A 128,816-nucleotide genomic window follows, 5' to 3' on the forward strand; every position below is an offset into this window, starting at 1 on the left:
AATTCCTGGGGAAACCACTGGGCCGAAGGCAGCAGCGGGTGGGTGTTGTAGCGGTGGCCGGGGCTGCTCTGAGCAGCTGGATCAACCCGTTCTCTCGGGGAGGGAGGGTGCTGCTGGCCCCCGGCCTGGGGGGCCCCGTCCCTGCGGGTGAGCCCCGCCCGCTGCCTGTATGTACCGCTGCCTGTGAGCTGCCATAAAGGGAGACCTGCCTCCGCCCGGGGACTGAAGGGACCCCGCGCCGCACGGAGGGGGCGGGACCGGGGCGGGGAGCGAGGCTGCAGGGGAGCCAGGGGCTGCAGCCCTCGGGGGGCGGGGCGGTTACCCCGGTAACAGGGACCCGGCACCTGGGGCCGTTCCAACCCGGGGGGGGGGGGGGGTTGTTTGTGCAGCGCTGGGTAACACGTCACCGACCCCGATTGGGGGAGGAGGGAGCCTCGCCTCGCCTCAGTGTCCCCGCCTGGGAAAGGGGCGGGGACTCGCCCTGCGTCATGTGACCGGAAGTCCCCACCCGCTCGCTGTGATTGGCTGCGGCGCCGGATGGCGGAACCGGGTCCCCAGCGCGGCTGGTTCGTTTTCGGGTTCCGGGGCTTCGCGGAGCCTCGCGGCGGCGGGGCCCGGCGGGTGGAGCCGGAGCCGGGCGGGATCCGCGTGGTGCGGCCCGCGTGGAGCTACACGGGCCTGGTGACGGGTGAGACCCGTGGGGGGGGGGGGCTGCTCGGTACCCCCCCCCTTCCGGCCCCGTTCCGGCCCCCCCCCCCCGCCCGGTACCAGCCCGGTACCCCCTCCCCTTCCTGCCCCGGTACTGACCCCCCCCCGGCTCGGTACCGCCCCCTTCCTGCCCCGGAACTGCCCCCCCCGCTCGGTACCGCCCCCTTCCTGCCCCCCCCCGCCCTCTCTGCCACCCCCCCTGACCGCTCTCTCCGCAGGGCGCGGCCGCTTGGTGCTGCGGGGGCGGCTGGCGGGGGCACTGCCCGGGCACTGCCAGGACCTGCTCCCCTCCGAGAGCCACGTGCTGCTGCTGCGCGGGGCGGCGCTGGAGGCCTGGGCACGGGGCGCGGGGCTGTGTGGGGGGCCCGCCTGGCAGCAGCAGCTGCACCCAGGGGAGGTGGCCGGGCCCCTGCCCCTGGCCCCCCGTGGCTACGTGACCCCGCGGCCGCCCTTTCTGTGCCCGCTGCCACCGGCGCTGCGGGCCCAGAAGCTGGTGCTGGGCCATGAGCATGTGGTGCTGCTGGGCCGTGCCGGGACCATCTACACCTGGGGCTGCGGCAGGTGGGTGCGGAAGGAAATGTGATGGTGGCTGGTCCCTATGGGGAGGGGAGGATACATGGGGCAGGGGTGGCTGGTCCCTATGGGGAGAGGAGAGGCCAGAGGGTTGGGGTGGTGATGGCTGGTCCCTATGGGGAGAGGAGGCTACATGGGGCAGGGGTGGCTGTTCCCCATGGGAAGCGGGCAGACATGGAGAGCAGTGACACGCCCTGTCTCGTGTGTTTCCTGCAGACATGGGCAGCTGGGGCACGGGGGGCTGGAGCCTGTGTCAGAGCCCCGGCTCGTGGAGGCCTTGCATGGCATGCCCATGGGGGACGTGGCAGCTGGAGGCTGGCATTCTGTCAGTGTCAGCGGTAAGGGCCATGGGGTGGAATGACAGCTCCCCGTGCCTGGGCCTGTTCGTAGTGTTGGGGTGGGGGCTTGGTCAGTGTGGCTAAAAGGGGGAGCACTGGTGCCAAGGGGGGCTTGGTCATGATGGGGAAGGGGGAGTTGGTGCTATTTACACCCCTGCTCCTGGGGAATGCCTGGCTGAGCCAAGTGCAGCACCCTCTGCCCAGCCTGAACTACTTGAGTGGTGATGGTGGAGTAGCTCCTGGGGGAGACTCGACAGCTCTGCACAAAGTTTGGGTGGGGCGAGGAAGAGGGCCCCTGCTGCTGGGCTGTGCAGCTCTGAAGGCTCGTGGAGAAATACCGTGTTCCCTGCTATTGCATCTCTCTTGCTCTCTCCTCAGAGGGAGGTGATCTCTATGTCTGGGGCTGGAATGAATCAGGGCAGCTGGCACTGCCTTCCAAAGCACTGGCAGAGAAAAGGGCACCAGCCGCAGCCTCTGTCTCCCAGCATGAGGAACCCTGCGCCGGTGAGGAACCCTGCAAGGTGGTGCAGGTTTGAAGGCTGCCCTTAGGCAACTGGAGGTTAGGCCTGGCTGGTGGGCAGAAGGCGGAGGGTTAGAGAGCTGCCGCTACCGGAAGCTGCTAGTGGCCTTTCCTGTGACTGTTCACAGGTGAGACATTTGGGAACATTTCAGCAAAAGGCCCTTGTTTAACCCCTGGAGGCCCCACACTTTTCAGAGGGGTAGCTCCAGCCTGCCACTCACCGCAGCCTGGTTGCTCTTGCATCTTGGAAGGTCAGACCCTCCCCAGCCAAAAGAGTCCCCTGTCTTCCTTGCTCTCCAGCTACACCACCTGAGATGGATTTTGAATCCATTTTCTAGGAGAGGCAGAGCTGAAATTGGTCAATCACGAGGCAGCACTGGGTGCTGAAGCAGCTGACTTCGTTTCAATCCAGGCCTTCCCTGCTTTGCTGGATCTACCTGAGGGGTCAGAGGTCAGCAAGGTCAGCTGTGGCTCCCGCCACACTGCTGCTGTGACCCGTAAGTCCAGGGGCTTGGGTCTGGTTAGTGTGGAGGGGAGTGAAGTGTTGATTGCAAAGCTCTGATGGTGCTAAAGCCTTGTGAGGCCGTCCGCAATTCCTGCCTGGGGAAGGAGGCTAAGATTGTTCAAGGGGCCTGGACACTGGCTGCACCGAACAGGCCCAGGCACCGGGGAAGGATGGGGACTTGGCTACAGGAGGGGGGCGTGGGCAGGGGTCCCCACTGCTGTATATTTAGTAGCTTGCTTGGCTCAACTGAAGGTGATGGTCCAGTGAGAAACCTCAGGAGGAAATATGCCCTGAATTAACCACCCTGCCTCAGGAGAGCTGTTTGAACTGACTGCCCCAGTGCAGGTCTGTGGCACTCAGCCCCGTGGTCTAAGTGCCTAAAGCAGCGTGAGTAACATCCAGCCCGTGCCAGGGTGAAGCATACACAGAGAAGAATAAAAGGGGGGGAGGGGAGACCCTCTCTCCTGTGGCCCCCACAGCTGACTCTTGCTCTTTGCTTACAGGGACTGGGGAGCTCTACACCTGGGGCTGGGGTAAGTAAGGATGGTGCACTGCTTTTCAGGCTTGTAAATGCTCCTACACCAGAAAAAAGGGCTAAAAACCAGTAGAGTCCTCCCAGGACCAGGGCCAAGTATGGCTCCAGCTGCTCAGGGCTCTGCATGAGAGAAGGTAGCACCCTCCTGGGAGGGGCTACAGAATTGCTGCTGCATGTTGTGGGGAGGAGCTGGCTGCACCTGCCTACTGTAAGCGGCTCTGTTTTTGTCGGCAGGCAAATATGGACAACTTGGCCACAATGACACAGCAAGCTCTGACCAGCCACGACAGGTTGGCTATTTCCCTGCAAATGGGCTCATGGTGGAGGATGTGGTCTGTGGCCCATGGAACACTTACGTTGGTGCTGTGGAGAAGTGAGAGCAACTGAAAGGGTGGAGAAAGGCCCCACCTGCAGCACTGACCTGTAAAGAGACTCAGCCACCCCTGGGCCTGGAGCCGAAAGTGATTTCCTTCACTGGGGGGCGGGGGGTGTTCACATTCAATTGCCCCAGCCAGAGAACTCCAATTAATCATCCTTCCTTTGCTAAAAGTCTTGTGCATTTTTTTCCTAGCCCCACTGCTGCCATCGCTGCCTCCTCTAAATGCTGCTGGGGGGTTGCAAAGGCGCTGGGCCTCACGTAGGGTCTTGCAGGCAGACTGGCCTGAGGGAGTGGAAGTAAACTCAACACCCGCACAGCCAGGAGACAGTACACCTTGCTGAAGAAGCTGCTGAATATATTTCCTCCAGAACTGAACTGTACACTTAGAAGGCACCATGAGTAACAAATTCATTCCACACTGTTCCCTCCCTACCAGCAAGGCAGGGGGCAGAGGAGGTTAAAATAGGCACTAAACAAATGCCTGAGTAGTGAGATGCTTCCCCTGTGCTGCAGTCAAACCGTACCACGCCGTTCCCCTTAATACTAGCACAGAGCTGCCTAGGACCCCTCAGCCCCTGGCTCACAGCTGTGTACAGAGAGCCCCAGCAGGCGAGGCCAGCATGAGAATAAATAACCAAGCCCGGGGAGCTGTAGTGATAAGGTGCACATGATCAGGGACAAGAACACTATTTACAGAGCATCACTCAGTGATGGGAGCAGGTTCAAACAGGCACAGCCCCAGCTCCAGGGTGCGCAGAGCAGTGGAAAGGTGCAGCTTGCATGGGGAACAGGCCCTAGGGGGGGTACATACTAACCCCTGCTCTAGGGGGCAGGGGCTGGCCAAGGGGATTACTGCCACAGGGCCTGGGGAAGCTGGGCTGCTGCTCAATTCATAACCCCAAGAGGCCTCAAGACTTGGGCTAGGCTCCACTCCCCACTTGTGTCAGTAATCCACCTTCTGAGCAACATAGCTACACTCCCCATACCCTCTCTAGACAGCGGTCGCCATAGGGACTGAGTGCCCTTGCAGCACAGGTACAAGGCCCTAACCTGGGGGTTTCTACATTTACAGTGCTGCCAAGTTAGTCTAGCAGGTAGGAGGTGAAAGCCGCCAAGTCTCACCCCAGCTCAGCTGCCTTTGTCGTTAGAAGGGCAGGGAAAGGGCCAGGGTGCCTGGCCCCAAGTCAGTGCTAGTGAATGGATCCTGGTAGGGAATGCTTAGCCCCCCCAGGCCTGGCTGGAACAGGCCCGCTGGCCGGGGGCTCGAGCACCCTCGACCCTTTTTATGGATCAGGGCTGAGACCCTCTCCCTTTATACCCATGCCTTGGGCCAGCAGGACGGTTGCACCCTCAGGGCAGGACAAGGCATGGGCCTCAATCAGCTAGTCCAAGGCACTGGCTTCACCCCACACAGCATACTGGCAGCAGGCTAAGAAACCAGTGCTGTCCTGGAGCCCTCGGCTGCCTGGGAGCCAGCCAGCCCCTAGCCCTGCTGCTGGGAAACGCTCAGCTGAAGAGGTAAGTATGCAGGGGAACCGATACTGAGTAAGCTGCTATGGGCTCCAGCACCTCAGACAGCAGCCCAGCCTGAGAACCAAAGAATTAACCAGTCAGCCCAGGCAGGCAAAGCAGAGGGGCAGCTGGGGGGCACAGGGGAGAGGTTGCCATTGGAGGCTCTGGCTGCCCCACTCCAGGGCTCCACGGGCCATGCAGTAGTGTATGAAGAGCAGGGAGCCCTGGGCAGGAGCAGCCCAGCGCTTTTTAAAACATTGCATCTAACATAAAAACCTGAAAGTCACTGTAGTAAAAACCATTTTAAAAAAAAGTCTCCCTCCCCCCACTGCGTGCTCCTGCCTCTCCCGTGGGGATGGCTGCCCGCAGGCCATGGGCCCTGCTGTGGGCGCACGGCAGCATGTAGGGCCCAGCTAAAAATCCAGTGTGGGGCACTTGCCATTTTCACCTCCAGCTGAAGGGACGCACACTTAGGCGCTGCATGTCCAGTCATGCTGTGCCAGAGCAGCGACCCAGCAAGTCTAAAGAGCTGGAACCCTCTGGCTGTGTCCTCCTCAACAGTGGATGTTGGTGGTTGTGGAGTTCAGGATCCGGGAGCTCGTGTCAGATTTGGAAGCCTTTGAAAGTTCGCGCTGTTAAAGGGTAGAAAAAAAATGCAAATGAAGTGCCAGCTGAGGGGAGGGCAACACGGTGAGAGGCAGCAGAGCCGGGCTGTGCACCTGGGGCCATGAAGCTGAGTTGCTCTCCAGCAACCTGGCCAAGGTGGCTGCCTCGGCAGCATGTGCTACCACCACCTGCGGTCACTCAAGGGGCGGGAGAAGGCAGCTTACAGTCAAGCAGCCAGGAGGCATTTAGGCCCAGTAGCCCCGAACAGGCCAAGCTAGAGCAGTGCCAGGTTAGTGCAGGCCTGGGGACACAAGAACAAGCCATCTCCGCTCACAGCAGGTGGGCTTCACTCAGTGATACTGGGACTTCCTACATGGATAACAGCTGCCCCTACCCCCCCAAGAAGTCAGCTCCTACTACAGCAAGCAGCACCCATCCCTGCGGGGCAGGCAGCACTCCACTTTGCTGAGAATTTGGGCTCCGTTGGAGCATCTGGAAAACAAGCTGGCTTTTAAGACAGACCAAGGGGAGGCAGGGAGGAGTTGGTGTCAGGCACATGGGACTGTCACAATTCTGCCAGAGGGAACCCTGCTTCCTTTTGGTCCATCCACAAGTTACTGGTCCCAGTGACCACAGATGCCTCGATCCCTGTGTCCCAGACCCTCGGGGGAAGCCACGACACTGGAGTCAGGAGCCGTTCTGGAGCCTGGCCATGAATGCAGCCTTTGGGCCGGAGTGCTCAGCAAGAAGGCTGGACACGTGGAAAACTGCTCCATGGCAGGGGCCCTGGCTTTTGCTGCCATGAGTTGGGGATGCTGCTGGCCTTCCTGCTGATTAGACAAGGCCAGGCCAGAGAGCAGGGGGAGCTTGCAGGAGCAGCTGGTTGTTGCAGCAGGGATGATTCCCAGCCCAGCAGGAGGAGAGCTGCGATGGGCCTTCTCAGCAGCAAACCCAGCAGGCCCCTGCGGCAGAGTGCCCAGTAGCTGGGGGGTGGGAGGGGTTTGCAGCTCAGCGATTCACAGAGCTCCGCTTACCCTGCCTAGCCAAGAACCTCTCACCAGCACTCTGTTGGGGAACTTAGGTGGGGTTATTAATTCAGACCTCCACAAGCCATGGGACACTGAGGCCCCTGGGGTCAGCATAACTCCCTGCCTCAGGGCTTGCTGTGAATGGGGTCAGGCTCAGAGAGGCCAGCACAAAGTGACACAGGCAACAGTCAGGCCCTCGCCCATCACAGTAGGCAGGCGCTCTCCCGCCCTGTGCCAGCCAGCAGAAAGTCAGTGCCACAAGCCGGCTTTAGCCGGAGAGCTGACTGATCCCAGGCAGGAGCGCTGAGCTGCCGTGTGCTTTGGGAGCAGGGTAAGGAAGGCTGGTCTGAGGAGCTCGGCTCACCTAATGCACTTCAGAGAGGCCAGGCAGAGAAGGAACAAGGATGCAGCAGGCTCCCCCTGGAGCCCTGAGCTGAGCAGAGTGTGCTCCTAGACAGGAGCATCGGGCACCACCACCAACTCCCTCTGGCACTTCCTCCGCAGCTGATCGATGCTTCTGCCATGGCTGGGTTTTCTATGGAGCCTGCCTCCTGCTCTTACTCAGCCTGACTCACTTGGATGCAAGTGGGAGGGGGACTGAACAGCCAACTGCTCCTCTGGGTGCTGAGGACAGGGGAACGGCAGGAGAGAGGTGGCAGCCCCAGGCCACTAGAGACACCACCCAAGCTGCACAGAGCTTTCGAAGCTGCGGCCCTGCGCGGGAACTTGGGAGATCTGGCTACAAAGCCAGGCTCCGCTGCCAACTCCTCACACACCTTGGATAAGCCAGTGACTGTGCCTGAGTTCCCCATCTGTACCATGGGGCTAACACCTCTCCTCTGGGGCTGGCTACCAGGGAGCGGCGAGGCTCCCGCACACAGAGCCAGGCCAGTTTAGTGCGAAATCAGAGCGAGCATTCATTGCCAGGTGCGTGGGTCCGTCAGCTGGAAACAGTGAGGCATTAGTGGAACCACACAGAATGGCTGGAGTTAGAGGCCACGCTGGCTCCCTAAGGCAGCTCTGGAGGACTGGCCCTGCGTGGCAGGGAGATGGGCTCTGAACACAGCAGGGGTGAGGCATGCTGTGCCTCCTGGAGTGTATGAGGTGCACAGGGATCCCCTCCCTGACTGTGCTGCCCAGACTGGATTGGGTTTAGAAGAGGTGAATTACCGCAAACTCAGAATAGGTGCTGGCAACAGAGTTAATGCTGTAGTTACGCTGGGCAGGGGCTGTGGGGGTGCACCCACCGCTCAGGGTGGTTCCATTCAACTGGGATATGTTCTCCTTGTTCCGTTCTGCGTGTGCCGTGCGAGGGGGCTTCACGGCCACGCGGCTGGGGGTCCGAGCAGGCTGGCCGAGCTAGAGAGAAGGCAGACACCAATAGGACATGGCAATACAGTGGTGCTGGCTTTGTTTCCCTCCCTTGCATCACCAAACCCGAGGAATCCCCTGTGTCAGGGCTTGGAGCTCTGTGCTAGAACTCAACTTTAAATTCTGCCTTTCCCAGCTTCAACCAGTCCCGGGGGCAACCCTGCTGGGGCAGAGCGAATCATGCCTGGAGTCTGAGCTAAGGCATCTGGGACCAGCTACCAAACAATGCAGAGTGATGGAAATGCGCCAGAAGGGCTGCGGATGTGTTTTCTGAAGGCTACTGGCTCTCTCTCTGCCCAGAGCAGTGCCCTGCACACCCACCTGCACCAGGCTCTACGCGAGCTTTACCCGTCGCATTGGCAGCTTGCAGCTGACCACTGAATAAAGAAGCCCCTCCCACAGCGGGAGCACCATGGAGCTTGGTACGTATATTGAGGGGAGCGACAGTCATGGAGGCAGCCAGAACTGCACGTGGGAGAAGCTATTTTATACCTGCCTCCTCCACCCCAAGCTCACACCCCCTCTGCCCCTTCAGTAACTCTCTCCTGGGGGGTAGAAGGGCCGAGTTCCCTGGGACATGGCCCAGGAGCTAGAGGCAGCATGCGCTTACCTTGCCTCCGGAGGGCGGCGGCCGGGACACCGGGGAGTGGAAGAGCGTCCCCCCAAAGGCGGAACGGAGCGTGCTGTTGGGAGTGGCACAGGAAGTTGCATTGAGCTGAAGGCAAAGTAGAAGAAGTTAGTGGTGGAGGCTCAGAGACCAGCCATGCAGGGAAGCCCTTGGAAAGGGGGCCATTTGCTAGGTTCCCTTTAGTGGCTCCCTCCATGTGGGAACCAGGGTGGCAATGGGGGGCGGGGGACAAGTCTCAGGTCAGCAACAGCCATTGGGAGAATCCCAGCGCACATGGCTGCTTTCCAGGGGAGGCTGTGGACAGAGCGGGAGGGCTCCAGTCACTCCCCGGGGCAGGAGGGCGTGGACAGAGCGGGAGGGCTCCAGTCACTCCCCGGGGCAGGAGGGCGTGGACAGCTCTCTGGCTGCCATCAGCGAGGGGCCCCTTTCCGGAGCCATGGTATTCCCCAGGGGCCTGACACGGGCTGTGGCTCTGGTGATGCTAACCACTGGCAGCTCAGCAAGCACTGTTTTACTCCTCCCACCTGACGATGCCCAAGAACTGGGCTCCTTTAAGGAACACCAAGCTTGACACTTCTCCCAGCAAAGCTTTTGCTGCTGTGCCAAGCTGGCAGCACATCTCGTTTACCTTCCTCACTTTGCCAGGCGTGTTGGTGCCTAGGACCCGGCGCTTGCTGGGTGTCCTCGGGACGCTGCCATACATCATCTCCTCCTCAATCTGACGACTCTTCTTCAGTTGCTACACAAAAGACACGTAGAGCCGGGCCTGGGTGAGGGCCCATTGGAGAGGTGTGCACCAGCCCCAGTGATTCACAGTTATCGAGGGGCATCGAGGGCCAATTAAACCCCAGCCACACCGCACAGCACAGGGCCAGCTAGTGGAAAGCACTGAGCAAGCCCCACGCAGCAGCGATTCACCCCTGCTTGCTGGAAGGCAGTGCCAGGATGGGAGGACAGATGCCAGGCACAGGATGGCACAGGTATGAATTAATGCGGTCAAATCCCAGCTTACTGGCATCCAGGGAGAAGGAGCACAGTACATGCTGGCCGAGGCCTGCAGGATATGCTGATGCCATTGCAGAAGAAGTGGCAAAGCTCTCCCCGCCCCAGAAGAGCAGTGAGAGGTTTGCCCATCTGTATCCCACAGCTCAACCTGGCTCAGGCAGCAGGAAAGGGCCTGGCCCAGTGGCAGTGGAGAACACATCTGGCCCCCTCCTGGTGGGACTTCACTCTGTTTGGCTCTGCACTCACCCGTTCCTGCTTCTCCTTCTCTTTCTCCAGCCGATGCAGCTGCCATTGCTCGCTCACGTATTCCATGAACCGCTGCCCATTCACCAAGAAGGCCTCCTCATGCTCCTGTTCCCAGGCCTCAATCCGAACTTTCAGCTCCTCCTCCAGCTAGGCAGAGAGAGACAATGAATACTGCAGCAGCACAGGTCAGGCTGCAGTGACCCTGGCAGGCTGTCCCATGCAGCCTGGGATTTCTCCGAGCCTGTGACCTGCTTGGTCAGCACCCAGACCCCTCAGAGAGCCCTGCTTTATGCTGCCAACCAACCCACAGGGCTGGGAGCCTGAGTGATGGCATGCCAAGCCCACAAGCCCCGTGTTCAAAGTCAGGCTGTGGAGTTCAGCTCCCACATGGTGGCAGGTGGGCCACCACCCCAGAGCAGCATGTACCTTGGGGAGAGTCTTCTGCAGTTTCGCTCGCTGCTTTTCTTCCTTCAGGAGGTTGCCCCCTCGGTTAGCAAAGCGACTTGGGTCCGTTGCTTTTCTCTAATGCACAAAAGGCCAAGCAGACAGTTCACATCCCGACATGCCCACCTATGTCCCCGAGATGCCCTCCTGCCCTGCGCTCAATCTCTGCTTGCCAGGCCACCCTCCAGTGATATCCTCACATGCCCCCACCCCCCAGGTCATACTACCCATCTCTCCAACTTTGGCCTCGTGGGCACGTTGGCCTTCCTCAGCCCCCTGCACTCCCCAGAGGTAGGGTCACAGTTGGTATGCTCCCTGCAGGGAAAGTACCTCCAACTCCAGGAAAAGCCTCCAGTTTTCCTCCCATTTCTGAACAGCTTCAAAGAGTTCTTTGTGTGTCTCGTAGTAATGCTTCACACGCCCCACCTCAGCGTCGTGGAGCTGCAGCAGGGCCTCGGTGCAGTCCTCTGCAAAGGAATGGAGAGCAGAGTCACCAGGGCACAGACAGCAGGGATCCCAAACTCAGGCCAGGCTGCTGAATGGGAAGCTCCACTGGAGAGCACCCTGCACGCCTCCAGCTGGCCTGCACAGCTCCCTATGGGGCAGACAGAAAAACCAAGGCCCAGCCCCAGGCCCAACTTGGAAACCCCATACGCACCCTCGTAGTAAGGGGCAAAAGCTTGTCTCTGCTCAGTGCCGTAAAAGCATTTGTCCCAGTAAGCGGCCAGCTCTGCTCTGATTGCTTCAATCACAGTCTTCATGTTCTGCAGCTTCAGCTCCTCCAGACGGTCCACCTCGAACTGCAGCTAGAGACCAGAACAGAGCAGGCAAAGCCCTGGGCGTCAGGGCACAGCAGTACAGGGAGGTGCTTACTGTTACTGGGTGCTTCAGAGAGAACCAGCCTGGAGCGGCTGGGGATCGTTCCTGGCCCCACGCAGCACAAGCCATTGTAGAACACAAGAGCTGCCAGGCACTAGCGCCCATGGCCAGCACTCAGAGGCAAGGCTCACGTCCCTCCCTTTACACCAAGGAGCAGCCCCCTATGGCTCAGACCGGGCAAGGTTTCCTTACGGCTTTCCTGGTTTTGGCTCTGGATCCGGTCATATATGTGGCAAAGGCTTCTCTCTCCTCCGCAGGCACCTTCAGCCTGTCCCAGAGCTCCACAATTCTGGAGCGCAGCTCACTGCAAACAGCTTCATTTAAAGCTCTCCGGGCCTCCAGCTAGAGCAGGGAAAGCACAGGGTCAGCATTCCGGCAGCTAGCAGGGGTAGCTCACTTCTGTTCAACAGGGACTCATCAGAAGTCCCTTTGCTCACTGCAAAGGCAAGAGCCCCCACGCCCCTTCATCTGCCCCTATTACAAGCCCTCTTCACCAGTGCCAGGACCCTTTTACTGGAGCCACAGCACTAATAATCTCCCTGCAAACTACAGCATGGAAGACTTCAGACCACTGTGCTCCATACCTGCTGCAGCAGCTCTTTAAGAGCAGCAATGTTCTCCATAGATAGGCAGAAGGCATCCTCATCTTCACACACCACATCCCGCTCGAAGCTGGTGTCAGGGACATGATCCAGCTCCTCCATGCACAGAATGATCTGCCGCTTGACGCTGATGAACTCCTCTCTCCTGCGCTCCTGGAGGCAGAAAGCAACAGCGCTAGAGGCCAGGAAGCATCCTGCCACACAGGTTTCTCTCGCACTCTCTCACACACATACATCCCCCCTGACACCACCACCACCACCCCCCACCCACCCACCCACAAAAGACCTTCTCAGCAGCCAGCGCGGCCAGGTGGCGTCTGAAGCAGTCGAGCTCCTCCAGGCTGGGCACAGAGTTGCTGTCGATGCTGTACGGGGTCATGCAGAGAAGGTCACACAAGTCTTGGTCACGTTCTTGCAGAGTTTTCAGCTCCTGCTTCCTCTCTCTCTTCTGCTTCAGCATCACTTCCAGGCGGGTGCGCAAGTCCTTCTCCAGCTGCAGGATGGTGCTCTCCTCCTCCTCCTGAGAGAGCACAAGACATCAGCACTGCTCTCTAAAGCAGCTCTAGCCAAGGTGCATTGAGCTGGTTAGTTTCCAGCTGATGGGCGAGACACAAGGCCTTGATCCTCCTGGGTTCAGTTCAGAGCTAGTCAGCCCACAAGCAGGCACCCCAGCAGAACAGCCCTTCCACAGACAAAGTGGATTGGCTGTGAGAAGCCAGGTCTGCAGCATGAGCCTGTGCCACCCCCACTCAGCCTGCAAGCCCCCATTGGTGGTCCAGAGCTCTGTGATGAGCTCTCAGGAGACAGACTTTGGGAAAGAGAGTCAGTTTCTCCTGTGAGCTGGGGCTCTGCGTGAGGCACCGGGGTAAGGACTAAGCCAGTAGAAGACAGTGTTACTAGACTGGATGGAGAGGAGGGAGTCTCAGGGCCAGGCCCCAGAACTCACCTCAAATGGATCCAGCTGGAGCTCCTTGCAGAGAGTGTCCAGTTCCTTGCGACACATAGCAATGCTTTTCAGGAGACGCTCCTTCAGGTTCTCCTCCTCAGCCACCATCATGTCCAGCAGACCCTGCAGCAGAGTGACAGTGAGGAGGAGCAGCAGAGGATGGGTGGGAGAGCCAGAGGTGGGAATACCCTAGGCCTGGTGTCAGGAGCTTTGGAGCAGAGCCCACTTACACTCCTGAAAGGCTTTGCAATGCTAAAGAGTAGCCTCTGGGCATGCTGGGCAGAGAGCACAGTACCCACTGCATGGACTGGAGTGAGATGTTTTACACTGGGCACAGGAGACGCAGAAGGGCAATGCCAGGGCACAGCCCGATCTCTATGCCCTGGTGAGGCAAAGCAGGAAATACTGGGTTGGGCTAGATCAGCAGCCTGGTAGGGAAGGCTGCCTCAGGGGCCGAGAGACAGGACTGTTAGTCTGCAGGGACCTGATAGGAGCTTCAAGGCACCCAGGCCACGAAGATCAGAACGTGAGGGCGACAGAAGTTTTGCAATGGGGGTCTGGGCCTCTCCCCCCAGAGCGGGACCGGAGAGTGACCAGTCTGCAATGTGATGGAGCAGGCACACAGCCCTAGGGGAGACACTCTCTGTCCTGCTCTCCCACAGCCCAGAATGGATCACGCCTGCCCTCGCTCAGAGCCCCGTGTCCTGGGGAGCAGGTCCATTTCCCCACTGGGCACTTAGCCAACTCAGTAACCCGAGGGAGGGGTGTGGGAGTCACCGAGTGTCACTCCTGGACCTCAGAATGATCATCTGTGAAATGGGAATGGAACTGAAAGGCTTGAGAAACCCACTCGCCCCAGGGGAGAGTATCTGGAGCAGTCGAGTGGGCCTGGAAGTGGAGCAGCAGAAGCCAAGCAGAAAGGGGCAGTGGCTAACTCAAGAGAAGCAGGGAAGGAAGACTATGTGAGGGGAGAAGAGGAGAGGGGAGGGGAGAACTCCATGCAAGGGGAAGCCAGGGCGAGAGGGAAGAGCAGTGTGGGAAGAGGTACAACCTGTGGCAGGAGAGGAGGAAGCAGAGTTCAGACAGAAGGTCCAAGAGCCAGGAAACGAGAAAGCGGTTCAGGTAATTCCAAGGAACAGGCTGTGGGGGGCCTCTTTTGCAGGGGGCGGGGGCTAGGGCTGTGCAGGAGTTTGGACCCTGCCCAGTAGGCCTAGCAGGCACAGGGTACATTTTTCAAGCCTTGGACTTAACACCTTTGTGAAGGGTTTTCAGAGTTTTGGATGAAGACAATCGTAGGGGCCAGGGCATAGCTACAGGAGGACAAGAGCCTTGGGCACATTAGAGAAGCTGGCTATCCCGGGAGCAATGCACACCTTTGGATTGTATGGCCCTGGGACCCAGCACAAGAGAAGCCAGTGGAGACAGCTTCCGAGTGCTCTGGATCCTTCCTGGATGCTAGCCAGCTGTTTCCACTGCCACCCCAACCAGGCCTCTGGATGGCACAGGTACGTGTTTAGCACATGCATGATTAGAAATAGATGGCCAGCAGCAGGAGGAGGAAAACTAGTCATCTATAGGGCAGGGAGGTAAGAGGGCTGGAATGGTTAGGTCCTATACACTGCTGAAGACAGAACTGGAAGGGACCCAAACAGATCTGCTGGCCACACTAGAGCCCACATGCCGGATTGGACATGATTGGGCAGGGCTCCCCTGGATCATGCTGAGGAATACAGGGAGGCTGAAAGCCTGACACAATGACCTCTGGGCCACCCCAGTGGAGCAGAGCTGGCCAGCAGGAACTGTTTAGACCAGGGTAGGTTCTCTCTAATTGTCACAGTCAATACCCCTTCTAGGCTGGCCAGTGCTGACCGCCTCTTTGCTAAGTAGCTGCAGTTAGCAGCACATACTGGGGAAGTCAACCGATTTTCTGCAATATCCATTGTATTTGTCTAGGCTTGTGATTCCGAGGAGAGGCAGCGTAAGTCTAGCAGGGATAGAGCTCCCCTGAGCTGCCAGGAAAGACCCTAAAGAGAAAGCACTAGTTTTGCCCTCCTTCCCCACCAGTGCCTCCCTGCCCAAGGCATAGCAGCTCCATGCCTGCAGGGCGCTGGGGTCAGCGGTACACTCCTCGAGTTCATCCCCTACAAAGGGCGCTAGAGGGAAAAGTACTCACCTTGATGTGCTTCTTCACCACTTCTGTTCGTTGCAATCGCTGCTCCTCAGGGATCCCAATCTCCTCCCAGATATCCCGAAGGTGACCCAGCGCTTTGTTCAGACATGCCACGGACTCTGCAGCCAGCACCTCGCTGAGGAAGGCAGGAGGGGCAGTTGTAAAACACTTCCATCACAATCACTTCTAGTTTTTAGTCTCCACTCATGAGATAGAATAGAGGGTTGAGTTTTAAAACATCTATTTGGACAAACTTGTTTGCATTCCTTTGGACAAGTTGCAAAGAGAGCTGCTCTGTTGCTGATGCGGTTGGACTTTGGAAAAAGCCACCCAACAAAAACTCAGGCTGTGAGGAAGCGGAGGGATCAAGCACTTACTGTGCCTCATTTTCTCGCCAATATTCTCGACACAAAGAACACCGCTACCGCGATATAACGCTGTCCTCGGGAGCCAAAAATCTTAGCACATTATAAGGTGAAACTGCGTTCTATTGAACTTGCTTTGATCCGCCGGAGCATGCAGCCCCTGCCCCCCCGGAGCACTGCTTTACCGTGTCATATCGGGTCACGTTCTATCGAGGTAGAGGTGTACTAGGATATTATTCTTTAGTGTTGGTATTACCATAGCACCCAGAAGCCCATTGGGCCAGGCACTGTACAAACACACGACAAAGAGACACTCCCTGCCCCAAGAAGCTTTAAGATGCCTAAAGGATGAAGATGCTGTTATGACACGCACATATAACAATCATCCATTGGTTATTGCCAGCCATAATAAAATGTCAGGGCTGGAAGCAAACCACTCAAGTAGTTATGCATTTGCTGCAAAAGCATTGAAGAAATTCACACGACTGAGTTTGCTGAAATGCTAAATCAGCTTTTGACAGCACTATCCTCTTCAGCAGAAGCAGAGAGAATACGTCCTTCATTTGTAGGAGTTTGTTCAAAGTTGAGAAACTGACTGAGAACTGAAAGTTTGTTTTCCCCCTTCAATCTATGAATAAAAATGAGGTGAGAGGATTAGATCTATCAGTTCTAAGAATTTGAAGGACATGGTGTCCAGAAACAGTCAGTTCAATTCATTAACTACAGTGAATACCTCCTTTGGTCATAGAGTCAGAGTTTCTAGCCAGAAGCGACCATTAGATCATCTAGTCTGACCTCTTGTTTAATGTAGGTCCTTACATTTCACCCAGTCACCCTGACTGGCCCAGTAACTTGTGTTTGGCAAACGCATGTTCCAGAAAGGCTCCAGTACGGATTGGAAGCCATCAAGAGATAAGAGAATCCAGTGCCAGTGGTGGACTCCCTGAGTTTTGTCCAAGGATTAATCACCTTCCCTGTTGAACATTTGAATTCAGCTTCCAGCCATGGGCTCTTCTTTGATGGGTGTTCCACTAGGGGGACACATCTCAAAGAACCAGTTACTGCACAGGGCGAGTAATCATTTCTTCTCATTCATCCGACGAAGTGGGTATTCACCCACGAAAGCTCATGCTCCAATACGTCTGTTAGTCTAGAAGGTGCCACAGGACTCTGTCACTTTTTACAGGTACAGACTAACATGGCTACCCTTCTGATACATTTCTTCACTTGTTCTGCTTATCTCCTCAAGATGAAAGACCTCTTTAGTACTCTGTATTTTCTCCCAGGGAAGGTACTTATACTTAGTAATCAAGTCACCTCTCAGACTTTTTGATAAACTAAACATATTGAGCTCTAAGTCTCTCACTGAAGGGCATTTTCTCCAGCCCTGAAATATTTTTTCTGGTTCTTTACGCACCCTGTCCCATTTTTCAACACCTCTTTAAAAATGTGGAAGTGCACATAATATTCCAGTAGTGGTCTCACCAATGCTGTATACAGAGGTAAAAATCACCTCCCTATTCATACACCCAATGATCACATTAACCCTTTTTGCACGGGTAGCTCATGTTGAGTTGCTCATCCAGTAGGACCCCAAATCCTTTTCAGAATTACTGTTCTCCAGTCGACAGGCCCCATTCTGTAGATATGCCTGGCATTCCTTGTTCCTGGATGGATAACTTTACATTTGGCTGTATTAACACACATTTTGTTTGCAGATTAATGATGAGAACAGGGCAGCCAAACAGTAGTTACCACTCTGCCAATCTGAATAGTATTGGGCTTAGTACTTATCCACATGGAACCACACTAGAAACATCCCCATTCAAGGATGATTTCCTATTGATGACTACTTTGAGATGTCAGTTCGCCAGTTCTTAATCCATTTAATATATGCTTTATTGATATTGCATAGTGTTATTTATTTATTTTGAAATCGAGATGTTGTATGGTATTAGCTTAGTGTCTTCAAAAGTCTAAATTGATAAGTTACTTTTATCAACAAAATCTAACCTCAAAGAATGAAATCAAGTGTGTTTGGCAAGGCCTACTTTTTTCATAAAACCATGTTGACTAGCATTATAGAATCATAGGACTGGAAGGGACCTCGAGAGGTCATCTAGTCCAGTCCCCTGCACTCATCGCAGGACAAAATATCATCTAGCCCATCCGTGACAGGTGTTTGTCTAACCTGCTCTTAAAAATCTTCAATGATGGAGATTCTACAACCTCCCTAGGCAATTTATTCTAGTGCTTAACCACCCTGACAGGAAGTTTTTCCTAATGTCCAACCTAAACCGCCCTTGCTGCAATTTAAGCCCATTGCTTCTTCTCCCTTCTCCTTGTAACCACCTTTTATGTACTTGAAAACTTATGTCCCCTTTCTTCTCTTCCTCAGAAGAAACAAACCCAGTTTTTTCAATTTTCCCTCATAGCTCATGTTTTCTAGACTTTTAATCATTTTTGTTGCTCTTCTCTGGACTTCCTCCAATTTGTCCACATCTTTCCTGAAATGTGGCACCCAGAACTGGACACAATGCTCCAGCTGAGGCCTAATCAGTGCAGAGTAGAGTAGAAGAATGACTTCTCGTGTCTTGCTTACAACACTCCTGCTAATACATCCCAGAATGATGTTCGCTTTTTTTGCCTTCAGTTACCAATGGACTGAAAAGTTCTATTTCATCCTCATAGTATACTAGTACATCATTCTGCTTCATGAAAAGTATGTGTCATCATCCTGCAGATCCTGTGCTTGAAGATAAAAGGGACTTGCTGAGTATCTGATAATTCAACATTTCTATCCACAAATGTGTCTCTCTTCCCCCTCTTGGTCACAAATTGCCAGTCCGCTTCTTTGGTTCCTTCTTTCACAGATGATTCTTCTCACGGTGGCAATTATTTCTGAATCTGGTTGTCTAGGAAATCTTTGCTTGGACGCTACGCAGCATTGAAATTTGCTCTCTCATACCATGTTTTCTCCACCACTACAGCTACCACCAGAACTCTCTCTTTCAGACAGATAGAAAGAGCAGAGCACATCCAAGGCATGTCACAGCAGTTTTGCCTTCGTTGTCCATATCTTCACTACCTAGTGTGGAGTCATACCTCTCCCCAACTCCCTTATTTGCCACGCCTGTTCTGCTCAGGAGTGCGCCTGGAAACTGACAAATCCTGAACCTCCCTGCTCAGCTCCATGCCCTTGCTACCAGGGAGGGATAAACCACTTAGACTTCAAAAACCAGGGCTGGTCATACACCCAAGGGTCCCAGACACAAATAAAACTCACAGCTTGCTTAGGGGCCCAGAGGCCAGCCACAATGCCCTCATGGAGAGCAAAATAAACCAAACACCATTCACCAAGTATCTTTTATCTTCAAGTACAGGATCTGCAGCTACACCCTCCGAAACACCCTTATTTATTAAATCAGTTTTAAATGCAAAACATGTTTCGATAAACTTCTTATGTTCCCAATACATTAAAGGTAATTTCTTTTAATTAACAAAAAGCTATTTTAAAATGCTGTTTTGTGCATTTTTAACTGAATTCTAGTTTTCATCCAAATGTCAAGTAAAAACAAATAAAATCCTCTTATTGTAAATGTCATTCACCATTTTCTAACATATTAAAAACAAAGAATCTGAATAACTCTTATGTAATTGCCCAAGTATTTATAGACCTCAGGAAAACATTAGCATCAACCTAAGAAGGGTCAGAGCAAAGGCTCATCTAGCCCAGAACGGGCAGTTCCCGACGCTCCCAGGGGAATGAAACGCACAGGAGGTCAGCAGCCAGTGACCCAGTCCTCCTCGAGCCGCAAGCCCCAGCCTCCGGCCGGCAGACGCTCAGGGAGCCCGGCCTGGCTAAGAGTCACTGACGGGCCTTGTTCTAGGCCAGGAACGTCTGTAGACCGGTCCCGATCCCACAGGGACACTGGGCCTTCGCAGGCTCCCCGGCCAGGCGTTCCCCGGGGGGCGGCGCCAGGACGCGCGTCCGTACGTGGGGTTCAAACCCGCTGCCGCTCACGTCCCCGGGGGACCGCTGGGTCCCGGGTGAGGAGCCGCAGGTAACAGCGCGTCCCCCCCCGGCCCGGCCAGAGCCCGCAGACCCGTGTCCCCCCCTCCCCCACCGCGGCGGGGCACGGCTCGGGCACGGGGGCCGCGGCCGGCGGGCGGGCGCCGCAGGGACTGACCCCGAGGCAGCAGGGCCGCTCCCGTGTCGGCACCGGGCCCCGCGCCCGCCCCTCACCTCTTCCTCATGGCGGCGGCAGCGCCGCTCCCGGCCCCTCGCTCCGCGCCGCGCGCCGCTCCCCGACTCCGGCCGTCCCGATTCAAACTCCCCTCCCTGGGCCGCGCATTGGCTGCTGCGCTGCCTTACGTCACAGCAAGCCCCGCCTAAAACCGCCGCTTCGGCCACGCCCCCGGCCGGGAAGATTTTTCTCTTTCGCCTTCAAACCGCAGGCCTCGTCGCCCCGCCCCGCGGTTATGCCAACCAATAACAAGTAAGCTCCCCGGCGCCGTCAGCCAATGAGAAGACAGTGATGAAGCGAGGCGACGACGCAGCGCGGAGGCGGGCCTGCTGCACGCTGGGAGTCGTCAGCGCAACGTGATCACGTGGCCTTGCAGCCCAGCCCCTACGCGCTGTCCGGATCCGTTCCCAGGCCACCCAGCCCCCCCCAGCAGCGCCCCGCCTGCTGCACCGACCGTGCCGGCCTTGTATTGCCGGCCACTGACCACGGGGCTCCACCCCTCCCGACACCGGGGCGCAGGCTCTGGGGCAGGGGTGAGGGGTTTGGGGTGCAGGAGGGGGCTCCGGGCTGGGGTGGGGGGTTGAGGTGCAGGCTCTGGGGGAGGGCCAGGGATGAGGGGGCTGCGGTGCAGGAGGGGGCTCAGGGCTGGGGCGGGGGATGAGGTGCAGGCTCGGGGAGAGCCAGGGATGAGGGGTTTGGGGTGCAGGAGGGGGCTCAGGGCTGGGTCCGAGGGGTTTGGAATGGGGGAGGGGGCTCAGCGCTGGGGTGGGGGGGTGAGGTGCAGGCTCTGGGGGAGGGCCAGGGATGAGGGGTTTGGGGTGCAGGAGGCAGCTCAGCGCTGGGTCCGAGGGGTTTGGAATGTGGGAGGGGGCTCAGCGCTGGGGTGGGGGGGTGAGGTGCAGGCTCTGGGGGAGGGCCAGGGATGAGGGGTTTGGGGTGCAGGAGGCAGCTCAGCGCTGGGTCCGAGGGGTTTGGAATGTGGGAGGGGGCTCAGCGCTGGGGTGGGGGGGTGAGGTGCAAGCTCTGGGGGAGGGCCAGGGATGAGGGGTTTGGGGTGCAGGAGGGGGCTCAGGTGCAGGCTCTAGAGTAGAGCCAGGGATGAGGGGTTTGGGGTGCAGGAGGGGGCTCGGGGCTGGGTCCGAGGGGTTTGGAATGTGGGAGGGGGCTCAGCGCTGGGGTGGGGGGTCTGGCAGGGTGTTACAGTACAGGAGGGAATTCAAATCTGGGGCAGGGGCTCCGGCCAGGCACTGCTGACCTCAGGCAGCTCCTGGGCAGCAGGGCTAAGGCAGACACCCTAGCTCTCAGAAGCAGCTGCCATTGGTTCCCGGCCAATGGGAGCTGCGCAGCCAGCGCTTGGGGCAGAGGCAGGGACAGCTCACGGAGCTTCCTTGATCGGCCCTGGACCTAGGGACTGCTGGGACATGCCAGCCACTTCCAGGAGCTGCAAGGAGCCTGCCTTAGCTCACTCCACCTCCGACCAGACTTTTAATGGCCCGGTCAACACCAGGGTCTCTTTTCGAGCAGGCATACTGGTCAAAAACTGGATGCCTGGCAACCCTACTACACAGCCAGGACTGCCCCCCACCTTAGCGCCAGCTCAGCCCTTGGTCTGGCATCTGCTCATAACCCCCCTCCTGCCCGAAAGCCTGAAGCAGCAGGGCTGGGGCACTCCCCTCAAGGCTAAATGCAGGTTTAACAGCCCTCCCTCCCCTCCCCCACTCTAAGTTAGGTCTCACTCTAGCTTCTCCCCTACTCACTGCAGCAGTAAGTCCACCCCTACTCTCCAGCTGGGAATCACAGGAGGGGAAGAGAGCTGGAGTGGTCACCTAGTCCAGGCCCCTGCACTCATAGTAGGGCTAAGCATTATCTAGCCCCTGCTGACTGGAACTGCAGAGAATTCCAGCTCAGGGACCTTCCAGCAGCTGCTTCAAAGGCTCCATGCAAGAGGATGCTGGGCAGTAAGCGGCCCCAGGGACAAGAACCACAGCCCATTCAAGACTAGCCTGTTCCCACCTCCCTTCCCTGCGGTTAGATAAAGAGGTGCTAAAGGCTGACCAAATATATTTTATATGGTACAGATCAATGTACCACTATTACACACTTCTGACAGCGCAATCCTATGCTATTCAAATCCCAGCCCCAACTCCACCCCCACCCCCCTGTTGCTGCACCTCCAGCCTGCCCCTAAGCACCCCTGCTGGTCTATTCCTTTCCCCCTGTCAATCCATCAATCCAGACTAGAGCTGGTTGGGTTTGGTGCCAGAACAGGTAGGCAGTTCTGTGAAGTGAATGAACATGCATTCAAAATTCAGGTAACAATGCAATTCATTTTCACTTGTGACTCCAGGAGAAGCCAGCTCCCTCTGCCTATTCACTTCTCCAGGTAAACAGGCCTCGGTGGGGAACGAAGGCAGTGCTGCTAACAGCGTGGCGTCACCCGTGGCCCCAAGTACTGACATCTGTCCAGGGACGAGAAGGCAGCCAAGGGTGGGAGCCGGGGCACAAATAAGAACCCAAAAGGCCAGTGAGATCCCTTAACAAGCCACTGACCCAATGGTAGAAGCACCAATACACCAAGCACAGGGACTTGCCTAGACAGTGGCCCTAGGGGCCTGAAACATGGCAGAGACTCAAACACCCTGGGTTTGGATTGGAGAAACAGCTTCTTCCCTCATCTAGCCTCCCCAGAGACACTCCCCCCGCACCCACTGAAGGTCTCTTCATCCATTTAAACCCCAATCTGCAGCCTTCGGGAAACCCAAGGAGAGGCTCATGGCAGGATAGGCTCCGTGTCTGCCCCGCTCCGGCTGCTGATGTATAACACTCCAGTGTCACATATGCAGTGCCTGGGCAGTGTCCACTGTGGAATGTGACCCTGGCTGGCACAAGCTGTTCTGGCAGGGCCGTGGCTCACCCCACCTCACACCTTCGCCTCTAACATGGCGTCCATCAGCCTGGCGCTGCTTGTGATGGCTGTCGTCAGGAATATAAACTTGTATCCTGAGAAATCCAAAGAGGTGAAAGGAAAATGGGTGAGACCAAAGGGCAGAGAGAAGTGGGGCTGCCAGGCAGCAGCTGAACCCCTGCTAGCGTCTAGCACTGCCACCAACCCAACAGCAGAAGCATCACTATGCCAAGTACAGGGGAGATGCTCCGAGTGCTGCTGTGAGCAGACAGGGGGAAGTGGGTGTTGACTCCACCAGGCAGGGAGGAGCTGGGGGAGCCCAGAGCAGGCATCTGGCCAGGCAAAAGGCATGTGATGGGTGCTTCCCTAACAATCACATGCTGGTTTGCATGCACCGTAAGGGAGGCCTGTAGCCCTTGGCACATGGACCCAAGGCAGGATGACTGGGGGCGGGATGGTCCAAGGCTTAACAACCCCCTCCCCCCTTTACTATGTCACAGCCTGGCAATTAGCCTCTGTGGCTGCAGCAGATCTGGTTTCAGTAGCCAAAGGCACAGGCAGGGCTAACTCATTGAGTCTGTGCCATGGGGTTATACTGTGGGTCTCCTTCCAAGAGGGAGGGGGCAGTTTCTGGCTGCCAGATCCTCCCTCCCCAGCAGTGGAGGAGACAGTAACCCAGTGCACTGGATGGTACCTTTCTCCTTCCCCAGGAATCGGAGAGCAGAGATCTCAGAAAAGGTGCAGCCTCCCAGGAAGACTACGAGGATGACACGCTGCGCCTCCCAGGCGGGATTCTCCTCCATGAGCGGCTCTGGAAGGAGCAGAGGATGAAGTGGAGCGCCCCCCCGAGCCTCCCCCCGCGATCCCAGGAGCAGGTATTACCTGTAGGAGCAAACTCATTGCCGTTCAGCAGGCGCACCACCTCCTCCAGGCCCAGCCAGCCCTTGCGCTCCAGCACCTAAGGGAGACGAGCAGGGACAGTCCGTCAAGGCAGGGGAAGCAGAAGAGCACCATAGGCCCAAAGCAGAGCAAGAGATCAGCTGCCAGCCCAGGGCACTGGGCAGGAATCAAGGGCAGACGAGCAGGTAGGTGCCTCACCTCTCCAGGAGCAGGTTAGACATTTCTAGCCCATCCAGCCCCAGCCAGGGCCGTAGTCCCAACTAGAGGCACCTGTGGCCTATGCAGCAGGGACGGGGGGGGGAGGATCTGCAGGGCAGCATAGCAGGACCCACGAGGGCACCATGGAGCAGGGGGCACTTGCACAAACCTGACTGCTCCCAAGGAAGACGGAACCCCATGGGCCAAGTGACAGGAGTTCCCTGCACCACACAGCATGGGCAGCTCTTCTCCCCTGGGGTCGGGTGCCCACAGATAGACTCACCTGTTCAATGATCTTGCAGCTCAGGGGGACGTAGGCCCCACTGAAGACATAAGCCATGTCTCGGGGCAGCTTCAGGTTATATTCACCATCAACATGGGGGATCTGCAGAGACAGGCACGTGACACCCCCCAGCAGTGAGTGAGCTATTGGTAGGCTCTGGGTTTGAAGCACCCATGGGTGCAACCTCTGGGGTGCGCAAATACATGAGCCACTGACCTGGCTGCTCTGAGCAGGACACAGTCCCCAGCCAGCTAGCGAAGATCCAGTGCCAAGCAGGCGAGCTTTGCACTGCTGTGAATGCAGCAAACTTGGGCCCTGGCAGCCAGCCAGAAGGTGCAAGTTCCACTGCCAGGGACCGCGAGGACACGCCTCTCTGCTGCTCTCAGAGCACCAGCCCCCAACCACACGGGCCCTTTGCAGACTACAGCTGCAGCCTGGAATTCTCTCCCAAGCCCATGGGAAGCCAGGCCAGCTCCTGGAGTGCAGGCGCAGTGTGTTCACACTGACCCACTCCGCTATACAGGGGCCTTTGCATTCTGCCAAGCAGCATCTTCCGGGGACACAGCCCCAAACACTGCACAGGGCATCACGCTGCCTGGATGGGGGGGGCCAGGTCCATGGCAAAGAGGAAAGGCCACAGCCTCCCTTAACCCTGGAAGGGAGAAAGGGACCCAGCAGCCATTGCTACCCGGATCCCCAAGGGCAGTGGTCCCCAATGTGGTGCCTGTGGGCACCATGGCGCCCGCTGGGGCATTTATGTGCGCCCGCCTAGTGCCCGGCAGGGGACCTGCCGGGGACAGAGAACTCAGGTTGCGGGCGCGGTGTTCTCCGTTCCCGGCAGGTGTGGGGCCTGCCTAGTGCCCGGCAGGGGAGAGAAGCCGCGGCCCCGCGCCTGCTGGGGACAGAGAACTCCAGCGCTGCGGGCAACGGTGTTCTCTGTCCTTGTGGCTTTTCTCCGGCTTCTCTCTGGATTCATATATTATGTAATATTAAATATGTTTTTTGTATTATTTAATATACAAATACAAAATAAGCCTTGAAAAAATTTTGGCGCCCACCACGCTCTTCTGAGAACATGAATGTGCTACTGGTCACAAAAAGGTTGGGGACCACTGCCCAAGGGTAACACTCTCTGGCTCCCCTGCTGCCCTGCACAGGGATGGCCACGGCCGGGGCCGGAAGAGGGCAGCCAAGGACATCTACAGCCAGTGATGTTACCCACCCCACCGAACCCCATCCTAGCAACAGAGGGGACCTACCAAGCCCAGCTTCTTGCTTATGCCTCGGAAATTGCTCTTCCTGGCCAGAGAATTAAAAGCGTCTGTGAGTTTCCCTGGAAAACAAGGCAAAGAGGCGGTTTGGAGCCAAGACCCTCAGGATCCCCGACTAGCCCACCTGGCCTCAGCAAATTCTCTGGTGTGGGGTGAGCCCACAGGGAGCGCTGCTACGGGGCAGAGGATACAGGGAGCGAGTTGTATTCCCCTGGGGCTGCCCTGCAGGGTCTCCCCACTTTCCCCCGCAACCTTCCACTCCAGAGCAGCGCCAGCTCCCTCCGTGCCCAGCCTGAGCTGGGAGAGGCTAGAGCATGACCCGGATGGAGACACTGAGCACCCCCTGCCAGCTCTGGGAGCAGGGACCATGGGGAAGTGCCCCAAGATCCTCCCACAGCTCAGAGGCAGGCAGGGCTCGGCACTCAGAACTGCCCCAGAGTGCTGTAGGCAGAATTGCCCCATACCTGCTGCTCGGTCAGTCACCAGCTTGCTGACTTTGCTCTCCATGGCAGTCAGGGTCTCCCCTGGGGCCTGCTCTGTCAGCAGCCCGATGCGCTTGAGGTTATGAAAGGTCAGCAGGTGCTCAGGCCCATAACTCTGGGGGGCAAGGGGAGATGAGGGTCAGGCCAGAACTCTGGCACCCCAGGGCGGGTGGGCACAGGACAGCGCCCCAGCCTGGGGAACGGCGCAGCCTGCCAGCCCGGCGCACAGCGCCCCGGGGCGGGTGGGCACAGGACAGCGCCCCAGCCTGGGGAACGGCGCAGGCTGCCAGCCCGGCGCACAGCGCCCCGGGGCGGGTGGGCACAGGACAGCGCCCCAGCCTGGGGAACGGCGCAGGCTGCCAGCCCGGCGCACAGCGCCCCGGGGCGGGTGGGCACAGGACAGCGCCCCAGCCTGGGGAACGGCGCAGGCTGCCAGCCCGGCGCACAGCGCCCCGGGGCGGGTGGGCATGCGGTGTCCTGGAGAGGGAGTCGGGCCCGCTGCAGCCTGAGGAGATGGCACAGCAAGGGACAGCGTGAACACAACATGCAAACAAGCACCCTGTGAGGTGCGTGGAGCTGATAGTCAGACCTGGGATGAACTGGCCCAGTACCTGCACTCTAACAGCCTCCCCGGCTCTTGGGCCCAGGGGCCAGGCCAGAGCCTTCCAGCAACGCAGGAGAGGAGAGCATGCAGGAGAAGGGTTACTGCACGCCCGCCTGTTAGCACGTTCCAGCCTTCCCCCCAACCCCCCACACACTCACGCTCCCCCCGTACCCCCATGACACGCACACTCCCCCCGGTACCTTCCGCCCCACCCCCCCGACTCACACGCTTCCCCCCCAGTACCTCCTCTACACACAGAGGCACACGCTCCCCCCGGTACCCCCTCCCACGTTCCCCTCCCAGTACTCCCCCATCCCACACACGCATGCTCCCCCCGGTACCCCTCTCCCATCCCACACGCATGCTCCCCCTCCACCCACACACTCCCCCCACTCACCTGGAGGTACTGGGTTTTCAGGGAGCGATAATCCTTAGGGATCAGCCCTGTGGGGGTTTAACACACAGGGAGAGCTGAGTGAAAAGCCCCATAACCATGTCCCCGCACTGCGGCCCCCCTTCTCCAGCAAGGAGCTCACCGTTTTCCGTGACCGACAGGAGGCACATTAAGCGCAGACTCTCGCTGGGGGAGACCTGCACAGAAATTGGGGAGGGTGAGCAAGTGGCCAGCCCCGCCCAGCCCAGCCGTCCCCGCCCAGGCGCAGCACTCACCTGCCGGTCGATGTGCTCTTCTATGTAGCTGGTGCTCTCGCGGATGTCGAACCCCTCCAAGAGAGCTAAGGGGGGAAAGGAAACAGTCACCTGCACCCTCAGAGCGAGCCCTGGGCTGCACTGCTGGGCCGGAGCCTGCAGGAGCCCTAGGCCTGGGGATTGCCAGCCTCCTGGGCTGGTGGGAGGAGGGGCTCGGGAATCAGGACCATCCCCAGCTCTATCCACTCTGCCAGCTCTGGGAGGTGCATGGTGCTGCTCAGCTCCAGAGGGCAACGCCTGGTATTCCTCACTGAGCCCCTTGGGGAAAGGGAGCACCCTGCAATGCCCTGTCCCCAGGCTGGAGCAGCACATTTAACCCTTCAGGGACCTGCCTGCCAGGTCCCACCAGCCCCAAAGCACAAGCACCTGTCTCTGACAGCGGCCATCTGGAGCACTGGTGGCCCAGGAGGGGAATGGCACCCAGCCCCAGGTGGGCACCCGGGTGTTGGAGGAGCCCAGGCTGGGCTGGCAGGTGTCTCACTCACAGTGCTCAGTCTTTAGCAGCTCCTGGAAATCCTGCTTGGTTTTCTTCTTCATGATGGACTCGCAGGCGCCAATATCTGCACACCCCAGACAGAGGAAATCAGTGCGGGGTCTCTGCACAAGAACACCGGGGCCACACTCTGTCCATGCAGCCTGGGGCTGCCAGAGGGGAGAGAGAAAGACGCCCCCACATGCCAGCAGCCTCTAGCCTGGCTGGGGCAGCCTGCGCTGCTTTCCCAGCCCGCCCGGTGTCAGGGCAATGTCCTTAGGCACCCTCCCTTTTCCCCACTGTACACCAGTACCTACGCAGGCTCAGCAGGCGGTGCTCCTGCTTTAACCCCTTCAGCTCCTGGGAGACAAAGTTCTTCATTTGCTTGATGTCCATCCCACAACGTCGCTGCAGGATGAGAGAGTGTCTGAGCACTGGGCTGAAAGGAAGGGAAGAGAGGGCCCCTCTCCACCCTCAACAAGGTGAGGGAGAGCCAGGGTGGGGAGCAGAGGGCCCGGCAGTTGATGGGGCTGCTCCGGGGAGGATGCCCCTCAGGGCCATGCCCAGGGCGACCCTGGCACACTCACGTCGTACTGCGTCTGCAGGTTCCGTGCCTTCTGACTCAGGAAGCCGAAGACGTTGGAGAAGTGTTCGTTCCGGATCTCGCTGAACACCTGTGCCAGAACAGCCCCAAAGGGGTCAGCCACCCAGCCAGGGCCTGGCATGGGATTCCCAAGAGAGTGCCCCCATGCCAGGCACGGACACGCCAGTAGCCAAGCACTCGCTTTGCAAGCTCCCTGCAGCCCAGCAGATTGACAGAGGGCGCTGTGGCTAAGGGGGGCCAAGCTGCACCCACAGCCGGAGGAGCAGGCAGAAAACCTCCAGTGACCGGGCCTCCGAAGGCCACAGGCTGTGAGCTGGGGCTCCGCGTGGTCAGGCAAATGGATCAGCCCCACAGGGCGGATGCCAGGATGCTGAGGACTGCGGTTCTACAGGGCAAAGGAGCTGGTACCAAAGCCCCATTTCTACAATCTCTGGACTGGGCTCTGCCTCCACACCATACCCCACTCAATCCAACTACCCCAGCGCTACTCTGCCCACCAGGCTGGCACTCGCCAGGTTAGCAGGGCCCTGGTGGGCAGGGCTCACCTTGTCCTGGGCATTGAGCAGCACTTTGAAGCTCCTGTCAGAGGAGGTGACGTCTGGCCCGAAATCCACGCTCCCTGCCGAGAGCAGCGGGAACAGTTACAGTGCCCAGGCCACTGCCTCATGCTCTGCGGCGCTTCCAGTGCCCCGGGACAGGCTGTTCCATTAACCACCCACCCGGCCAGCGGGATACAACCTGGGCTATCAGCCACACTCAGCAGCCCCAGAGCTGGGTGCCATCTGCGCACCGAGGGGAATCCACAATAGCTACTCCCTAGGAATGGGTCCTTGGGGCCTGCGCTGTGCCCACCCCGTAACGCTGGCTTATGCCTCCCTCAGGGGCGTCTGCGACAGCTCTGCTGGAGAGAGGGCACCAGGCAGGTGGGCCACTGGTCTGACATGTGCCATGCGTCCTGCCGCTTGGCATGGAGCATCCTGTCTGTGCCCAGAGGGGAGACAGGCAGCAAAGCTGCCAAAGGAACTGCCCCAGAGCACAACACACCTCATGTGCCAACCTCCACGCCCCCATCAAAGGGCTTGGAAGGCCATCTGCAATGGCCAACATTAGGTAGCCCCCACCCCCATCCCAGCCTCCCTGGCCGCCTCCACCACCTTGGGGAGCTGCTGAGGAAGATGGTCTGGGGCAGAGATCTGCAGGCACTTTCGTCTCCCTGCAATCACCCCCCGATGCCACAGGCAGGGCCCCCTTGCCCAGCCCCGCTGCCATCTCTTCCAGCCACCCACAACTTACCACATTTGATGCGGAACGTGTCGTCCACCAGCCCCTCATACACCACCTGGGAGCAGAGCGCCGTGACGTAATCCACATCTGCAACGAGAAGCACAGGGGCACAAGTTGGGCCTCCCCACCTGACCCCCGCCCCCACCTGCCAGTGCTGGCTGCCCCCAGCTCACTACCTCAAGCCCAAGAACAAGCCCCTCAGCAGCCCCTAGAAGGAACCCACCACCCCTCCCCACAGAAGCCCCCAGCAGCAGCCTGCGCCTGTGACCGCAGCAGCCCCTACCTCGGTCCATGAGGAAGACATGGCTGATGTCAGGCCTCCTGGCTTGGCTGTCACCCTCGCTCTCCTCCACCAGCTCTCGCCACACCTCATAGACCATCTGGGAGGGAGGGGAGGCAGCACATCAGTGCCCATACACGCCAGCCCCAGGCCAGGAGCCCCACAGGCTCCCAGAGCTGGGAGCACATCAGCAAGCCCCCAACACCAGAGAACAGGCCGGGACAGCCTGCCAGCAGCGAGCCCTGGGACCAGGAGCAGGTGGCTGGGTCCCCCACAATCACATCAGCTGACCGATTCCCCCTCACTCCTGCCTTGATAGGAGGCAGGCATCTCCCTGGCCCCCGTCTATGCAACACTCCCTGCTGGACACGTTTATAACAACCAGCAGTCCCTCGCAGGGGGAGCCCCTATTCCACGGGCCCCACCTGGAAACTCAGAGGTGGGATGTTTGTACGCGTCTCCCTGCCCCCCATATTCGTACAAGTCCCCACATCCCTGAAGGGATTCAAATGAAAAAGCTCCCACTTCCAGCAAAGAGCCCTGACCCCAGAGCAGGGGGACCCCACCAGGCCAAGCCTCCCAACCGTGCAGCTCTCGTACCTTGGCACACCTGCCAATCCCATAGGTGTTAGCGAAAGGCCCAAAGAGGGAGTTCAGCAACTGCAGAGCTCGAGCGACTGTGCTGATCCAGCGCTGATCCCCTTCCTGCAGGGCCCATGAGAGCAACAGTCGGCAAACACTGACCCCCCTAGGACGCCCCCGGCCAGGGCAGGCTGGCCCCCAGGAGGCCCCCCAGTATCTAAGCAGGGACATGGACCTTGTCCAGGGTGCAGTCCCAAGGCTCTCAGCTCTCCAAGGTGCTGACAGGGGCCATGGGAATCTGTTCAGCCCAGTGGACACCTACGCACACCTCCCAAACCAGCACAGCACTGGCAGTCTGCACAGGCCAGCCCACCAGGCTGGGGGTGGGGCACCAGGTGAGGGGCATGAGAGGTGGGTGCGTGCGCGCACACAGCTTTGAAAGCCCTGCCCCCACCCTGGCTCGCTCTCCCGATGGCTTTGCTGTGATGCTGCAGGGAACTGTGCCACTGACCAGGAAGTAATCCCGGAAGAACTCAGGCAGCTCCATGCTGAGGAGATCGTCATCCAGGGGGAGCAGGTAGAAGGCCCACTCGTCACAGGTCACATCTGAGGTGGGGACAGAAGAGAGCAGAGGCAATGTAGTCCCAGGACCCGCTGTAGCGATGGCCCGAGGGCTCTAACACACAGGCCCTGCAGACGCTGGCTTTTCAGGAGGGGCCTATTTGCTGTGGTGCTGGAGCCGTAGGACGGGTCCCGGACGGGGCCCAGCCTCTCCCCCATCGATGGTGGGGTCTGTGTACCCCTCCCCTCTGCCTCCATCGGGGGATGTTCCGGAGCACTGTAATTTGCGTTCCCGTCCCCACGCCCCAGGCCAGGACAGCACATGGAAGCCTACTCTGTAGGGGACAAGCCCCAGTGTTCTGCAGTCTGAGCTTCCCCACCAAGCTGGATCTGGCCTGAACGACATCCCCTTGCGGTCCCACAGTGCCTGTCACATCACCTTCCCCACTCACCACCATAGATTCCCTCTTCCTCCAGCACCAGCTCACAGGTGTAAAACTGCAAGAGAGGAAGAGGCTGGTTAGTGCCCAGGCATCTCCCGCACCGTGTGACCAAGAGTTCCATGGCAGTGCATCGGGCTGGCCCTCTTAGCTGCGCCTTGCCAGACATGGCAACATGTGGGTTTGGGGTCAAACTTTGGGACAGGAAGCTGGGAACTGGTTATTCTGACTCTGTGGGGAAGGGAAGGCGGGGGGGCAGGAGAGTTGGGGCAAGAGAGGACTGGATGTGTGGCAGGCATAAAGGAGGAAGGGACGGTTGCATGTAGGAGATGTAGAGGTGTGAAGGAGGAGGGGAGGAGGTCAGACACAGGCCAGGTGTGAAGGGGGGGGGGAGAAGGCTGGGTGAGCAGGAGAGCAGGGTGGGGTAGATGGGGAGGGGGTCAGACACAGGCCAGGTGTGAAGGGGTGGGGGGGAGCTGGGTGGGCAAGAGAGCAGGGGCCTGAGGTTATTGCAGTTCCTCTGGGTTCGAGGCTCTCATAGGGTTAGTAAATTAGCCCCAGTTCCCAAAACCCCCGGAAGAGGATGCTTGGGCTAGTGCCTGGCACGGAGCGGACAGCCACACTGACCTTCTGGGGGCTGAAGATAATCTTGTACTTCCGGCTCCTCCCCATCGCCTTGTCAGCATTGACAATATCTGCAGACACAAGACTCTGGTTAACTAGAGCCACTAAAAACCCTACGGTTAAACCAGTGCAAGGTCTCTCGTGTAGACAAACCTGAGGCCCTGTGATCTCACAGGGCATGTGACACACCAGCTGGACAAGACAGCAGATTTCAGGGTGTGCACTCAGCCTCTTGCCCTGAGCTCCAAGTCACCCTATCCCCGGATGCTGGCACTTGCCTCTCGGGATTGCCCAGCACCAGCTAACCAGAGCACCAACTTCACCCCCACCCAAGGATTACCCAGAGCCTGACAGTTCAGGACAGTAACAGTCCCCCTCACACAATCACCAATATTCCCGGCACCAGACACTGGAGTCTGCTAGCCAGCTCTACCCAGAAGCCACCCCATACTACAGGCCCTATATAAGTAACCACTGATATCTGCATAGCAAGCAACAGCTCCCACTCACCAGCAACGTACTTCATGTTCTTGATCCGTGGCCGGACTAAGAAGCACAACCTGGAGTGAGGCAGACAGAGATTCACCAACTGGGGGGGTGGGGTAGGGAGGAACACAGCGAAAGCAGGCCCAGTGAGGCAGGCAGCTTCCTGAGCTGAAGGTAGGAGATGGGAACACAGCCCCCAGACTAGCTGCCTGAGCTCCGCTTGTCACTTCACCAAACCCCCAAGTACAACCCTGCTCCCAAGTCCCACAGCAGCTTCTCCTGCCTCTCAGCACCAGGCCCACACCCTTCAGCTCACTCGGAGTCATGGCCCAGGCTGAAATGGCCCAGAGAAGAGGCTCCTGGGAGAGGGCATGAGCCTGACACAGCACTGCGGAGAGGCAGCCCCTGGGCGGAGGGCAGTGCGTCTGCTCAAGCCTGTGAAGGTGCAGAGTACAGCTGCAGCTAGGCAGGCTCCAGGAATGACCCACGCAGAGCCATGGGGGTCAGGTAAGAGACTCACTGGTCACTAGTGCTAACGATGGGTTTGTTCTCCACTTTGTACAGCTTGTCCACTTCATGTTGCTAGAGACAGAAATAGGAGGAGAGGAAAGTGTTAACTTACAAACCCCACACAGGCTGTAGTAGCTAACACGGCTACCCCTCTGATACTGTAGTAGCTTTTGTAGCTGATTCCAGAGGCCCCCTTCACAGGCCTCCGGCTGCTGCACAAAGCCAGATCCCCCTTCTGTGCGTCTGCGCCCCACAGCTGCCTGCTCAACAGGGCACCCACCTGGTGGTGCAGGGTGTGAAGCCATCACCACACATGGCACTGTGGAACAAGAGGTTTCCACTATGGGCTAATACAGGAAACTCCCTACACACAGCTCTGCCAACGTCTCTCAGGCGTGACCCGCAGCCTCCAGAACTGCTGCTGATCTAGTCCTGGGGCTCCCTATGCAGAGAAATACAGTTCTGCGAACCGGGACAGCCACGGGGACAAATGTGGATGAGGTTGAACTCACTGCATTTGCAAAACCACTTGAACAGTTGCCTATGGCCCGCAATCAGCCACGCTGCCCAGGGCCCTAAAGCAACGCCTTGGTTTAGTACTGCCCTGGCCAGGGTGCAGCTGCGGGTACCTTGAGAATGGAGACATTGGCGATTCGGTCCAGGGGGCTCATCAGATCTGCCTCAATGAACAGGTCCTTCTTCCCGGGGAGCTGGGGGAGGAACAAACGGAGCAGCATAGGTGCCAGGGGTACAGCTCGCTGCCGGGAAAAGCCCAGCCCCAGCCACTAGCCGAGCCTTGGAGCAGGCTGTCCCAGAGGCATCTCTTCCCTGCCTGCTGGCTCCGCGCTCCCCGCCGCACCACACAAGTGCAGCTACCCGGGCAGGAGCGCAGCGCCCAGGAACCTGCCGCTAGCAGAGGTTGCTGCAGTAACACTGGCTACTGGGCGCATCCAGCCGCCTTCCCACAGCGCCTGTTCCAGGGCCGGGACCTGAGAGACCATTCATGGGCCGGGGGCTCCTCCGCCCGCCGGGACCGCGCATCTGGGCAGGAAGCGGCGCCTCCTCCAGGACCGATCACGACATGCCGAGCCCCGCCCCGTGGTGACAGGCGCGGAGCAGGCCCAGACCGGCCCGGCGCGGCGGTGACGGGCGCGGGGCAGGCCCGGCGCGGCGGTGACGGGCGCGGGGAAAGCTCGGGGCAGGCCCGGCGCGGCGGAAGCTCGGGGCAGGCCCGGCGCGGCGGTGACGGGCGCGGGGAAAGCTCGGGGCAGGCCCGGCGCGGGGAAAGCTCGGGGCAGGCCCGGCGCGGGGAAAGCTCGGGGCAGGCCCGGCGCGGCGGTGACGGGCGCGGGGAAAGCTCGGGGCAGGCCCGGCGCGGGGAAAGCTCGGGGCAGGCCCGGCGCGGCGGTGACGGGCGCGGGGCAAGCTCGGGGCAGGCCCGGCGCGGCGGTGACGGGCGCGGGGCAGGCCCGGCGCTCACCTGCTCCAGCAGGTAGATGAGCTGGTCTCGCGCCAGCCGCTTGAGCACGGTGAAGTCCGGCCCGTCGGGCGCGTCGCGGCGGCCGGCGAAGGCCATGCTGGGCCCGGCCCCTGCGGCGAAAGGGACCGGGCCGGCCGCCGCCGCCACCCCCGGGGTCGCGCTGCGGGGGGCACCAGCCAGGAACGGGCTCAGCACCGCGTCTTGCTCCTGGAGACGTGCGCCCGCTTCCGGCGGAAGTGCCGGGAGCCACAGAGACCAGGACCGCCCCCCGCTACGGTGGTGGAGAGGCCGGGACCTGTGTGCGCCAGGCCTGGGGGGCGGGGCGGGGCGATGGGCTCCCGGGGGAGGGGCGGAGGGCGCGGTTCTCTGGGGGGGAGGGGAGGGGCTCTCCAGGGAGGAGGAGCCCAGAAGGTGCGGTGAGGGGCTCTCCGGGGTGAGGGGCTCTCCGGGGGGAGGGAGGGGAGGGGATCTCCAGGGAGGAGGGGCCCAGAAGGTGCGGTGAGGGGCTGGGGGGGGGGAGGGGCAGAGGGCATGGGGAGGGGCGGAGGGTGCAGGGAGGGGAGGGGCTCTCCAGGGAGGAGGGGCCCAGAAGGCACGGGGAGGGGCTGTGCACACCCACACCCAGGGCCCCCAGCCCTCCACCCCACACTGCCGCCAAGTCAAGCCTGCCCCAGTCCAGCTCCTCCGCCCATGGGCTTAGCAGCGCTGGTTCCCCCCAGCCCCATCAGAGCTCCTAGGCTCTGCCCAGACCTCAGGGGCGAGGGACACAGACACCAGGCTCATGGCACCCAGGGCTTTTATTTAGAGACAGTCACTCGGTTCGGTCCCCGAGCTGGGCAGGCTGCACTCAGAGCCTAGACCCTGACCCCCAGTTAGGGTGTGACCTCCCCAGAGCCTTAGGGCCCCCACCCCACCTGGGCTAGGGACAGGAAACACCAGCTGAGAGGAAGGGTCTGTCTACCTACCCCCACTTCTCCTCCCCAGCTGAGCCCCAGGGAGAGGGTTATGAGAGTCTTTGGGAGGAGCATATGCCCTGCTCCCTCTGGAGGGGGAAGTTCAGAGCCGGAGGCCAGAGGAGAAGGAGAGAAGCAGGGGAAATGAGAGCTCCCACCCCCCAGGAGAGTGTGGGTATTCTGTAGCAGGTGATCACTTGGGCTTTAATCCCCTGTCCAATTCTGTGCTGCCCTTTATCTGGCCCCCATCTCTGCACCCTCCCTTGCCCAGGGGGCAGGAGTGCCTGAATAGGTGGGCTCGTAAGCAGAGTGCATGCAGCTATCACTGGCTGGCTGCTCTGATCCCGGCGGGGCTGAGGGCGCTGGCCTGTGGAAGGCACAGCTCTGGGAGTCAGTAGTTAACATCAGTGCTTGACTTAGCAGCATTTGCTGGCAAGTGTCACAGGGCGGGCACCCCGCACAGTCACTCCGGCAGCCCTCGCTCCCTGAACAGCTGCTGCAACTTCTCCTCCAGCGCAGGGCTTGTCTCACGCAGACCCTTCACCACCTGGGAGGCCCACAGGAAGTACTCCTGGACCCGCTGCTCAGACCAGCCTAGGGCAGAGAGCACCATGTGTGTCAGAGACAGACCAACACAAGTAGGGCAGCACACACACACTGACAGGCTGTGACCCAAGAGGCACATGCCAACTCACAGTGTAGGCTGCAAGAGCCAGGGCCCACGGGGGGCGGTACCAGGCAAAGGAAAGAGTCCCGTTTACTTTGATGGAGTAATGAGTTACAATGAGGGGCAAAGTGCCTGTCCTCTGCTCAGCTTCCGTACGCACAACCTCCTGAGGCACATGGTGGTCGGCCAAAGGCAGGGTACCTGACAGAGCGCTCCGCTCTCGGGGTAAGCTTGGGCTCAACACAGAGACGCTGGAACTGTCCGTGGACACGTGCAGACACCAGGCCAGGTGCCAGGACTTTCAGCTCCCGATAATGCCCTGCCTCTCCTACTGCAGCTGGAGGAGGCTCCCTGGCACAAACCGTCCCCCCGAGCACCCTCCCCCATCGGCTCGGCCACCCCGGCACATCCCCTCCCATCGGCTCGCCCCTCCACCCCCGGCACATTGCCTCTTTCCAGAGCTCCCAACACTGAGGCAGACACCAGATGCATGAGTGGACGTGACACTATGCAGCAGAGGGTAGCTCCAGCACTTCCCATGCCCACGGCTAGCCCATCAGCAGCAGGGCGCCCCGGCATGCTAACCTGCCGGCGTGCAGCGGTTCAGGTCCCGCAGGTTGTACAGCTTGTCTGCCAGCTTGACCAGCTTGGCTCCCCGGCTGCTGTGGGGCGCACGCTCTATCTGCAGGCGCTTCCGCTCCATCTTGGGCAACATCTTGTCGTCTGTCACCTCCTCCACGATCTGCCTCACCTCCTCCCCAAACTGCTCCTCGATCTCCGAGAAGGTGGTGTCCGTGTCCTCCACTGTGTCGTGGAGCAGAGCAGCCTGCGGGAGAGGGGACAGGCTGAGCGGCATTCGGGGGTCCATGAAAACGAGGGACAGGCTGGCTCTCTAAGCCGGAGCCCAGCAGGGTCCCCGGGGAGAGGGGGCTTGTTACAGCCCCTCCTCCTGCCTCGAGCGCGGGATTTACCTGCAGCACCACAATGTCCGTTACTCCAGCCTCCTGAGACAGGATCCTGGCCACACCTAGACACGGGGTGGGGGGTGTCACGCAGGCAGACAGGCCCCAGACAGGCCATCAGAGGGGGGGACCCGGCGCTCCCCGCTGGCAGAGCCCAGCGAGGACTACGGCCCAGCCAGGAGTGGCTGGAATGGGCCCAGCTCCCGCGCACCCCCCGTGGATAGCACTGCTCTGGGGTAGGACACGCAGGGCCCCAGGCATCTCCCTAGTGTGGCTGCTCTGCAAGGGGGGAGCCCTTGCTGCCATTTGCCCAGCCGGGATACGAGCCCCCCCGGTACACACCGCCCCCCCATCAGCTTGCCCCCCCCCAGCACATCCCCTCCCATCGGCCATCCCCCCCCGGTACCCCCCAATCGGCTCGCCCCCTGGCATCCCCCCAATCGGCTCGCCCCACCTGGCACACACCGACCCCCTGATTACCCCCCCCATCGGCTCGCCCCCCCAGCACATCCCCTCCCATTGGCTCGCCCCCTCCCGAACGGCCCCCGAATCGGCTCACACCCCCCCCGAGAACCCCACCATCAGCTCCCCCCCCGGCACATTCCCTCCCATCGGCCACCCCCCCCGGCACACACACCCCGATCGGCTAGCCCCCCTGGCACCTCCCCCAATCGGCTCGCCCCCCCCCGCACATCCACTCCCATCAGCCAGCCCCCCTGGCACACACCGCCCCTCTGATTACCCCCCACCGGCTCGGCCCCCACCGGCACAACCCCCCCATCGGCTCGGGCCCCCCGGCACATCCCCCCCCATCGGCTCGGCCCCGCCCCCCGAGAACCCCCCCCCCATCGGCTCGGCCCCCCCCGGCTCGCCCCCCCACCGATGGGGTGGTTGATGTACGGGGTCCCCTCGGGGTCCTTCCGCCGCTGCCGCTTGTGCTTCCGGGCTGCGAAGTCGGCGGCCTCCAGCAGCCGGGCGGCCTCGGAGCCCATGGCCGGGCCGCAGAGCATGTCGGGAACGGCCTGCAGCTAGCCCCGCCCCCGCCGCCGCGTCCCGGGCCGAGCAGGCCCAGCCGCTGCAGCCCCTGGGGGCTCGTTCCGGCAGGAGCCCGGGACCCTGCCCCTGTGTGCACCCCCCTTCCCAGGCCCACCCCCGCCGGAACAAGCCTCGCCCGTGCCCGGAGCCGGGCTGCCAGGCGCTGCCCAGAGCCTGGACACTTGCTCCGAAGGCTGCAGGGAGGTAGCATCTGAAACCACCTGTCCCGCAGCCAGCGCCCAGGGCAGCTCCGCACCGGGGGGTAACACGCCCGCGGCACAGCAGCACTGCTGCTCCTCAGGGTGCCCTTGGCGGGGGGCAGGAGGGTGCCGCAGGCCTCCGCAGCAAAGGGACAGACGCAGCACACACACAGCTGTGACCAAGTCCAGGACAGGGGCACGCGAGGCAGCAGGGACTTTGTAATATTTTATTTTTCCCTGGGTGGAAGGGACAGCAACATGGGCCAACCCCACGCCCTGGGCAGGCCGACAGTAACAGAGGCCAACCCACACCCTACCCGCTCTTTTCACCACCAGGCTGGGGAAAGGGCTGCAGGTTGTTCCCCTCCCCATGGGCTAGTCTAGCTGGGATCCGATACAAGAAATTCCCATTGCTGTCAAAATATTCCTGTCCTCTCTGCACCACTTTGGTGCTGGTGTCCCAGCCTTCTGCGGCCAGCTCCTCCAGCTCTTCCTCACTCAGGACCTCGCCATCCCACTCTTCAGTGTCTCCTCCTGCCAAAGAGCTTCTCATGAGGGCGGCTTCCATCCCAGCCACAGGCTTAGTTCCATCCTCCTGAAGAGGCTCCGGTTGGGCGTTCCTTCTGTTTTGCCTCTCCCCAGCTCTCCAAAGTTGCCGATTTCTCTGGGGCTTTGAGCTGCTGGACTGGCCCCCAGGCACGATAAAGGCTCCAGACTGGGGCATGTCCTTGGGCCTGGCAGGCAGCAGCTGCTGAGCTGCTTCTCCTGCAGAGATGGCCACCAGCTCAGCTCTCTGGTCTGGGCCAGCCTGCTGCTCCCGGCTCCCCTGTTTACCCAACACCTTTGCATCCTGCTTCATCCTTCGCTCCAGTGGGGGAGAGAACTTGCTCCTCAGCACCCTCTGGATGACATCCGTGCTGACACAGAAACCTTGGGCCAGACGGGCCACGGGCCATTCCTCGGGGAAGGCCTGCCTTAGATACCTGCCAGGAGAGGACACAATGGAGACAGTCACTGCCAGCCCAGAGCCTGGCAAGCACAGCGATGCCTCAGTCCCAGCCACACCAGGCTCAGGGGGACACCTGCTGCTCCGGCAGCCCGCACCGGGGTCAGTGGCCAGGACCTGCCCTGCCCACGCTCCAGGGCTGGGCTGCCAGCCGCACCCCCTCCCGCCCTGCTCACCGGATCTGCTCCATGGCCTGCCAGCTCAGGCTGCGCTGGGGGGGCCCCGCAGGCTCCAGCTCCTTCCGCAGCCTCCGCAGCCTCACCGCCTTCCTCTGCTGCTGCAGAGCCCTGGGGAGGGAGGGAAAAGGAGGTGAGGAGCTGAGTGCACTCTGCCCCCCCATCCTGCCCTAGCCCCAGCCCTGTCCTGCCCCAGCCCGGCCACTCTGCCCCCCCATCCTGCCCTGGCCCCAGCCCCAGCCCTGTCCTGCCCCAGCCCGGCCACTCTGCCCCCCCATCCTGCCCTGGCCCCAGCCCCGTCCTGCCCCAGCCCCACCCCCAGCCTGGCCACTCTGCCCCCCATCCTGCCCCAGCCCCTGCCCCCAGCCTGGCCACTGTCCCCGCCCCCATCCTGCCAAGGAACCTCCCCCTGCCCAGCCACTCTGCCCCCCCACATCCTGCCCCAGCCCCACCCCTAGCCTGGCCACTCTTCCCCCCCATCCTGCCGGGGCCGCATCCTGCCCGGTACCCCCCCCCCCAGCCCGGCCACTCTTCCCCCCCCATCCTGCCCCAGCCCCTGCCCCCAGCCTGGCCACTCTCCCCGCCCCCCATCCTGCCAAGGAACCTCCCCCTGCCCAGCCACTCTGCCCCAGCCCCACCCCTAGCCTAGCCACTCTTCCCCCCCCCCATCCTGCCGGGGCCGCATCCTGCCCGGTACCCCACCCCCAGCCCGGCCACTCTTCCCCCCCCCATCCTGCCCCAGCCCCACCCCTAGCATGGCCACTCTCCCCCCCCCCCTCCTGGCGGGGTCCCACCCTGCCGGTACCCCCCCCCCCAGCCCGGCCACTCTTCCCCCCCCATCCTGCCCCAGCCTGGCCACTCTCCCCGCCCCCCATCCTGCCAAGGAACCTCCCCCTGCCCAGCCACTCTGCCCCCCCACATCCTGCCCCAGCCCCAGCCCCACCCCTAGCCTGGCCACTCGTCCCCCCCCCCCTCCGGCCGGGGTCCCACCCTGCCCGGCCCCCCAGCCCGGCCACTCTTCCCCCCCCCATCCTGCCGGGGCCGCATCCTGCCCGGTACCCCCCCCCAGCCCGGCCACTCTTCCCCCCCATCCTGCCCCAGCCTGGCCACTCTCTCCGCCCCCCATCCTGCCAAGGAACCTCCCCCTGCCCAGCCACTCTTCCCCCCCCATCCTGCCCCAGCCCCTACCCCCAGCCTGGCCACTCTCCCCGCCCCCCATCCTGCCAAGGAACCTCCCCCTGCCCAGCCACTCTGCCCCCCCCATCCTGCCCGGCCCCCCACCCCCAGCCCGGCCACTCGGCCCCCGTCACCTCTCCACCTCCTGCGGCGCCGCCCACGCCACCCCCCGGGCCAGCAGGCGGCTCAGCCCAGCAGCCCGCGGCAGCAGCGGCCCCGCCATGGCCGGCGCAGACACCGCGCGAGACTGGGGGCGGGGCGGGGTCTGTGGAGCCAGGGCCGCCCCTGAGGCTGAGAACGAGGGACCCGGGGGGGGGGCAGGGCGCTGCAGGGGAGATCTGGGGGTGCTATGGGAGACCGGGGGGTGCTGGGGGAGATATGGCAGGGGAGATGTGGGTACGGTGACCAGATGTCCCGATTTTATAGGGACAGTCCCCATTTTGGGGTCTTTTTCTTATATAGGCTCCCGTTACCCCCCACTCCCTGTCCTGATTTTTCACATTTGCTGTCTGGTCACCCTGGATCTGGGGGAGATGGGGCAGGGCGCTGCAGGGGAGATCTGGGGGTGCTAAGGCAGAGCCCTGCAGCGGAGATGTGGGGGTGCTATGGGAGATCTGGGGTTGCTGGGGCAGAGCACTGCAGGGGAGATCTGGGGGAGGTGGGGCAGGGCATTGCAGGAGAGATCTGCGGGCATGGGGCAGGACGTTGCAGGGAAGATCTGGGGGAGGTGGGGCATGGTGCTCAGGGGAGATGTGAGAGTGCTGAGGGAGGTGGGGCAGGACGTTGCAGGGGAGATCTGGGGGTGCTGGGGCAGAGCGCTGCAGGGGAGATGTGGGGGTGCTGGGGGAGGTGGGGCAGGGCACTGCAGGGGAGATGTGGGGGTGCTGGGGGAGGTGGGGCAGGGCATTGCAGGGGAGATCTGGGGGTACTGGGGAGGGTGCCGGGGCAGGGCGTTGCAGGGGAGATCTGGGGGTGCTGAGGCAGAGCCCTGCAGCAGAGATGTGGGGGTGCTATGGGAGATCTGGGGTTGCTGGGGCAGAGCACTGCAGGGGAGATCTGGGGGTGCTGGGGGAGGTGGGGCAGGGCACTGCAGGGGAGATCTGGGGGTGCTGGGGCAGGGCGTTGCAGGGGAGATCTGGGGGTGCTGAGGCAGGGCCCTGCAGCAGAGATGTGGGGGTGCTGGGGCAGAGCGCTGCAGGAGAGATGGAGGGCGCTATGAGAGGGGGCAGGGTGTTGCGAGCAAGGGGAAACACCATGAAGGTGGCCTATGGGGAAGGGGACCCAGGCGTCACTGTGCACAGCTGGGCTCGGTGTGCAAGTGCAGGTGCAGGCAAAGAGCATACAAAATATTAGGTGCCATTGTACAAACGAACAAGGCAGCCTCACTTGGATCCTGTGCCAGCAGGGGTCACCCCACCCCCGTCAGCAGGGAGCTGGCAGGACTAGAGGGGCTCCCAGAAGTGTCACAGGAACAGTTAGGAGCCTGGAGAAACTCTCCTGTGAAGACAGATTCTTGCCCTAGGGAGGAGACCGATAAAAGGGGAGGTGATAAAAGTCTATAAAGTAGGGACTGGTTTAGGGCAGGGAGATCGAGAGCATCTGGTCACAAAATGGGTGACTTGGTGACATTGCAGGGTGGGCAGTTCAAAGCCAATCAAAGGAAACACTTTTCACACAACCGCTGATCAGAATATCCCATTATCATTAACAAGTATTTTGGCAGGGAAATTAAACCTTGTGCTTCATAGTTTAAAACAACCTTTAATGACCAGGGATTAGACTATAACCTAGATAGGGCAGATTACCCTACATCTGCCTCCTGGGGGGTTCTTCACCTTCTCAAGCATCTGGTACTAGTCACTCTTGGAAACAGGATCCTGGACTAGCTGGATTGTGGGTCTGAGCCAGTCTGATATTTGTCAGTCCCTGTGAACTCACTGAGTGGCTGTTGCTATGTGCTCACTCAGCCCCTCGTCCCAGGAGGGAATGAAAGGGTTTAGTAGAACAAGCAACTGCTTTGTTTTGATCCTCATATGCTGCTTCCTGCAGCTAGGCACTGCTGAGAGCCCTGAACAACATATAGGCCAGCAGGTTCCTTTGCTAAGGTCTGTGGAGGGCAGCCCTGCCAGCAGCAGCCTGTGGGGTCTAGGCCCATGAGGGAGGAATCAGACAGCACCTCCCAGAGCCAGGGCTAGTCCGCATCTGCTGCAATGCTGCAGGGGTCACAGGCAGAAGGACAGACTGATGGGGAATTGTAAAACTGTATAAAACTTTACTAAGACAGATACAAAAGAACAAACTCTTGCAGCCCTGAAGGAAACAAGCCCTGCCCTCCTGTTGCAGTGCTGATCAGTAGGTGTGGGGGAGAGGCTGCAGTTACAGGCTGGGGATCCCAGCTACAGGACAAAGTCAGCTGGAGAGGATGGTGCCGAATACTATTAACAAAATCACTTGCGCAGCATTGTTGGAAAACAGCTCTGTCCAATGGAGACGTGACTCTAGAGCGCTCACTAAATGGTGTCTGAAGTGCTCAGCCCTCACTGAGAGGGCTCCTCATCTGCAGCAGACACCGGCGTCCTCATCACTAGACGCCAGTCACCACAGCAGGCCTGGGGTCACTGTCTCCCTTGTCTCCCCCTCATCTGCCTGGCCCCTTGGAGGTTTTTCTCCCTTCCATGCAGAAGAAAGCAAGTCTTTTGGCACAGCCATCACCTTTGGCTGCAGGATTCCCAAGGCCGTTGGTCCCTTTCTTCCCCAGAGACTGTTTGGCCAAGGTTCAGGTCCATTTCCTGTGGGAGAAGCAAGCAATCGCTGATGAGAGAAGGTCTGGGTTTGCTTGGGGGACACAAACAGAGCAGATTGGAGAAGCCAGAGAGCTGGGGAGCAAAGGATCAATATGCTTCTCCCCCTCCACAGCTCAGGTGAACCGGGCTGGGGAGAGAGGAAACTACAGAGCAAAAACAGGTTCCAGCAGCTAAGCCTATGGCCCTCTGCAAGCTTACTGGTGCAGCCCAGTGGGCGTTGCAGGCAGAGGGGATGCTGGGATACTGTTCATACCTGAGTGCAGACAAATTGTGGTGGAGAATGCTCCCGTGTGGCTTGTAGTGGGAGCAAAGGGCAGGGGACCCACCAGTTACCCAAACCTGGGGCACTCTCACAAAATCTATTTGCTCAGCCCTAGTTTCTGAACATTTGCCAGACCCTTTGGCAAAGCCCCCATCCAGCTTCACGGGAAACCCCAAGAGATGGAAACCTTCTTCTTTCAAATGGTAAATAAGGGTTAAAGTGAGACATTCTGGGTGAGGACAGAATTCTATCCCAGCTCCTGAGGGCAGGGCCCATGGGCAACGGTGAGCGGCGATTCACCTCTCGTTTCATATCGATTTAGTGGTAGCCTCACTCCCGCAGGTTGCATGGTGACCCCAGGTTAGCTTCCTTTGTACAGTCAGATATGAACAAGCAAAACTGGGTTTAGACATGTGGCTTGACCTCCCACTCATCAGCCAATCAATTCCCATGGGCAGTCCCTTCCACTGCAAGCTGCCCCGAGACGCAGCTCTGGCAGCTGTAGGGCAGCAGCATCACGGGAGCGTGGATTACCATTATTTACCAGTGCCTAGAGGCCAGCCCCCTGTGGTGCTGGGCATCGCACACACAGTGACAGCCCCCACCCCAAAGAGTTTACAATCTAGGAAGGCCAAGTTATAGCCCATTTGGGAAGAGCTCGGTAAAGGAGTCTGTGGAGTTGCTCCTGCATGGCAGCAGGGATGGTCCAAGGTGACAGAGGGGTAAGGAGCTTTTCTCTGCTGAATCAGGAATGGGAAGAGCTCTCAGCAGATTTACAGCATTGCTCACTGCAGGTAATGCAACCCATGGAGAACGAAGCAAGGGCCTGGAGAGGTGGCTCCAGTGGGCGAAAATACCAGCTGATCATTTAGATTTCACTCCCGATGGTCTCCAGCCTTTGACAGTGTTTATACAGGGCTGGCCTAAGCTGCCGTGGCTCTGAAATGCAGCCATCCCTGGGGTGGGACAAACCTGCTGTTAACAGAACACACTACTCCACAAGAGGAGTTTGTCAGGAAGGGTGGGGAGGTGAAGAATAATGTACTCTAGCTGGAATCAGGCCAGGAAAGCAGGGCAAACCTCCTCCTCTGGGGACACCAGCTCCTCAGTGAGCACCAGTGGTGAGGAGCTCACTGGAAGCCAGCTGCAGGCAGGGCCGTTACCTGTGGTGGTTGAAGTTGAGAATGGACATGGCATTGGCGCGGTGTGAGGTGTCTGAGCGCTGGATGATGGGAGCAGAGGCAGAGTTGATGGCTAGCTCATGGACTGCAGCACGGTTGAGGGAGTCTGTCACTGAGGGGAAGGTATAGTCACTATACGTGTGATTTGGAGCCTTGCGAGCATGAGCCAGGTAGCTCAGAGAGTCGGCGTAACCACTGGCCACGTGGAGGGGCTGCCTGAGGGCATGGGCATCTGAAACGAGAGCACAGGAGGGATACAACGCAGGGCTGGAGCATCCCAGGAGGAACCCCAAAGGTGCCCCTTGGTGACTGGCTGGAAGCTGGGGCAGTGCTCCAAAGAGAGGGGATAAATACCCTGCCCCTCAACTCCCCTCTTCTGCCAGAAGCCCTGACCGCAGCAGGGCGCAGGAAGGGCAGTGTGGCTCTGGGGAGGGGACAGTGAGAGAACTAGAGTTACTGCAGGTGACAGTGTCTGTGCAACCCCCTCCAACGGCGCAGGACCCCCGGTAGTGGCACTCCTTCGGGAGGCTGGGTGGGAATACACAGGGTTATTGACTGACACCCTGGAGCCATGTCACTCACTGGGACCCCCTACGATACTCTTGGGCCATAGCTGTCTAAAGGGACATTATGGCACCCCCAGTCCACTCCCATTTCTACAACTGCTCTCCTCAGACATTATTGTGGCCACTGCCTGCTGCTGCCCCACCTCCCAAGCACTATTGAACTTACACCCTGCTCACTTTGCCTTAGCTCCAGCACGCCCAATGCAGCAGCCATTCCCATGTGCAGGTGCAGGGGAGGAGAACACATCTCCCCAGGGACAGAGCTCTCCACCGGCTTCCAGTCCTTAGAGTCCAGCACAGACTCACCCTCTACAGGTCTCTGAGGGTCTTCATTGATTCTGAGCTTGATTTCCCTGCCTACTCCCTGAATATGAGACTAGAGACTAATAGTGCCCCAGGGCTCTGAGAGTCTCCGGGCTGAAAATTAGACTAACTGAGTAAGATGGAACACTTCTACCATGTCACCAGCTGTGCCAGAGGAGAATGCACTGGGAATCCAGTCAGGTGAGGGAAGGTCGCCTGCTAACCAAACCATACCAATGCGGGGAACAGGAGAGCCATAGACGGCTGGAAGGCAACTCAGAGCTGGGTTATGTCTCCCAAAAGAGAGGATGCTTTAGAACTCACACCAGCAGTATGCCAGGCCCCGACTCTGTACTCACGGCTTTCGACCTTGTTTCTGGCGCTGGAGAATCTCCGGCCTCCCACCTTCAGTATCTGTGCCACAGCACAGGGCTCGTTGACCATCGGTGTCCCCAGAGTGTGGCTTCCTAACCAGCTCATGTTCTTCTGCGGCTGCAGGCCATGCTGTGGCTTATACTGTGCACGGTAGGGGATGCTCTGGCCCATGCCTGACAGGGTACCCAGGAGGGTAGGAATGAAGCCCTGGTTGCCCAGCATCCGGGCCCTGGCCACAGGCTGCTGCATGATCTGCTGTCCTAACTCCCGGACTGTGCCTCCCAGGAGCGAGAGGGGGACGAGGGTCATTAAACTCTGTGTGTCCCGGTTCCCAAACACGTCCTGAAGGAATCGCGGCTGGAAGAAAAGAAGAGCAGCGACTTATGTTTTAATTCCTGTGGGGCATGATTAGGGAGCGGAGAAGGGCTGTCCTCCTCATAGACTTGGTCAGAACAGAAGGGATCATCCTGCCACCTGCACATCACAGGCCACAGAACCTCCCCCGCCCACTCCTGTAACAGATCCTGAACCTCTGGCAGAGTCACTGAATTCCTCAAATCATGAGTTCAAGTCACAGAGAATCCACCACTTCTACTAGTTTAAAACTGCAAGTGATCCATGCCCCATGCTGCAGAGGAAGGTGAAAAACCTCCAAGGACTCTGCCAATCTGACCGGGGGGGAATTTCTTCCTAACTCCCCTATTTAACCTATTACTGTTACACCCCTGAGAATCCTCCCTGTGTTTTCATCCTATTTACACCTCACACTCGCAGGTAGGGATTCTGAGGCCAGAAGGGACCAATGCGATTCTCTGACCTCCTGTACAACACCGACCAGAGAATTGTACCCAGCGATTGTTGCCTGCAGCCCATCACTTCTGGCTCAGCTAGAGTGGCTGTGTTACACAGTCACACCCACCCTGGATTTCAAGACACCAAAAGATGGAGAATCCACCATGTCCCTTGGTAATTTGCTCCAATGGTTAATCAGCCTGACTATCAAAAAAATTATCTTATTTCTAACCTGAATTTGCCTCACTTCAGCTTCCAGCCACTACAACTTGTTCTGCATTAGTCTGCAAGATTACAAGGCTCTTTACTCAGAAATCTTTGTTCCACGTAGGTACTTCAAGACAGTGATCACCCTTCGATTGGTTACGCTAAATGGATTGCGCTTCTTTGGTCTCTCACCGTAAGGCAAGTTTTCCAGACCTCAAACCACTCTTGTTGCTCTTTTCTGAACCCTTTCTAATGTATCACCCTCCTTTCTGATGTGTGTCCAGCAAAGGACTGGACAGGATGCGCCTGTCAATGCCAGAGGAGGTGATGCTGAGCCCCGAGAAATTTCTCACTCATCACTGGCACAAGAACAGATGTTAGGTCTCCAGCATGGCAGGTAACAGCCAAGCCTCACAGCCCTATACAGCCACCATGACTAACGGAGACAGTGATTAGCGGACTACTGGCTTCACTCCCTCCTGGATTTTGGACCAAGCATCTCTGCAGCTGCATAGCATGTTGCATGTTTTGGAATTGACTAGGAAGCCACCAGCGGCCCAAGAAAACCCAACAAGCCTCTCATCTCACTCAGATGTTCCCCAGTTCCGGATTCCATTGGAGAATTTGAAGTGCCCGGTGTTCTGCTGCAGCACTGTCTGCTGACACACGGGAGTCCAGGGAGTGCACTGGATATGGCAGCAGCATCTGTACTGCAGCAAAGCTCTGGGCTTGATACTGGGACACTCATCCAGAGTGGGCCAGTAGCTTTGCAGGCAGAAGCCCATACAACAAAAACACTAACCCAGGAACCTATCCTTGCCACAAAGCCTGTTGCCAATTCTGTCCACATATCTATTCAAGGGACACCATCATAGGACCTAATCACATCAGCCACACCATCCGGGGCTCGTTCACCTGCACATCTACCAATGTGATATACGCCATCATGTGCCAGCAATACTCCTCTGCCATGTACATTGGCCAAACCGGACAGTCTCTACGCAAAAGAATAAATGGACACAAATCAGACGTCAAGAATTATAACATTCAAAAACCAGTCGGAGAACACTTCAACCTCCCTGGTCACCCAATTACAGACCTAAAAGTCACAATTCTTCAACAAAAAAAAATTAAAAAACAGACTCCAACGAGAAACTGCAGAACTAGAATTAATTTGCAAACTGGACACCATCAGATTAGGCTTGAATAAAGTCTGGGAGTGGATGGGTAAATACACAAACTAAAAACAATTTCCCCATGCTATTTTTCCCTACTGTTACTCACACCTTCTTGTCAACTGTTGGAAATGGGCCATCCTGATTATCACTACAAAAGGTTTTTTTCTCTTACTGATAATAGCCCACCTTAATTGATTTGTCTCATTAGAGTTGGTATGGCAACCCCCATCTTTTCATGTTCTCTGTGTGTATATATATCTTCCTACTGTATTTTCCACTCCATGCATCTGATGAAGTGGGTTTTAGCCCATGAAAGCTTATGCCCAAATAAATGTGTTAGTCTCTAAGGTGCCATAAGTACTCCTCGTTCTTTCAGCCCCCCGAGTGACCTGCTTTATGCTGAGAACAGGGCCTTACTAATTATCCTTAGCACAGTGCCCGTTTCTAAAGCACTCAAGCTACGTGACATGCACTGTGTGTGAAGTTAGTGTACATGCTACAGACTGCTGGGAGGGACCAGCCCCACAGAATGCCAGGAGATCAGGGATGGGCATTTGCCAGGGTGCAATTTTTAGACGAATCTTTGTTGCTCCTTTCAGCCCCACTTTGTCAAAGGGCTCCCTTGACATAGGTCTCCCGGCTGCTAGACAGCTACTCCAGAGTTCACTTTCTTCAGCTAGTAAAACTGTTACTGAAATGGAGAAATAGCCCCCGTATCTAAAGGTGATCTGATCTCTATGGGATGTCTAATGGCCCTGCATTGTAGGTCCACATTCTCTTGCTGCTGCTCGTTGGTATATGAATATTGGCACTCATGGCCATACGTTTTCCCTGACAAAGGCTTGATGTCTGACAGAGACTCTGGCTTCCCCAAACTTGTTTTTTTCCCTACAGATTAAAGTATTTTTTTTCACTGCAGGAGGAAGGGGCATTCAAGGCATTTCCAGTGCCTACAGGAGCTCATGTGGGCAGTAACACTAGCCATCCTGCGGACTGTGAATGGAACCCTCTCCCCACATCCTGCACTTGATCACTGGAAATATACCACAAGTGCAGTTCAAATCTGACGAGTGACTATATGGGCTAGTCTACACGACACAGGCTCTGCCCATGCAGCCATGCCCGCAGAGCGTATGTCAACAGGAGGAATTTTTTGGCCCCTGTAGAAAGGCCACCTCCCCAGATGACGCTAGCTAAGCCAGCAGAGTGCTCATCTGTGGGCACAGCTGTGTCTACACTGGGGTTCTGCCAGCAGAGCCTGTGCGTTGTGTGTGTCTTCACATCCCTCACCAACACAGCTGTGCTGACAAAACTGTAGTGTAGAGCTGGCCGAGAACAACAGCCCCTTCTTCTCCAGCAGAGCAGCTCCTCTTCTTCACAAGGCTTTCACTCCTGTTAGCTACCTCAAGTGAAGAACACACCTGTGTTCCCTAGTGAAGACAAGGGCACTGAGACCAGATGTTCCAGTATGCACAGCTCAGCCTCAAGCCAGGACAGCAGGCTGTACTGCACATTGGGACTTGTGGGGTCCAGAGGCAGCACTTCCATATTAAGAGAGCAGGCTCCTCTGTTCTGTTCCATGGGATGCTGATAAGATGAGACCCCTCAGGTCAGGTGCCTGGACCCTCCTCTGGACTCTTGAGGTGTCCCTGAGGAATCACTTTTTGACCCTTTTGAACACACCCAGCCAGAGGAACTTCTCCAGGCCAGCGGTGCCCAGTGTCCTCGGCTCCTCCTGCTCCTGTCTGCGCAGGATCACCAAGAACACCACCTACTGCACTAGCCCTGGGAGGTGCCTCTGAGCAGCCCACCTTTACCTGGCTCTCGGAGATATTGATGTGGGGCCTGTGGACATCCACAGGCCTGGGCTCAGTTGTGTGGAGCAGCCGAGAGAGCTGATCCACGATGCCCAGACCCCGTATGAGGTTTTCGCGCTGCAGAAGAGCCTTGATCCTCTCTACTTCCTCATCTTCCACTATCTCCTGGGGCCGCATGGAGTCAAACACCATCTGCTGCATCTTAGGACAGAAATACACCTCGAATTACAGCATGGTCTGGGGGGCTGGGCCACAGACTAACAGAGGGAGGAGAGTGACTGTGGCCACAAACTATGCTGGGGTCAGGAACAGGGCCTGGGCCACAAGTTCCAGTGTGGAGCAGGAAGAAGACCCCGGCCACAGACTCCAGGCGGGGGTAAGAGGGGTGGGGGGCCATAGACTTCCATGGGCTGGCTGTTCCCAGCACTCCCAGCACAGGTCAGCAGCAATACAAACTCCATGAAGACAAGCTCAGTCCTTGGCTGGGGTGGGAGACGTCAGTGCCCCCAGCTCTCCTCCTGGTGCCAGGTGGCTCCATCTGACCCGCCCCATGGAGCTGCATGCTGGATGGAGCAGTGGTACCTTCCTGTCGCAGGTCCTGGCGCTGTTGTAGGTGAGGCGAGTGGGAGGAGCCTTGGCCTTGCTGCGGATGCGGGATTTCTCCCCAGCTGACTCTCCCTGCAGGTTCTCCTTTCGCTCCTTTTTCTTCTTCCCAGTAGAAGCCTCTCGTTGCTCTTGCTTCAAGCGAATTTCCTCCAGCTGCTGCCTGGCAAGAACCAACAATCTTGGTCACTGCCGCTCAGTGTGAGATCTTGTGCCAAGCTGTGCTGACCCCAATGGAGGGGACATACAGCACAGCCAAGGGTTGCTATCAGGAGCAGAGTCCAGGATGGCGAATGTGCTGGGAAATGGCCCCAGGCCTTTAAAAGCTGTTACCACCCCCGTAAGGAAACGCCCTTTGCACCAGGTTGTGCCACCTAGATGGGGTGGAGACAGGCCTACTCAGATGCAGCAGGACGCATGCTATAAACCACTTCCAGAATCCATAAACAATGGACTCTGGCAAGTCTCCCTCTCAGATCCAGAGGCAGGGCAGAGAGGTTATGTGGAGGACGCAGTGCCTTCCCCATCCCCTGGCAATGGAGCCAGGGCTCCTCTCCTAGGCTCTCCCCCACCCACACCCCATGCTTTAGGCAGCAGCAGGCGTTCCCAGCAGAGAGACCAGCGGTGAACACTCTCTGCCCCATGGTATCCAATAAGGAGGGCTTTTCCACAGGAGCAATGTACCTGGCACACTCCTCTCTTGCCTTGGAAGCCACCGTCTCCTGGAAGAGGGAGCCACTGTGCTTGAAGAATGGCTCATACTTGTCTGTCTCGCGCGTGGGGTAAATGCGCCGGTACCCTCCCAGGTGCGTGTTCTCATACTTCTCCGCTTGGGCCAGCCAGGCCGCCTGGCTGCTCTCTAACTGCTCACGTCTGCCATCAGAAAACAAAGATGAAAGCAGGAGGAGCCATGGAGACACATCCCTAGAGACTGTTGTACAGGCAGCAGGGTGGGACAAGTTCCAGACGCTGCCCTGTCCAGGAGTCTAGCCGGCCTTTCTCCCCTTCCCCTCCCCATCTGGGAACCCTGGCGTGCATTCACTGCACCAAGCCAATGCACCTCCCGGTCCAGCTGGGCAGTACAGGCAAAGCAGGGAGGCTCAGAGCTCCTCTCACTGTCCCCACCCTTCTCAGCCAAGAGTACCAGTTCACAAGAGCTCAGGTGTCTCAGCTGGGCCTGCCACCTTTCATCCAGCTCTGAGCACTCCAGCCTGGGAGAGGGGGCAGCCCAGCCCCACACAGCGGGGCTGGAGCAGTTTTTATAGTGGGGGGGCTGAGAGCCCTTGAACCTAACTGTAACCCCTGGATATGATGGAAACCACTTCAACCCAGGGGTGCGGCAGCTCCCCCAGCACCCTAGTTCGAGCATCTCTGGACCCAGGGGCAGCAGAGCACAGTACGGGTCCAAGCTTTAGTTACCTGATGTAATTAATTGAAACTGGTGTGTGGGAGGGAGCTCCTGCCCACCCTGCCTCAATAGGCGGCCAATCCAAACCCAAACAGTTGTGCATTGGCTTTAGCTGTGAGTAGACACGTCTGCACGAGTGGGCAGGGAAGCAACGCTGCTTTGTGGAGAAGTAGGGTTGTCAACCCTCCAGGATTGACTGGGAGTCTCCCGGAATCGGCATCGATCTCCCAGAGACTATTGAAAGCAATCCGGGAGATTTTAATAGGATATTTTAAGAAAATGACATTACATCATGTTGGGGGGAGGGATATCTCCCTGAATAGCTTCAGTCAGAGTTGGCAACCCTATGGAGAAGTTGGAGTCTCAAAGCGTTTGTGGGAAAAAGGCCACGTGTCACCAGGTACGGTGCCCCAGGATGGCCAGGGAGAGCCTTGTGACCAAAGCAGGCGCAACCGAATGGGAGAGGTAGTAAGCAGCCTAGGACGGGGCTGAGTCCAGAGTCCCAGGAATCAGACACGTCCCAGAGGCTGGGAGCCTCAATCATGGGTCTCCTGTGGGATGATGAAAGTCTGGGCCCACTCCCCTTGTTACAGGTGACAATGTTCTCAACAGTGCCACAACCTCAGAGGGATTTCAAACGGCCACAAAGCAGCCTTTGGCCTCTCATGCTTGTTCCTCTGTTCCCTTCTCCCCAAAGGCCTGCAGCACTCCTCCTTGGGGGGAGCAGTACCTGGCTTCACGAGGTGGCTGGTGGGCCTGGAAGAGTCGCTCCTTCACCCGTCGCTTGTCCTCTTCCAGCACCTTCCTCTTGTCACAGGCTCGCAGGTTTATCAGCTTGATGGCGTCACAGAGCAAAGCGTCCTTCACCTCTCGGTCCAAGCGCGAGTCCGTGGTGAAACTGGGCGAGTGATTCACCTGCCAAGACAAGTGGCACATGTGCAGCTCTACAAATCTGCTGCAGGCAGCCAGATTGCTGGCCTCAGACCCTTCACCACCTCTCAGGCAGCCCCTTGTCCTACAGCTGCATTCTTTCCTACCATGGGAATAGCAGTAAGCATTGGCTGTTGCTGCTTTCCTGGCACAAAGTGCCATCTAAAGATCAGCCACTGGCCTCTCACTGACCACCAAGGACACTGAGGAGGGCACATGCAGGTCTGACTGGTGCTGCACAGAGCCACGCAGCCCTGTGACTCAGGGGAGTCCCCATTATTACCCCAGGAACTTGGGCAAGACATTTCCTTGTGCACTGGAGATTACTTGGCTATTTGCCTCCAGAGCTCCTCACTGGATGGAGTGCTGCAGAGATTGCAGGTGGCAGCATCAATCAAACTAAAACTGTCTGCAACTTGCCCCAGGCCTTAGTTCTACTTCTCTCCTTGGCCGATGAAAGCCCCCAACCATCTGCTGTGCAGAGGGGAGAGTTCCAGGCCACCGGAGGGGTTTTCACTCACCTCCAGCAGCCAGGGTTTCAGCTTTCTGTCTAGCAGGATGTCAAAGCCCAGAATCTCAAAGCAGGCACAGCCAGTGATGTGGTTGGGGAAGCAGGTGCGGTAGTTGTGCTTCAGAACAGGGTGGGCTGAGATAAGGGCCTTTATAATGATGTCCTCAATGTCTTCCCAGAGTTCTGTTGTGTTGTAGCTGTTGTCCATCATCCAGGCATTCAAGGCAGACAGTTTCCTGTTTGGGGAACAAGGCGGTGATCAGAGCTGTCCAAGTCAAAGTGCTTCTGCAGCAGTAGCAAGCAATGTCACCACACTGGCTCCATGGGTCAGAAAGGCGTGGGGAACTCAGGGGACTGAGCCCCAGTGCTGCTTCTTACAAAGCCAGCCAGCCCCAGAGGCACCCCAGATACAGGAGCCCCTGAGGGGGCAGTTCTGTGCTCAGAATTAACAAGCAAAGAGACAGTTGGCCCAGGAGCCCAAGACACTGACGCGGGTGACCTCCACCTAAGTGACCTTAAAAGAGAACGTTCACACGGGGTGAGCCGCTACAGCATGCTGCCCCAATGAAGGAAGCATGCCAGCCCCATCAATAGGGCCTCCCAGCAGGAGGTGAACGAGGGCCTCTGGTGGTATAGGCAGGATGGTACCTCTTACTGCCCATCATGTCGTCTCGGATGAAGTTTTCATTATGTTTGTTGATAGCATAGTTGGTCAGGTGCATGCAGATATCATCCTGAGAGAGGGACAGCAAGAGACCTTCACACTCAATCTCCGAGTGCCAGTGAGAGACAAGAGGCCCCAGATGCCCAGCAATGCTTAGCCTTCTATCCAGCAACTGCTGCTCACCTCTGCCCCAGCACCACCACCTCCTCCCCTCCCCAAAGCCATTCCTTCACCCCAGGCCTAAATTCTTCGCCCCTCCACTCTGAGATGCCTGATTTCAGGTCAGCATCAAAACTGCACAAACCTATGAACAGGTGGTCAGAGCTCGCTGTGGCTGAAATCTGCTCGGTGCAGCAGCAGCCAACTGGTCCTGGACGCATCTCTCAGATTGTCCACCCCAGCACAAATTAGAGCTGCATGGGGACTGGTGTCATCTAAGCCACTGGCAATGGCTTCTGAGGAACCATCTGCCAAAATCAGTACTTGGTCCTGCTAGTGAAGGCAGGGGGCTGGACTCAATGACCCTTCAGGGTCCCTTCCAGTTCTAGGAGATAGGTATATCTCCATTTATTATTTCTCCCTTTCCCTTCCCATCTCCCCATTCTCCATTTGGCCTCCTGTCATCTCTGGATGCTGCCAGGGGGATAATCACCCTGCTCCCTGTTCTGCCCCTGAAGCCTGGGCAAAGCAGGGAGCAGAGCAGACTGAAGGGAATGGGGGCTGTGCACCTGGGGGATCCTGGAGCTCCTGAAATAACCGTCCTGACGTGGAGCAAAAGGAATGGGGGAAAGGCAGAACAGAGCAGGAAGCAGAGGAGGGAGAAGAAGAGAACGAGGCCCTGACTTCCCAGTGGTCTGCATGCCCTTAGGACGAGTGTGTGTTAAGCCTATTGACGCTACGCCAGTTGCTTGGAAACGTCCCTTCTTTACCAGGTTGCTGCTGCTGGGCTCGATGTACCTCATGGTGGCAAACCGGGCCAGCCCTTCCTCATAGACAAAAATCTTCAGAGGGTCACAGGATGTGACCAGGACGTAGATACGCAGGTCAAATTTGAAGCCATCAATAAGGAAGGGCTGTGAGAGAAAAGGGAGGAGTGCCCGTGAGATACAATAGCATTGCTAGCTGCATTGTTGACTTCATGGCTCAAGCTCTGCATTCCCAGCTGCTCAGCTGGGAAGGAGAAGTGCTGAGGGCAGACTGGCAATGGCTCTGCTGGGAGGTGGCAACCTCGATGCTGCTGGCTGAGCTTTCACAGTGGAAGGCTGGCAGGAGTGGGGCACAGGACACTGGAAGGACATGGGAGGCCAGAAGCTCACACCTTTTTTCCAGGACAGTGGGAGCCCCGTTACCTTAGATATGTACTGCTGGCAGATCAGGTGCTCCCCGTGTTTAATCTCCTTTGGGTTGCGGGTTATGAAGATGCCCCTCCCTTGGCAGCCACTGTCTGGCTTGCAGATGTACGTCTTGTTTTTCCTCATGCGCCCGTAGGCCTGGAAATCCCCATAGCTATGTAATGAAGAAGTAGTGACTGTTAGAACTGCAGGGTTCATGGCTGTTTGGAGCAGTGCATGCTGAGCCATGCAGGGCTCAGCACTGGTGGGGCAGCCAGAAGAGCAGTCCTGCACCACACTGAACATTATTTATCACTGTCTCATCACAGCCTGGGGGAGAAAGCCCTTATGGCTCTCAGCACCGCTGGGTTAATATCGCCGCCTCTGCCACAGAGAAAGGGTAACAGAACAGCAGCTGCTGCCTAGTCAGGACCCAGCAAGGTTTTAGCTCTACTGCTGTGGCGGGAGCAGGGAGAAAGTAACCAACCCTGGCCACAAAGGAGAATGAAACAATAAACTACAACGGCGGCTTTCCTGCGGGCTCTCCTGAAAACACATTTGCCAAACCGGACAGGGATGGACGTGAGAGGAGGACAGAGGCCCAGGCCAGGGTGCTCTGACCTGGGGCATAGCCAGGACAGGGATGGACGTGACAGGAGGCTGGAGGCCCAGGCCAGGGTGCTCTGACCTGGGGCATAGCCAGGACAGGGATGGACGAGAGAGGAGGACGGAGGCCCAGGCCAGGGTGCTCTGACCTAGGGCATAGACAGGACAGGGATGGACGAGAGAGGACGGAGGCCCAGGCCAGGGTGCTCTGACCTAGGGCATAGACAGGACAGGGATGGACGTGAGAGGAGGACAGAGGCCCAGGCCAGGGTGCTCTGACCTGGGGCATAGACAGGACAGGGATGGACGTGAGAGGAGGACGGAGGCCCAGACCAGGGTGCTCTGACCTGGGGCATAGACAGGACAGGGATGGACGTGAGAGGAGGACAGAGGCCCAGGCCTGGGTGCTGTGACCTGGGGCATAGCCAGGACAGGGATGGACGTGAGAGGAGGACGGAGGCCCAGGCCAGGGTGCTCTGACCTGGGGCATAGACAGGACAGGGATGGACGAGAGAGGAGGACGGAGGCCCAGGCCAGGGTGCTCTGACCTGGGGCATAGACAGGACAGGGATGGACGTGAGAGGAGGACAGAGGCCCAGGCCTGGGTGCTGTGACCTGGGGCATAGACAGGACAGGGATGGACGAGAGAGGACGGAGGCCCAGGCCAGGGTGCTCTGACCTAGGGCATAGACAGGACAGGGATGGACGAGAGAGGACGGAGGCCCAGGCCTGGGTGCTCTGACCTGGGGCATAGTCAGGACAGGGATGGACATTAGAGGAGGCCGGAGGCCCAGGCCAGGGTGCTCTGACCTGGGGCATAGTCAGGACAGGGATGGACATTAGAGGAGGCCGGAGGCCCAGGCCAGGGTGCTCTGACCTGGGGCATAGTCAGGACAGGGATGGACATTAGAGGAGGCCAGAGGCCCAGGCCAGGGTGCTCTGACCTGGGGCATAGCCAGGACAGGGATGGACATGAGAGGAGGCCAGAGATGGCCTAATCTCCAACAGTGCCGCATACTGATTGGTTCCAATGCCAGCTGCTGGGTGCCTCAATTTTGAAAGTCAGGCCACTTATTTAGATGCCTAAATATGAAGCTAGGATGTGCTTCAGGCCCCAGTTTGAACACCCTGTCCACAGGTTATTGATCCCTCTGCCTGTGAACTGACGCCTCACCACACGCTGCTGTGATCCCTTCTAGCCCTCTTCTGGATTGTGTGCTGAAAGCCTCCCGCTCCAGCAATGGGCAAAGCCAGGGGTGCTTGTGTGCTGGGAGGCAGCCAGCTGAGTCCACGGCACCACGACAGACACATGGCCAGCAATGAGCCTTGCGCTCCACCCAGGAGCGGCCAGGTCCTGCACACCACCCTGAAGGATCCCTCCAGCTGACCAAGGAGGGGTGCTCATGGACTGTCAGGGGAAATCCCACAGAATCACAGAAGTCAGAGACAAAAACAACCTTTTAGGTTCATCCCTCTGCCCACTGAGGGCCAGGGCAGGATTTCTTTGCAGTCTATTTCCCGAGGCTTAGTCCAATTCAGATTTAAATCCCTCTAGGGATGGGGCTCCTACCCCTTCCCTGAGGAGAACAGTTCCACAACCTAATACAGCGTGATTACAATCCGAGATCTGGGACTCTCTAAATATAGAGCCACATCTTCTTACATCCCACGGAAGGCTACTGAGGCCCAGAGTCAGCAGCGGATCCTCCAGAAAGCACCTTCCCCATGGAAGCTAAGTTCAGTGGTTCCCACTACCCTGACCTCCCTTCCCTGCAGACAGCGTCCACTTGTCCTGCTGCTGGCTGGCAGTGCTGGTCACTCACTCAGCAGGCAGGCACCAGGTGCGGGGGAAGATGCTGTACTCTTTGGGGAAGAGTTTGAGCATACGGTTGAGGTTGCGGGCCAGCAGGTCCTTCCGGCAGATCTCTGTCATCCCCGGGAAATGGTTGATTTTCTGAAACAATGTGCAGCAGAAAGGACAAGTCAGCAAAAGGAGCAGAAGTGATAACCCTTCAGAGCCAATGTGAGTCAGTTCAGGGAAGAACAGGACAGGAAGACAGCTGCTCTGCTAGGTGTGCTTGCTCTGAGCCCCATCAGTATGAGATGTGTTCACACTTCTCTCAAACTTGTGGCTTCCCCTCTCCAAGAACAGCATGATTCACGGAGAGGAGCAGCTGATCAACAAGAACCATGTGCTGAACAAGGGCTCAGCAACAGAGAGGATGGCAGCTCTCCAGCTGTCCTTCAACCTGTGGCTGATGGCTCCACCTCAGGAGTACTAATGGGGCAAAGGCTCGGGGTGCTGCTGGGATCCTGCTCTCCCTGGTACAGACATGGACAGGCTGTGGGGATTGTCCCATAGGTAACAGAAGGGTAGCACCGATGCTGACCTTGGATACTCTACTCTACTGCACCACATGACATCCAACCAACTCCTTCCTGTCTTGTCCTTGCCTGAGCTCCTCCCACTCGCGGCCTGTTCACGGAGGGGTCTTTACCTGAAACCTCTTCATTTCCATGACACGCTCCAGAGAGACCGAGCAGTCAGTCCAGTACACCGTCCACTCCTCATCCTCCCCCACTTCTTTTAGACCACAGTGTCGGGCAGCACGCCGCACTGTAGCAAAGCAAGCACATGGCAAGAGGCATCTCCAAGTGGGGTCGGGAGATGGACCCCAAGAGTTCACACATCTCTCAGCTGAAGTAGATGGGAAGAGGCAGGCAAAGGAAGGAACACCCCAGGACTTCCACCCACACCTCCAAAGGGGAGAAAGACCTGGTTGGACCCTGGGGAAAGCAGCATGAACATACCCCTCCCTTAGCTGAACTGTCCACTGGATCTCACTCCCGGACTAATGAAATATGTCAACCCTGGAAGCGCATTTGTCTGGTGGTCCCAGGAAAGGGGCAGGGGCCTGACTCCAGCTCTTTGGAGGTACCCAGTTCACCTCAGCTTCTTAGAAGGTGCCCATCATCATAGTATCTGGCACCTCCCAGGGGGGAGGCATCCAGTGTCCATCATTCCATCTAGAAACTCTGTGGTCTCTCCACAGCAGATGAGTCTGTAACTTTCAGTACAGCAATTGTGCTCCATAATATGGAACTTGTGTATAATTGGCATTAACCAATACCTGCCAATAGCCACCAGGACAGAGAAGCTGTCATATGTATTCTAACACCACTCCCTCCCACAGAGAGGAGTAAGGTGAGAATCCTAAACCACCTGCCCAAAGTTCATTCCTGGAGGCATTGGCTGGAGGGGAGGGGTCTCCTGCACACATCCAGCCCAGGCGAGTAATATATGCAAATCACTGCCATCCCAGGCTGCTCAGTGTCCTACTGAAAGTGAAAGGAGTGCATAGTTTTCAGTGCACGAGTGTCAACGCTGCAAACACCTGCCTCACAACTGGCACTACCTGAGCCCGTTGCCAATCTCGGTAGAGAACGTGCTATGGAGACTAAACTCCCCTCTCATCCCTAGAGGGGTAGGGCTCTCCAGACCAGGGGTGAGTGAGACGCACTGGCAGGGGCAGAGTGGGTGGGAAGCTCCCAGTGCTGTGACCAGAGCTGCACCCACTAAGTGCAGAGAGAGCTTCAGCCCAAAGTCTGGGCAAGTTGGCACCTTTCACCAGGGCAAAAGTCACCTCCAAAACAGCAATCAATCCATTAAAGCCATTGCACAGCCCAAACCCAGTGCTAACAGCCTTCTCCAGCCAGGTGTGGGGGCTCCACAGCACTTGCCACAGTGAGATATGGTCTGAACAGGAGCCCTGGCTTGCCTTCAACTCACCGCTCTCATACTTGCAGTTGGTCAGGTTGATAGACAGCAGCCTTGAATGGAGAGAGAGGAGAAAGCAATGGCTCAGTGCAGACATGCCCTGGTTACCAGAGTGGGCAGGCTGCAGGGAGCTATTCCTAGCCAGCTTTACTGAAGGCCCCATCCCTTGTCCTCCTAGGCTGGGCTGCCCTTGTGCTGCTATTAGATGGCAGCTCCCAGGCCAGCTAGGATGACAGAACTAAAGAGACATTTTGCAGATTTTGTTTTGTGAATTCTAGATCCCAGAGACATGATGTCATCACAGCCCAAACTTCTCTACTATGTGCATTTGGTTTCCCATACACAGCGACTTGTGCAACCATGGTGACTTAACAAAGTCTATCTGCACAGAAGCACTCAACAAACTTGCTCTGGTCCCAGCACAGGGCAGACAGGCCTGGAGCAAGGAATGGAAGAAGGTGGGTTCCCATTCGGAATTCCACATTAGGGGAATCTGAGTGACTCGAGATTCCTTCTCGGATTTTGAACATCCTCCAAAGACCCTAATAGGTTCCAGGCCCCAAAATTCAGAGCTGCCCATTATTCATTCTACTTTTGTCTGATGTTTTTTGAAGGGTGTTAGATGGTAAGTGGCTGAGACCTGGCACACATGTTCTCCCTGGCCACTACTCACCAAATGCTTGTTTTTCATATGAATAAACAAGCTAACTGAACATTTCTTACAAGGGATAATATCTGTTTCTCCCTTTGCATTTGAGGACAGAAGTTCTAGACTAAATTAGGTAAAAAGTGTTCCCTGATGCCCCCGTGGTAATGCCCAAACTTTGCCCACTTCAGGCTCAGATTTTCAGAACTGCATGTGCAAAAACACATTGGCATAATTCATGCGTACCAATTGTCAGTCAAGCAGGTAACTGGTTAGTTGTTCATACACTTCTGTGTGCACAATTTTTGCAATCTGGCCTTTGATGTGCATAAAATAGAGCAGATTGCAACTGCCCTCATCTTCAGCATAGAGGTGGCAGCCAGAGCCTTGACAGGTCACAACATGCATGCAATGGTCCATCCAGAGCTGACTGGATGCAGATCCATCACACAGGCTTCCCAAAGAAGGAAACAACAATTCCCATCAGCCCCCTCCCACTGCACTTCCCTTTCCCCTAGGCAGGTCCTGAACCAGGATGTGGCCAGGTTCTGTTTTGGGAATGGGAGCTGCACAACAGCAGGAGAGAAGCCCCAGACGCGTGTGGAACGGGCTGAGACTGCCAGACGATACACCTGTGTGCAGGTCTGTATGGTACTCACGGAGGATCTGCAGCTGGGCAGGAACCCAGGGCACCGGAGCCCCAGTAAGAGCCACTAACTGAGCTTGATTTGGAACCCTGCAAGCACCTATTTGACTGGAACAGAGACTGGACTCTAGGGGGCACCCCACCGGCATTACGTTGGGGTCATGAATCAGCATTCATGACGCACTCCCCGTCAGTACCCAGCCCAAGCCAGGGAAGCTAATGATCCAATCAGTGGCCCAAACTGATGACGAATGCTGGTCATGGGCCACCTGAGGCATGTTGTGCATATGCTAAGAAGAAGATAGAAATGTGGGGCTGGAGCCAACCTCAAACAGTCGTCTAGTCCAGCCCCTTGTGCTGAGGCAGGACCAAGTAAACCTAGACCAGCCCTGACAGGTGTTTGTCCAACCTGCTCTTCAAACCCTCCAGTGGTGGAGATTCTACAACCTCCCTTGGAAGCCTGATTTGGAGCTTAACTACCCTTATAGTTAGAAAGTTTTTCCTAATATCTACCATAAATCTCCCTGGCTGCAGATTAAGCCCATTATTTCTTGTCCTATCTCCAGTGAATATGGAGAACAATTGATCGCCATCCTCTTTATAACAGCTCTTAACATAATTGAAGCCTGTGATCAGATCCCACCCCCCACTCACACACACACTCTCTCTCTCTCTTCTTTTCTCAGGACTAAACATACATTGTTTAACCTTTCCCCATAGGTCAGTTTTTCTAAATCTTTTATCACTTTTGTTGCTCTCCTCTGTTGTTGAGTCACTCCAACTTGTCCACTTCTTTCTTAATGTTTGGTGCCCAGAATTGGACACAGTGCTCCAGCTGAGGCCTCAACAGTGCTGAGCAGAGAAGGTGAACTAACATAAACTAACTGCTGCACACAATTACCTCCTGTGTCTTACTGTCATACTGACGAGTCTTGACGCCTGACTGGACAGCCCCAGGGCCCAAACAAGACTCGCTACCAGACACTTTGCATTCTAACGGCCCAAGTCTCTATAGATAGGGTATCTGCACACTTTCCTGCGAGCCCTAGAAACATACCCTTTCACATTAGCCATGTCTCTGAGTGGTTATTGGGACCACCAGGGCTAGTGCCTACAAGGCCCAGATGCTGAAGCATCTACAGTGTTTGCCTCTGAGTTGTGGTACACCTGGCACCCGACTGGAAGCCTAGGGGTGTGGGGCACTGGGCAGCCACAGTAATGACACCTGAAAAGGTAACATTCTCACCATGTCACGTTCCAGCCTGAGATAAGGGGCCTTTGAGTGCCCCTGAAACAGACAGTCAATCAAAACGCAATGGGCAGCTGGCCACACAGCCTCTGCTGGCTCCTCTTTGGGTCTAGTGGGACAGTGAGGTCCGGTAGGCCTAGGCGACAGCCTGAGGAACACAAGAAAGTAGAAGGCAGAGGAGGTCGATCAGGAAACTCACCTGTGTTTTCTCTTTTTCTTTCTTGGCGTGGTCTCTGCTTCACAGTCTTCTGCCATTTGTTCTTTCAGATCGATCAGTGAGACCGTTGCCAGATCACTTTTCCCACCTGAACTGTGTTTACTCTTGTGCCCTAGGCACGTGTCCTCTGTCTCAAAAGCTCCCTCCTGAGGTGTGCCATCCTGCCGCATATCTTTACTTCCTCCACCTAGTCTCTTAATGTGTTCATTTGCAAACTCTTCTTCCTCCTCCTCTTCCTCAGTATCATTCTCTGATTCGCTGCTGTCATTGGAGTTCATCTTCATTCTGTTAGCTGCTCTTACAAGTTGCATATGAAGGAACTAGTCAGTATGTCATGTGCAAGACAACCTGAATTACAGCTTGCACCAGCTTAAACTACCAGCACCAGCTAATATCAGAGTGTCCCAACCCCAGCCAAGGCCCAGTTCTAGCAAGTCCTTTCTCTTTTACCTGTCTGCTCTTTTCTCCTGGCCTACCCTGGTAATGACCCAGGGAGTCAGCCTTGCCTCTCTCTGCCCTGGTTCCCCAGCAAGCCTTCCACCCACATAAGCTGTTCCTTTTCCCTTTCCTTTCCCTCTATGCCAGGTAACAGAGATCACATGAACTCACTAGTGCACACTGAAGATCAGATTAGACTCTTTCAGGAGCTCTACCTGGGGCTATTTCTAGGGAAGACTCACCTGTGTGATTAATCTAATATGCAGCCTCAGGAGACCTTTCTAGCTCCACAATAGAGCTCCTGTACCGCCAAAATACCTAAGAGGCTTGACTGCGTTGTCCCTCTCTGTAGAAACTACTGTATGTAGGCAGCGTATAGGGCAAAAGGTGACCCTTTATACCAGGGTTTCTCAAACAGGGGTCACCCCTTCTGTAGAGAAAGCCCCTGGCGGGCTGGGCCAGTGAGTTTACCTGCCCCATCTGCAGGTCCGGCCAATCACGGCTCCCACTGGCCGTGGATCGCTGCTCCAGGCCAATGGGAGCTGCGGGAAGCAGCACGGGCTGAAGGATCTACTGTCCGCTGCTTCCAGCAGCTCCCATTGGCCCGGAGCAGCGAACTGCGGCCAGTGGGAGCTGCAATTGGCTGGACCTGCGGACGGGGCAGGTAAACATGCCGGCCGGCCCACCAGGGGCTTTCCCTACACAAGCGGCAACCCCTGTTTGAGAAACCCTGCTTTATACCATGTCACTAATTATTTTTATACACCGTTAAATTGCCACACACAAACTGACAGGCTTAGAGTCATGTCATCTAACATTTGGCCCCCATTGCCCTCCCAGTTAACAGTTTTTGGCACAATAGCTTTCCAGTGCAAACATCTGCGCCAGTCACTGTCCATTCTTCTACAGCTTCCACGGCTCCACACTCGCACTCACTCCCTTGGATGGGGGATGTGTCTACCCACACCCACCTGCTCCTTACTTTCCCCTTTTTCAGGAAGTTTCTTAAGATCCCAAGAATACCGCTGAATGCTTAGCCAGATGCACTGTCAGATGGGAATGTGTTATGGTCAGTGAGCTGCTGCTTGGACAAGCCACACATGCAAGTCCCAGCCCCACCCTCCATTCAGGTCCAAGGTCATTGGAATGATTTATGTGGAAATAAATGACCTTTATAATGACCAGCAGTGCCTATGAGGCCAGTCTGGCATGGTGTGATATGGGGCTCTGAGTTCAGGTTATGCTTACACATAAGCATCTTTAACATATCTGGGAGTGTAGTGGTGCACACAAGCCAGCTTACTGCACTGTTCACTGGCAGGTGGTCAGTGGGGATTTAGGACAAGGCTGACTGCTTGCAGCTCCTTATACTTAGAATGCCAACATGTGCTGGCTGACAGGCAGCAATGTCAGTCACGGGCAAGGAAAATCTGCCATTACGATAGCCTGGGCAAGCACAGAGGAAACAATGTAACATGGGGTTATGAGGCCTATGCTGTCACTTGAACACAGTTCGTAGGTACGACAGCAATGGGCACCCTGGAAATATAACAGAAAGACAGACTGGCTTCCCACTGCAGCACCCTGGGGCTATGCAGTTACTTTCCCTGTGATGGGCCAGCAGCCAGTCCTAATGCACCCCAGGCCTCGCTTGTCATACGGAAGGTAACTGCACAGCCCCAGTGTGCTTCCTAGAACTATCTGACGGAGCCACTGGAGGGTGCCCCAGCCTCCCGGGCGAGGCAGATGGGTGTGCCAGGTGTATGGGTAAGGCCTAACATCAGTGACCGGCAGCACCACAGGAGACTGACTGCTAGGACAGCCCAGGAGTGCAGGCTCCAGCTGGGGAGTAGGCTGGGGAAGCAGGACCCCTCCCTGAGATGATCCACCGCACCCAGAAGGGAGATCTAACTCCTGCAGTGCCCTGCCCCCCATCCCCTGCTCCCCCAGGTTGGGGTCCTCCAGGTTGGGGTCCTCCCTCCCGGGGGGCCCTGCTCCCCCAGGATGGGGTCCTCCCTCCCGGGGGGCCCTGCCCCCCATCCCCTGCTCCCCCAGGATGGGGTCCTCCCTCCTGGGGGGGCCTGCCCCACCCCCTGCTCCCCCAGGATAGGGTCCTCCCCACCTCAGGGGGGCCCTGCTCCGCCAGGTTGGGGTCCTCCCTCCCTCCCGGGGGGCCCTGCCCCCCATCCCCTGCTCCCCCAGGATGGGGTCCTCCCTCCCGGGGGGCCCTGTCCCACTCCCTGCTCCCCCAGGATGGGGTCCTCCCTCCCGGGGGGCCCTGCCCCACCCCCTGCTCCCCCACAGGGGGGCCCTGCTCCGCCAGGTTGGGGTCCTCCCTCCCTCCCGGGGGGCCCTGCCCCCCATCCCCTGCTCCCCCAGGATGGGGTCCTCCCTCCCGGGGGGCCCTGCCCCCCACCCCCTGCTCCCCCAGGATAGAGTCCTCCCCACCTCAGGGGGGGCCCTGCTCCGCCAGGTTGGGGTCCTCCCCCCAGGGGGCCCTGCCCAAGGGGAGCTGCTCCGCCCCTGCTCTCTCCTCCCTCCGTCCCCCAAGGGTGGGACCTGCCCAAGGCGTCGTCCCTGTTCGGCCCCGGCGGCTGGGCCCCGCCCGGTTACCAGGCCGCCCTGCCCCGCATCCGGGCGGGGCGAGGGCCCCCTGGGGCAACCGCGCCTCCTCCGGCTCCCACAGGCCCTGACGCTGTCTCCATGGCGACGAAAGACACCACCCGTATTGGGAACCAAGCACTGGGGGCGGGGTCAGAACACAGCCCGCCCCCGCCACGCGACGCCATAGAGACGGCGCCACCGGTCATGTGATCGGTTGGCTGGCCTGGCTCCGATAGGCTCCAGGGGAGGGTGAACTGGCCTTTGATTGGCTGAGGTAAGGGGTCAACGCTTAAGGGCGGAAATAACAACTCCCAGCATGCCTTGCAGCAAGGCAAGGGCTGTTTTCATAATTGAGACAGGTGAATAGTAGTGAGGCTCCCCAAAGATCTGTACTGCGACCAGCGCCGTTCAGCACATTCATAAATAACCTGGGCAAGGGGGTAAACAGTGAGGTGGCAACATTTGCAGGCGATGCAAAATCACTCAGGCTAGTTAAGCCCAATGCAGATTATTTCACAAAACTGGGTGAGGAACAAGAAAACGGCAGATGAAATGCAATGGTGATAAATGCAAAGTAATGCACATTAGAAAACACAATCCCAACTATACAGATAAAATGATGGAGTCTAAATTAGCTGTTACTGCTCTGCAAGGAGAGGCCTGGACTTGACATAATTCATAGCCTTCTTGTGTATGGACTTAGCATAATAACTCAAGAGAGAGAGCTTGGAGTCATTGTGGATAGTTTCCTGACGACATCCACTCAATGTGAAGCAGCCGTCAAAAAAGCGAACAGAGTGTTGGGAATCATTAGGAAAGGCATCTCTCTAACTAAATCCATGGTATGCCCACACTTCAAATAGCATGTGCAGTTCTGGTCACCCCATCTCAAAAAAAGATACATTAGAATTGGAAAAGGTTCAGAGAAGGGCAACAAAAATGACTAGGGGGATGGAACAGCTTCTGTATGAGGAGAGATTGAAAAGACTGCGACTATTTGCCTTCTAAAAGAGACGGCTAATGGGGGATATGATAGACTTCCACCACCCCCTGCAAAACGCCTGCGGCCTCTTGGAACCTCAGCCCCTGCCAACACCTCCAGCATGCCCCCAGCCACTGGCAGCCCCGACCCCCACAATGCCCCCCCACAACATATCCCCAGTTGCCCATCCCGCTGGGAGCTCCAAGCCCACCAACACCCCCAACCGCCGCCCCTCACTGGGATCCCCGACTCCACCAATGCCCCCTGACCACCGCCCCTCACTGGGAGCCCCGACCCCACCAACGCAGCCACTACAAAACTAAGTTGACTTAAGTTGCATCGACATACGTCGGTTTGGCATGTCCACACTGGCTCCTTCTGTTGGCATGCGTGTCCTCACCAGGAGCGCTTGCACCAATTTAAATGTCGGTGGGGCACTGATATCCTGAGCCCCATCGCCTGGGGGACCAACAGCCTGAGCCCTGCCACCCAGGACTGACAGCCAGAACAGTCTGATGTAAGCAGTGGAGTGTCTACACAAACACTGCATCAACCTAACTGCATTGACTGAAGCAGTGCACCTCATGGAGGTGGAGTTATTAGGTCGGTGTACTTGGCGACTCACATCGGTGGGAGAACGGCTGTAGTGTAGACTTTGACAGAGCTCGGTGGACATAAGCTGCCTTGCTACAACCTAACTATGCGTGTAGACCAGGCCTTAGCTTCCAAGTGAAAGGCTGATTCTACCAGCTGCTTGCCCCACATTCCCTGGGGCCCTGAGCGCTAGCATGGATTCCCTTGAACTAATTTCTGTCATAAAGATTCTGCAGTCAGATTAGCTGCCAGTTCTGTGGATGATGTACAAGCCAGCGTAGCCTCCTGTACCCAAACTGGGGTCTCTGCAAGGTTAGGGTAGACTCAACCCCCATCCCTCTGAGCTGGGGGGCCCTGCAGGGCTACCTATCTATGGTGCTTTCAGGGTGCCTGTCATAGTGGCATCTAACACTGGAATAAAGTGATAAGCTATGACTGGTTCATGCTGGGAGCTGCTCTGCGGAATAGAAAGAGGTCACTGGGACGCAGGCACATTCTGATCAAACTGCCCCTTTACCATGTGCTATTGGAAAGAGAGTGGACAGGAAGCTGCATGATGCTGCGGCATTTCCAAAGGTGGGGGTTTATTGGCTGATTCACCAGAAACAAGCCAACAGTTCAATCATTAACTAGATTAGGAACTTGGGGGTCACACTCCTGCTTTATCTCCCACTCCCAGCACACCGCAGAGCCCCACCTAAACACACATGGGGCAAGTGAGGTTAAGGACAAAGCCCACCATCTTCCTTCATTTGTTGCCAATGATGGTACAACAGGCCAGTCGGTGTCCCAGAGGGTCCAGTCTGCAGTGCCCGTGGGGACAGTGGTTCAAACAGCAAGGTTGCCTCCATGCTGGATCCAGGAGGCAAATCCAGTCACTCCCTGCTCCCCGACTGCCCCAATGAACGATTCTACAGCAGTTACAAAATACGCAAGAGTGAGACTTGACCCCAGAAAGTGCGACGCCGTGTGCAATGCAGAGCCCATGTGGTTACTCTGTGAGAAGTGTCACCAGCTGGCCTCGGAGCTGTGACAGCTGTGGCTCAGGGAGGAGGTATCTCTGGATGATATGAATGGCTGCCGTCTCCGTAAGGCTCTGGAAGTCCTCGGCAGTTTTGATGGGCAAGTGCCCAGCCAGCTCACAAAGTGCCACATTAAATGCAGCTTCCCCTTTGGACCCAAAGCAGGACCTCCTGGCCCAGATGAGCACCCGGATTCCAGAGCGGGTCTCCGAGTGGGATGGCTCCCCAGGAGCAGTTCCCCGAGTCACAAACACGTTGTGTGCAATCTCTTTATCCACCAGGTAGTCAGTGACTCGGCAGACATTGTGCGCAAGGGCCCCCAAGCCCTCCCCTTCACTGTAGAACAGGAACCCTGGGGCTGGGACCTCCCGTAGGAAGTGGAAGTTGAGTGTAGGGCATAGGGGTTCGCCTGGGGCAGTCTCAATCAGGAGCTCCCAATCCAGGTAAAACCCATGTAGGTGCAAGTGGTTGACCGAGGCGAAGGCTCCCAGGCTGTTAAACCCAACGCGGAAGCCTGGGTGGGCACTGAGAAGAACCGACTCCAGCCCAAACTGGAGCAGCTCCTGGGTGAGAATCTGAGGCAGGCAGAGCGCGGGGTCTGGAATAAAGAGCACATGTCCAAACTCCAAGGGGCTGACATTAATCACCACTAGGATGCAGTCAGGTATCCCTAGGAGTTTCGACTCCAGCGGGCCCCCTTGGAACTGAGAGCACTCCCTGCTGGGAGGGTGGGGAGTTGGGGCCCTGACCATATGGAAGAGGATTTCCCCTGGTTTGATCTTATTGAAGTGGAATTGCTGGGGGTCGAATTTCTGCCTGACACTCTGGATGTCCTGTGGTTTCCTTCTCTCCAGACCTCTCTGGATGTTCAGCTGGGCCACAAACCGGACATTCCCTGGCAATATACGGGTCTGCAGCTCCCCCAGGTGATACCTGAACAAACCCAGCTTCATCCTCTCCTCCCAACCGGACTGCAAAGCTCTGTCAAAGCGAGACATGGTGCGGCTTGCTGGCCCCTCTGACCTGCTTCTCCACCACCCAACCCCACACAGAACAAAATCCTCTTCCCCATAAACAAAGTCCTCCCAGCAGGACACAGCACGGCACTCTGGCTGCTCCTGGGATGGCAACCCCAATGTTTCATGGAGGGCTTGGCTGGCACCCAGGGACATTGCCATGTTAGATGAGCAGCAGCACCTGCTCAGGGCTCCCCTGCAGGCAGCATCTCCAGCTGATCTGAAACAGACAATGGAATAAGCAGAGGCAGTTATGGGGACATGGACAAAGCAAAGAGAAACAGCCCATCTGTACAAAATGCCAGGACTCCACCGCCAGTTTTACCGCCGCAGAGCGGGGGAGTGCTGACAACGCAGGTCTGGGAGTCAGGCCGCTTGGTCCTTTAAGCCACTGTGTGCACTTAGGCAAGTCCCTTCCCCACCCATCACATGGGGAGAATCCTGACCTCCCAGGGGGCTGAGAGGGTTAGTTAGTGTGAGAAGGTGTGTGAGATCCTCTGGTGGAAGGGCAAAGTATTGCCAATTATTGCAGCATTGTTACAGGGGGTACTAGGAAAGCAGCCACACCGGCTGAAAAAACTCCAGCAGTGCAGGTCTTGGAGAGCAGAGCGCCATGGGCCTCTGTGCTCTTGGCAGTGGCACTGACCCCCAGTCCCATCCAATACAGTCTAGCGCAGGATCTCTGTCACACACTGCCTGGGATCATTCTAGCTACCCCAAAGATCACCCCTCCCTGCAAGATTTCCCAAGCCAGCGACATAGCACGGGGCCAAGGAAACTACTGGAAGGTTTGTGAGGGCAGGAGACAGAATCTTGATCAGAGATGTAGCTGGACAATGGAACTCACTGCTGTGGGCCTTACTGCGCTCAGAGCTAAAGCAAAACCTGTCTGGCTTCCCGCACACCCCACCCCACACATGGATCCAAACAACAACCCTGTAAGCTGATCACCAGGCGTCTCCTAAGGCCTGGGACAGAACCCTGGAGACAATTCGTGTTAGTTCGAGTTTGAGAGACCAGGCTGCAGGACAGGGGCTGTGAGCCCCACGCCGAGAGAGACTCAGCATGGTTGTGCAGGGGCCAGGGAGCCTGTCCCCCCCCAGTGGTCCAGGAGCCCCCTGTGCAGACTCGGGAAGTGCAGGCAATGTACATGTCTGCAGGGGGCTCCCGTGACCACACACGTGCTAACAGGTCCAGACAGTCCCTCACTCAGGCCCTGCCCACAGCACCTCTCCCCCCGCCCAGCGCTCCGGGCAAAGCCCCGGGCTGACCCCCACCGCCGGGCGGCTCTCCAGCTCCGCTAGCGGCGGCTCAGGCTCCTGGAGCCCAGCTCCGGCCAGCCAGGAGCGGTGTCCGTCACCACACCGGCCCGGAGCCGCCGGCCGGGCAATGAAACTCGTTTCCTGCCGCTCGGCCGCGCCCGCCTCCCTCCCGGGCCAGACACAGCCCGCACCTACCGGCCGGCCGCCTGCGGGAGCCGCCGGGCCCGGGTTTGTCTGCAGAGCCCTCGGGACAGCGGCGGAGCTGGGCGGAGCCCCCGCGGCCCGGCCCCGCGGGACCGGCGAGGTGTCTCCGCCTCGCGCCGGGCTCCCAGGTTGGGGCCGGAGGCGGCGACGCTGGAGCTGGTCTCCGCAGCCGCAGCAGGATTTGCTGGTGGAGGGACTCACCCTGCACCTGCAGGCCACTCCCCGCCGCTGCCCGTCCCGTGGAGGGGGGACAAGGCCGGGCCTGGCTGAGCAGCAGCGAGCCGGAGCGGGTGGCGCTGCAGAAAGGGGAAGAAGTTGTGTTTAACCCCAGCGCTTTGCCGTAGGGCGCTGGTTTAGCTCCAGAATCTCCCCCACCCCGCCGCAGGCAGCGCCAGCTCAACAGGAGCCCTGGTGGGCAGTGCCAGGCTCACCAGCAGCACTGCCCCGGTGGGCCCAGCGGCACCCAGCAGCTGAGGGAACTGGGCGTATTTAGTCTGCAGAAGAGAAGAGTGAGAATCATGGAGTATCAGGGTTGGAAGGGACCTCAGGAGGTATCTAGTCCAACCCCCTGCTCAAAGCAGGACCAAGCCCCAGACAGATTTTTGCCCCAGATCCCTAAGTGGCCCCCTCAAGGATTGAACTCACAACCCTGGGTTTAGCAGCCCAGTGCTCAAACCACTGAGCGATCCCTCCCGCTTCTGCCACCTTAAGTAAAATGGCTCACGACTGTTCCCTTTAGGTTTTGTAATACACCCAAACACTCCTCAGAGAAAACCCACCAGCAACTCCCTTGTTATAAATGAGGGAGATCCCAACTCATACACCTCTGCTTAACTCAACTGTGCCAGCTGATGCTGAGAAGAGAGGTGATCGCTCTCAGGTACCCGGGTCCCAACCAATATAAAGATACTTATTTCAGGTGTTAATGATTTCTATGAGAATTTCAGCCACTTTTGAGGAGGGTGAAACAGATTTAAATCAACATCCCTGGCTAACTTCAAGCTACAGGTAGTCTATATATTGAGGTAAGTTTTCAAGGGTGTATCTTTTGGGAAGAAAGACATTAGTTCTAGTTTACCCATGCTCTTCCCACAACCCAACTGCTCCCATTACCACCCGCTGACTTAATGTTTGTGTGCAAGTGACCAGCAATAATGGACAAAACTGATATTAACAACTAGGATTCAGGAATAGCAGTTGAATTCATGGGGCAGTACTGACTGGATGAGATTTGAAGGAATTCTCCCCCCACACCTCAGTAGTTTGGGAAGTAGCTGCTGCTACTTCAACCCACTGGTTATAGCAGTATCTGGGAGTCCTTGCACATCTCCTACACAGAATGGAGAGATATATTATCTGCCTAGCGGATGATTGATCCACTGACCAGTCACCTGCACCATCTTTGCCATCTTACTGAACTGTTCCTCTCTGTGGAGTCCATCTCTGTAACCCTCCCACAAGGCTTCACGGAGCAATGCCTGGGAGAGTGCAATGAACAGGGGAATCCTGAATTGGCTGCAAAGGATGTAACAATTCCTAACAGGGGTAGGGATGGAGTACAGATTATGGTAAGAAAGGAGCTGCTTCCCCATCTGCAACTTTTCCAAAGGATGGGAGACTGCGCTCACCCATTGGCTCTCAGATGTGCCCCCACACAGCTAATTTAAGCTCTCCTTCTCTTTTCAAAAGCCTCTTGCTTCTGCCAACTACCACTTCCTCCCTCCACTTAGTTGCAGCCCAGAACCGGCATTCTTAGGATCCTGGAGGTCTGACAAATTGCCTGTTTTGCACTCAAAGAATTTTTCCCACTGGACCCAACTAGCAGAGATTGGTGGGTGATTTCACCCTCTCCACAGCCATAGGCAGCGAGTTACATCGGCCCGTGGTGCCCGTGCTCCACCAATATTCAGGAACGTGTGCCTGGCTCCACCACTATTTGGGCTTATATTTTCAGAGCTGTCCATAGAGATGGGACAGCTCTGCTTGGACCTGTTCTGGGCACCACCAAAAATTATACAAACCTGGCGCCCATGTCCACAGCATCATGGATGCACAGTTTGATTGTAAACAACAGGACTTTAAATATCATGAATAAGGCTACGATTGAGTCATGGGCATCTTCAGCAAAAGTCATGGACAGGTCACAGGCAATAAACAAAAATTCATGGCCTGTGATCTGTCTATGACCTCCACCAAAAACGGCCCTGACTAAATCTTGGTGAGGACTGCTGCTGGGGAGAAGGGAGGGAGCGAGAGAGAGAACCAGCGGCACTAGCCGCTGGGGGCTGCCGCCCGGGTGGTCCCCGGGGCCAGCTGGAGCAGCGACTGGTGCAGCCGGCTGCAGGGGCCGCCTGAGTGGCTGGCTGCAGAGCTGCTCCAGCAGTGGCCGATGTGGCTGCCCCTGGGGCCACCTGGGCAGCTGGCCACAGAGCCAGCTGCCCGGGCGGCCCTGAGGCTAGCCACACCGGCCACTGCAGAAGTCACGGAGGAGCCCAGCTATTCAAATTGGTGTAATTCAGGGGTTCTCAAAGTGGGGATCAGGACCCCTCAGGGGGTCACGAGATTATTACATGGGGGATCGTGAGCTGTCAGCCTCACTCCAAACCCGCTTTGCCTCCAGCATTTATAATAGTGTTAAATATATAAACAAGTGTTTTTAATTTATAAGGGGGGGGTTGCACTCAGAGGCTTGCTATGTGAAAGGGGTCACCAGAACAATAGTTTGAGAACCACTGGTGTAATTAAAGCAGGCAAATTACATTTACCTGTCAGAAATTTTGTTACAAGCAGGGCTGGCTCCAGGCACCAGCTAAAGAAGCAGGTGCTTGGGACGGCCAATACCAAGGGGCGGCCCTCCAACCGTTATTGGGGCGGCAGGTCCGCATGTTCGGCGGCAATTCGGCGGCGGGTCTCTCATTCCCTCTCGGAGCGAAGGACCAGCCGCCGAATTGCTGCTGAAGAGTGGAGCAGCGCGATTGCGCGGCCCCCCCCTTTTTTTTTTCCGCTGCTTGGGGTGGCAGAAAACCTGGAGCCGGCCCTGGTTACAAGCATATTAGATTGCTACTTTCTTGGGCAAGAGCAAACAGAAAACATACATAAGGTCTGTTTTCCAGTGAGGTGGCAAACAAATGACAGAGGTGTAATTTCTCCAAAGTGTGTAATATACATTTAAAAACACACTAGCTTTGACCTTGAAAGAAAAAAAATCTAATTGGGATTCAGTTATGTAATTAATTTAGTTGTATGATCCTAGTCCTCACGTCTGTATTCTTTGATGAACTGAAGCACTTGCAAAGTTGAAGGGAGTTCAGAAGCCTACAAGTTCAGAAGATAGCTCTAATCCAGTAATGAGGATCAATTGATGTCAAACTGCTATGGAGTAGAGTTAAAGCTGTTTATTAACATCCCCAAATACCCTTTGGTATGAATGGACTCAGATGACCTCCCTGGTCACATTTTTTCCTAGCCTCTTACATTCTCTAAGGGGAGCTCTTTTTTATGTAAGAGTTACTCGCTTTTCTGATATTGGAGACATCAGCCGTAATGCTGTACTTTGAGAGTAAAATGTTTAAGATGTAGAGCCAGGATGGGAGGGCAAGAATCTAAGTGGAAAGTGAAGAAAAAAGCCCAGAAGGCACCAGACAAAAAAAGCAGCAAATACAGTGACAAGCCCTAAATTCCCTCTAAACTGCATGGCCATGCAGCAGCCTCTTAAGTGCTGTGCAGGTGCTCAGGGCTGCAGCAGGGAGAGCTGCCTCTCCCCCAGCCCCGGACTTGCCACAGCCAGGGGAGAGGCGCCCCCCGGCCCCAACCCAGGCCAGACCTGGGTGGGGAGAGGTGCCCCTCCCCCAGCCATAACCCAGCCCAGCCTGGGACCTGCCACAACAGAGGCGCCCCTCCCCGGGCCCCAATCCAGCCCAGCCCCAGAGCTTCTGCAGCAGGGAAAGGCACTTCTCCCCCCTCCCCCACAGCCCAGGGGGGATTTGATAGCAGCTTTCAACTACCTGAAGGGGGGGTTCCAAAGAGGATGGATCTAGACTGGTCTTATTTTTTTGGTCTTTTTCTTATATAGGCTCCTATTACCCCCCACCCCCATCCCAATTTTTCACACTTGCTGTCTGGTCACCCTAGTGGTACCACATGACAGAACAAGTCACCGGGACCAGATGGCATTCACCCAAGAGTTCTGAAAGAACTCAAATGTGAAGTTGCGGAACTATTAACTAAGGTTTGTAACCTGTCCTTTAAATCGGCTTCGGTACCCAATGACTGGAAGTTAGCTAATGTAACGCCAATATTTAAAAAGGGCTCTAGGGGTGATCCTGGCAATTACAGACCGGTAAGTCTAACGTCGGTACCGGGCAAATTAGTTGAAACAGTAGTAAAGAATAAAATTGTCAGACACATAGAAAAACATAAACTCTTGAGCAATAGTCAACATGGTTTCTGTAAAGGGAAATCGTGTCTTACTAATCTATTAGAGTTCTTTGAAGGGGTCAACAAACATGTGGACAAGGGGGATCCGGTGGACATAGTGTACTTAGATTTCCAGAAAGCCTTTGACTAGGTCCCTCACCAAAGGCTCTTATGTAAATTAAGCTGTCATGGGATAAAAGGAAAGGTCCTTTCATGGATTGAGAACTGGTTAAAGGACAGGGAACAAAGGGTAGGAATTAATGGTAAATTCTCAGAATGGAGAGGGGTAACTAGTGGTGTTCCCCAAGGGTCAGTCCTAGGACCAATCCTATTCAATTTATTCATAAATGATCTGGAGAAAGGGGTAAACAGTGAGGTGGCAAAGTTTGCAGATTATACTAAACTACTTAAGATAGTTAAGACCAAAGCAGATTGTGAAGAACTTCAAAAAGATCTCACAAAACTAAGTGATTGGGCAACAAAATGGCAAATGAAATTTAATGTGGATAAATGTAAAGTAATGCACATTGGAAAAAATAACCCCAACTATGCATACAACATGATGGGGGTTAATTTAGCTACAACGAGTCAGGAAAAAGATCTTGGAGTTATCGTGGATAGTTCTCTGAAGATGTCCACGCAGTGTGCAGAGGCGGTCAAAAAAGCAAACAGGATGTTAGGAATCATTAAAAAGGGGATAGAGAATAAGACTGAGAATATATTATTGCCCTTATATAAATCCATGGTACGCCCACATCTCGAATACTGTGTACAGATGTGGTCTCCTCACCTCAAAAAAGATATTCTAGCACTAGAAAAGGTTCAGAAAAGGGCAACTAAAATGATTAGGGGTTTAGAGAGGGTCCCATATGAGGAAAGATTAAAGAGGCTAGGACTCTTCAGTTTGGAAAAGAGAAGACTAAGGGGGGGACATGATAGAGGTATATAAAATCATGAGTGATGCTGAGAAAGTGGATAAGGAAAAGTTATTTACTTATTCCCATAATACAAGAACTAGGGGTCACCAAATGAAATTAATAGGCAGCAGGTTTAAAACAAATAAAAGGAAGTTCTTCACGCAGCGCACAGTCAACGTGTGGAACTCCTTACCTGAGGAGGTTGTGAAGGCTAGGACTATAACAATGTTTAAAAGGGGACTGGATAAATTCATGGTGGCTAAGTCCATAAATGGCTATTAGCCAGGATGGGTAAGGAATGGTGTCCCTAGCCTTTGTTTGTCAGAGGATGGAGATGGGTGGCAGGAGAGAGATCACTTGATCATTGCCTGTTAGGTTCACTCCCTCAGGGGCACCTGGCATTGGCCACTGTCGGTAGACAGATACTGGGCTAGATGGACCTTTGGTCTGACCCGGTACGGCCTTTCTTATGTTCTTAAGGAGCAACGGTCTCAAGTTGCAGTGGGGGAGGTTTAGGTTGGATATTAGGAAACACTATTTCACCAGGAAGGTGGTGAAGCACTGGAATGGGTTACCTAGGGAGGTGGTGGAATCTCCTTCCTTAGAGGTTTTTAAGGCCTGGCTTGACAAAGCCCTGGCTGGGATGCTTTAGTTGGGGATTGGTCCTGCTTTGAGCAGGGGGTTGGATTAGATACCTCCTGAGGTCCCTTCCAACCCTGATAGTCTGTGAATCTATGCCCTGCTCCGGGAGAGAGGGGGGGCACAGCTCCCAGCATGCCCCACTCTGGGTGTGGGGAGGGGGCACAGCTCCCAGCATGCCCTGCTCTGGGTGTGGGGAGGGGGCACAGGTCCCAGCATGCTCTGCTCTGGGCTGGAGGGGGCACAGCTCCCAGCATGCCCCGCTCTGGGCGAGGGGGAGTGGGGGGCACAGCTCCCAGCATGCCCTGCTCTGGGCGAGGGGGGGGGCACAGCTCCCAGCATGCTCTGCTCTGGGCGAGGGGGGGGCACAGCTCCCAGCATATCCCGCTGTGTGTGTGGGGGGGAACAGCTCCCAGCATGCCCCGCTCCGGGCGAGGGGGGGGCACAGCTCCCAGCATGCCCCGCTGGGGGGGGCAGCTCCCAGCATGCCCCGCTCCGGGCCCGCTTTGGGAGGCCGTGGCCCTTTAAGCCGTGGGCGTTGCCATGGAGCGGTTTCCTGGAGACGGTGACTTGACGTCCCGGGCAGACGGAGAGTGACGGAGTTGCGGAAGTTGGGTCCGGGCCGCCATGGGGGGTTCGGCCAGTCAGCTGCCGCGGGACCTGCTCGGCGAGTACCAGGTACCGCCCGCCCCGAGCGCTCCCCCTCCACCCATGGCCAGCCTGGCCCCCTCACCCCACCTGAGCGCCTCCCCGCCCGGCCCGGCCCGGCCCCCACTCGAGCCTCCCCCCCCCCCGCCCGGCCCGGCCCCCACTCGAGCCTCCCCCGCCCGGCCCGGCCCCCACTCGAGCCTCCCCCGCCCGGCCCGGCCCGGCCCGGCCCCCGCGCTCCCCACCAGTGACGGGTCTGCCGGCTGGGGTCCCCTGCGCTGCCTTGTCCCTCCAGGGGCGCCTGGCCCGGCCCCCCGTGCTGCTGGGCTCGGCGGGCCCCCGGGGGCAGGGCTGGGGGCAGGGCTGGGGCAGTGCGGCCGCGCTGCAGGGATAACTTTCCCCTTCTCTCTCTCCCAGGAGCTGACCTTCCTGACCAAGCAGGAGATCGTGCTGTAAGCACCCCTCGCGCTGGCTTTCCCCCAGGGCCCCACACGCCGCTCAGGCTAGGGCAGAGCTGTGGGGCCAGGCCTATACAGGAGGGGGCAGCTCAGATGCTGGCCCTTGGGGGAGCAGCTGCAGTCCCCATGGGGAGGGGGAGAGTAATTGCAGGCCGAAGGTGCCAGAGCTCCATGGGGAGGGGTCTCCGTGGAGCTGGGCCCAGACCTGACATTGCTGCTCCTGGACCGGGAAGGGCAGCAGCAGAGGCCCCAGAGCGCAGCCCGACTCTAGGGCTGAGCACAAGGTAGATGGGCTCTGCTAGGTCACCTGTAGGCCCTGCCTGGTGGACAGTGAGACAGTTACATGAAATTCAAACAGTGCTGCCCTGCTGCCTCCCAGCGTGGGGGCTGCTGCCCCAGGGTAACCCAGCTGTTAGTATGGCCCTAGAGTCAGAATCGCCTTAACCTGCTTGTAGCTGACGTGCATTCCCCTGCCCCGAGTGCAAGAGGCCGTGCCCGGGTACTTTGCTCCAAGTTGCTGGGGTGTTGACATCTGTTGCACTGCACCCTGGGGTGGGTGCAGCTGGCTAGGGGAGCATGGCCTGAGGGGCGGAGGGGGGAGCGTGGTGCGGCAGTGGGCAGGTAGCGCTTCCCTTCTGAACTGGAGCCTCTTCCTGCTCTTGCTCCCCATTTTGGTGTGTTCCCTGGCACAAGGGCACTTTGCACCTAGCCCTCTGTGCGCTGGACTTTGCTTCAAGGTGTGGTGGCTTCTTGGTGTTTCTAGCCTGCTGCTCTCCATGGTGTCTTGTTTTACTGGCTGCATTAATGGGCAGCTTGAGGCGAAGAAGGAAAAATAAAATCTCCAGGCTGGGCTGCGTGTCAGCTGGGTTGTGCTGCAATGCTGTAGCTGCGAATGTCCATGGGCTCTGTGCAGGGCCTTGCCTAATGCCGCTTTGCTGCGTTTGAAGCTCTTGGGACAAACCCAGCCTAGCCTGGTTGCCAGTGGCACCCTGGCTGAGCGCGAGTAATGCAATGTGTGCCTGGCCCAGGCAGCTGGTCCTGAAGTGTCCTGCACAGGAGTCCTGTGTGGAGATGTCACTGCTGCCACCTGCTGTGTCCCTTCCTGGCATCCACCCAGCCCTGTAACCTCTGCAGCCAGCCTAGCATAGGCTAGTGTCTGAGTGCCACTCCATAACAGGACAGGTGTGGGGCAGGGGGATCACAGTGTGGTGTCTAGGAGCTGGCACAGGCGGCAGCTGTGGATGCTGAGGGCAGAGAAAAGGGCTGGCCTGCCGGGGACTGATTGGCTAACACTGTTCCTCCTCCCTCGCACCTTGTTTGCATCAGGTGCAGCATGGGGTGTGCACTCAGGGCTGAGGAATAATCACCTCTCCAGGCAGCTCTGGGGAAGAATTACCCCGGTGGGCCCCCAGCTGAGCTCAGCAGCCTCTGTCCCAGACTGTTAGCAGCTCTGCCAGGCTCTAACTGTTCTTGTCTCCCAAAGCGCCCACAAGAGATTCAGTGAGCTGCTGTCAAAGGAGGAGAGGGAGAGTATCCTGCAGAAAAGAGTCCCCAAGAGCAAGATCCTCACACTGCCTGAACTGCGGGTATGGTGCACCCTCCTGGCTGCTTGGCCTCCCCCTCCCACCCGGCCCTAGGAGGAACCAGGTCAGTCCCACTGATCTCTTGGTTCTGGGCCAAGACTTGGATCCTGGCTGGTGGGCAGCTGCCGTTGGTTTGGGTGCACTCTGCGATCGGGGAGGCGGTTCCAGTCATGGCGTGCTTGCTCCACTTCCCATTCCTCACTGAGCTGCCCGGGCTGGGGAAGAGGTGTCCATCAGCATTGTGCCTAGCTTTCCAGGCCACGCAGGTGCTGCAGGCACGTGATGGCAGGGGGCTAACCAGCAGCAAATGGAATTGCACAGGAAGTTCTGAGGGTCTCCGCCCAGTCAGGGATTTTAAGGCTGGAAGGGACCATTGTGATCATCTGCCTGACCCCTCTGGAACCCCCGCTGCTGCTGAGAAGTCTTGGTGCCTCAGTCCAGTGTTGATTCCCCATGTGTTGACAGGCAAACCCGTTCCAGGACCGGATCTGTCGAGTCTTCTCCACCTCAGAGGATGAGGATGGCAGCATGTCCTTCGAAGACTTCCTCGACATGCTGAGCGTCTTCAGCGACTCAGCCACTTCAGAGATCAAATCCCACTACGCCTTCCGCATCTTCGGTAGAGATCAGCCAGGGCGGGGTGGATGCTCTGCTTCGCCAGTCCCTCTGTGCAGAGTGGGACTTTGGGGGCGGGGGCTGCTGCTCCCGGGGTTGCTCTCAGGGAGGGGGTCACGTCAGGAACCTGCTGCCCATGGGTGACTTTGCCCAGCTGCAGTCTGAGGTGCTTGGAGCAGGTTGTGGTGGTAGCTAGCCCTACTCCAGCGAAGGGCTCCAAGGGGGAGGCTGCGAGGCCCCCAGGGCAAGCCTGAGGCCCAGCCAAGAACCCCCTCTCTGGGAGCACTCCTGCTTGTGAATCTCCTGTGTTGCTAGGCCATAGCCATGGAAACAGGGTCTCATGGACAAGCGCCTCTAATGATAACCTGGACATTTTCCCCCCAAAGATTTTGACGACGATGGGACCCTGGACAGGAAGGACCTGGAGAAGCTGGTGAACTGCCTGACAGGGGAAGGAGATGAGACTAGGCTGAGTGAGTCAGAGATGGACCAGCTCATCGAAAATGTGAGTGCCACACGCCCTGCATCTGTGGGGCTTGCTGGACCTGCTGTGTGGGGCTGATCAAGCAGGCTCTGAGGGCTGGTGTTTCCCTTTCCCTGACAGATCCTGGAGGAGTCAGATATTGACAAGGATGGGACCATTAACCTCTCTGAGTTCCAGCATGTCATTTCTCGATCACCAGACTTTGCCAGGTACCTCTGCCTCCACTGCTTGCTGCAGTGTCTGACTGGAGAAAATCCAGCGCTTGCTAGGCAGGGCAAGCTAGTCAGTGGGTGGAATGGGGGTTTGCTTAACTCTCTGCGCAGCGTGGGCACAGATCTCCCAGCTGGTAGCAGGGCTAAAAGCGCAGATGTAGCGGGGAACTGCTCTAAATAGTCTCCTATAACAGTGAAGAACCTTTGCCCATCTCTAGCCCCGTCCACTGAGGCCTTGCAAAGCTTGGGAAACACTTCCTGAAGCACCCAAGTCTCAGTGGCTTGGGGCTGTGGCTCCTGACCTCTTCCTAGCGAGCTGTATCGTGGCAGTGCCCAGATGCTCCACTCATTTGTCTGGTCTCCAGCCAGGTGCTGTATGTAAGCACAGAGCCAGTGCCTGCCCGAGGAGCTCACAGACAGAATGCAGCTGGCGGAGCGGGAGGAAGGGCTGTTCTGTCCATGCTGCAGGCGAGGCAGGGAGCGACTCGCCAGAGTCCCACAGGAAAGCTGTAGCAGAGCTAGGAGTAGAATCCATGGCTCTGAGGCCAGTCTCGTTACCACCGGCCCGTCCTTCCTGCTTCACAAACAGAATGAGCACCGCCCGGCTGCAGCAGGGCCTTCTCTTTTCATGGGGGACAGGCACAGGCTTTGCTTGCCTACAGTCACACCATGGCAGCAGGAGAACCCAGCTCTCCTGTCTTCTAGTCCTGAGCCTCATGCACCAGACTGCCCTCCTGCCCCCTTCCCTGGCCACTCGACTCCTCTAGCTTGTTTCTTTGCTAGTTTGATGGGAGCTGTCTGACATGCTCAGGGTATCCAGGGCGCACCCCCCTTGAGCCATTGGCAGGAGGTGTCCAGAATCATGTCTTTTAAACACCAGCTGCATTTTGCTTGGGTCTGCCATGTCCCCTCTGAGCTTCTTTCATGCCATGTTGCAAACAGCCCTTCCCGTGCCCAGCACTGGAGACCCCAGTGAGTAGCTCCCCTGTGGCATAGCATGTGAGAATGGGCTGGTCACTATCTCTCTTTCAGTTCCTTCAAGATTGTGCTGTGATGGCACCACGTCCCTTCCAGCAGAGGCGTCCTGTGGCTGGCTGTGCCCATGGCCTGTCCCTTCCTAGCCTGCTGTGCGGCTCAGCACCATCTCTGCGCAGTGTCTGGATCCTTCCCCTTCTGGCAAACAGATGCAATAATATTGATGACTCCAGTATCGTGCTAGGAGGCCGGTGTCTTGGAGCACTCCTTCCATAGTGCCTTATGCAGGGCTCCATGGGGCAAGGCCTCTCCTGCCCAGTATGCTGTGCCTTCTGTGCTCTTCTTGGTCTGCAGGGGTAGGGTTACAGGGTCCTTAATGCAGCTGTCTTGTGCTTCAAACAAACTCCTGGCCCTTGGAGACTACAGGTCCCAGCCTTTCAAGCCATACCTGGATCAAAGCAGAGGCTGCTGGGATTGGTGTGGCACAAAGCATGCTGGGATCTCTAATCTCCGTGGGCTTACTCCTATGCAAACCAGGTGCAGTCCTCTGGGCCAGCCCTGGACTTCCTGAGCAGGAGAGGGGAACTCCTGCTGGGGGCTGGTGATAATCTGGGGCTCACCCTCCTGAGCCTCTCTTTGTGCCTTCCACAAGCAAACGGGCAGCTAGGACTCTGGCAAGGAGCCCCTGAGGCTGCAGCGGGCCTGGCTGGCTCCCTGAGGGGGTCTGGCAAAGGGATGTAGCACAAAGGGCTTTTTTTACTATGCAATAATGTAACTGGCACCTTAAAATGCTGCTGCCCAGCAGCTCTGGCCAGGGTGTTTCTGTAACTTCTCTGTCCACTCCCCAACTCCCTCCCGTTAGAAAGCTGTGCGTGTTCTGCTCAGCCAGAGTCGGGGGTCCTGGCAGGGGCCACAGCATTCACAGGGCTGGCAGCTTCTGCCTGTGCCCCTCCCAGTCTGCCCTGCCCTGCGACTTGGTGCGTCTGCTGGTGCTGTACCTCCCTTCCTGAAGCAGCAGCTGATTCCTGGTGTCAGGCAGCCTGGCCCTGAGTCCTTCCCCTGCTAGTCAGCTGCCGCAGGCCAGGGGCAGGCAATGGCCATCAGGCAGAAGGCTTAACTCTGCGGTCCCACCGTGCCTGCTGCTGCCTGACACACTGCTAGTGCCTGTTAGGGGAGCAAAGACTCAGGGTGTTTTTCTTTCTTTCTACCCTTTCTTACACGTGGTAAAGCAGCTGGCTTCCCCGTGCTGCTCTGCTGGGTGCTCCCCCACCATGGGAGGGAGGGTCGGAGGGCCTGCAGTACTCTGCACTGGGTAGGGGGCTGCTCGGCCATGTACGGAGAATGAATAAAGAGCTGGAGTCTTACCCTGGGGCCTGTCCCTGGTGTGTGTGTGTAGCGAACTGATGTGTCTGCAGGGAGACGTGTGGGGTCGGTCTCCCCACCCCTGCAGGACAAGCACCCCCTGGGCCATGGCTCTGGGCAGCCTGCAGCAAGCTTCCAACACCTGCAATACTGGAGGGTGCAGTGCTGCCCCGGGGCTGGCTGTGTCGGGCCAGATGGGGTAGAGGCTATAGTCTCTCCTGCCCCATTGGGAGGGGAGGGGGTTGGCTGCTGCCCTCTCTGCTGCCTGGGGTTACTGGGCCCTGAGTCCTCTTCCCTCCCTGTCCATTCACTGTTCCTATTACGTCTCCCTCCCCCTCTAGTGAATTGGAGTGCAGCACGAAGCATATCCTAGGGGCTGCAGGACCCATCCAGTGATGAGACTGGGGGCCTGCCTATTCCTAGCAGAGCAATGGACTCCTGCCCCCAACACGTGGCTGAGGGGTTTCCTGGCAGTGCCAAAGGAGTTTGTTTCCAGTCTGAGTCCGGGGCCGAGTTGCCGGGTGCAGGGAGAGCCTTGGGCCTGTCGTGGGGTGGGGGGAATCTGCAGTGGACACCTCATCTGTCAGTATTGCCAAACTCCAGGGAGGCGTGGCCCAGGGCCAGCAGCTCTCATGCTTGGGTCTGCAGAAGGCGAGTATTAGAGACACAGGCTTTCCTCAAGGGCCTGATGGCACCACGGCCTGCCTCACTAACCCCAGGGGCATGGTACTGCACACGGCCTGGCCTGGCTGCCCTGGGGAGACATGGCCCAGGGATGGGACACACGACTAACAGACTGGGCCATTTAAACAGCAGGAAAGGAAAACACAGTGCCCACTACCACTGCAGTGAGAACCATGCTCTCCCAGGGCTGAGATGGGCGTGTCTGACTTGGGTTTTTAGAAGGGGCAACGACTCTGTGGTAGCACCTGGCAGTGGGTCACACCTGGCTGAGGCCACTAGATCCTACTGAACTGTAAGGGCACAACAAGAGGGAGCAAAGAAGGTGGAAACTCAAGTGTCTCTCTCTCCCCTCCTGAACGAAGATTTGCACAGGCTGAGTAGCTGCCTTTTAGCCCAGTTCAAAGCCCCATGTCTGGGACACCTGCCCGACTCTCCCATACTGCAGCAGCCCACAGCATGGCCCCACGGCTCAGCCCAGGGGCGGGGCTGTAGCATGCGTGAACCTGACTCTGTTTGCAAAGGGGCCAGGTGCTTGGTGAGGAGGGCGCTGCTGGTTCTCATGTCTCTGCAGCTGCACAAAAACAAAGGGTGGGGTGGACAAGGTGGGGTTTGCTTACGTTTGCCACTGTGGCAGATCCACAGGATCAGTGCTCCAGCCCCAGCTTCGGCATGGGCTCTAGGAGGAATCCCTTCAGTGAGCCAGACCCCACGCTGTCGCTGCTTCCTCCAGAGTCAGCCACACAGCATCACCGCCTCCTCAGGCTGGACCTGTGGGCCTGCAACCTCCCTGTGAGCTCTGTTCAGCGAGGTCCACTGGAGACTCAGCCACCCACAGGCATTAATGCACCTCTCCCAGCCTCTGCAGTGACGCTGGCGCTGTGAAAACAGGTTTTCAGGCTAATGCCACACAACAGCAAGGCCTTAGGGCAGTGACGGTTAAAGCAGAGACCTTTCTGGTCAGCCCTTGGTTCAAGCGCTGGCTGTCTCTCCCGCCGACCTGCTTGTGAGAGCTCTGACTCGTCCAGCCGCCAGCGCTCCCTCCCGTCCTTTTCCTCCAGGGGAGCAATGTTGCTCCGCCTCCCTGCTGGGAAGTGGGGAAGTCCTCATCCCTCTGGGTTGTTGCTTGCTAGATGTCAGTGTCCTGGCAACTGGCTGCCACTGGCTTCTCAGATGCTCCACTGATAGGGGACTAAGGCCCAGACAGCCGGGCAACACCCACATCGCTCAGCCTGCCCTGAGAGCAAACAGTCCTTTCCCACCCACGGGGTAACTGTAGCATATGTGGGGAAACTGAGGCACACTTAGGCTTCATACAAATATTACAAAGTATTCCCACTTTGGCACAGCAGTTAAGCTGTCAGTTGGGCCCAAGCTGAGCAAAGGTCAGCCAAGGTGTATGCCCCAGAACAGCGTGAGCAGCACCTGTGTGCAGGCGGTACCGCAAGGGGCCTGCCCATGCAATAGCCTTAGCCATGACCCCTGGGGCAGGGCTGCAGGCGGCTCCCTGCACAGAGCGCTGTGATCCCTGGTGACATGGGGCTGCCACAGCAGCTCTCTGAGCACGCCCCAGTGCAGTGTGACGCTGCCACAGGCACTGACATTACAGCGAGGCACGGCCTGGCCAGCTGGCTGCAGGGCAGACCGTGGTGCCAAGTCACGCTCACCCGCCTCAGCCACACACGGCTGTGGGGAAATGACCATCAGTAAAACAGGTGCTCAGCAGCGCAGGGAAGCCAGAGGGCCTGGCACTGAAGCAGCCGGGCCCTTCATAGGGTTACCAACTGTCTGGTTTTTGGCATCCAGTTGGCACCGCTGACCAGGCTGTTAAAAGTCCAGTTGGCGGCACAGCGAGGACCCAGGACTAAGGCAGGCTCCCATGTGGCTCCAGAAAGCGGCCACCAGGTCCCTGCAGCCCAAAGGCACGTGAGCAGCCAGGAAGGCTCTGCATGCTGCCCCTGCCTCGAGTGTCGACTCCGCAGCTCCCATTGGCCAGGAACCGGGACCAATGGGAGCTGCGAGGGCAGCGCTTCCCTGGCTGCCCATGGGCCATGGGGCTGCAGTGACCTGGCGGCTGCTGCTGGGACCCTGCACCCCAGCCCAGAGCCCCCTCCTGCACCCCAAACCCCTCATCCCCAGCCCCCCCGAGCCTGCACCCCCAGTCAGAGCTGTCTCCCACACCCTGAACCCCTCATTTCTGGACCCACCCAGAGCCCATACTCCCCCGCACTCCAACCCCTGCCCCTGAGTGAAGGAAGGGTGGGTGGGGGCTCTGGGCAGGGGTGTTCGAAAGTTGGCAATCCCAGCCCTACGTACGGCAGGCAGGAGCCGTACAGTGAGAACCCTGCAGCCAGGGTGGCTGACAGAGCAGAAAAGCCACAGGTGCAGCAGCAGCAGCATCTCCCCTGCCCCACCAGTGCTACCATTGTACCAGTACCTGCCCCACGCACTGTCTGGAGCAGAGAAGGAGCGTCAGGAAATGAGCCCTGCACGTGGGCTGGCCAGAGGGTTACGCGGGCTGGGGTGGGCAGGAAGCTGCCTGCTGCCTCCCAGGAGAGGAGCATGTAGGATGTGGGTTAGAGATAAAATGGGCACAGAACATCGGAGGAGTACAGGCTCCTCTTCCCTCCAGCCAGCAGTGCCTGGGCACAGCTCCATCAGCCTGGAAGTGGGAGCCAGCCAGTCCCCCTCCCCCTATTCAGCACCCCCGGCTTCTCCCAGGAGCCTCAGCACTGGGGGAGTGGCAGGGCCACCCCCCGTGGTAGGCGGCTGGAGGAGCTGGCCCCGCAGCAGGACCATGTGGGACTCCAGCCAGCTCTGCCCCGCTGACCCTTTGCGCTGGTGGTGGCAGCAGCCCATTGACAGCTCAGTGAGTCCCCCCACCAGCTGGGGGGCCTTTTCAACGTAGCAAAGGGATTGGGGGGCTCTTCCCCATCCCGTGTGGTGCACGAGGCCCTGGGGCTCCAGCTCGGGCTGGCCGCGGGGCGCTGGCAAAGAACAGTGCAGCGGTGCAGCCTGTGGTGTGATCCCGCGGTGCCTCACGATCCCCTCTCGCTCCCTGACCGAGACGTCCCTGAGCTAAGAGCACCGCCATGCACCTATGGCCTGTGGTGCCCCGCGGCCAGCCAGCCTGCAGGATCTGTGAGCAGCGCGCCCAGGGGAGCTGTCAAAGCGCCAAATGCTGCTACCCCACAGAGAAAAGCGCCCTGCCACGGAGCTGCAGCTCCGGGGCCTGGCATTAGGGGCAGGGCCCAGCTCAGCGGCCAGGCCCAGGCAAACCAAATGGGGGCGTTTGGCTGAAAGGTGGTTTGAAATCGAACGTACAGCCCTTCGTTACCACGGCGTCACTACACACGGCCTGATAGGTCAGCCGAGGCTGGCCGGCCCCCCAGGGCCAGGGGCTCTCAGCAGCAGCCCGTACGTGACCCCGAACGTTTCACAAGAGCTCATTTAAAATCAGCTTCTGGGAGCAGCTCTTGCCCTGCTCACCGAGAGCCGCAGGCCCTGGGCACAGCCCCTCACACTCTGACTCCTCACCGGACACTTGCAGCTTGGGAGGGGCAGGTTCTCAGCTCCCTGGAGAACACCCTGGGAGGTCGGCGGTTCTCTCAGCCGCTGGGGAGAAGAGACCACATCTGCCAGTGTGTTTCCCAGCTGGTTGCTGAGAGCCGAGCACTGGGGAGACTCAGGAACGCCGCGTTCAGTTCCAGGTTCAGGACAGGAGTGTGGTCGAGCGACGACACACTCTTCTGCCCCATCCCCATCCCCCTCCACACCCTGAGGGCTCCTGTCGCTCCCAGCTGCCCCAGGCCTCTCCAGCACCACTCCTCTCCGCCGTGGGTCAAGCTCCTTCATCCTCCCGCTCGCTGCCAGGAGCACAGCCGGGCCTGTCTACCTGCGCTCTGCGCTGACGGCCAGCACCCAGGAGGAGCAACTGCAGAGAAAGTCCCTCTGCCCTGGGCTGGGGCCCGCTCCGGCGCTCTGCGGGGATGGCCTGCAGCAGGAGCCGGGGGGGCTGGAGCATGCTCCCTGCACACCAATCTTCAGAGAATGGAGCTGCCAAGCTCTCAGCAGGCTACTGAGCACGGCCCCGCTGGGAATGTTCCAGCCTTACCTCCTGGCCAAGTTTCACCCCCTGCTCCAAAGCCTGCAAGCTCCAGTGCTGCGCAATGAAGTAGTTACAAGAATGTTACAATGGATTGTCCCTGGTCTCTCGAATGGCTGAAACTTCCCCAAAGCCTTCAGGCTGAGGCAGCCCCAGCATGGGGAATTTCCCCGAGCAGGGGCTTCTGCTCACAGCTCCATCACTCCCCAGGCCCGCGTGGACAGCGCCCAGGCACCGCGCACTCACCGCTCACCATGACGACATGTGGACTTTATATAAAAAAGACAGACGACAACAACTCATTTCTGTGCAAGAACGTCCACAAACAGTGTGAGCCGGTACGGTGACAGCACTCCCACAGCGGCGCCTGCTGCTGCTCAGACGTGCTCACCGGGGCTCAGTTCACATTGTCACATAGTAAAAACAACCCAAAGCACAAACGCACAGAACATGCCCAGACCCAGCTCCCGGCAGGCGCCAGGACATCACAGCGGGATGGGGAACGAGGGGGATATGACACAGATGAACTTTCCTGCCTGGCCACAGAACGGGCTCCACGTGCAGGCAGCAGCTTGCTCACACGTGGCAGTGTTAGACGTGCCACACGTGGGCAGCTTCACCCCACTAAGGCGCACAGGTCCCCACTGCACCTCTCCCAGCACCAGGGCCCCTGGGCCTTCCCGGAACGCCCTGCTTGTGCACCAAGCAATGGCCCCTGGCTGCCAGAGCTGTCCCACGGGTGGCAGGGCTGGGGCGAGGGCTGCAGGGGAGTGTGAGCGCCCCCCCAGATACACGGAGGGGCTCTGCCTCCTTGAGAACCCCTCTGGAGAACGTGCTACATCGTGCTGGGGCCGCCCCTCCCCTGCTTGGCGCGGGGCAGTTTGCAGGTCATTGTTACAGCCGGGGTCGGTGGCGGCCCAGCCCCACGCAGCCCCGCCATGCTGCGGCCTGATGGCACAGGTCTCCGGGAAGGTTCAGCGGAGCCGGGGCTGGTGCATCTCACGGGCTCAGCTCATGTCCCCAGCCTGGTCACACCACGGAGTCCCGGATTTCGGAGCCCAGCCGCACCCGGGGTCTGTGGCAGGCCGGAGACACCTCCACGAAGCTCTCGCGGATGCTGAGGGGCCTCCTGTCCGACTGGGAGAAGGCCGGGCTGGCGCCTGGGGGCGCATGCGGGGGGGTGCTGATGGAGCTGTCGGTCAGGGCCTGGTAGCCCTTGTGGTCGGGCGCCGTGCTGGGCAGGCTGCTGCCGTTGAGGGGCAGGCTCTCGATGGGCAGCCCCACCTTCCTGTGGCTCCCGCTGGGGCACTCGCCCTGCTTGAGGAAGGCCTTCATGCTGTCCCGGTGCCGGCAGAGCACGAAGAGCGCCAGCAGCAGCAGCGCCGCCCCGAACAGTGCGCACATGACCAGGAACTCGGGCCAGTAGCTCTTGCCGTCCTGCCGGGAGGAGACGCTGCCCACGGCAGAGGTGCTCCGGGAGGTGCTGATGGTCTCCAGGGCATCCTGGCCGGGCAGGGACCTGCCCGCTGCGTCCAGGGGCACATGCAGCACCGGGGGCAGCTCCTCCACCCCCACACAGTAGCTCGCCATCAGCTTCTGGAAGCCTTCCTCCAGCGACCAGCACTCGTAGGTGCCCCGGCGCTCCTGGCTGCCCACCAGGATGAGGGCTCCGTCCGGCAGCACCAGGTAGGAAGAGTTGATCTGGGTCCCATTGTGCACCCACAGCCGCGAGGCCAAGTTGGACAAAAGCCGGCACGGCAGGGGCCTGACCGCGTTGGGCAGGAGCTGGATCTGCTGGCACTGTGGTCCCTCTGCTGCGGAGCAAGCCACACAGGCAGGTCAGGAACCGCTCCGGCCAGCCGCCTCCCCCTGCCCACGCCGGGCCCGGGCACCCGCGGGACAGCAACTGGGGTGTGGGAACGGCCGGCAATGGCCCCGTGTCACCATGATGGGGCGAATGGGGTGGCCATCGGGGATCCAGCTCCGGGCTACGGCAGGGTCTATGCGCACGTCAGGGGCGTGTTCTCACTCGGGGGGGGTGGGGGGTGGCAGCCATGTGCTCCTAGAGCCCCCCCAGCTGGCCAGGCCCTGGCAGTGACGCCACCCGCCCTTCGGAGGGCAATGGCAGCTAGACTGGACAGATGGGGGATCCTCTTGGATCCTTGTGCAGAGGTCCCAGAGGCCCCCCCTCCCCGCCCCACAGCAGGCTTGCAAACCCCACCCCCACTGGGTCCTGCCCCAAGGCCTCCTTACCTGGGGGTCGGAGAAGCGGGGGGATGGGCAGGGACACGTTGCTTGCTTGGCAGAGCCTCTCCGTGTCAGCGTCTTCGATATCCTGGGCCCAGGGTCTGCAGGGGGAGACTCGCAGTCAGCACGGCCTGTGCAGGGAGGGGGCGAGGAGCAGGGCCGAGCGTGGCGGGCGGGGGGTGGAGAGCTGAGAGGGGTGAAAGTGGGACTGGCCAGGCTGAGTGGGGCGGGGCTGGCAGAGCTGAGCGGGACTGGCGGCATCTGGGTGGGGCGGGGCTGGGGGTGGCGGCCGAGAGGGGCGGGGCTGGGGCTGGGGGCGGCGGCCGAGAGGGGCGGGGCTGGGGCTGGCCGAGCCGAGAGGGGCGGGGCTGGGGCTGGCCGGGCCCAGTAGCCCAGCACTTACTGGGGGTGCAGCGGCAGCTGCAGGTGGTACTGGGCGACGCTGCGGCAGGCCTCCCCGCTCCAGGCACAGTAGGGGTCCCGGGACAGGACGCACTCCCCACAGCTCCTGTACAGGCTGCAGTTGGAGAGGGGCACCTGGGCCACTGCTGAGTAAGAGGCAGCGTAAAGCAGGCCCTGTGCAGGAGAGAGCAGATTGAGAGCTGGTCCAGCAGAGGGCGTGTGCCTGAGTGTGCACACGTGTGTGTCGCCGAGGAGACGTCACCGGATGGGATCTATGTGGCAGGTGCCATTCGTGAAATCCACGTTTACCCCTCGTCTGTGTCTGAGATCCCCGCCCTGTCGGCTCTGCTGACTCTCCCAGGCAGGGGGGGAGCACCTCTCTGGGGAGAGAGGCTCTAGGGTGTGGGCTGAGCAGGCCAGAGGAGCCCTCGAGCAGCCCAGCGGGGGCAGAAGGGCGGAGCCGAGCCGCTCTCTGGTTGTGAGTTTCTGTCGCTAAAGTCAAACGGGATGACGGAGTTTGCCTCAGTTCCTGCTGCTGGGCAGCGCCTGCAGAGCAGACCCTGTCACCTGGCTCCCCCCAGAGACGGGGCTGTTGGTTTTCCCTGATGAGCCTGTTTCAGTGCAGGAAACCCTTCCCAGGGAGGGAGGAAGCCGGAGCCAGCCATGCTGGGAGCCATTTGGCGGTGAGAGGAGACGTGAGCCCAGGCTTGGCCCTGGCTCCCCCGGTTTGCCCCCCAGGCTGACCGAGAGCACTTGGCCCCTCTGGGCGTGCCCAGCCCCAGGGCAGCAGGACAGGGAGGATGGCTGTGCAGAGCGCCACGCAGAAGGCAGCTCCAAGGCTGTGTATGGGAACGGCTCCTGCTCCCCCATCCCGCCCGCCCTGGGTCATGTGCCCCCAGCCCTCTGGTGTTGCCTGCTGAGGGAGGGAAGGGTGAGGATGCAGGAGTTTCCCATCATGCTCGCTGGCTTGCCTGGCTCTGGTCCAGCAGCAGCTTGTGGACTGGGTGGCCGGCATGGAAAAGGCGGATCTCCTCGATGATATGCACTTTCTGGTTCACGCTCACGGCCTTGTGCAGTCGTCCGTCGTCTGCAACGCACAAAGCGGGGACACTGAGCAGAGCCACCTGGGCTGGGAACACCCTGCCTGGCTGGCCCCCACAAGCTCCCCAGGGAGACCCACCTGTGCCCAGGAAGAGGACATCGTAGGTGTGGTGCAGGCCCCGCACGCGTTGCACGCAGATCTGCTGGTAGTGCACGCGGCTCTGCAGCAGGAGCGGCTGGCTCCGGATGGCGCTGTCCATCAGGAAATGGTCCTTGATGAAATTCAGCACGCGGTCTGGCATCTGGAGAGAGGAGTTGATCTTCATGTGCCGCGTGCGGCTGGTGATGCACTGGTGGGGCGGAGAGGAAGAGAGCTAGACACGGACAGCACAGCCCTGCAGCATCGAGACAGACCCACGGCCTGCGGTCCCAGAGCACAGCCCCCAGCGGGGAGAGCACACGCAGCTGGCTGAGCCTCCCCACCAGGGGGCATTAGTGAGGGCAGGCGCACACACACACACAGGGGCTGAGGGCTGGCGCCTTTCACACCAGCCTCTCCTGGCCCACCCTCAAGCTGCAGCAGCCCCCGCTAACAGCTTGGCCAGGAGCTCGAGGAAGACGCCCAGGGGCTGGGAGGTGCTGGAAGGTGGCAGTGTGGATTGGCTCAGGCTGTGCTGATGTGACCAGGCTGGAGAGTTCAGTGCCGCTGTGCTGGGAGAGGGGGACGTACCGCTCCGGGCCGGGGCTCTGGCACAGGGCCAGTGTCCGTGTACCACTGCTGCGTCTCACGGTTCACCTCCTTGTAGAACCCGCCGAAGGCCTTCTGCACGTCGTGCATGGCGAAGGCACATACTGCCGAGCTGCCCGGGCCCCCTTTGTTCCTGGCACCAGAGGGGAAATCAGCAGCTAAAAAGGGTCCTGGAACCACCCAGAGACACCTGGGCCCTGCACGGCCCCAGCAGACAGCTCAGCCCCTGCAGGCTGGGCACAATCCACCCTGACACACAGCTCCCCACAGCACCTGGACCAGGCAAACAGCTGGGACACATAACAGGAGGGGAAGAGCTGTCAGCAGCTGCAGGGAGCGCCCCCTAGAGGGGAAAGGCCCCACGTCCCATTCCCCGCCCCCCTGAGCCAACCAGTCTCCCGCCCTGGGGTCAGATCAGAGACAGCGCCCCCTAGTGGGGAAAGGCCCCACGTCCCATTCCCCGCCCCCCTGAGCCAGCCAGTCTCCCGCCCTGGGGCCAGATGGGAGCCAGCGCCCCCTAGCGGGGACAGGCCCCGTGTCCCATTCCCCGCCCCCCTGAGCCAACCAGTCCCCCGCCCTGGGGCCAGATGGGAGCCAGCGCGCCCTAGCGGGGAAAGGCCCCACGTCCCATTCCCCGCCCCCCTGAGCCAGCCAGTCCCCCGCCCTGGGGCCATATCAGAGACAGCGCCCCCTAGCGGGGACAGGCCCCGTGTCCCATTCCCCGCCCCCCTGAGCCAGCCAGTCCCCCGCCCTGGGGCCGGATGGGAGCCAGCGCCCCCTAGCGGGGAAAGGCCCCGTGTCCCATTCCCCGCCCCCCTGAGCCAACCAGTCTCCCGCCCTGGGGCCAGATGGGAGCCAGCGCCTCCTAGCAGGGAAAGGCCCCGTGTCCCATTCCCCACCCCCCTGAGCCAGCCAGTCCCCGCCCTGGGGCCGGATGGGAGCCAGCGCCTCCTAGCGGGGAAAGGCCCCGTGTCCCATTCCCCGCCCCCCTGAGCCAGCCAGTCCCTGCCCTGGGGCCATATCAGAGACAGCGCCCCCTAGCGGGGAAAGGCCCCGTGTCCCATTCCCCACCCCCCTGAGCCAGCCAGTCCCTGCCCTGGGGCCATATCAGAGACAGCGCCCCCTAGCGGGGAAAGGCCCCAGGTCCCATTCCCCGCCCCGCTCTGCTAACCCAGGCTAACCCATCTGCTGGCAGTGCCCCAGGAAGACGCCCTGGTCTGGGTCTGAGCGGCTGTAGCTGGAGCCAGCTGCAGGGCCCTGTCCTGCGCCCGTGCTCACCATTGGGAGGTGAAGACGCCATAGAAGACCGTGTCCCTCCAGTGCCGCTCGTCCGGCGTGAGCACAAAGACGTCCTGCAGCACGTTGAAGGGGAACCCGTCGTCAGGGCGCGAGCACAAGAGCTGGGCCTTGAGGAATGTTGTCCACCTCCGCTGGAGCACCCGCTCCCCGCCCAGATCCCCCTGCCAAGGAGAGAGCGGGCGTCACCCTGCGCTGCCCCGGCCCCGCAGTGCAGCAGAGAGGGGCGGTTGCAGCGGAGCCTGGAGAAGCAGGCAAGCTCTGTGGGCAGCAGGGGGCGCTGCAGGCCCAGCCACAAGCACATCGGTGAGTCCATCAGTGACATGCACAGATGTGACTCTACCTGCACCGGTTTGCACGTGTGATCGACCCCATCAGGCACCCTCCCTGGCACGTCCGCGTGACCACCCCCCACCCAGAGGACAGTACGCGGCTCACCTTGCACACGCGGGCGATCCGCGACACGATGGTGTTCTCGAAGAAGTCGAACTCCTTGCCGGTCTCGCTGAAGAAGAAGTACACCTTGTCGTCGTCCCCCTCAGAGTTGCCAGGCGGCAGGCTCTCCCGCAGGTAGGCTGAGCCCACGAAGGCTGGGTCTGCATCCCAAATACAGAGCCTCAGTGCCAGCCCCCTGGGATCCCAGAGCATCCTGGAGTCTGGGCAATTCGTCGCTGGGGGCGAGACGCAGCCTCCTCTGGGGAGGAGCGTGGCAGTGACAGGAAGGAAAGAAGCCAAGCTTGCCTGGGGGGCTCCCAGCGAAGCAGTGACCCAGGCCAGCCCTGCTTAGCCTGGGAGAGGGGACAGAAGGGCAAAGTCTGACCGGGCCCAGCAGCCTAAGCCCACCCCATCCCCACCAGGCCTGGCAGACACCTCCTCGTGCTCCGGGTGTGCCTGGAATGGGGCCCTGCCCTGCCCCAGCAGCCCTGCACCTTGCAGCCAGTTGAGGGAGTTCTCGGTCTTGAGGGAGATGCGGCTCTCCTGGCTCCGGTAGATTGTCGGCTCCTTGCCCTGGAAGTCGCTGACGGTCCCAGCGTAGAGCTCACCATCTGCCGGGGAAAGACAGACCCGCTGGCATAAGGAGGGACCGGTTCCTCCCTCCCCGCTGCTGGCACTGGGTCTGGGGCAGATCCAGCTGCCATCTCCCCTCATTCGGGGTGGCTGCACCAGGGGTTTCTCCGAGCCCCCTGCCAGGGAGCCGTGCTGCAGTGCTCTGTGTAGGGGTGCGTTTCACAAGGGCTGACGGCTCTGTGCCAGGTCTATCCCGCTGCTGCCGTCCAGCTGAAGGCGCATATCGATCCAGCCAGAAGGAGACAGGGAGAGCAGAGCTCCCAGGCACCTCCTATGGCCCGGCCTGGCAGCGGTGGGTGTGGGCACCACGCGTCCCTCTGCCAGGGAGCCAGTGTCACCCCACTGGCCCCATCTCTGCTTCCGCTGGCTGTTCCTCATCCACGGGCTGGGCCGCAGGGTGCACAGTCATTCCCCTCACCCCCACCCTGGGAGACCCAGGGGAGGTACCAGCCCCTCCTTACCGACCATGATGGCAGTGGATTTGTATTCGGGGTCGAAGGGGCAGCGGCCTTTCCCGTCCTCCAGCAGCAGCTCCCTCGCCTGGCTGAAGTTCTGCACATTCTGCAGAGGGGAGGATGCTCTGAGCGGGAAGAGTCAGGTGGGGGGGGAGGCGGGGCCAGGAGGGGTGGGGAGGGCAGGAGCCGGGGAAGGCAGGTGTGGTGTCTCCTGCCCTTTCCTCACGCCTCCAGGGTATTTCACTGGGCAGGTTACTGAGTCCATCCAAGTCCCTCCTGCTGCCCCATCACACCCCAGGGCCCTCGCCACCGCCCTGCCAGGGCTCAGAGCTGGGCCTGGAGTCCCGCCAGGGAGAACTGGGTGCAGGAGGGATGCTGGGGAGGGATCAGCTCTGGGGCCCACATGCTGACCCCTAACTCTGCTCAGCTCTTCCTTGAGCAGCAGAGCGTCGCCCAGCCGGGGCGGGAATAGTGAGCTGTGTCCCTGGGGTGACAGGGACCTGTGCTGCCTCAGAGCCGGCCACGGGTGCAGGGAGAGCCCCCAGGCCAGTGCTCCCTGCAGGCGGAGTGGGGCAGTGGGGCGGGGCAGGGGCCGGGCAGAGCTTGCACTGAGAGGCCCCGTGCAGCACTCACGAGGTAGGTGCACACAGGGCTGAAGGCGCCGGTCCCGCAGGCGTACAGGTGGCTGCTGTTCAGCTGCAGCAGGATCTTGATGTAATTGTGACAGTCCCTCTGTGGGGAAGGCGAGAGGCACCGGCTCAGTCTGCCCCACACGGAGGCTCGCTCCTTCCCAGGCACAGCACCCGCAGCCCCTGCCAGCCCTGCCGCCAGCCCTGGGGCCAGCCCTGCCGCCCCGCCCTGCCCAGGTTCCGGGCCCGGCAGGGAAGTGCAGCCCTGGGGCCCCGGGAGCCCAGTGGGGTCTAGGGACGCAGATGGAGCAACCGGGGCCAAACGAACACCGGCCCCCACGGGACAGGCCAGGAGCCTGGGCCTAAGTTTCAGTTTCTTTCCTGAGAGACAGCACCACCAGCAGCACAGTGCCCCCTAGTGCCACCCTGGGGCAATGAGGCCAGCCCTGACTGCCAGGGGCGAGCACCCCTGCTAGCCCCCCGCCCTCACCCCACAGCACAGAACCCCCTAGTGCTGCCCTGGGACCAGCATTGACAGCCTGGGGAGAGCGCCCCCTGCTGAGCCTCCGGCCCACAGCACCCGAGGGTTCTGCATCCAGGCAGCGCTATGACAAGGGCTGGCTGCAGGCCCCACGCTGACTTTTCTTGCCCCACTGAGCACATTCAGCTCAAGGCCTCTCCCCAGCAATGGGCCCGTCTCCCCAGTCCCATCCCCGTGGTCTCTTGGCACAGGCAGGCTGGCAGTGCACTCACCTGGGGGTCCTTGCCCTTGAACGCACACTGCTTCTTCCTCTCCTTGTCCGCGCTCCAGGGCAGCTGTGGGCGAGGGGGACAGTTATCAGGAGAGCCCTCCCTGGCAGCGCCCCCACTAGCAGCCGGCGCGGCCCTTCCCCCGGGGACAGGCTCACAGCTGCTCCGGGGCATCCCACTGCCGGCCACGCTGGGAAACGCTGCCTGGGCGCAGGAGCAGCTCTCACGCCGGAGGCTCAGAGCCCAGAGGCAACAAGGAGACGCCCCGCTCCCCCCAGGCCAGTGAGCCAGCAGGGCGTGGGGGTGCGTGAAAGCCAGCACCCTGCTCCTCCGAGAGGGCCTGGCTTTGTGCTGAACTCATCAGCCCCAGCTCGCTGTCCTGCCGGCTCCCAGAACATGCAGCCACTTGCAGGGCTCGGGAGAGACGCTGGGAGCGCCGGGGAAGGAATCTCACAGGAGCCGGCACCAGGCCCATCCCCAGCGCTTGCCCCCGCCCGCCCAGCGTGCTCCTGCCCCAGGGGCTGGTCCAGCCACCCATGCGCCCGCAGGCCGCTCTCCCGGCAGTGCCCCGCGCGTGTGGGCCGCGCCAGGCGACTTACGAGCTGGTGCTGTGGGCCAGGCTGGAAATGGCTGGTGTTGAGGGCGAAAAGGAACTCGCGGGCCCCCACGTACAAGGTCCCCCCGTCCGGGCTCAGCAGCAAGGTTGTGTAGTTGGTGACTCCGTCCTTCTCAAACCACCACACGGGTCTCTCGGAGGAGTCTGGGGAGACCCAGCAACACACCCGTCAGTGCATCCAGGGCTCCATGCTTAGAGCCTGGGCAGAGAGCCAGACCCACCCCTGGGCATCCCAGCACCCCAAGGCACAGCCTGATCCCCAGCCGTGGCACTGGGCAGCCCCCAGCTCTCCGGAATCCACACACTGGCACTGCCCACCGCTCCCCCAGCAGGGCTGGCTCCTCCCTCCCGGTACAAACGGCGAGTCATGAAACGTGGACTCACCCAGCCAACTCTGCCGGTGCCCCTCAATCCCGACCCGCAGCCCCTGCTAGCCCAGCCATGGGCACCCCCACAGCTCTGCTGCTGCTTATCATTCCCAACCCACAGCCCCTGCTAGCCCGGCCCTGGGCACCCCACAGCTCTGCGGTGCCCCTCAATCCCGACCCGCAGCCCCTGCTAGCCCAGCCCTGGGCACCCCCACAGCTCTGCCGCTGCTTATCATTCCCAACCTGCAGCCTCTGCTAGCCCAGCGCTGGGCTCCCCACAGTTCTTGGAGCCCCTGAGAGCTCACAAGGACCCTATGGCCATTTCCTGACAAGAAGCTGGCTAGGCCTTTGACAGAGTGGGACTTTTCTGTAATATTCTGTATGAACACGGTGTGTGCCTCAGTTTCCCCTATATGCGGCATCAACTAGCAGTTCAGAAAAGGCTATTTGCTCTCTGCAGACAGCCAGGTGTGACTGACCTAGCACCACAGGGGTAAAGGCCACTCCAATTGCCCGGACATTTGGTACCTAGCAACTAATGACCATGGATGGCCCACGCACACACCCCTCCCCCCTCCGCAGGACGCCAGCCAGCTTCGCCTGGGAACAAGAACAAGGACTGAGAGGGGCCAGGCAGGGTTGTTAAGTGGAGGCTGCTGGAAGCTGGAGTCCCTGAACTGTGACAAAAGAGGCTTCGGGGCAGCCCAAGATGGACCAAGCCTTGGCTGGGTTGGGGATTAGTCCTGCTTTGAGCAGGGGGTTGGACTAGACACCTCCTGAGGTTCCTTCCAACCCTGATAGTCTGTGATTCTATGACCAGGCTGTAACTTTGTTCTGTGCTACCCCAGGCCTGCCTATGCTGTGTGCAGCTAAACCCGGCTGCTTCTCCACTGCCGCTGGGGGTGCATTGCGTCTCCCTCTGCTGCCCGTCTCAGGTGGACTCTGCTGGGTGCTCAAGGTGCTGAGGTTCAGTGCCAGGAGGTGGCGAAGCAAGTGGCTTGCCCTAGTGAAAGGGTCTGGCTCACTGAGGGGGTCTCCGAGGCCTGTTCCAGAGCACTGGACATGTGGATCCGTGACAGGCCCTCTGGCTGGAAGGAGACCCCCTTGCCTTGGTTTCTGGTTTGACTGGGTTCTTCCCCCTCCCGGGCTGTAATGCCAAGCCACAGAGTCAAGCCTTTTTATTCTGGTGGTTCCTGGCCTGCTGGTCTCTGCCATGTGCTGCCCCCAGGGCACGCTCCAGGCCCCAGCACGCCAAGCGCGTGCTTGGGGCGGCATGCCGCGGGGGGCGCTCTGCCCGTCGCCGGGAGGGCGGCAGGCGGCTCTGGTGGACCTTCCGCAGACGTGCCTGCGGAGGGTCCGCTGGTCCCACGGCTCTGGTGGAGCATCCGCAGGCACGTCTGCAGGAGGTCCACCGGAGCCCCGGGACCGGCGACGCCAGAGCGCCCCCCATGCTTGGGGCGGCGAAATGGCTAGAGCCGCCCCTGGCTCCAGGGGCTTCCTTTGCCTGGTGAGGATTAACTCAAACCCACCTCCTGGCTGCCAAGCAGGCCCTTCAACCTGGCAGAGCACTGGGGTGGCTGGAGAGCGTGGCTGGCTCGTCTGTCACCAGCCGGGGGCCCAGCCCCCCAGGCCTTGCCCGGGGAAGTCAGTGTGTGGGGGAAGTCTGGGCTGCAGCCTGGCAGCCCCTCCTGGGTCTGTGCTGGATTCTCCTGGGAGTTTTGCAGCAGCCAGAGCCACAGGCCCCAACCCACCTGCAGACAGGAGAGCGGCTCTTCATATGAAAACCTCCTCTCCTATGAGCGCTCATCCCAACAGCAACCCATGGGGTGGGGGTGTAGGACCCAACTCCGTTCCCTACAGAGAACCAGGTCTGGCAGCCGCAGCCTGGCCATTGGGGCCCACGGATCTACTGCCTCAGCGGAATACAAAGGTGGCTGCTCCTGCTGCGCTCCTGGCCCCATAGCACACCTATCCACTCCCTGCACCAAGCCCCTCTGCTCCAGCAGACTCCGGGCCCAGGGGGTCAAGCGAAGCAGTTGGTCTCCAGCTACTGCCCAGCTGGGGATCTGGAGCGGGCATGGGAGGGCCTGGCTGCCGGACCCCGTGAGCTGCATGCACTGGGGAGAGGCAGCAGCTGCATGTTCTCCCCCTAGGGATCGTGGCACCAGAAGAGCCAACTTCGACGTCTCCCGCTCTAGCTCCTCAGCCGAAAGTGAGGCTGTGGCCATGGGGTGACAGGTCCCCGCCTCCTCCCTTGTCCGCCCTAGAGCCGTGGTGGGGCGGGGACTGTCAGGCGGAGCAGGACCATGCAGTGGTGGGACACCTGTGTAGCTGAGTGCCCTGAGGGGCTTTGGAAAGAACGGCCCTTCCCCGAGAACCCGGCTGGCTGCGAGAAGGGAACCAGAGCCAGGGGTTTGTGCCAATGGGGCCCTGCGCTGGCTCAGCCTTTCTGCCCTGAGCTCAGACATCCCGGTGCCCCAGCAACCCCCGCCATGAGTCCCTGCCTGGGAAGCACTCGGGGAGAGTCCGGGCTAAGCCCCTGGGGCCAAGCAGAGGCATGTACCGGTCAGGGAGGCAGTGCCCAAGCCCACGCCGGTGTGAGGGATCCCGGCTCTGGGACAAGGGGGGACAGTGCACAGGGCAGGCCGGGGGACCCCTCATGGAGCTGCAGCCCAGGCTCTCACCATCGGCCCTGACCCCCGCTGGCCTCCCCAGCACCCCCCAACCCCTTCCCAAGGAGGGGGTGCCCCTGAGCAGCGGGGAGGAGCTGGAGCAGGGCTGTGAGGAGGGGATCTGAGGCAGTGGGGTGGAAGAGGAGAGACGGGGGCAAGTACTGTCCACCCATGTCCCTGCCATCTTCGCTGCCCCAGCCTCCCAGTGAGTGGAGTGGGTGGGTAGGAGCAAGGGGGCTGGCGGGTGTCACTCTGGGGCTGCCAGGGCACCTGCCCCTGACTCACCGCCCACGCAGCATCGCGCTGGGCACGGCTCCCCCTGCCTCCCCCACCCCAGGCCACAACGCCTAGACCCAGCAGCTCTCAGGGGACCCGGCAGGCCGCGTCGCCCAGGCGCTACGGCTCTGTCCTCCTGGGTGCTGCTGCAAGGCAGCTCCCAACCCCCAGTGCCCCTGCCACAGGGCCCAGCCCCAACAATGCTCCCCGTGCCAAGCCCGAGGGCAGCGCTGGCATCACCCCCTCAACAGCCCCCCACCCTGCCTCACCCAGCAGCCAGTTACCAGCCCCCCGGCCCTTTCACAGACAGGCTGTGCCACAACACCGCACCCCTCGGCAACACAATGCCACACCCACTTCCTGTCTCTGCACTAACGCAACGGCCAACCTGCCTGCCCTTTGCACCCCCCCATCCTGCCACCCCTGAGTGCCCCACACGGCCCATCGGCTCTGTCTGCAGCCCTAAGGGCTCAGCACCGGCTGGAGAGCTCCCAGTGCCTCCCAGTGCCCAGCCAGGCGTGAACAATTCCCAGCTCACTAATCACCCCCCCTCGGGCTGCCAGCTGATTGCCAGGATCCAGGGACAGGCCGGGCGCTCAGCCCGCACGAAGTGCTGCGCTGAGATTCACAGCAGCTCTGCTCTGCTCTGCTCTGCGGGCAGCGCTCGGAGAGGCGCAGCAGGGAATGGCCAGGCCTGGGATGCAGGCCCAAGAACAATAAAACCTGTCCAGTGGGCTCACTGAAGAAGAGCAGACACATTGACGGCCTCGGCGGTGAGAAGCCAGCACCTGCTTTTGAAAACACCCTCTTTGAACAGCATTGGGACAGCACCCAGAGAGAAGCAGCACAAAGGACCAACGGACACAGATACAGATTTTGCATTTGGTACAGATTTGCATGAGAGGGAAGCTGCTATAAATATGAGATGTCTTGGCAAGATGAGACCCAGGGTCCTCTGCGTCTCATCTTGTCAACATGGAGCATCGATCCGGATCCGCAGAAGCCCGGCTCCACCCCCCCCATCTAACTCACCTGGCCAGTGAAGTTAAGGGGAGCAGCTCATTGGTAAGAACAACAAGACGGGGGAGGGGGGTGCACGCACATGAGTGTAATATCGCCCATGCACACGATACAGGGCGGATTGACACGTGTATTCCCAATAACTGCGGCACTCTGCCCTATTCCCCCGAAAAGACCCTGTGCAGTACAACACGGGGGGTCCCATACATGTTATGTGCCGACCAGGCCTCTGCAGAGGAACACGACATTGAAATTGCCAGATGGGTATGATCACAGTTCTACACCATCACCACATCCCTACCGGATGCCACCAGCTCAGCTGGGCACGCTTGGGGAGCGAACAGCTGCCAGTTTGCTGGCCTGTCCCCCAGAGGGGCTGGTTTTTAGAGCCTGCTCTGTGGGCTGGGAAGCGTTTGTTCTGGTTTCGGTAGCTGTGCATCTCGCCAGGACGGTTTAGAGCAGCAGAGGGGAGAACTCTCCTGACAGACAGCAGAAGCCAAAGCGACTCAATCACTGGCCACTAACTCAGCGGGGAAAAAATAATTTTACAAATTCTCGGTCCAGCCCCCTGCCACTGTCCGTGAATCAGGAGCAGCACCATGGAGCCAAGCTGGTGGGAGAGGAGTGCCAGGCCCAGAGACATCCTGTGCCTGCACAATATTCTGCTGCCCTGCGAGAAGCAGCCTGAGCAGAGATTGACCTGCCCCCACCGCACACTGCTGGAGGGGGAAGACCTCAGGCCACACACCCAGACCCCAACCCTACGCTCCTGATGCTCAGAGCCCATCTACCCACATCGCCCGGGCACGCCAGCCTCCCGGCCCAGCGGACAGTGCTGCAGGAGGGGCAGCATGGACAGTTTCAGAGAACAGGCAGAGCGGGGTTCTTGCTCATTCACTCCAGGCAACGTCTCCTTTGGGCAGAGGCCTGGGAGATTCCCGGGGGAAGCCGAGAGCAGACAGAACGGGGCATGGAACGGAAGTGCTGGCTGGAGCCCTGGCACACCCTGCCCCTTGCTGGGAGGCAGCTCCCAAAGGGCACTTCAGGACGAGACTCCGGGCTCCTGCAGGGCTGACTCACTGCCGAGCAGCTGCAGGTACCTGCCCTATGAGTGGGCAGGAAACCGGGCCCCGGAAGTGCTTCCTATCCCCAGCAAGGAGCCCTCTGACTCCCAGCCCCAGCCTCCTGCCTGCCCAGGCAGCAGCTCTCGGAGAGCGAGGGCCGGCATCACCTCGGCCTCGCTGTCTCCTCACTCAGCACAAGGCTACTGATGACAACTCCTCCTGCAAGTTCCCATCCCAGATCCCCCTCACAGGGGTCTATCCACCCGGGCAGGACAAAATCAGCTGGCATGAGCCTGCAGGGCTGGGAGAGTGATGGCTGCTTGCCTGCAGCTCCCTGCTGGCCCCCCCTTGCAGGGGGCACCTGCCCACTGGCTAGCAACCAGAGCAGGGGGAACTGGTGATCAGGACTCCTGGGTTCCTTTTCTGGCTCTGCCACTGCCTCCATGTCTCTGTGCACTGGGCCCGTTAGTGACCCTGTCCCATCTGTCTCGGAGCTGGGGGAAGGTGATGATGACCCGCTGTGATGAAGTGGGACTGTTCTTAATGTTTCCTCTGGATACTGTGTGGGGGCCTCAGTTTCTAGCCGACACTCTGTCTCCTGGCAACTAATGGCCCTTCCCCCCTGCAAGGGGATGCTAAAGGTGGGGGAGAACAAAGAGGTCAGGTGACCTCCTGGCCCGGGAAAGAACTCAGCAGAGGAGGAGGGGCTGGAGGGGGTTTCAGTCGGGAGCTGGCTGGGGACGAGGAATGAGGGCAGATGAGGGTGTCTGGCTTGCTGGGCCCCAGAATGGACCCGGCTGAGGGGTCCGGTTCTCTGTACCTACAAGCTCTGTTTTAGACCATGTTCCTGGCATCTAATAAACCTCTGTGTTACTGGCTGGCTGAGAGTCACGTCTGACTGCGCAGTGGGAGGGCAGGACCCTGTGGCCCCCCCAGGACCCCGCCGGGGCGGACTCGCTGTGGGAAGCGCACGGAGGGGCAGAGGATGCTGAATGCTCCAGGGAGAGACCCAGGAGGTGAAGCCGTGGGAGCTTCTTGCCCTGCAGACAGGCTGCTCCGAGGGAGAGGAGGCTCCCCAGAGTCCTGCCTGGCTTGGTGGGGAGCAGTTCCAGAGCATCGTCCGGGGACTCCGGGACACCCGCTCAGGCCAGTACTATCGCTACGACTCCACCTGCCCAGGCAGGAATGAGCCACAATTGTTCCCAGCAGCCACAAGGAACAGACTGGGGCAGCTGGCAGTGACTGTGGTGCAGAAGGACCCCCACCTCCCAGCCAGCCCTGCCCACAGCCAGGCTCCTTTGGGCACTTGACCTGCAGGGCCGCAGGAGCAGCTGCTCCGTTCCAGCTCCCGGGCAGGGCCCTCTCTGTGCTAGCAGGAGAGACAGGGAGCTCTGATGCCCACGCAGGTGCCAGGCACAGACCTGGATCCCAGCCGAGGGGTCCTGCCTCTGCTGCCAGGCTTTCAGGGAAGTCCCAATGCTGCTCGGGGACCCCTAGGCAAGGTGCCTGCAGCCGGCTGGGAGTGGAGCAGCCACCCCCAGCAGGGCTGGGGATGGGCCCTCAGAGCAGCACAGAGCCCCAAGTACAACCTTCCCTGAGCCTGCACCAGCCAGGCCCATAGCAGGAGGGGCAGGCATTCCCTGAGCAGCCTGGCAGGGAGCCTGCGCTGCAGCCAACGGGACGTGTTGGGACAGGACCTGCTGCTTCCAGGCAAACCTGCTGGAGGTGAATGAGAGCAACTCGCCCTGCCCTGCCCGCACGCTCCAGTGGACAGACCCTCTTCCCCGCTGGCACGGTGCACAGGGCAGGCCCCTGCTCTTCTGGGGTGACGGGCCAGGCTGCCCCCTCTCGGGGCGGGAGCCCACAGGGGCCAGGCTGTGCTAACCATCCGAGCAGCTTCCCCACACCCGCAGACTGGAGCAGAGCTGTACAGAGACAGGGCCCATAAACCAGTGCGGGCACATGAGGCTGGGATGGGTCCACCTGGGGCAGGGATTGGAGGCAGGGCTGAGCCCAGACAAGCTAGAGAACTGACCTGGCACGTCACGGGCAGGATGGGGCATACACAGAGCTCTAGCTGTCCCGCCCAGCACCACGGGCCCGATCCTGATCACGGCGTCTGGGTGCTACCACGTACAACAGACACTGCCCCTACCCCTGCCCAACAAGCCCATGGCCAGCGAGAACCAGCTGCATTCACCCAGCCAGAGCACAGGGCGCCCAGTCTGAGCTGCTAGCGAGGAGGGGAGAAGGCACCTCACTGGGGCAGCGCTGGGCATGGCAGTCCCCCGCGAGCACCCATGGGTCGCTGGCCTGGCCGCAGCAGAGCAGGAGGGAAACCCAGATGGCAGGCTGGGGTGTTGCTGGGAACAGACTCCTGCCAAAGGCTGCAGAGTTTGACCCCGCTAGGCAGCAGGGAGCATCCCTGCCTGTCCACCCAGCCTGAGGCGCAGTGCTCTCCCTGCTGCAGGTGCCCAGTGCCCCAGCACCGCAGCCCTGAGCCTCCTGCAATCAGTAACGGCTCTACCGTCCCAAGGCCCTGCCGGGGTGGGCAGTGCTGCTGTCCCTGCAGTACCGCGACCTGTCCCAGAGCACAGAATGGAACCCAGGCTAGTCCCTGGCCACTGGGCAAACCGTGCTTCCCGGGCGCCGACCTCACCCAGCAGCTGGGTGCAGGGCAGGGCCCGGCCCCCAGCACTAACCACACAGGGTCCCGAATGCTCGGCACACAGGACAGACCACCAGGCTGCTCCCCCTGGCCCTGGTAAGCACAGCCTGAGAGCAGGGGCATGACAGACGGAGGGGGGAAGTGCCAGAGCCTTGCCCATGGAGAGCATGGGATCCCTGCAGAACACCCTGGCAAGGATGCCCTGGGGAGGAGCCTCTGCTCTGCTCCCAGCAACAAGGCAGGATAGGACCCAGCGGAGCAGAAAGCACCCCCCTCCCCCCCAGCGACCTGCTCATGCCAGGCATGGTGGCGCTGTGCTGCCTTCTCATGTGCAGGGAAGTGCCAGCCCCTCCCCTCCTCCACCATTCCAGGACCCAGTTCAAAGCCACCCTCTCTATTCAACCCTCCCTGGACCGGCTCCAGCCAAACACACAGACCCTGCCTTTCCCCCGCCCCTGCCTCTCCAGCCTGGCCTCTGGGCTTTCAGGCAGCCCTCCCATGCCGGGTGCAGAAGCCTGCGCTGCAGCATCTGCTGTCTGGAACAGCCTTGCTGGGGACAGCTCTGCCTCTCCACCCGTCTGACAGCGGAGCTCCCCCAGCTCCTACTGCCTGGGAGTGACTCTTTCATTGCTTTGCCCCGTCCATCACTTACACCCACAGCCTGGCCCTGCTGCACAGACCAGCATGTACCGTGTGCCTGCCCAGGCTGCACCCCTCGGCTGGCAGCCTGCCACGCAGGAGCCATTCGGAGGCATGCTCTGGCTTGCGTGGCTAGGCAGGGCACGGGTGTTTTGCAGCCTCAGCACCTAGCAGAGGTGTCACGAGGCATTTCAACACCAGCGAGAACGTAGGCTGCAGAATTGCACCACGGAGTTGCGGAACCGAGCCCCATCCCACTAGCCCCTAGGGGAGGTCAAAGGGACGCTGGCAAGTGCTACACACATCACCTTGTGAGCTGGGGCCAGAGCCGCGGCAGGTGCAGCCGTGCGGCAGGGCAGGCCGGCCCTTCACAAGCTCAGGCCCCTTCCACTCTCTCGGGTTCTCTGGGCTAGTCACTGTCCCTGGCTGGCCCTGGGTTCCCAGCCCCGCAGGGAGCTTAGTGCAGGGGAAAGGCGCTTTCCACGACCAGCAACGAACACCAGACGGGACAATTCTGCCCAGCTCAGGGCTTGCAAAGGAGCGGGCCCAACCCGCCGACGTCTGGGCCCAACCTACACAGAGGAGTCCCTGTGCTGCCTCACTGGGCAAGTTCAAATACGTCGCTGTGCAACCCCCAAGCTGCCCAAGCCCAGCCCCTTAGCCCTCCGGCTGACCTACGCCAACCACCTCACTGCCTAATTCCTCCCCCTCGGAGCCCCAATGGGGCACAGCCCTGTGCTCCTCAGGGCAACGTCAGAGCCCCTGGGGGGAGCTGTGCGGGCAGACGGCCCCTGGGGGGGAGCTGTGCGGGCAGACGGCCCCTGGGGGGGGAGCTGTGCGGGCAGACGGCCCCTGGGGGGGGAGCTGTGCGGGCAGACGGCCCCTGGGGGGGGGAGCTGTGCGGGCAGACGGCCCCTGGGGGGGGAGCTGTGCGGGCAGACGGCCCCTGGGGGGGGGAGCTGTGCGGGCAGACGGCCCCTGGGGGGGGAGCTGTGCGGGCAGACGGCCCCTGGGGGGGGAGCTGTGCGGGCAGACGGCCCCTGGGGGGGGAGCTGTGCGGGCAGACGGCCCCTGGGGGGGAGCTCAGTCCCACACTGAGGGAAGGGTCCCCACGCTCAGCTCAGAGTCCAGGGCAGGGGCAGGACGTCCCGGAGAACCGTACGTCCGGGAGAACTTGCAGTCCACAGAGAACTCTCAAGCTGCAGGCCCAGGCCAGGGCAGCAGGGATTCCCCCCTGACAGCATCACCTCCCTTTGTGCAACAGGTACCAGTCACAGGTGGAGGCAGGACCCAGGCAAGCTGGGTCACCGGTCAGGTCGGTCTCTACAGTGTATAACTTTCCTGCTGTGGCCAACGGAGGCTGGCAGGGGTGAGGTGGGCCCTGGGAATCGGCTGCCAGCAGCACACATGGGTTGAAACCCTGCAGCTCCGGAGAATGGGGCCAGCCAGTGTGCACAGGCCCTAACCAAGCTGTCCCTGCCCCGGAGCCAGCGGCAGGGCCGAGGAGCAGCAGTCAGGAGCCACTCCCCAAAGCCGCTGTAACCCAGGCCCATGCACAGGGGTCAGTGAGTTGGGTACGACTAGCATGACATGGGGAAGGGGCATATTCCTTAGCAGGTGCTGAGCCTCCCAGGGACACTCCGCCAGCCTGGCGGGACAAGAGCCCCAAGGGCAGTGCTGCTAGCACAGGACTACGGGACAGAGAGAGGCACAAACGCAGCCTCAGCCCAATCCCACTGCAGTGCAGCCGCTCCAGGAGAGCCAGGCCAGACTGGCACATCACACACCACAGGGTGGGGAGGGCGTTTCTCTGCTCTCCCGGCTCCCACGCTCCCACCACTGGGAGCAAATCCACACAAATCCCCATGTCCCAGCCCAGTGCTCTGGGCCTGGGCCACACGGTGCCTGCAGCGCCAGCAGCCTCCTGCGTGGAGGCCAAGCTTACCCACGCCCCAGAGGCCAGACCCAGGGTCCTGGCTTCTGTTCCTGGCTCACTGTGGGAGCTTTGGGGAGTCCCTGCCCACCTCTGGGCTCCTGCTTCCCCTCGGTTGCTGGGGATAACACGCCCCTGGGGCCAGGTTTTGCGAAGTACCTGCAGCTGGAAGGCGCTCCGGAGGGGCCCATTGTGACACCACGTGGGTAGCGCTGCTTGTGGTGCCACACAGGAGTGTGGGGAAGGCGCTGCGCTTGGGAGCCTTCACACAACCCGCACGGCTGGAGACCCCTGGCTTGGCCAGGGCCGGGCCCACAAGCCCTGCCCAGGGGAGCCTGCATGGGCGCGTAACGCACCCAGTCCCTGCTGGCAGCGATCTCTGCCCCCAGCAAGCTGCCGCGGGGCTCCCCCGCCTGCTCCGTCCGTCCGGGCCCCGCCACAACCCCCTGCCCTGGCAGCTGGGGACCCGGTTCCCAGCAGAGCCGCCGGCCCGGCGCGTTCCCAGCCGGGGGCGCCGGGCAGGGCCGGGCTCGGCGGGCGCCTGGCCGGGGAGTGGCCGCGTGAAGCCCGAGCCCCCGGGTCCCCGGGCGAGCCGCGGCCGCCCCGCACTCACCGTAGCGCAGGCTGACCCGCGGCACCGTCTCCTCGGAGGCCGAGAGCAGCAGCAGGGCCCAGAGCGCCGGGGCCAGCAGGGAGAGCGAGAGCCCCAGCCCCATGGCCGGGCGGGCGGGTGCGTCCGCGGCCGGGCAGCGCTGCCAGCGGCTGCGGCTCCGGCTCCCTCCGTCCGTCCGTCCGCTGCGAAACTTTCCGCCCGCCCCCCGCGTGGCGGGGCCTCCTGCGGCAGCCAGACCTGGGGGGAGAGAGCGCTCAGCGGGGGCGGCCCCCCTGCCCCCCGGCCCGCCCCATCCCAGAGAACCCCGCCCCCCTGCCCCACGGAACCACGCCCCCCGGCCCGCCCCATCCCAGAGAACCCCGCCCCCCTGCCCCACGGAGCCCCGCCCCACGGCCCGCCCCATCCCAGAGAATCCAGCCCCCACGGCCCGCCCCATCCCAGAGAACCCCGCCCCCCTGCCCCACGGAACCCCGCCCCCCGGCCAGCCCCCCTGCCAGAGAACCCCGCCCCCCTGCCCCCCGGAACCCCGCCCCACGGCCAGCCCCCCTGCCCCACGGAACCCAGCCCCACGGAGGCCCGCCCCCTGGCCAGCCCCCCGGCCCCACGGAGCCCCGCCCCACGGCCCGCCCCATCCCGGAGAACCCAGCCCCCCTGCCCCACAGAACCCCACCCCCCTGTCCCACGGCCAGCCCCATCCCATAGAACCCAGCCCTCCTGCCCCATGGAACCCCGTCCCACGGCCCGCCCGCCCCATGGCCAGCCCCCCTGCCCGCCCCATCCCATAGAACCCTGCCCCATGGAACCCCACCCCCCGTCCCATCCCATAGACCTGCCCCATCCCATAGAACCCAGCCCCCACGGCCCACCCCATGGAACCCAGCCCCCCTGCCTGCCCTAGCCCATAAAACCCAGCCCCCCTGCCCCACAGAACCCCATCCCACGGCCAGCCCACCCCATGCAACCCTGCCCCACGTCCCGCCCCACCCCATGGAACCCCGTCTGCTCCATGGCCAGCCCCCCTGCCCCATGGAACCCTGCCCCACGGCCTGCCCCATGGCTGGCCCCCTGCCCCACGGCACGCCCCATCCCATAGAACCGAGCCCCCCTGCCCCACGGAACCACAGCCCACGTGCCCGCTCCATGGCCCCCCACTGCCTTTCATTCTGCCACACCCACTGCCCCCCAAAAGCAGCCAGACCTAGAGGGAGAGAGCGCTCAGCGTGGGCTGCCCCACAGCAGGGCTGGCCCCACATGGATCCCATGGCCCCTCCTCCACCTGCTCCACTGCCGGCCCCATGGAACCACTACCTGCCCCACCCCATGGCCGCCCCCCACAGGCAGTCAGGCCTAGGGAGGGACAGAACTCAGCATTGGCCAGCCCCACCAGCTGCAACAGCCCCACCCCCATGCCAGCACCCACTGCCTGCCCCCCAGCAGTGCCAGCACCCCTTGCCCCCACTGTGGGAGCACCACTGCCCCCTGGAACAGTACCCATCCCTCACCCCGACTGTGCCAGTGCCAGCATCCCCACTGCCACTCCACAGCCACGCTCCCAGCACCCGCAACAGCACATGCGCCCTGCCCCACACAGCCCTGCCCCGGCCAGGATGAGGTGTGACGTTGCCCTTCCCATAGCCCTGCCACGGCTCCACTCGGCTCCCAGGGGTGGCTGAGGCTGAGCTGAACCCACCTAGACACACACACCCCATTCTGTCCCCCTGCATCCCCGCCAGGCCACCCCCCACCTCCCCCGGGGCCACGCACTCACCAGAAAGCAATCCCTTGCTAGTGCCTTTGTAGGCAGACAGGGAGCCCCGGGGGACTTCCCACCACTAAAAGGAAGGGGCCAGGACTGTGAGCAGTTTGGAGTGTGCAGCGCCTGGCACACAGAGCTGCAGCCTGGGCCTGCTGCAATACAGAGAATAAACAGCCAGGCAGGGAGCTCACAACTGTGGGTACGGGGCCGCCCAGCCAGCACTGGGCTTGGCTCTGTGAGCCCAGCTGGGAACTCAACATGTTTCTCTGTATGTACTGCCAGGCCAGCTGCCTCGCAAGATGGGCTTCCATCTGCTCCTGCCTGTGTAGGGGGCAGGACACATGGGCACAGCTGAGTCCCCATCCTCAGTGCAGCAGAGTGAAGGGTTGCACGAGATTCCTGCGCCTGCCTTGAGGAGGGGTGACTGTGCACTGCAGGTCACACGCTCATGGATGGCTCATGTCACAGCTCACCCCTGCCCTGTGCACATCACCCCGGCCCGCCCCTGGGCTGTGCCCGGGCTGAGGAGTGCAGCTGGTGCAGGGCCCCGCTGGAATGATTCCCATACACACGTGGGCACAGTGCCAGGAGAAGCCTGGCAGCGTGCCCAGGACTGGCACTCAGTGTGGGACCAAAACATCCTTTCAGCGCCCGGCTGCAAACAAGCTCCAGCTAGTTCCCCTGGCAATAGGCCCCTTTGCTCCGTAAATCCATCGGCACCTGGACCCCAGGCACTTGGCTCTACCAGCCTGTCTCTCCCACCTCTGCTCCTGGTTATTGCTCTGCCTCTGGGGCAGTGCCGGGCTGGGCCTGAACAACAACCAATGCCTGGCCAAGACACAACTAGTTTACTTTCAGATCAGCCAATGCCAGCCAAGACTGTAGCAGTGTGAGCTTCCCCCAAGCAGTGCCCTGTCAGCGCCAGCTGGGACCCCAGTGCTGTGAGCGTCCCCCAAGCAGTGCCCTGTCAGCGCCACTGGGACCCCAGTGCTGTGAGCTTCCCCCAAGCAGTGCCCTGTCAGCGCCAGCTGGGACCCCAGTGCTGTGAGCTTCCCCTAAGCAGTGCCCTGTCAGCGCCAGCTGGGACCCCAGTGCTGTGAGTTTCCCCTAAGCAGTGCCCTGTCAGCGCCAGCTGGGACCCCAGTGCTGTGAGCTTCCCCCAAGCAGTGCCCTGTCAGCGCCAGCTGGGACCCCAGTGCTGTGAGCTTCCCCCAAGCAGTGCCCTGTCAGCGCCAGCTGGGACCCCAGTACTGTGAGTGCCCCCTAAGCAGTGCCCTGTCGGTGCCAGGTAGCGCCCCAGCAGGGTGAGCTCTCTTTCTCTCTAATCCCATCACTAACGTCAGAGCCTACCTGAACTATAGAACTTTATTCTATTGATTGAATTTAAAAATTATTTTGGGCAGTTGGGAGAGTGAGAGCAAACCATGGCCCAGAGCCAGGGCCCAGACGCCATGGGGATGGGCACCTGGAAGACTCAGAACCCACCGGCCACCTGGCATGTTTGGAGAGCTGCTCTTCACCTGCTGCCTGCTCCCACACAAGTCTGAGCCTCACACAAGGGCCCAAGGAATTGACCACACCAGCCACTGTCTGAAGCTCTGCAAGTCACTGCAGGATGAGCTTGGCGCCTGCAGCCCCTCACGCTCCAGCACCGCAGGAAGGCAACTGCTTCCAGGGAGGCTGATGCCTGCTACACAGATCCCCTGAGCTCTGCCTCCTCCCTAAGAGCAGCCTCGTGCCCGGAGAGAGCCGAGCTGCTGGGAATACCCCGTCCTCGGCTGTATAAATACTAGGGAGAAGCGGTGAAGTGAGCTTGCCTCTGTACGCAGCCCTGGTGAGGCTGTAACTGGGACTAGGTGTCCAGTGCTGGTCGCTGCACGTCAAGCAGGTGGGAGACATGCTGGAGAGAGTTCCAAGGAGGGCCACAAAGCTGATCCGGGGGCTGGAAAAGAAGCCTTGTGGCTTAAGGGGCTGGGAAGCACCTGGATCCAGGTCTCTAGCAGATCTGAGAGTCAGAGGTTTTCAGCCTTCCTGACAAAGGTACACGAGATCCTAAGGCGGAAAGTTGGGTAAACTCAGCGTTGAAATGAGATGTGATTTCCTGGCAGCAAGGGTGATCAGACACTGGAACGGCGTCGAGGGGCAGCGGTGGACTCCCCACCGCTTGGAGTCTTTAAGAGAGGGTAGATACTTTTCGAAGGGTCATGCTTTGATCCAGCTTCTGGGAGATACTCTACAGCTGGTGCGTGTGGGAAGCTGGGCTGGGTGGTCACGGGGGTCTCTTCTGGCCTTGCCATCTGTGAGTGCCCCTGTTCAGCACCTTTCTTCCTAGGCTACGGAGAACAGGACCACCTGCCTTGCCCTCCACACCCTCCTAACACTCACAGCTTTGCACCAGACAATAACAATAACCTAATTTCAGGCTTCAGGTGGTCACCAGTAGGGGTCAGGAAGGAATTTTTGCCCCAACACACAACTGACCAGATTCTGTGTGTTCCCCCCTCCCTTCCTCTGCTGCATCAGAGTCTGTATTTACCTGGGGAACAAATCTTTAACAATGGGATTCAGTCAAGCAGAGGAAGGTCTAACATGAGCCAATGGCTGGAAGTTGAAACTACACAAATTCAGACTGGATATAAGGGATACATTTTCAGTGGTCTGAGTAATTAGCCATGGGGACAATTTACTAAGGCCAAGATGGAGTCTCCCTCATGGAGCAGTTTAAATCAGGATTCTCCCAGCTCTTCTCCAGGAATTATTTTGGGAAGTTCTCGGCCCTGTGATACAGACTGAATGATCCATCACAAAGGCCCTGGCCCCATGGCCTGGCTGCCCAGCGTGTTCACAGCCCACCCGGGGGAGGATGAGCTGGGACCAGGGGCAGCGCTAGACATTTCACCGCCCCAAGCAGGGCGGCATGCCATGGGGGGCGCTCTGCCGGTCGCGCGGCTCCGGTGGACCTCCCGCAGGCGTGCGGATGCTCCACCGAAGCCGTGTGGGACCAGCGGACCCTCCACTGGCACACCTGCGGGAGGTCCACCGGAGCCGCCTGCCGCCCTCCCGGCGACCGGCAGAGCGCCCCCCGCGGCATGCCGCCCCAAGCGCGCGCTTGGCACGCTGGGGAATGGAGCCAGCCCTGGCTGGGACTGCCCTTGCTGAGCCTTCCCCAGCAGCGCTAGTGATCCCACACCAAGTGTGGATGGAGGAGAGATGCCTCAGTGGTGCCTGGCAGCCACCTGCCATACCCTCCCTGCACATGGGCAGGTTTCTGCCTCTTCCAGGACAGGCCCAGGAACTCCTGCCCTGCAGACGCTTTCTTGCCGTTGTGGCTAAGGGGGCCCAGAGCGCCACTGAAAGGTGCCAACAAGGCCCCATGTGTCGGCCTGGTACCGTGGCACCAGCCCCCTGGGAACAGAGAGACGTCCTGCACTGGCCTGTTCCAATGAGCCCACCTGGATGGGTTCCTTCACAGCCCCACTGGGGCTCCGCTCTGGGACAGACCCTGGGCACGACGTCTGTGTCCCGGAGAGCCCTGCCTTTGAGCCCAGCTCGGTCCCGCCCTAGACAGGAGATGGATGCTGTCAGGGCCGGGGCCTGGACATTGGGCCCCTCAGCAAGTAAGGGTCAGGGCTGCCTCCTCGAGCTGCTATCGGGGGCTGGGCTCCCCTCCGGCAGGACAGGGGAAGGGATCAGCCCTCACCACTGTCACTGTGCCATGAGCCAGCTGCCCAGCGCTGCTGCAGCCATTTCACCTCCTTGGCTCCAGACACGGGGGGCTGGGACTCATGGGCCCAGAAGGTACTGGAGCGCAGTGGGGGAGGGGAGGGGAATGTGCAGGGGCCCTTTGGAGGACCACCCGGGTTGCCTTTGGAGGTTACCATGGCAACAAATTAGTAATGACAGTGACATTTTGCCATGGCAACATGAGTGAGAGAATCACCCCGATTTGTGGTTGCTAAGAATTCCCGGGCTCGGGCTGGTGCAAGGATCCCAGGCCCCAGCCCTGTGGGCTAAGGAGCTGGGGCCAGAGGAGAGCGAAAGGCAGAGGAAAGACAAAGGTGCGAGTCCGAGGCCCTGGCCACAGGGCATGGGAGCTGGTGGCTCAGTGGGCTGCACTGGGCTCATCTCTCAAGAGATCTGGGCTCATGGCCGGGGGGGTCATATCCTGCCTCAGCCACATGCCTCCTGCAAAACTATCCTGAGAGCTGGACCTTGCGGCAGCCAGGCAGGACTGGACTGGCAGAGAAAGAGGTGGGGGATTGGTCAGGGCTGAGACGCAGCAACAGGCTAGCGGGGGGCAGGGCTGGGCTTGCAGGGGCTGCAGGTCAGTGTTGGGGGCACCGGCAGAGCTGTGGGTGGGACGAGCCCAGGGCTGGGCTCGCAGGGGCTGCAGGTCAGTGCTGGGGGGCACCGGCAGAGCTGTGGGTGGGAGGAGCCAGGCTGGGCTCGCAGGGGCTGCAGGTGGGTGGTGTGGGGCACTGGCAGAGCTGTAGGTGGGAGGATCCCAGGCTGGGCTCGCAGGGGCTGCAGGTCAGTGTTGGGGGCACCGGCAGAGCTGTGGGTGGGAGGAGCCCAGGGCTGGGCTCGCAGGGGCTGCAGGTGGGTGGTGGGCGGCACCGGCAGAGCTGTGGGTGGGAGGAGCCCAGGGCTGGGCTCGCAGGGGCTGCAGGTGGGTGGTGGGCGGCACCGGCAGAGCTGTGGGTGGAAGGATCCCAGGTTGGGCTCGCAGGGGCTGCAGGTGGGTGGTGTGGGGCACTGGCAGAGCTGTAGGTGGGAGGATCCCAGGCTGGGCTCGCAGGGGCTGCAGGTGGGTGGTGTGGGGCACCAGCAGAGCTGTGGGTAGGAGGAGCCAGGGCTGGGCTCGCAGGTGCTGCAGGGGATCAGGACACTGCTTGACAAAGCCTTCTGGACTATTACATCTCAGCTCTGCCCGTTCAGGAACCTCAGCACTCAGACTCTTTAGCCGCTGGCAGATCACTGGTTGCCCTGGCTGTGCATGCAGGCTTTGCCCAGGTGGAACAAATGCCCCGAGGGTACAAAGGACAGAACTATCAGAGTGACACATGGGGGCAGGGAAATCTCAGACGCAGCCCGATTCCCAGCCCCCCTGGAGAAGTACCTGGCACCTAGCGTTACAGAGCAGAGCCCACAGCCATGGCCCCTGAAGCTGTGTGGCCAGTCCCGTCCTGTCCTTCCTGCAGCTCCTGCCTCAGATCTGGGCCCTTCCTCCCCCGGTCACCTGCTTTGTTTACCAAATAGCTATTTCTCTTCCTTCCTGAGTTCTGCGCTCCTAGGAGACTGGCTGCTCAGCCCCTCCCTGCCCCACCTGACGGGCCCACGGGAACCCTGCAAGGGGAGGGTGTTGCCTCAGCAGCGTCCTAGCAGGTGCTGGTTCCGTAGGGACCAACTCCCCTGCAGGGGGGGCCTGGGTCCCAGCGCAGAGTTGAGGGGTGCTGCAGCAGAAGGGGCTGGGGCTGTGGCAGTGTTGCAGAGGAAGGGGGTGGTGTGGTGGGGGGTTCAGCTCTGAGCATGAGGCTGGAGTGAGGTCCCACCCCCAGGAGCCTGCGCAGCCCTCGGAGACGCCAGCCAGGGCAGGGCCGTGACCCTGGCACTGAATGGATTTCACGCTCAGCAACTCGGACCTGCTCCCCATTGTCACCCATGGCTGCTGTTGATTTTTCCCCTCCCTTGATGGCATCATTATTAGAGAGAGCAAGAGCCGCCAGTCAGGAGGGAGCACCTCTGCCATGGGACCTGGGGACTGTGACATCACCACGCGCTGGTATGAGAGCGGGTGTGACGTCACCACAGGTTGCTATGGGAGTGGGTGTGACATCACCACAGGTAGCTACGGGAGTGGGTGTGACATCATCACGCGTGGCTATGGGAGCAGCTGGAACATTACAGACACGGGTGTGCCTGGCCACTGTGGCCTGTTCAGCTGTCAGCCTCTGGAAGCTACAGGCCTCCCTGTGCCCTCCTCCCCCTCCCCCACAAACCTCCCCTGTGCTCTCTGACCCCTCCCCCATGGGCCTCCCCTGGGGCTGGGGGACATTGGTCTGAAAGCAGGGGGAGGGGACTGGTGTGGGGGGGCAAGAGTTGGCAGGAGCTAGAGATTGACAGGAGAGGGAGCCAATGGGAAGGGGGGAGGGTGGTGAGGGGACAGGGGAGGAAGCAGGGGGTTGCCTGCCCCTTCCCTCCCATGCTGGCTGCGGACCCTGTTCCTCCAGCCCAGGCCTGGGCACCGTGATGGGCAGCACCTGTGTGTGGGAGGGGAACCACATGCACTCCAGTAACAATCTCACCCGAGTGGGCACAGGGGCCTACCCCCCAAGAGCTCGCTGCAGACTGCAGCGCACTCCACGGAAGGCCAAGAGAAGCCTCCCACCTCGAACTCGCTCCCTCTGAGCCCTGGCTGGTCCCAGCTGCTGGCAGCCAGGCCTGCGTACCACAAGCTCCCATTTAGCTCCTCCCCTGTGGGTGTGGGGAGGCAGCGGGAGCAAGGGTTCCCGCGGCACGCACGGCACAGGCCAGGCACTCTCGCACATGTGCAAGGCCACACGTTTCTGCGCAGTCTCACACATCCGAGCAGCGTAGGTAATGGTCTGTGGGTGTGCACCCAGCTACTCTGCCCATCCTGCCTGCTGCAGCTTCCCCACCATGTGGGGTTGGTGTTAGCGGGGGTGGGGGAACATGTGACACCCCGGGGACCCAGACACCCGTGTGCGGAGATGACATGCACGCACACACACACACACACACAGATGTGCACAGACACACACACACTCAGCGCTAGATGTTCGGCGTGAGGAGTGCTTGATTTGAACAATTAAATGACCTTCCCTGGTGAAGGAGGAGAGGGGCGGGGAGAGCAGCCTGGGCTAATTTCCAGTCCCCAGCCCCTTGTCAGTCTGGGCCCCAGGAGGGATTTCCAGGCAGCTGGGGAAGAGGAGAGGAAACGCACTCTGAGCCAGGCCCCACAGGGGCTCTTGTGTTCAGATGGGCAGGGATGGCTGCAGGGGCGGCTCCAGACCCCAGCACACCAAGCGTGTGCTTGGGGCGGCATGCCGCGGGGGGGTGCTCTGACAGTCGCCGGGACGGCGGCAGGCGGCTCCGGTGGACCTCCCGCAGGCGTGCCTGCGGAGGGTCCGCTGGTCCCGCGCGGCTTCAGTGGAGCCGTGGGACCAGCAGACCCTCCGCAGGCACGCCTGCGGGAGGTCCACCGGAGCCGCGGGACCGGCGACCGGCAGAGCGCCTCCTGTGGCATGCCTAGAAATGTCTAGAGCCACCCCTGGATGGCTGGATGCTGGGGCACTGCTCTCTCACCAGGCTCAGGGCACCGCCTGGGACACACTCACTTCCACTCATAAACAGCAGCTGCTGCTCTGGGGAGAGGCTAACATGGTAGCTGCACGTTGGAAGGGAGCCTGTTGGGAACATCACCCCATGCACCCCCAATACTGGCTCCAGGCAGCACCTGTCTCCACCCACAAAAACAAACACGTAGAAACCCCTCTGGGATTGCACATAGAGCCTGTCCCACGGGACCCTCCAGCCCAGCCACGTCCTGCCTCCCGCTCTCTGGTCTCTCCAACACCCATCAGATGCTCAGACCACGCCGCTGGCCAGTGGCGCTCACCAGGCCACTCCTCAAGTCCCCGCACTGGCTCCCTGTGACACAAAGGATGGGTTTGCGACTCTGTGTCAGCAACCCCGCAGGCCTGACGCACTCACTACACCTCATGCTGTCATGTCCTGTGTCTAATCAGTGTCACGTACAAACTGGTAACACACAGGTCCTGACAACCATTGTGTGTACGTCCAGGGCTCCCCCTGTGCCGGCTGGGGCTCCCGGCACCCCCCCATTCAGACACACTCCCCAGGACAAGGGGAGAGGGGATCGGGCTGCTGGGCCTTGGTACAAATGTGGGGGGGAGGGTGCTCTACACTGACACACCAGCATCTGGAATCAGTCCTGACCCTTTCCTCTCTGGCTGTCTCCATGGTTACCATCAGCTGAGTGCTGGGGGGTAGTCCTGGGATCTCCCTGGGACCTAGACAGACAGACACACCGCAGGGCCCCACTGCAGGGGCACAGCTGCACCGAGAACACAGGGCAGGGGAACTCTTCCAGAGCCTGGACACTGCCCTCAGCCCCCCAGTCAGAGCCCCCCATACAAATACACCCCCAGGAGCTCCCCCAGTGCCCTGCACACACAGCCCCCTGCACACACAGCCCCACACACAGCCCCCAGCACACACAGACCCACGTCCACACCAGCCCCACACACAGCCCCCTGCACACACAGCCCCCAGCACACACAGCCCCCTGCACACACAGCCCCACACACAGCCCCCAGCACACACAGCCCCACGTCCACACCAGCCCCACACACAGCCCCCAGCACACACAGCCCCACGTCCACACAGCCCCACACACAGCCCCCTGCACACACAGCCCCCAGCACACACGGCCCCACGTCCACACCAGCCCCACACATAGCCCCTCCAGCCCTCGGCACAACCGCCCCTCCCCGCAGCGCTCCCCCAGCCCCCGCACACACCGCGCCTTGCACATAGGGCTGCCCCCGCCCCCGCAGCACCCCCCGCCCGGATCCTCACCAGCTCGGACGCCTCCGGCCCCGCTGCCCGGGCGGGAATGTCCCCGGTGGGCGCCCCCCGCTCCGCTCGGCTCCGCGCCGCCTCCTGCCCGGCGGGGCGGGGTCTGCGCGGCCCCCAGCCCGAGAGCGACGGGCGGCCGGGCTCGCCGCAGACCCCACCCGGGCTCGCCAGCCCCACAACCTCGGCAGCTGGGGCCAGGCTGGGCCCCGCCCCGTGCTCAGGGGCTGGCCGGGCCGGGGGGAGGCGGGGGTCACCCCGCAGGGCTCCGTCCCAAGCCCCTGCCCCGGGCGGCCCCCGCCAAGCTGGGGGGGGGGGGCGGCGCCCTGGAGCGCTGCCCCCGGGAACCCTGGGGACAGGAGCCGGCAGAGCCGGACTGGATGGGCCCGTGTGTCGGATTCTCCATCCCGGGCCCTGGCCTGGGGGCTCTGTCCCGAAGCTCTGCTCAGGGCTGGGAGCAGGGACAGACCCAGGGCAGACTCACTGGCTGGGTGGGGGGCTCTGTGTGCGGGGGCCAGGGCAACAAGGCAGAAGGGCTTTCGCCCACTTTTGGCTGGGCACCGCCGCATTCCTGGGGTTTGTCCCCTGTCCCTGTCCCGACACTTCGCAGAGCGCACCGCGGGCGTGACCTCGCACACACTGCACAAGAGGTCACGCGCCAGGCGTGGGATCACACCGTTCCCAGAAGTACCGGAATGTCCCAGCGTTCTGGGGGTGCGTGAGCGACCCCCTGACAACGGGGCGGGGAATGGTGGGGCCAGCAGCATCGCAGGCTTGTCTGGGAGCCAGCGGCAAGCCCCCAAACACTCCCGCTCCTGGGACTGGGGCAAGCTCCAGGCGCTGAAAACAGGCATCTGGCGTCCAGGTGAGAGCCCGAAGAGGGGTTCTCCATGGCAGGATGTTATAGAATCACAGAATGTCAGGGTTAGAAGGAACCTCAGGAGATCATCTAGTCCAACCCCCTGCTCAAAGCAGGACCAATCCCCAAATGGCCCTCTCAAGGATTGAACTCACAACCCTGGGTTTAGCAGGCCAATGCTCAAACCACTGGGCGATCCCTCCCTGTCACTCCATGGCAGGTCCAGCAGCCCCATCCCCTACCTCCAGAGACATCTGGGGCTGCCTCTTCACCCCAGCCCACCCCATGGGCCGCAGCTGGCGTTTGCAAGGAGGGATCATTCTCCCCCTGCCCTTGTACAGTCTGCAACACCAGCCCTCCGGTCCCACGTGGGGCCCCAGCCCCCTGCTGCACAGTCAGCGCCAAAAACTCTTCAGCATTTCTAGCCCTTGTGGCTGCAAAGGAAAGTTAAAAAGCATGACCCACTTGTAAGCAATGGAGGGAAGTCTGCCTGAGTCTGCAGAGAGCCTGAAACTATCTCTCTAACTGGGGAGCTTCTCCAGGCATCTCTACGGGTGCGAAGCCTGCGTGTGCCAGCGGGTGGTGCGTGCAGAAAGCTCCGAACCAGGGGCCAGCGTGAAATACACTGATTGGAATGTCATGAAGAACAGGGCAGAGTGACTGGCTTTAGCAGGTCCCTCACTTCCATTCTGAGTTCAGTGAACCCTCCGGCACTTGAACATCTCTCTGATGCTGCTGCAGCTCCAGGGGGCTCACTCCAGAGCCTGGCTCCAGCTTGCCGCAGAGCCCCTTGGCCGTGTCACTCCCGGGCAGCACTGGGGAAGGTTAGGGCAGGGGTGAGTTTTGCATGGACTCCCCGAGGTTGCAAGGCTCTGGCCCAGTCGGGTCTCCAATGGCAGGGAGTTCTACAGCTGCTTCTCCACCAAGAGCCCCCTGGTTCAGAAGGAGAGGGGCTGGGCTTCAGCCAGGCTTTTGACACAGTCCCACAGGACATTCTGATAAGTAAGCTGGAGAAATGCGGCTGGACACATCATTGTTTAAACAACCGCAGACAAAGAGTGACTATTAATGGAATGACATCAGGTTGGAGGGAGGCCTCAAGTGGGGTTCCACAGGGATCTGTTCTGGGTCCGGTGTTATGTTAGATCTTTATTAGTGACCTGGATGTAGGACTAGCGAGCACACTGATTAAGCCTGCAGGTGACACAAAGCTGGCGGGAGGGTTGCCAATACTTTGGAAGCTAGAGCTAAAATTCAGAGAGATCTGGATAAAGTGGAGAACTGGGCTATTGACAACAACATGAAATGTAACAAAGACAAACGTGAGGTGCTCCACTTCGGGGGGAAGAAAAACCAAACGCACAAATACAGAATGGGGGATAACTGGCTTGGCTCAGATCTGGGAGTTGTGATGGATCACAACCTCGACATGAGTCAGCAATGCGATGCTGTTGCAAAAAAAGCAAATGCAATTGTAGGTTGCATGAACAGAGGATAGCACACAAGTCACGGGAGGTGATCGTCCCGCTTTACTTGTCACTGGTTTGGCTTCAGCTGGAGAACTGTGTCCAACATTGGTCACCAATGTATAGAAAGGATGTGGAGAAACTGGAAAGGATCCAGAGGCGAGCGACAAAGATGACCAAAGGGAAGGAATGCATCCGAGCAAAGGCTGAAGGAACTGGGTATGTTCAGTTTGGAAAAGAGGAGATGAAGGGGGAGAAATGACAGCTGTCTTCAGATACTTGAAAGGCTGCCCTGGAAGGGTGAGAAATGTGATCTCTTTCGCCACAGAGGGCGGACAAGAGGCAGTGGGTTCAAACTACAGCAGAGCAGGTTTAGATCAAATCTCAGGGAAAACTTCCCCACTGTAAGAACAGTGGGACAATGGAACAGACGCCTAAGGAGGTTGTGGAAGCTCCTTCACTGGAGGTTTTCAAAAGGAGACGTCTGGAGCCACCTGTCTGGGATGGGTTAGAACCAACAAATCCTGCATCTTGACGGGGGCTAGACTAGATGACCCCACGGTCCCTTCTAACCCCGTGGCTCTATGATTCTAGGTGTCTCAGGGGCAGCCAGCCCCGAGTCAGCGATGGCTCTAGAGCTAGGAGGCGGGTTGGGGAATGGACAGGGAGCTGGGGGAGTGTGCAGAGGCAGGCCGTGTGCTCTCTTCAGGCCTTCACTCTTCCAGATTTACCCCGCAGAGCCTGGCCCTTCACTGGGCGTGTGGCCCAGTGCAGAGACCTGGAGCCAGAGCAGCACGTGGGGCTCTCTGGGGCAGACCTTGGAGCCGGGTCCATCCGTTGTCTCTTAGTGTCAATGGTAAGGAAGACCCTCTACCTAAATCCTAAGACTCTGAGCAGCAGCAGCGCAGCCAGCAGCATGGAGGAGCAAAGCAGGGAGCAGCAGGGCAAAGGCAGCCCTGGGGCAGGGGACGCGGGGATATGAGGTGGGGTGAGGCTCCTGGCACTGGGCCGCATGGGTGGTAAAGGGCTGAAATGCCCACTCCAAGGGCAGCAATGGGAGCAGAGGTGTGCAAGGGGTTGTGTGCCCACGGGGCATATCGCTGAGGCTTGTGGGGTGGAGTCAGGAGAACCTGTTCCTAGCAGGCACCGTTGGGTGCCTGTGACATTTGGTGTAGCTGGAGCAGGCCGGGCAGAGCTGGGAAATGAAGGAGCTCTCCCAGGCAGCTGGCGAGGGAGCAGCTGGGCCAGATGTGCACAGCCCAGGCTCCGCTTTGGCTTAGGGTGGTGGAGGGGCAAACCCTACGGCTAGGTCCTCTCCTGGCACCAGTCACTGCTGTGCCAGGGCTCTGCCTGCAGATGGGCACGTCCATCACAGGGCAGTTGGGTGACCCCTCTGCAGAGCTGCCGGGTAAGAAACCCCGAGCGGCCCCAGCCTGCATGCGGCAGAGCAGCAGAGCCCAGGCCCAGCTCATCCGGCCCTTGGGGCTGGCAGGCAGCATCCCAGGGCCTCCCACTTGCCATGGCATGGGTAGGCTCCTCTGGGCTGACTGTAGTGCACAAGGCCTTATTGGAAATTCTGTATGGCAGGTGGGCACGAGCCCACCTGCTTCTAAAGGCCCCTTCCCCAGCCTTGCAGGAGGGACCACTGGACCCGGGATCCAAATGAATACAGGGGACAACTAAGGAATAACAGGGAGGGGAGTGTAGGTCACAGGTTCAGAACTAGGGCTCCAGAGGGGGACCCTGAGCAGAGAACCCCACTGCCGGCTCCAGTCCCCCCACCCTTTGACATTTAAAGCTGGCAGGCACCCCATGTTAATCCAGCTGCTGCTCTGCAGGCTGGGGCCTCCCTCTCCTACGGACAGCTCCCTCCGCAGTGGGGCTTGTTCCCAGCTAATTCATGTTCCAGCTCTGGTTCTCTGGGGCTGCCGAAAGCACTGCCCCTCGCCTCTAGCAAATAGCTTTGCCTGCAGAGCCCATTGGAGGCAGCACAGTCTAATGGTTAGAGATAGGCCTCGTACCCAGGGATCCCACCATTCCTGACGTTCCCTCTGCAGCTCTGGCAGGAGCCCTGCCTCCCAGGGGCCTATGACTCAGAGTTCATGTTCGCTTGGGGTCAGGCGAGGTGAAGGACTGGTACGGAGATTCCTGCAGCTGCTCTGGAATGGCTTCCCGTCCCAGCCCGGCTCTGGCTTAGGGGGAGCGAGCAGCCAGCCAGCCCAGCTGCCCTGACTCATTTGCTGGCAATGTGCAGAATCACTTGTTTCTATGTAGGGAAGGCTGAACCGTCTCCAACCATTTGGCTGAGTTGGCAAGATCTCAGCAGCCCAGATGTGCTGCAGGCTGCGTCCTGACTCCATGGGCCCAGTGCCTGGTTGTGGGGGGGATTGTGATCATGGCGGCCGACAGGAGGCAGGGGCTGTTGCTGGGGCTCAGGGGGGATCCGGGTACTTATGATCTAAGGGGGCTGGGAGCCTCCTGCTGACATCCTGGCTCCTCAGACTTTGCAAAGGGTTCCCCTACTTGCTGCCAGAACAGCCCCTGTGTAGTCCGTCAGTCCTGCTCGGCACCACCATCAAAGCAGCAAACTAGTCAGAGCAGTTCACAAGGCCCTTGTCTCACCCTGGCTGGTGGGGGGGGGGGCCTGAAGTTCCCTGGGAGGGGGAGAGATGGGCAATCCCCTGGGACAGGAGTGAGCGGGTGGTGTCTGTCCGTGTGGTTTGCAAAGGGCAGGGGCTGGGTGTCATACAGTGATAAAGCAAGGCCCTCGGTTCCGACAGAATGTTAAACAGCAGCGACTAAAGCTAACCATGCTGTGATCAGCAGCACTGGATACCCGCGACCCCTCTCTGAGCCAGGCCGGGAGGGAGTGACTCTGCCAATATTTCAAAAGGGTGAACGGGACAAGCTGGGTAATTCTAGCCAGCCAGTGTGACAGTGATCACAGAGCGTGGAACTGACACGGGACACACTTGGGACGGCAGCACAACGAATGCCACTCGACATGGTTTTATAGAAAACACGGCTTGTCAAAGAAACCCGCTGTTGTTTTCTGATGAGAGTACACATTGGGCTAAAGGGTTCTGTGCTGACACAAGCTTGCTTAGGGTTCCTTCAGGCATCTGTCTTAGTGCCACACAACACATGTGGGGAAAGCAGCCAAAGCGAGGACTGTCTGCCACTCAGTCCTCAGCCACCCCCGAAACCTGCCCAACACTCTCCAAAGGCGAGTCTGGGGGCGAGACACTGACACTTGGCGAGACACTGACAATCACTGACCGAACAGATCCTGGATTTACGGCTTCTGACCATGATCTGTAGCCCACTGACCCCTCCTTTTTGTCCTCTGACTGCAAAGGTGTTAACAGGCCACTGTTTGCTAACTACTTCTGCAAACCCATCTCTTCCCAGGTGGGAGGCTGTGAGAACCTCTCCCCAGCCTGGAGAAGCACTGGATGGCTCCATAGCTTCCTGCCTCCCCACCAGAAGTTGGTCCAATAGAAGATGATGTTTAAAAAACAAAGTGAAGGGTACAGAGTTTAAAGCATAGAAATTTCTGGTTATTAGGGAATAACGTTCAGATTATCAAGGGGTGCGAAGTACGGTTTAAGATCGAGTGGCACAAGGAATACGTAATCTGCAATATCCCCGACTGGGGGTAAAAGGTTAATGGGTCAAAGTACAGAGATTGAGATATGAGGGTATGAAGTTCACAAAGTGGCTATGTTCGGGTGTGGAGTATGAGTGGATGGGATGATGAGGATGGACTGACCCTCATTTGGTGAGATTTAATGTTCAGGGAGTTTATGGTTCCAGTTCATATGATCCAACGGAGAAAGTCTCTTGGTCCCTTTTTCATAGTCGATGCACGATGTCGCTCCGGCTCACGCCTCCTGATACTGTCAGTGGCTGGTGATGTGCTCGATGTAGATGTTCCTGGACCATCGGATGGTTTCTGAGACCATGAGTCGCCACATGTGCCGTGCATAGCATCGACCGATCCCGCAGTTCCGCAGCACACGCTCGTTGCAGGGGTCCCAGGGACCCAGGGCTCCGACGATCAGGGTGTCCATCTGCACCGCGTAGCCCTTTGCTTTCAGCGTGTCGGCCAGGGGGGATGTACTTTTCCTGCTTATGAGCTCGGGCTTTGCAAAAGGCCGGGGTCCTGTTCTCAAAGGAGACCATGACATCAACGAGGATGATCTTTTTCTGGGCCTTTATTACCTCACCTGCCTTGTCTCTCCTGCCATAAAGACAGGCAGCTGCTGGATCATAGGGGCTGGGCTGCAGCCCTGGGGCAGGACTGGAGACACCCAGCACAAACATGACCCTGCCTGGCTGGCCCCCTCCCCTCCAACTGACTGCAGCTCAGCAGGCCTGGGGCACGGTCTCTCAAGGCACAGACCCATCCCCTCTGTGCCAGGGCTCAATGCTGGGAGGGCCAGACATCCCTGCACCACTTCTGGGACCTTAGAGTCACTGCTGCTTTCCCCATCTCTGGGATTCCCAGACCCAGAGGCCAGGAGTTCAGGGGCTGGGACCCTCCTGCCCCTGTTCCTGCCCCTGAGTGCCAGTGCAGATGCGGGAACACAGTTCACAGGGGCGCTCTGCTCCACCCCTTCCCACTGCACCCTGAGGAGACAGGCAGCTTGGGTGGCCATGAGAACTGGCAGCTATGGCTACACAGGGAACAGTGCCACAAGGCTACTGAACTGTGGCTTGGCGGTGCCAGCCCCTGCAGTGCCGCGCATCCTCCCTGCCTCTGGGCTCCAGTCCTAGCTCTGTCCAGCTGAGCGACTCCCCTCCAGGGATCCATGCACCTCCACAGGGGGCTGCAGTGAGACCAGGCAGCCTGCTCCAGCCCGTCGGGTTGTAAGTCTCCGGACAGAGCCCAAGCAGGCCTTAGGGAGCACAGAGACGCCAAGGTTGAGACCGTTCAGACTGGCCCGTGGCAGGGCTGCCCCCAGCCCCACGGCTCTGCTGGGCTGTCCCAGGTGAGCTCTTACCCCAGCCTCCTGTCCCCTGCTGAGTTCACTGGCCCACCTGCCTGTGCAGTGTCCCATTGTTAGGTGTGAACTGTCCAGCCCCTCAGGGGGCCGTTGTCTGTCTGGCTCCTCCACTGTATGGGTGGGCTCCAGCCCAGTCACACCACCCCAGACAGAGCCTCACGGCCAGGCCAGGCGTATCATACACACTCCCCCTCCCCCCCAGTACGTGTCAGCGCCCCATGACCAGGCGAATCACAGGCTAGGCCAGGGCGGGGGTAAGGATGGGGCTGCTGCAGTCAGCACAAGCAGGGAGACGAGGCCTGATCTGCCAGCTCCGCTCCCTCTCTGATCACAGAGAGCCCAGCCAGGCTCGGCCAGACGCTTTCATCCAGCAACCTGCAATTACCACAACAAAGAGACCTCAGGACTGGAGCAGGCAGGCGCAGGCCGGGATGGCTCCATCCCTCCCAGCTGTGCACACAAGGAGCGGCCCCCTCCGCCCTGCAGCCGGCTCAGGTGTGAGCTCCTGGCAGGGTCCCAGACCCTCAGCCCAGGCTGTGGGGCACACGCCACCCCCAGCTCTCACACCACTGCCAGGCAGAGCCCAAGGCTGGGGCAGAGCAGAGCCAGCTCGGGGCCATGGCAGGGGAGGGGTGTGTGGGGGCACCAGAGCCAATCCCGTGGAGGGGAGCAGAGCCAGCCCGCACTCCCTGAGCTGCAGGGCCGAGCTGGCCAGCCCAGGCATGCCTCAAAATACAGCCCTGCCTCTGGGCAAGGGGGGTGCTCTGAATCTCCCCCTCCGCCGGGGGCCTGAGCCGCTGACTCTCCAAGGCTTCAGGACCTCGGGTGGAGCCCCAGCCAGCAGGGCCGGTCAGGGCTTCCCCCAGCAGGGACTCTGCTGCAGGCTCTAAGGGGAATCTGCCAGACCTCAGAGCCCAGGCTGGGGGCCGGGGGGGCCGGGCCTCAGAGCCCGGGCCGGGGGCCGGCAGGGGGGGCCGGGCCTCAGAGCCCGGGCCGGGGGCTGGCAGGTGGGGCTGGCTCCAGAGCCCAGCGGGGCAAGCACCCGCCTGGGGCGGCCCTTTCCCGGGGGGGGCGGCAGGCTGGGCCGGCGGACCTGCCGCAGTCATGCCTGCGGGAGGTCCACCGGAGCCCCGGGAGCAGCGGACGTGCCGCAGGCATGACTGCGGAGGGGACGCTCGGCCGGCGGCTCCAGTGGACCTCCCGCAGGCATGACTGCGGACGGTTGGCGGGGCCGGGCCTCAGAGCCCGGGCTGGGGCCGGGGGCCGGCAGGGGGGGCCGGGCCTCAGAGCCCGGGCTGGGGCCGGGGGCCGGCAGCGGGGGCCGGGGGCCGGCAGGGGGGGCCGAGCCTCAGAGCCCGGGCCGGGGGCCGGCAGTGGGGGCCGGGCCTCAGAGCCCGGGCTGGGGCTGGGGGCCGGCAGGCGGGGCCCTCCAGACGCACTGCCAGCGTGGGGCTCGTTCCCTGTTTGCACTTCGCTGTGCCCTGCGTGGGGTCCGGCAGGTCCATCTCCCCAGGGAGAGGGGATCCCAGTCCCAGTTGGCTGCTCCCAGCAAAGCCAAGGCAATGCGGCCGGGCTGGGCTCCCAGCTCTCCGGCGACTCTCGCAGGTGGGTTGCTGGCTGCAGCACTGGGATGGCTCCCGGCAGGGGGTGTCTCTGAAACCAGCAGGTCTGGGCACCTTGGGGAGGCCAGCTCTGGCCCTCCCCGTGGCTGGTGGCTGCTGCAAAGAAGGCGTCAGTGCTGGGCACTTGACACCCCCTGGCTGTAAATGAGACGATGGTCAAACTGCGCCTGTCAGCGCTAAGGACGTGTCGGGGGGATGTTTGCTCTGGGGTGACTGGCTGGGTCACAGACGCTGCCTCTGGGCAAGCAGCAGTAGCAGCCAGGGACAGGGCACCGGGTGTGGCAGCCACAGGCCTGCGGAAGGTGCAGCAGATGAATGTTACCAGGCAACAAGCTAGGCCCAGGGAGCCGGGTCCCTGTCTCACACCCCATGAACCGCTCTCCTCAGACCAGCACTGACCCCAGGGTTACGACCTGTGGCCTTCAGCTCTGCTCACTCAGCCATGGCGTGCTCATCCCGGCACGTGCACGCCCGCTAACCTGCTCACATGCACACCCGTTCACCAACACACACACACACGGGCACCGCTCTTCGGGAGTCCCATTGCAATGCTGTGTGCGCCACGGGCCCACGCAAGCCCCGGCTGCTGCACTGCCTTAGGCCGGCACCACCACAAGGAGCCGGTGCCTGGGGACCCCTTGTCTCTCAGGCCATCACCCTGGAGCTGCACTGAGCCCTGGGACTCGGCGGCTGCCTGAGGAGCTCTGGGGCGCACGAACGAACAGGGCTGGGGCTGACTCTCCCTGCACCAGGGCTGGGGGCAATGAGGAGCCCCGAGGGTGCAGCAGGGGGGAAGCGGAGGGGAGCAGGCCCCGCTTTGCTCGGCTCCCCGGCCAGCCTGGGACCAGCGGGGGAGCAGCGCCCCCTGGTGTGGAGTAGAGGGCTCACCAACTTGGCACTGGCTCCGGGTCAACACTTCCAGGCTTGGCAGCATGACTCCGGCAGCCGCACACCTGGGTACCCATAGCCAGATCTCCCGAGGGGCCGGCCGTTCCCAAGAAGACGCTGTGAGGGACGTGTGCCCAGCCCCTCTGGGCATCAGGTCTCTGAGTGAGGTGCCCAACTTCACGTGTGGGCATTCGGCCCTTCGCCTGCAGGACTCCGGGGAGTCCAGGTGCAGTCACCCCCCCGCAGTCGCAGGGCGTGCACTGGATCAAAGCTGCAGACCAATGGGGAAAGCCAGGCCGGGCCAGTGGGGCTCCTCCCTCACCTGGGGCGCATGGACCCATTATG

The 128,816-nt window shown here is 59.9% G+C and overlaps 9 protein-coding genes across 11 annotated transcripts; 2 read left to right on the plus strand and 7 right to left on the minus strand.

Moving 5' to 3' along the window:
- The first annotated feature begins 537 nt into the window (after window positions 1-537).
- On the plus strand, window positions 538-3,887 carry RCCD1 (RCC1 domain containing 1). Of its 2 annotated transcripts, XM_044980081.1 has the most exons (7): window positions 538-688; window positions 927-1,269; window positions 1,498-1,619; window positions 1,998-2,123; window positions 2,478-2,636; window positions 3,148-3,177; window positions 3,411-3,887. In XM_044980081.1, exons 1-7 carry the CDS (start codon window positions 538-540, stop codon window positions 3,554-3,556), a joined length of 1,077 nt encoding a protein of 358 aa, XP_044836016.1. In that variant the 3' UTR covers window positions 3,557-3,887. The 2 variants fall into 2 exon arrangements, with proteins under 2 accessions (XP_044836016.1, XP_044836017.1); XM_044980082.1 differs by lacking the exon at window positions 2,478-2,636 and having other exon boundaries at window positions 1,998-2,119; window positions 3,144-3,177; window positions 3,414-3,887.
- Window positions 3,888-4,320: 433 nt separating this feature from the next.
- On the minus strand, window positions 4,321-19,726 carry PRC1 (protein regulator of cytokinesis 1). 2 transcript variants are annotated; one of them, XM_044980080.1, is made up of 14 exons: window positions 19,607-19,726; window positions 14,999-15,131; window positions 12,826-12,948; window positions 12,166-12,399; window positions 11,862-12,032; window positions 11,470-11,619; window positions 11,057-11,204; window positions 10,729-10,865; window positions 10,381-10,476; window positions 9,955-10,101; window positions 9,332-9,442; window positions 8,686-8,790; window positions 7,952-8,063; window positions 4,321-5,702 (listed from the first exon to the last, which is right to left on the minus strand). In XM_044980080.1, exons 1-14 carry the CDS (start codon window positions 19,615-19,617, stop codon window positions 5,674-5,676), a joined length of 1,707 nt encoding a protein of 568 aa, XP_044836015.1. In that variant the 5' UTR covers window positions 19,618-19,726; the 3' UTR covers window positions 4,321-5,673. The 2 variants fall into 2 exon arrangements, with proteins under 2 accessions (XP_044836015.1, XP_044836014.1); XM_044980079.1 differs by having other exon boundaries at window positions 7,875-8,063.
- Window positions 19,727-21,914: 2,188 nt separating this feature from the next.
- On the minus strand, window positions 21,915-34,538 carry VPS33B (VPS33B late endosome and lysosome associated). Its single transcript, XM_044980567.1, has 23 exons — window positions 34,282-34,538; window positions 33,431-33,511; window positions 32,812-32,873; window positions 32,316-32,365; window positions 31,809-31,876; window positions 31,194-31,239; window positions 30,692-30,786; window positions 30,199-30,303; window positions 29,602-29,698; window positions 29,328-29,405; window positions 28,580-28,653; window positions 28,018-28,104; window positions 27,748-27,838; window positions 27,444-27,518; window positions 26,920-26,984; window positions 26,787-26,841; window positions 26,648-26,694; window positions 25,629-25,761; window positions 25,153-25,226; window positions 23,894-23,995; window positions 23,395-23,470; window positions 23,207-23,323; window positions 21,915-22,607 (listed from the first exon to the last, which is right to left on the minus strand). The coding sequence occupies exons 1-23, from the start codon at window positions 34,375-34,377 to the stop codon at window positions 22,528-22,530; spliced, it is 1,854 nt and encodes a 617-aa protein (XP_044836502.1). The 5' UTR covers window positions 34,378-34,538; the 3' UTR covers window positions 21,915-22,527.
- A 522-nt stretch (window positions 34,539-35,060) lies between these two features.
- Window positions 35,061-37,894, minus strand: HDDC3 (HD domain containing 3). Its single transcript, XM_044978826.1, has 4 exons — window positions 37,744-37,894; window positions 36,873-36,928; window positions 36,487-36,727; window positions 35,061-35,828 (listed from the first exon to the last, which is right to left on the minus strand). Exons 1-4 carry the CDS (start codon window positions 37,871-37,873, stop codon window positions 35,698-35,700), a joined length of 558 nt encoding a protein of 185 aa, XP_044834761.1. The 5' UTR covers window positions 37,874-37,894; the 3' UTR covers window positions 35,061-35,697.
- A 417-nt stretch (window positions 37,895-38,311) lies between these two features.
- Window positions 38,312-40,724, minus strand: NGRN (neugrin, neurite outgrowth associated). The gene is made up of 3 exons (XM_044979643.1): window positions 40,591-40,724; window positions 39,281-39,391; window positions 38,312-39,081 (listed from the first exon to the last, which is right to left on the minus strand). Exons 1-3 carry the CDS (start codon window positions 40,677-40,679, stop codon window positions 38,412-38,414), a joined length of 870 nt encoding a protein of 289 aa, XP_044835578.1. The 5' UTR covers window positions 40,680-40,724; the 3' UTR covers window positions 38,312-38,411.
- Window positions 40,725-41,613: 889 nt separating this feature from the next.
- Window positions 41,614-65,757, minus strand: LOC123343978 (tubulin polyglutamylase TTLL13-like). Its single transcript, XM_044979642.1, is given in 17 exon segments — window positions 41,614-43,245; window positions 44,686-44,935; window positions 45,932-46,304; window positions 49,942-50,142; window positions 50,524-50,707; window positions 51,229-51,417; window positions 52,683-52,867; window positions 53,404-53,629; window positions 54,042-54,127; window positions 54,987-55,130; window positions 55,407-55,563; window positions 57,818-57,948; window positions 58,493-58,611; window positions 59,785-59,825; window positions 62,513-62,822; window positions 65,582-65,696; window positions 65,698-65,757. Coding segments are annotated over 17 exon segments (2,784 nt in total). The 3' UTR covers window positions 41,614-43,232.
- Window positions 65,758-66,947: 1,190 nt separating this feature from the next.
- Window positions 66,948-70,828, minus strand: GDPGP1 (GDP-D-glucose phosphorylase 1). The gene is made up of 2 exons (XM_044978807.1): window positions 70,644-70,828; window positions 66,948-69,406 (listed from the first exon to the last, which is right to left on the minus strand). Exon 2 carries the CDS (start codon window positions 69,346-69,348, stop codon window positions 68,140-68,142), a length of 1,209 nt encoding a protein of 402 aa, XP_044834742.1. The 5' UTR covers window positions 69,349-69,406; window positions 70,644-70,828; the 3' UTR covers window positions 66,948-68,139.
- Window positions 70,829-77,101: 6,273 nt separating this feature from the next.
- Window positions 77,102-82,963, plus strand: CIB1 (calcium and integrin binding 1). The gene is made up of 7 exons (XM_044979084.1): window positions 77,102-77,302; window positions 77,690-77,724; window positions 79,214-79,316; window positions 79,779-79,932; window positions 80,315-80,433; window positions 80,533-80,621; window positions 81,657-82,963. The coding sequence occupies exons 1-7, from the start codon at window positions 77,252-77,254 to the stop codon at window positions 81,676-81,678; spliced, it is 573 nt and encodes a 190-aa protein (XP_044835019.1). The 5' UTR covers window positions 77,102-77,251; the 3' UTR covers window positions 81,679-82,963.
- Window positions 82,964-88,000: 5,037 nt separating this feature from the next.
- On the minus strand, window positions 88,001-118,714 carry SEMA4B (semaphorin 4B). Its single transcript, XM_044979083.1, has 15 exons — window positions 118,631-118,714; window positions 108,253-108,489; window positions 96,983-97,143; window positions 96,387-96,449; window positions 95,638-95,736; window positions 95,011-95,110; window positions 94,411-94,527; window positions 93,920-94,077; window positions 93,464-93,645; window positions 92,168-92,318; window positions 91,577-91,787; window positions 91,368-91,483; window positions 90,398-90,570; window positions 90,001-90,095; window positions 88,001-89,561 (listed from the first exon to the last, which is right to left on the minus strand). The coding sequence occupies exons 2-15, from the start codon at window positions 108,353-108,355 to the stop codon at window positions 88,777-88,779; spliced, it is 2,514 nt and encodes an 837-aa protein (XP_044835018.1). The 5' UTR covers window positions 108,356-108,489; window positions 118,631-118,714; the 3' UTR covers window positions 88,001-88,776.
- Window positions 118,715-128,816: the final 10,102 nt, after the last annotated feature.

The sequence above is a fragment of the Mauremys mutica genome, chromosome 11 (genome assembly GCF_020497125.1).
Source record: "Mauremys mutica isolate MM-2020 ecotype Southern chromosome 11, ASM2049712v1, whole genome shotgun sequence".
Taxonomy (NCBI): domain Eukaryota; kingdom Metazoa; phylum Chordata; order Testudines; family Geoemydidae; genus Mauremys; species Mauremys mutica.

What these genes read in the sequence shown, in the direction of transcription:
- SEMA4B (XM_044979083.1), bottom strand. Translation starts at nt 108,355, where the DNA reads ATGGGGCTGGGGCTCTCGCTCTCCCTGCTGGCCCCGGCGCTCTGGGCC. An exon ending in ATCCACTGCCATCATGGTCG is followed by an intron (nt 94,528 to 95,010) that starts GTAAGGAGGGGC and finishes TTTCCCCGGCAG; the next exon opens with ATGGTGAGCTCTACGCTGGG. An exon ending in TGTCCTCTTCCTGGGCACAG is followed by an intron (nt 91,484 to 91,576) that starts GTGGGTCTCCCT and finishes TGTGCGTTGCAG; the next exon opens with ACGACGGACGACTGCACAAG.
- PRC1 (XM_044980079.1), bottom strand. An exon ending in TCCAGCTGGATCCATTTGAG is followed by an intron (nt 12,400 to 12,825) that starts GTGAGTTCTGGG and finishes GTGCTCTCTCAG; the next exon opens with GAGGAGGAGGAGAGCACCAT. An exon ending in GGCTTTTCCTGGAGTTGGAG is followed by an intron (nt 10,477 to 10,728) that starts GTACTTTCCCTG and finishes TTTGTGCATTAG; the next exon opens with AGAAAAGCAACGGACCCAAG.
- NGRN (XM_044979643.1), bottom strand. Translation starts at nt 40,679, where the DNA reads ATGGCGGGGCCGCTGCTGCCGCGGGCTGCTGGGCTGAGCCGCCTGCTG. An exon ending in GCGCCGCAGGAGGTGGAGAG is followed by an intron (nt 39,392 to 40,590) that starts GTGACGGGGGCC and finishes CTCCCTCCCCAG; the next exon opens with GGCTCTGCAGCAGCAGAGGA. An exon ending in CAGGCCATGGAGCAGATCCG is followed by an intron (nt 39,082 to 39,280) that starts GTGAGCAGGGCG and finishes CTCTCCTGGCAG; the next exon opens with GTATCTAAGGCAGGCCTTCC.
- HDDC3 (XM_044978826.1), bottom strand. Translation starts at nt 37,873, where the DNA reads ATGCTCTGCGGCCCGGCCATGGGCTCCGAGGCCGCCCGGCTGCTGGAG. An exon ending in GTACATCAACCACCCCATCG is followed by an intron (nt 36,929 to 37,743) that starts GTGGGGGGGCGA and finishes CCCCGTGTCTAG; the next exon opens with GTGTGGCCAGGATCCTGTCT. An exon ending in CGGACATTGTGGTGCTGCAG is followed by an intron (nt 36,728 to 36,872) that starts GTAAATCCCGCG and finishes CCTCTCCCGCAG; the next exon opens with GCTGCTCTGCTCCACGACAC.
- RCCD1 (XM_044980081.1), top strand. Translation starts at nt 538, where the DNA reads ATGGCGGAACCGGGTCCCCAGCGCGGCTGGTTCGTTTTCGGGTTCCGG. An exon ending in TACACCTGGGGCTGCGGCAG is followed by an intron (nt 1,270 to 1,497) that starts GTGGGTGCGGAA and finishes TGTTTCCTGCAG; the next exon opens with ACATGGGCAGCTGGGGCACG. An exon ending in GCATTCTGTCAGTGTCAGCG is followed by an intron (nt 1,620 to 1,997) that starts GTAAGGGCCATG and finishes CTCTCTCCTCAG; the next exon opens with AGGGAGGTGATCTCTATGTC.
- VPS33B (XM_044980567.1), bottom strand. Translation starts at nt 34,377, where the DNA reads ATGGCCTTCGCCGGCCGCCGCGACGCGCCCGACGGGCCGGACTTCACC. An exon ending in CCTGTCGGTCACGGAAAACG is followed by an intron (nt 26,695 to 26,786) that starts GTGAGCTCCTTG and finishes AAACCCCCACAG; the next exon opens with GGCTGATCCCTAAGGATTAT. An exon ending in TAAGCAAGAAGCTGGGCTTG is followed by an intron (nt 23,996 to 25,152) that starts GTAGGTCCCCTC and finishes CTGTCTCTGCAG; the next exon opens with ATCCCCCATGTTGATGGTGA.
- GDPGP1 (XM_044978807.1), bottom strand. Translation starts at nt 69,348, where the DNA reads ATGGCAATGTCCCTGGGTGCCAGCCAAGCCCTCCATGAAACATTGGGG.
- CIB1 (XM_044979084.1), top strand. Translation starts at nt 77,252, where the DNA reads ATGGGGGGTTCGGCCAGTCAGCTGCCGCGGGACCTGCTCGGCGAGTAC. An exon ending in TCACACTGCCTGAACTGCGG is followed by an intron (nt 79,317 to 79,778) that starts GTATGGTGCACC and finishes ATGTGTTGACAG; the next exon opens with GCAAACCCGTTCCAGGACCG. An exon ending in TGGACCAGCTCATCGAAAAT is followed by an intron (nt 80,434 to 80,532) that starts GTGAGTGCCACA and finishes TTTCCCTGACAG; the next exon opens with ATCCTGGAGGAGTCAGATAT.